Below are 123,554 nucleotides of genomic sequence, written 5' to 3' on the forward strand. Positions count from 1 at the left end.
ATTTCGTTATTATTCTTATTCATTTAGTAAAAGACAAAGAAATCAACATCCTACTGGATGACAGAATACACTGATTATCCTATTTTAACATAACTGCTACCTCCTGTCTTCCTCACCATCATCTTCTTCCCATCACATATCCCCATCTTATCTCATCCACTAATTCTTGACATTTGTCATAGAATTGCATTCCACAGCACTTTTACGACCTCTTGCCCTTGTCTGTGTGGGCCGAGTCTCCAAACAGGGAAGTAACCCTCTAAACGGTCAGTTCCTTCTCCCAAAAATATACAACTCATTGAGACCATGAATTTCATTTCCCCATTTTCTTAAAACAACCTGTTCTTTTTCAGATTTGAACTGCTATGTTCAAATCTGATATATATACATGCATATATATATATATATATATATATATATATATATATATATGCTTTTTTGCAGAGATGCAGAATGAATGTTTATAGCTGCTATTATGTAAGTGATAACAGGAACTTTATATGAGCTTTATATGTAACTATGAATGATTAAAGAATGACCTTTTCGACCATTCTTTAATCAACAGAAAATTTTAATTGACAAATCGTTGTGGTATAAGAGGGATAAAATACTTTGAGCATGCTAGGTTTTGCTAACTATTCCATACACATATGATGAAAAAAAAATACTCACAAATTCCTGAGATTTGTGTAAAACTTCATGTAGTCCTCGTTGAGTATAAATAGTCCATTCTGATTCGTGATATACCTGGAAATAAAAAGAATCAGTTCCACGATCACTGATTTTGCAAGGGCATCATTTGTAAGCTTTCTATGAGCTATAGGGTTCTTAAACATTTTGCAGCCACTGGAAATAAATTATACAGATCCAGTACAGATTTGATTACATGAATATTATTCACATGTGCACAAGAATACTTTGTCTATTTATCAGTCATAGAGCTTTCACCTTCTTGAACCGGCAACAGACACATTGGATTCAGGTTGACTTTACTTGTAGGCCGACTTGTTCTTGAATTAAATTATTTGAATTCAAGTGACCAGTTAAACTGGCTAATAACTAATAACTAATAACTGTGATAATGTTAGTTGTTATTTTCACTGCTGTAACTAAATTAAAAAAAAAATCACAGACCCCCACTTTGAATTAAACAGATAGGTGTAGAGGAGCACAGGCAAATGCATATGAAATAAAGGTCAGAAATAAAGGTTATATTTTCCTTGTCACACAGTTGGTACTATCAGACATATCTTTTCTACCTTTAATATGTATCTTTAGTAAGTACACTATATAGTCAAAAGTATGTGGACACATGACCATCACACCCATATGTGGTTTTTCCCCAAACTGTTGCCACAATGTCTAAAGCACACAGTCGTCTCAAATGTCTTTGTATGCTGTAGAATTACATTTTCCCTTCACTAGAACTAAGAGGCTGAAACCTGTTCCAGCATGACAATGTTCCTGTGCACAAAGTGAGCTCCATGTAGACATCATTTGCCAAGGCTGGAGTGGAAGAACTTGAGTGTCCTGCACAGAGCCCTGACCTCAACCCCACTGGAACACCGACTGCACCCCAGACTTCCTCACCCAACGTCAGTGTCTGATCTCACTAATGCTCTTGTAGCTGAATGAACACAAATCCCCACAGCCACGCTCCAAAATCTAGTGGAAAGCCTTCCCAGAAGAGTGGAGGTTATTATAACAGCAAAGAGGGGAGTGAAGGGCTAAATCTGGAAATGGGATGTGCAGCAAGCACATATGGGTGTGATTGATCAGGTGTTCACATACTTTTGGACATATAGTGTATATACCTCATTCCCTCAGTCACTTTCAGTAAGTGTGCTTTATCTTTTGTCAGGGTCACAGTGGCTCCGGAGCCAATCTCAACCCAAACACTGGACGTGAGGTGGGAACATGCCATCTCAGGGCACCATGCATACACACATTCATATTTATCTTAACCAATCCAATCCAATCCACCTACTGGCATGTTTTTTGGGGGAACCCAGAGGAACCCCCACACGGACACGAGGGAGAACATCCAGAGAAATTCCACACAGACAGTCACGCGAGCTCAGGAATGAACCCTGGAGCTGTGAAGCGGCAACACAACCCTCTGCACCGCTCTAAAAAGCTCATTAAAGGGATGCACCTCATGCACCTTTCCAGGTAATAGTTAGCCGTCCATATGAAAGGTACTACAGATGTACCATTGATGTTACCAGGAAAAGCACCACCAAGGATAAGGTACCTTTATTTCTCAGAGTGTTTCTTTGGCATCTCCAACGCCCTTTTTTTTTTTTTTTTTAAGTTTCTGGCGCTTCTGCAGTTAAAACTCCGCCATAGGAGCGTTTGGGTAAAGCGACGTGATTGCACCGCACGCGCCTAAAGTAGCTCCGCCGCGGCGTTGTCATGGCAACCGAGTGACATATTTGTGTAGGCGCTGATGCCTATTGCTCTGCAGACTCTGAACTGAAGCACACACCATGATGAGAAACATTTTTTGAGAAAGGTTTGGTGAAAAAGTGTGTGTGTGTGTGTGTGTGTGTGATTTTTTATTTATTTATTTATTTTTGCTTTGCATAGGCTACAGTCATGCATTCTTATTCTGAATTCATGCGCGCGTGATGGGTCTTAAATCTCAGCTAGGCCTGTTTTCAGCACCTCATCATCATCACCATCACCATCATCATCATCATCTCTCTTTTCTCCCCTTATCATTCTCAAGCCAGTATAGATTTATTAGATTATCTCGACTCAACTCTTTCAATTAGCATTTTTATGTATTGATTTTTTTTTTCTGTGAAAAGCACCACACTGTGAAAAGCTAGAGAGATCTAATCGGTGTAGATTTGTTCTAGTGCAAATTTCATATACTTTTATTTACCATAACACCCACCCCTTGGTGATGCGCGTTCCCGTTAGCGCGCACACACTCCCGCGCAGCACATACGCTTAAGCTCGCGCGCACGCGCGCACATACACATACACACGCACACACACACGCACACACGCGCGCGCGGCCTTTTATGTTGATATATATATATATATATATATATATATATATATATATATATATATATATATATATATATATATATACACAATGTGTGTGGATAGATTTTGTATGTTTGTATGCCAAATCACTGCTATTTGCTGTCAGTAAATATATCGAGTATCCTGCATCCTGCATCCCAAAAGAGAGAGAAAACAGGGAGAAATGCATTGCATTAAGCATGAATATGAACCATAAGGCTATGGGAAGGTTATCGGATGTCACAGAACATCATCCGCGATTTTAGACATCTGAAAATGCCATCAGCTCATTTTACACCACATTACAAAAAATATATATAAATGTGTATTCCTCTCAGGTTTTTTTTTAAGCAGCAGCACGACACGTCTCCTCACATCTCTCTCATCTCTCACGGACTGAATCACAGCCCAAGCTGCTACTTACATGTCGGTGATGTTTTCCATGTCGGTCTCCGGCACCAAGATAGGAAAATCCTCGAGTCCTGGTTCCTGAGAGACGCACGCGATCCTCGAGGTGTTACAAGTACAAGATGTAGGACATGAAGATCCGAGCTTCAGGAGCCCCATCAAAATCCCATAAAATCCCCAGCGAGCCATTCCGGTAAACCCTGCGACCAGTTCCAGCGTTAATGCCCCAGTGGTGTGTGTGTGTGTGTATGTGTGTGTGTGTGTGTGTGGGGTGGGGGGGACAGGGGGAACGGGACCGAAATATCTTCTTCTTCTCTTTCTTCTTTTCCAAGCGCCACTTTTAATAATTCCTTACAGCACAGAGTGAGCTGATGCGCAAAGACGGCGAGGCGAGACTGCTGTCATGGAGTGGCCTTCTGCTGTCTGCGCACGATGGAGGGATCACACCATCATGTGTCGATCCACGGTGCCAAGATGATATTGTGCTTGCTGTCAGGCTCCGTGAGTGCGGGTTCAAGGTGATGTGGTTGGGGGAAAAAAACAACAACCCAAAACAAAACAAAAAAAAAATCCGTCTGCCACGATTTCAGTGTGGAAGTGAGCAGAGCGGAGCGCAACGGGATTGGTTCCGACCAATAGTAAGGCTATCCAAAAGCGCTTGGCTGACGGCACTGCGATCCCGCCTCCTGCCGCTGATCCCCTCAGCAAGACTCGGAGCTAAAACGTTTGACCCTTTGATTTGGCGAAATAGACAGTAGATAATAACCTTTGCTCATAATACACATGTAGCCTATACTGAGTTGATCATTATGAGCTGACAAAGCTCGTGCTCTTAAGGAGAAGGAGGAGGTGGAGGAGGAGGAGGGTGATGCCAGTGCAGTGATGCTGCGCGTCCACGCAGGCGATGCTCCACCATCCACCATCCGCCATCCACGTCTCCAGAAAAACGCTGCGTGGGTATAACGTGGCACCGCAGGCACTGGCCGGGGGGTTATGGCGCCTGATCCAGCGCTGTGGCACAGAACGTGCGCGCGCGTGTGTGCGTGCGTCTGTGTGTGTGTGTGTGGGAGGCAGAGTACCTGCGCGAGGCTATTGATTAGGACAAGACAAACGCCTCACCCCTAGTATTTACAGGAATATTTACATCCTGTCAGTGGCATGTGAAGCACAGGAAATGAGAGAAAACTATATATATATATATATATACACACACACATATCATAGGTCTTCATGAAATATGCACCCTGCTGCTGTTTTTTTTTTTTTTAATCATGATATTATTTTCAATTTAAGATTGCTTTACCCCTAAAGTTTTTGGCCAGTTCGTGCTACAAGCGCGAGCGTGGCGTGTCGCGCGCCTTCAACAAAAGCCCAATCCACTGACAGCCATTACCGGGGGATGACGTGCACTTTGACGCACAAGATGGGTTGCATCTAAGAAAGAATAACTACAGAGCAGAAATGCCACTGCTGGAGTAAGCTGTGCGCTGGGAAAGTGGTGCAGGGGAAAAAATAAGCAAGCAACAGAACCCACATCACGCTAATCCACAACAACTGTATGCACACACACACACACACACACACACACACACACACACACACACACACACACACACATATATATATATATATATATATATATATATATATATATATATATATATATATATATATATATAATCTTATTTTATATGTTTAATGTTTATGTGATGAGTGGGGCTAGGTGTTAGATGGAAATAGAACATGTACAAACACTATAAAAAAATCTCAGTGGTTAGAAAATAATAATAATAATAATAATAATGATAATAATAATAATAATAATAATAGCCTCAGATTCCTGTTCTTGGCTGATAGGAGTGAAACCCGATGTGGCCTTCAGATTCGACTTCTTGTGTGTTCTGAGATGCTTTTCTGCTCACCACAGCTGTAAAGAGTGATTATTACTGAGTCACTGTAGCCTTCACATCAGCTTGAAGCAGTCTGGCCATTCTCATCAACAAGCCCATGGAACTGCCGCTCACTGAATGTTTTTTGTTTTTCGCACCATTCTGTGTAAACTGACTGTTACGTGTGAAAATCTCAGGACTTTCTGAAGTATTCAGTTCAGCCTGTCTGGCACCAACAACCATGAGTTTATGCACTGATCTGCTGCCATATGATTGGCTGATAATTTGAATAAATTGCATGAATGTGCAAGGTGTATGAATGTATATATAATAATAGAATAATTTGTAATAAATAAAATAGCCTGCAACCTAATATAATAGCTTAAAATAAAATATACCTAGATGCACTTTTTGAAAATCCTTTTTCAATGCAAAATGTTGCATTCTGCCAATAATGAAAATAATAATAATAATAATAATAATAATAATAATAATATTAATAATAATAATGTAAGTCAACAAAATATCTGGACAAAGAGGCTGAAAAAAAAGAAAATAGTCACATAGAGAATATGTGGAATCAACGGAGGAGACATACTATTAGTTGACTGACTAGCATTTTATTTCTCATTTATCTACATGAGGATCTATTTTGGCATTATTTTAAAATTTACTCATATTCATAGATGAAACACAGCCACACACACACACACACACACACACACACGCACACACAGGTGAAAATGTGTTCCACATTAGAGCAAGTTGTGATACTCTGACAATAATTTTCATATAGTGTTCACTTAATATTACTTAAACTGACTTTACCTAGATGCATGTAAATAGTTATCTCAAATATTGTATGAGGTCTTTAGAGTGTAACATTCAAATCTTTTACTAAATAGATCCTCAGTATTACATCTACAGAAGCAGGAATTTAAAAATCATGCATTTGTAAAGAGAGTGCACAGCTTGTCCATGTCTTCTTTTTTTCCATCTGGTGTCTTTACAGACTAGTTTCAGTTCTTGTATGTAAAAGGTTTAGGGGAAAAAAAAAAAAAGGAAATTTTCTGTTCTCTTAAAAAAATCTGGTCTGGAGGATCAGTTTCAGAAATACACACACTGAACAGATAAAATGAGGTGTTTTTAACAGGTTTTTACCACAAGAGGGCGAGGAAGATTATTATAGTCTTTCCTTGGTTTAGTCTGTCTGTAGTCAGAATAAAAATTATAAAAATTATAACAGTGTTCAGTTACTCAGCAACAAAATGGTCATGTTGTTGAATTACCACCTATATAAGGTATAAGCAGTATACAGATGAACACTAAATGCATTAACCACTGCTGAGAAGTTTAAAAAAGAGACAGGAATATACATTATAAGCCAAAAAACATGACCATAACTGATCACATATGCAATGAAACAAGCACAAACCAGTTTGTTACACTGATATTGGATGACCATGTGACCTCTGACACTTTTTGGTGACATCCAGTCTTTTAAATACCAGTTATGTTATATTGTTATGTAAGGAATAATAATAAAAAAACAATAGGACATGCTGTTACAGGAAAATAATCAACGACAAGGTAGTGGGATGCAGCCACATGCAAAACAGAGTTAATGTTACCACCCTGAATTCGAATTACTTTCTTATAACTGCACGTCCTGAAGTGTTTTATTCCTGTCGTAACACAACAATCACAATTTTTATTGCATTAATAAACAACATATCCATTTATAGTTATGTTTAATTATATTTATAGTTATGTTGTGGAACATCCATGAAAAACAAGCCAGTCTTTTTTATCACTTACGTTATAGCAGCTATAAACAGCCATTCCCTCACCAGCCTCTCTTGTATTTGTAATAAGTCTTTATTTATATTAGAGAAGTGCTGATGTCCTCTGTTGTGTATCTGATGAACTGCAGGTTGCTAGAAACCAGATGTCCTTCTACAGCGCTGGAGGGTAAACAACAACATTTATGAAATTATATTGGCACTTGGATGAATCTGTACAGTACAGCAGTTCAGTCAGCTAATAAATAGCACAGTCCCGCTCACTACATAACATAATAGGCAGCTTTCTGTCTTCTATTATATTACATATTGTGTGGTCTATGAATAATTTAGAAACGCTTGCTGTGCTTGGTTGACATGAGAGCTCAGAACTGTCTACAAACAATAAATTAATAGATATGTTTAGATTAGACTAGACCAAATCAGTTTAGATTAGATAACTGCTCAAAAAGATGCTCTTACAGGTCTAAGGTACAGTATGTCAGCTGATACCAAGAGAAGATCTTATTGACCTGTAATATAATAGTTTATAATAGGCCTAAATCAAAATTATAGACACACACATATATAAGACAAGAGTGTAGCTAAGACCATCATATGTGTCTGAGTGATAGCTGCCACTTATAGAAATGATCAGCAGTGTCAAATCTTGCTAACTGACACACAAATAAATGCAGAATTATATAACTACGTCCACACATTTGCTTCGCACCTGCGGGGTTGGGGGCAAGACGTGAAGAACTGACAGGCGTAATTGACAGAAACCAATGAACAATACGCTCTGACTTAAAATCACAGACCACACCTTTAAGCATATGTTTGATCACGCCTGCTACGGTACCTGGCTTTACTGTGTATCTACCAGGGTTATCAGTGATGACTGGTTTACCTTCAACCCCATAGAAATGTTTGTCCTGATCAGATGATCACAAGGTCAGAACCAACCTGGGCCCAGTTTCCCAAAAGCATCAGGAACCTATGATAATCTTAACTGGTAGAGAGAGTGTTAGAGACAAACCAGACATTACAAGCGTAAAGACAAACAATTCAAGGACGCATGAACGATCACACCAAGTTAGTTCTTATGAGGTGAGGTAATGTTGAAAAAAGCAAAAAAGAAAAGAAAAACCGTTATATCTTACCTAGTTAGTCCAGAATTCATATCATACCAAGTTAGTCCAGAATTCATATCATACCTAGTTAGTCCAGAATTCAAAGTAACCACTTTATCCTTGTCAGGGTCTGGAGCTGGATATGAATGTATGTGTGTGTGTGTGTGTGTGTGTGCATCCAGGGTGTATTTGCTGCGACCCTGACCACGATAAAGCAGTTACTGAATATGAATGAATACATGAATAATGGATTAATTCTTTATTGTTAAAAGATAATGTTAGTACAAACTCTGAAGGTGTATGTAAATGGTTTTTGTTCAAAACTGCTTTGCATAACTGCAGGAATTACACTTTAGTGATCCACAGTGTACAGAAATATGCTTGTACAAAATGTCCTTATGGTACCATTCACACACACACAAACACACACACACACGTATACATATATACATGCATACACACACACACACACACGTATACATACATACATGCAGAAACACACACACACACACGTATACATACATACACGTGTGTGTGTGTGTGTGTGTGTGTGTGTGTGTGTGCAGACTTCTGTATCGTTTTCCTGATGGGAGACGCATAAACCGTGTGTGTGTGTGTGTGTGTGTGTAATGAATGTACATGCACATACACAGCATATATATTTACTGAGAAATCATAATGCTTGTGAAGCCTGTAATACGGAACTGCTTTAAATGGTTGCTATGACGATAAGACTGCAGCCTATACAGTTAACGCAGGTCAAGGAGGCGGGGCGATTCGTGGTGACGGACAGCCTTCTAAACGAATGGTTCGGCTGTGATAACGGGCTTGACCGTTTATTTGACAGTTGAAGTGTCCAATCAGGCTTTAAGATAGATTGACACGCGCGTCTATCTTGACCAATCCCAGCTTATGACAGACGCTCGTGTAAATATGCAGTGAAATCAGGATAGAACGCGTAGCTCGGTTTCTTGGCCAAAATATCGGAGTGACGAGCGGTGCCGTTAGCAGGTCTGTAACTGTCTTTACAGGCAGGCGTGTGTGATTAAGAATATTTATAAATATATATGTAAATATTTAATAATTGATAATAAAGCAGAAGAACGCAATAGCCGCGCAGTATGGAGTATGAGAAGCTAATGGCAGTCGGAGTGTAAAGGGAAGGAGGCGTCCGTCGACATTAATTAGCTAGCGTAAGGAAATGTGCAGCCTTTCCGGTTAGCTAGCATGTTAGCATGTTAGCATGTTAGCCCGCTAAGCAAGCCGTAAAATGGAGTGTTTGTGTGTGTGTTTTTTTTTTCGTGGCTTGTTAGCTAGCGTTAGCTAATTAACGCCGTGACGTGACGTTTGGTTGTCAGGGCAACCGGACACCTGTTTCTCATTTATGCCTCTAATAGGATAAATAATTTCCATGTATTATAATGATGTTGCACATGTAGCTAACATGCTAACGTGAGTGAAGGCTTTTCCGCAAGCCATTTTGTGATTTCTGCCTCCGCAGCGAGCTACAGAGACACTTCTGCTTTCAGAACATATTTAGCTCTGAAATAAGTTCGCATACAGACAGCGGCGACGACACGAACTGTTTAATCTGATATGCTAATTTTATTTTTTTAATAAATTTGAATTGCTAGCTCCGTAGAGCTAATGCTGTTAGCCTGATGCTAATGCTAACGCTCATGTTAATACACACGCACCATTTTGAGGAACACCAGGCCTTGTTGCTCGGCTTCTATAGCCTGTGATTGTTGTATTATTATTTTTGTTCATGGATGATACAGTGTGAGGTTTTATCTCTGGATCTTTTTTGTTTTCCACTGAACTTATTTTGATGAAGATTTCAGTTCAGATATACATCAATGTTTTGCAGTAGATACATCCTCTAATCCTAAAATACATCAGATCTGACCCTAACACTGACATCCCCTTAGTTACCAAACACCTGTTGCTCTGTTATTTGTGTCCTGTGCATTGTGTTATCTTCAGTCAACATAACATAACACACACACACACACACCGCATGCAATACATCACTGGGTCAAACCCCAGTCTGATACTGATCCATGTCTATTCTGATGCTGTGTATTAGATCCTGTGTGTGTTCATATCAGCTGAACTGTCCTGTCTGTCCTGCAGCGTTTTCCCACGGAGAGGAGAGCCCTTTCCTGTTTTCTCCTTGATAGAAGACAATGGAGACAGAAATTGAGCAGCAGGACGAAGAGACCACATTCAGCAACACTGACACTAACGGTAAGATTTCGTTTTCAGGATGCTGTCAAACTGCACTTCAGTGGGGTTGGAGTTCTTGTACAGGCCGGACAGGACAAGTAGATTTTCCATCTGTGTTCTTAGTATTTAATCACATTTGCCCAGCGGATGTGTAGGTTTTAAAAAAAATACTCCCTATTGACTTCTTCAAAACAAAGATATTTAAAGGTTAATGTGCTTCATTCTATAGCGTGAGCTGTTCGTTCCAAATGCCACCACCTGCCGCACTACACACATCAGCTGAGGCACCACCTGACTGATGATAGAACTATTTTACTAAGTGTATAAGGATTAATTGGCGTACATGGTTGTGGGTCCAGACCAGACTGTATGGAGGATGTAGGCTTATTTGACCTAAAACTACATTATATGGTGAAAGGTTTGTGGACACCTGACCATCACACCCATATGTGGATCTTCTCCAAACCTCTGAGGAGGTCCAAACCTGTTCCAGCATGACAATGCCCCTGTGCACAAAGCGAGCTCCATGAAGACATGGTGTGTTAAGGTTGGAGTGGAAGAACTCAAGTGTCCTGCTCAGAGCCCTGACCTCAACCCCACTGAACACCTTTGGGATGAACTGAAACACCGACTGAACCCCAGACCTCCTCACCAACATCAGTGCCTGATCTCAGTAATGCTCTTGTAGCTGAATGAACACAAATCCACACAGCCACGCTCCAAAATCTAGTGGAAAGCCTTCCCAGGAAAAGAGGGACTAAATCTGGAATGGGATGTTCAAGCACAAAGCTGATGGTCAGGTGTCCACAAACTCTTTTTTTTTTTTTTTTTAAATTCCTAAGGAACTGTACTAACACTGCTTGAAACCTAGTGTGAACAGCATGAATGTGATTGACAGCTGAACTTTTGGACTGTGCAGAGAATATGGTGAGGAATTTAACCACGCAGAGTTAAAAACACTCTACCTCATGATGGTGATGTGAGATCAGAAAAGAATGTTTTGCATTACATTACCTACATCAACCGCTCTACCAGTTTTCTTTATCAAATTATGAATAATCTAATGCTTTCCATTTATGTAGACAAAAACGAACACTTTGGCACTCAACCTTAAATTTACAACAGCAGGGAACATCTGTACTATACACCTGCACCGACTTTGCACACCAGTAATTTCGGAATAAACCTTTTTTCTATATAATATAACAACATGAGTATAAGTATTTCATAAACATGAACAGTATTTGGAAATAATAGCTGGAGTTCTTGCATCATACAGTTGACATTTCTCTGTTAACAGGTAAACGCCCTGCTGAGGACATGGATGAGGAACAAGCCTTCAAACGCTCCCGTAACACAGATGAGATGGTGGAGCTGAGAGTGCTGCTACAGAGCAAAGTGAGTCTTACTGTCGTGTAGACTTTATTTGGGCATGGTTTATTTTTTTCATCGATATAATTCCTAAAAAAAAATATATGGATTAAATAACAGGAGAAATCTTGCTGTTAAAAATCAGTGAGTCTACAGACACAAGAATACAAAGTAACAAACATAAGAAGATATGTAAATCTTAATTGCATTTAATGAAAACACAATGTATAGACACTTATTTTATTTATCTTTTTTTTTTTTTGTTAGAATGCAGGTGCAGTGATCGGAAAAGGTGGCAAGAACATTAAAGCACTTCGGACAGACGTGAGTATTTCGACCTTTTAGAAAGGGCAGTTGATGATAAATTTCTGTAAAAGCCGGGTGGGAGTTGCCTTCAGATCATCAGCGATCATGGTTTCCAATTTTTTGTTGCCCAACATTTTTACTAATCATCTGGAATTGATCTCAAACGAAAGCACCAATTGATTCTACTTAAATCTCATAACTCATTCGTAATAATGTAGCTGGATGTGTAAGGTTGCTAATCACTTTGCATGCTTCTTGACCCTAAACGGGAAATCTTGCTGTCCGTAGATGGCACAGTGATGTGCACTACCTATAGGTTAGCTCATTTGGACAGACTCTCATGCTCTCTGAATGGAGCCTGATTGTGGGGTTTTGACATTTCAGTAATAAAGTACTCAATCTTTAAGTCAGAGCATCTTCAGAGCATTCTGTCTCGCTCTCCCCGATAGGGATGTCATGGCGGGCTATCCATTCTGTGCCAAAGCCCTAAAACAGATGTCTAGACTCTTGAGCTGACCAATAGTCTTAATTTCTTAAATAACTTTTGTATTAGTTCTGTATCTAAACTGTCTTCAGATCTGTCCAGAGCTGTTTCTTGTGCACTCGTTGCCAAGTCTCTTCAAAAAAAATTTTTTTTGAACAATATAGTGAATATAGCCTTGTATTCAATTAAAATGTATTCCTTCTCCCCCTCTTCCCTCTCCTTTACTTTTTGTTTTGTTTTTTTTTTTTTGTTGTTTTTGTTTTTGGCCACCTTCCTCTGTTGCCCATGTTCTGGATCGACATGTCCCTCCTGCGTTGCCCACCTTGACGTTGGCCCAACCTCCGCCCCTGAACGCCCGCCCACCTGACACCCCGGTTGGCCCCATAATCGTGCCCCTCCCTAAATGGGCACCTTACTTGACAACATGTGATTGAATGCCCTTGCCCAATGCCAACCTCCACGACCAATGCAGTACAATGCCAGTGTATCAGTCCCAGACAGCAGTGGCCCAGAGCGGTATGTCCCACCAGTTATTGCCTCACTGCCTGATTAGAACAGAGAACACATGTCTTTGATAACCTTCTGTTTCATATTAACATTTTTATAAAAGTAGTATCGCCCCTTTAAGAAACATGTATTGTACCATTTGGTTTTTATGTCTTCTCCCCTTCCCCCCAACACCCCATTCAGTATTTATTTGGGACCTTTTTTTTCTTTGAGATGTTTATGAAGTTGGTATTATGACATACAAAAAAAAAAACAGGGAGAACTTTCCCTACTCAGTTTGAATGGAAGGAACACTGCTTGAAGTGTTAAGATATTTATCTTTGTTGTTGTTGCTGCTGTTGCTGTTCCTTGCTCTGGTATTGACTATTGATTGTTTAAAAAAAGCCACATCTCATTTCTGTCTCTCTTTGTTGTCCACCATTTCACTGTTCTCAGCATCACTGTCTATGACTGCCGCTGTCTCACTTCCCCTCTCTGTCGTCTTCACTGTTGTCTTGTTGTCTATGATTTGTCCTGTAGTGCATCTCTTCCCTGGTTTTCATTTTTTTTTCTTAGGCCAGACAACAGGTCTCTCCTCTGTCGCCCTGCTCCAGCTCTATACATCACCTCGCGGTCTCCACTTGCGGTTTCCCTTCTTATTTTTGCTTTTGCGCTTCATTTTGGGCTGATAAAGTTTTTTTACATTTTTTTTTTATCCTTTTCTCTTTCACGTATTTTATATATATATAAATCTCTCGCTCATCTTTCCTGGTGTATCATAACCAAGAGGCCCGTTAGTTTCTTTTTTGTTTTCTCCCCTCCGCTTCTCTCAATATCTTCTCAATGGTGGGGTGTATAAAACATGTAGCTTTCTCTCATGGCCTGTTGCCCATCTCCTCAGGAGTGATGTTTGTTGAATGTGCAAGGGTCAATTGCATGTCAGTGACTCGTATTTCAGTCCATTGTGGGAGACCTAAACATGTGTTCAGGGTTTTTTGTTTGTGTTTTTTTCAATAGGTTTATTTTCAAAGCTCAGAGTTATTTTTTTATTATTATATTGTAGTGAATCTGAATGTAAATTTCAGTGTCTATTTGTTTTTGCTCTTGTCTGTCTATGCTTTTGTTTGGCCGATGCAGCATCCTGAGTGTGAGTGCTGATATTGAGACAATCGGAGAGATTCTTCTGAAGATCATCCCTACTCTTGAGGAGGTAAGGTCTGAGCTTGGAGGATGAGCTACATGGAGAAATTCAGATTGCATATATTAATAACATGTATATTACAGATGTTGGGTAAAAAATGAGGTCAAGATTACAAGCTAGGCACACATGCATGCTGGTTAATTTTCAAGTTTTTTTTTTTTTTTTTTTTTTTTTTTGAGACTTGTTCTCCTTCTGTTTGGCAGTACCAGCACTACAATGGTATAGACTTTGATTGTGAGCTGCGCCTGCTGATTCATCAGAGTTTGGCAGGAGGCATTATTGGTGTCAAAGGGGCCAAGATTAAGGAATTGAGAGAGGTAAGCTGTGTAGGTTTTTTAAAAGAAACCCCTTTTACAAGTTTAGTTAAATAATTTCGCATGTCCTACATCAAGGTTATTCAGCTAACATTTCTGAAGGTTCAGTTGCTTACAAAGTTCCAGATAAATAATTATCATGACTGAATGGTGACAACAGTTACTGTTTAATGCTTAACCATTAATGATTAGTTTGTGGCCAAAAATAAGCCTCAAATAGTCGAATTTGACGTGGTCAACTTAATGCAGAGAGCAAATGCATACCTCTGTGTAAGTTTGTTTATTTTCGCTGTCAGCAATTTATTTATTTATTTATTTATTTATTTTTAAACAAACCGTATTATCACTTCACTAATCAGACCAGATATAAAGGATTAACAGCAACCAAAAATTCAAAATAAAACAATTAACTCGTCACATATAACATCCAGTACCCAGTGCTTGCAGAATTAGAAATGCTGAATAAAATGGATTTTGTTTAGCAGTAGGCGAAACTACTAAAGAATGTGTAAAGTAACCTCTCTGTAACATTTTGCATGAGGAAAAATTCCTTCTTGCCAAAATAACACCACAGAGTGTTTGATGATGCTTGATAAGAGGTCTTGAGATATGATTTTCTACAAGAAAAAAAAAAAAAAGATTGTTACCTTGTTAGAAATACCTTGGAGCATACATTAACTGTTGTGCACTCCTAGGAAAAAACACTTGATAACTGTAACACTATAGCAAAATGTGACTGTATGGCATTAACTTGGATTTCTGCATCATGCTACACTGTCATACAATACGACAATCAATACAAGTAGCTCTGATTTGATTTGACGTGAACTCTCCCTCTTTTCTTTTTTTTTTTTTTTTTTTTACTATCCGCTGTCTTGTGTCTCAGAATACCCAGACGACCATTAAACTCTTCCAAGAGTGCTGCCCTCATTCGACAGACCGTGTGGTTTTAGTGGGAGGAAAACCTCAGCGAGTGGTGGAGTGCATTAAGGTCATCCTAGAACTGACGTCAGAGGTAGAGTTGCATGTTCCCACTGATTTGATTTTGTAATCTGATGCAAGAGGAAAATTGGAAATCAGACCTTCACACTCTCACTTCCATCCTGCTTAGGCTCCTATTAAAGGCCGTGCTCAGCCTTACGACCCAAATTTCTACGATGAGACCTACGACTATGGTGGCTTCACCATGATGTTTGAGGAGAGAGGGCGACGGCCCATGGGAGGGTTCCCCATGCGTGGGCGCGGCAGTTTTGATCGTATGCCCCCCAGCCGTGGCGGACGCCCCATGCCCCCCTCTAGGCGCGACTATGATGATATGAGTCCCCGCCGTGGACCACCTCCACCTCCGTTAGGGAGAGGGGGCCGAGGCGGGAGCCGGGCCCGAAATCTGCCTCTTCCTCCTCCACCTCCTCCCAGAGGAGGGTAAGTAAATTAGTCTTTTTCTTTAAACTATAAACAAAACATTGTGCTTATAAAGAACTTGTTTCCTCTCCAGCCTGAAAGTTTTGTGGTTCTGTCTTGTTTGTCCCAGGTCTAAGGGGCATTTATCCCTCCTCAGTTCAGATTTGTCAGTATTTTGAGCCTAAATGCTCCATTTGTGTTTTTGTTTTTGCCCTGCTTTGACAGTTTTATTGTTTTGCAGAGGCGACCGGTTTTCCCACCATCACGGCAACATAGACGACAGACCGAGGTACGTAACTTTGTGGATGACAAAGCTGTAATTGGTGTGAATTGGTGGCTATTTTATTCTTTCCAAACTAGTTCATAACTGGTCATAAGGATTTGTATTCACAAAAAAAGTCTTAAAGCTAAAAGAAACTCCTAAATGTATAATTTAAGAAATGTCAAAAAACCAGCTATTTGTTTTTGTTCTTCTTGGTTAGTATTTTAGTGCTAAAAGCAGCACCTAAGCCAGTGGTGCCTAGTCCAAAGGACTCCCAGGTCACTAAGAATGAATCCCAAACTATCTCAACAATACTAACATGGCTGCTCAATTAGTACTGCAGATCAGCAGGCAATATCTGGTTATACTATATATGCATCATATTTTGCACAGCTCCAGACTGCACCTCATGCGACAGGTTGTTTGGTTTATTTTAGATATTCACCAACTGCAATGCCGCGTTTACTCTGAGGTATAGTCGCGTAGTTAAAAAGGCTGTTTAAATTGTTTTAGTAACGCTATATTAAATTAAATACTATCCTTTAATTAATTTGCAGTGTGCCACACACACAAGCTGCCAGTGATTCAATCATATTTTACAAATATGTGGTGCATGCTCATTAATCCTTTGTGTATGTTATATTTGGCTGTTTTTTAATTTATTTATTTATTTTATTTTTTGGTGGTATAGTTAATAAAGCCTATGGCAAATATACGCAAATGATTTCAATCTATTATGTACCACCTGAGTAGATGTGCTGCCTGATTTAGCAACAGAATTCTAATTATTTACCGTTTGCTCTAAGTGACAGAAGAGGAAGACCTGGAGATCGCTACGAAAGCATGGTAAGGGGAAAACCTGTTGTATGACCACGCTTTTACATGTTATATGTCTGTGAAAGATGTGCAGTTTGTGGGGGTGTCTGGGTCTGGAGAGGAAGGGCCAGTTTTGGAAATGGGCTTGGAAAACCCGAGTGGAACTGCTTGTTCTGTCTCTGTGAAATGACAGGGTAATGGATGCATATGCTGTGAACTGCTTTGGCCTGCTGTTGCTAGGCAATGGATTTTTTGAATCACTTGTTGCCTTGGAAACCAAGGAGCAGATAGATATGTAGGTGAAAGCCATCACACTCACCAGTGAACTTGGGGCGAAGCTGCAAGTGCAGAGCTTTGTCAAGCGCTTTAATTAGTTTTTCATTTTTTATATGTATGTGCACGTGTGTATTTTTGATGCATATAGGTTGGACTAACTCTCTCTCTCTCTCTCTCTCTCTCTCTCTCTCTCTCTCTCTCTCTCTGATTGAATAGAGTGGAGGTGGATATGGTGAGTGTTGTTCAGCTTTACTCTCATAAGCACAGTCTCTCTCTCTCTCCCACACACACACTCAAGGTTACCCCTAATCAAACATGTCAGAACACTGCTCTCAGTAGCTGTAGTGTTTCCTCGCTTTGTTACTCACATCTTTCTCTTATACCTCTAATATCTTGATAATCTTTTTTTTTTTTTTTTTTTTTTCTTATTTTCTTTCCCTTATCTGATATCTGAAGACAATAACTCTTCTTGGGAACCCTTCCAATCTGGTAAGTGTCCGTCATATTTTTATGTGCAGACTCTGCATGAATAAAATGTAGGCATGAATTTAATGCCTTCTTAATCTGTTTCTTCAGGTGGACGAGGTTCCTACGGCGACATCGGTGGTCCTGTCATCACAACACAAGTGACTATACCCAAAGACGTGAGTGCGCTTTAACCCTGTCTTTTACTTACACACACACACACACACACACACACACACAGCCTTACTTGCATGCACATGGCCTAAATGCCCTTATCCCGCATTAGCTGGCCGGCTCCATCATCGGGAAAGGCGGACAGCGTATTAAGCAGATCCGTCATGAGTCCGGAGCCTCCATCAAAATCGATGAGCCTCTGGAGGGTTCAGAGGATCGTATCATCACCATCACAGGAACGCAGGACCAGATTCAGAACGCCCAGTATCTTCTGCAGAACAGGTAAGTTCATGATTGAACAGCTGGGCTCTGGGCCTAACAGCAGGCTTTTCACACAAACGCAGCCACAGTCTGCTTTTTAGCTTTTGTATATAAATGAATAAACTTTTGACTCTTACTTTCTTATTATTGTCACAGGCAGAGTAACCACATACTTCCAATACTACCCAATTTCCTGTCTTTTCCTTCTCTGCAGTCTTATTTAAATTAACCTGGTAATTAGTCCTTAAATATATGAGCAATGCTTCAAACTAGTAATGGGCATTTTGCGTAATTTAGTCGAGAACTCGAACACTAATTGATTTCCCTGTATTTAAAATATAGTCTGCTACATGTGTGAGATTATTTTGCTTCACAAATGTAAAAACAGCATCGTAACACTTACCAGTTTTAGGCTAAGAGGCAAAACCTAGGCAGCTGAATAAATGACAAATTTATCAATTTTTAAATAAACATAAATTTAGTATTTGAATACATTAGAATATTATAGAGGTTGTAGGTGTTGTACATCATTACAACACAGAAGATGAACATTGGCACTGAAAATCTTGACGAGACTAGATAAAATTATCATTTTATCATAAACTTGAAAGACAAAATCCTGAAACATTATCCATATAAGCATCTAACATCTTCGAGTTAGACTGAATGCCAAATGGCTTCCTATTCACTATATATACTCACTACATAGGGTATAACAGGGTGTGGGACTCAGATAATGCAAAAAATACAGATTGTGCTCAGTAATTTTTCAATTATTGCAAATGTTAAAGTATTGGCATGTTGGACATTGTGTTAAATAGATTGTTGGTGTTACAACAAAATCGCTCTCTTGTGCTCAATAGTCCTGTGAGGCAAACATTGCCACAGAGCCACACACATTTTAACAGAAAATGTTTTGGGTCTGTTTTTGTTAATGTATTATTTCAAGATAGAGTCAAGATAAAGATTGATTTGTGAATTTCATAAAGCATGTTACTAATCGATTACATATGGAATAGTGGAGTAGTCTTCCATTTAAACTTGACAGAACATATAAACTTAAATATAAGGTATACATAAACCTACTATGACAAACATGTACATTTATATAGAAGTATAGTCTAACCTGCTTCTACTTTGATGCTTGACTGCAAATGCTATACTCTTCTCTCTGTCCCTTTTTTTTCCTTTTCTTTTTCTTCTTGGGGGAAATGTGGTGTCCGGATTATTTGAAATAGAAATCCAAACTAAAAGTGACCGAGAGGTGCAGTACACGGAGCCCAGGAGAGTGCGAGAAAGCTGGCCTGCTTCTGTGTGGAAGACTTGTGATTTTGTTGTTGTTAGTTAGATGAAGTGACAACAAATCACAGTCTGCCCTACAGCACAGGCCCAGGCTCATCTGCCCTCCTCCCCCCTTTTCCTGTTTCACTAACCCTGCCCTAACTTTCATGTCTGTTTCATTCTAAACTTCTTCTAATGTGTGTCTGTAAACAGTGTGTCTGTGTGTGTGTGTTTACATGCCTCCAGTTGACTTTTAACTACTACCACAAGCACAGCATGACTGTATAACTCCTTATGTACGAACTCAGCTCTGTTACTCTGCAACAGGTAGATGTAATTCGTAATAGTCCTATACGACATGGCATGCTGTTATAGGAAAATAATCAGTGACTGAGGGGTGCCATTATGGAGTTACTGTTACCGCCCTGAAGATGATTATTTTCCAATAACAGCATGTCCCGCAGTGTTTTATTTCTCTTATATCACACCACAGCAATTTCTCAATGCTAACAACTTTTTATTCATTATAGAAAGACACATCATACTTTTACCTGCTTGTAGTTAAATTTAATGATAATGCTTCATTTAATAAATGCTGTTGATGTGAATATCCTTCTGGGATTAATAATGTGATCTATCTATTTATTTAATGTCAGAATGTCCATTAAAGCTATATATAAATAAAAACTTAAAACAAAAATTCAGCTCATGTTACCAGGAAACTGCAGAGCCCTTTGTCCTGAAGAATTTTCCATGCCAGAAAAGTGCTGACACTGGAGACTCCTTCCCAAAATGCCAATAACCAATAATTAGACACATTTTGTTTTCCATTTATATTGAGCTTCTGCCATGCAAGTCCTTATGAATTAGCTGTTACTATGGAAACAAAAACGTTTTTGAATAACCATGTTAATATATCGCTTGCAGCTCCACTACTGTCAGACCTGCTAGTTTTTGTTTTTTTTTTTAAAAAAAAAAACATCAACACCTTTTGACCAACCCACAGTTAAACAGTGCTGTGGTATAAAATATTTTTTAACACTGTTCTGATGACTTGTAGCACAAAACTTAAGAGGTTTTGGTTAATGTTGTCCCTGTTGTATATGCAGTAGAAAGACTTCTGAAAGGCCTTTCATTTGTTCGCTATGAGAATATAACTATTAATTCTAGTGTTTCACAGACTACATATACATACAATTTTAGCGTCCAGATCTTTAAGAGGAGAAAAATAATCAATTAGTATGGTTTAATAAAAATACATAGGTTACTGCTGTCTGTCTGAATTGTGTGTGGTTCTCTTCCAGTGTGAAGCAGTACTCGGGTCGGTTCTTCTAGAGGACAGCAAGCAAAGACATACTGCTCCACCTGTTTTCCTTCAGCTTCTTTTCAGAGTCTACATTCCTCTGCCTCTTCAGTAGATGTGTCCCCTGCCGCTCTCCTGACACCTTAAAGAAAAGATTTTTAGGGGTGGAAGAACGATCTCGGAATTTAGCAGAATGAGTTGATCTAGATTCTTTTCCTTCTCTTCCCCTGTGCTTTGGATGCGTTGATTTCTCCGTTTTTGGATTCTTCTAACGTTCTGTGATTAGCAGAGCTGTGTAATATCCACATTTAGTCTGAGCAGAGCTGCATGCCCGGTTTGTCTAACAATTCAGAATGTAATCTTTGGTAATTCTTTTTGTGTTTTACTATTTTATTTCCCTTTTGCCATTTTTGTCATTTCTTTCAAAAAAAGTTGAAATGTCAAAATGTAAATGTCCAGCTGAGTTTTAAAATCTTAGCATCTGTATTTAATGAGCTGCAATGAATGTTGGGGGGGGGATATGAAGAATATGAAGTTGAAATGTTGAAATGAAATTTTTCCTGTTTTGATTGGCTATGGCCTGACTGTAATCTCACTGATATCAGGATCCATTTAATCTCATCAATGCTTATTTTGTACGTCCGTTTCTACGCTTTTTTAACATTTTAGATTGGGTCTCTTCAAAAACTTCTGTAAAGGTCTCCTGGTGTTCTCATCCCCCATCCCTGTTTTCTGGTGTCTGTGTAGAATGTGCTGTGAGTCTGAGTAATAAAGTCTGTGCCACTTTTTATTAAAAATGCATTCCTATCTTTTCTCTGGTGTTGATTCACTTCACTTTTCACAGGCACATTGGTGAAGTTATTAAGATGTTCCTTTTTTCGTGATCATGCTCGCTTTTACACCCTAGGTGGAGTATGCAGGACTGGGCGGAGTATTGCTTCGACTGACCTAAATATTTCTGTTCAAATGTGGAAGTGGTTTTGCTTTTAGTACCACTCTTTTAGTGAAAGTGAAACAAAATAAAGGAAGGAATGAGTGAAAGACTGCTCATTTAATGTGGGGAAAAACTCCTGACCTGCAGGTGTTTGGTTAGAGTCCATTAAATTCCTGTTGGCACTTGGATGACAGTAATGTGTATTATATTAACATGTATTATTAATTAAAAAAAATGATTTAGGCCTATCATGCTCCATATAACTCAGTAAACAGGCTGATCAAGAGAATGTTTCTGATATCTGCACTGAAATGAAACCACCGTTGATGTGCGATGTGTTTCAGCATTTTTACATTAGCTCGTGAAATGTAGTACACAAGTATTGCCTGTAATTTGTGACATGAGAACAATGTGCTACACTGAAAAGCAAAACCTTCATTACGTTGTTGTGTCGCTCTATATATTTTGTTTTTGAATAATGAAATGCTAACTTCATGTCATAAATGAATTCAATTTCACTTTCAACAGTGTGTTGCAGTAGTGCCACACTGAAATGCAATCACTGTCCAATCACAGACGAAGGCCCTGAAAGCATCATTTTCCAACTGGCATTACGGTCCATTTAAAGGAACGCCATTTATAGGCTCATTGTTTTGTTTTTTCTGAATCCCTAATCATCAAGGTTTTAGGAATTACTAACTAAAACAAACATGTTAATATAACCAAAATACTTACAGCAGGAGCTAGGAGCTATGCCATCAAATATCTTGGACTTACCTGTTCACCTGTCAGAGGCCCCAAAATTTCCACTGGCACCCTGTTAGTGGGTTCTTACATTTTCCAGGTCCTGCTAGTCTGGATTCATGCCAGGTTCCTGCCTTTTACCAATAATGCACACACAAGCTACTGACTAAGAGCACCCCCTTGTGGAGAATCTCCAGCCATTAAACATTAAACACGAGCAAGTCCGTGAGGTTCTTCACATCTAAACAGTTGTGGGGCGGTTCCTTCATGTGTAGAATACAGATTGATCAGAGTTCCTTCAAGTGCAAATGATTGAGGTCCCAGCTCTCATGTCTCTTAAGAAAAATGGTTCAGATAGTTAAGGGTTCTCAGCTTCATGGTAAGGTAAGGCAAATCTGTTTAACCTAAACTCAGGGTTGTACATTAGCCCTTAAAATGTTCCACAAAGAGACAAAACTGATAAATCAAGAAATCAAGAGTTCTTTTTTTTTTTTTAAAGATAAAACCTGTTCTGTAACAGTTTACCTTTTTGTACACTCCTAGGATCCTCCCTTGTCACCCTCCCTTTTCTTCTGTAGCTATAATATGCATCTCTCACCTGATAATGTGGATATAGTTAACCGTCAAAAAAAAAAAGATTTAAATTACACTTTACGCACTTTTCTAAGTAAAAGATATGTATTTAATGTATCCTTTTCTGAGTGTACAAACACTAACGTCCTTGTTTTTTTTCTTTGTTTTTAGTACCTAAAGTTATTTGAATTAAAATGTTAAAAAATAATTATAATAAAATGTAAGTGAATTTTGTCTCATTGGCTATAATTAAATATTAATATAAAAAACATGTCTAAGATGGAGGAAGATCTGGGTAAAATATTACTAAACTACCTTTTCTTGTCACTGGGGTGGTACACTCAAACCTGAAAGGCTCATGTAGTGTACCTTTAAAGTATTACTCTAAAGGCTAATGAGCAAGAGCGGTCCTTAAAGTCCACTTAAAACCTTTTTTAAAGGTACATTTTGTTCACATTACCATGTAAAAGATACACATTAAAAGTCCAGAAGTTGTTCCCTTGAGGCTACCATCAGGGGTGTGGGTTGGCCAGGTTAAACCCAATGACCTTTTTGGGGTGGCAATCTAGGGTAGGTCAAAAATACAAATCTATCAGCAGCATCCCTGTTGGCCAAAGCAACATTTTGTTGTCAGCTACCAAGCCACAAAAAAGTCATAGCTAACAAAACATTATTAGGTTACATCTTATGAAGTATGCTAGCATTACGAATTCAGTATCAATACCTGTAGCATGGCATTAATATGGAAACGGTCTCCTCTTTGTTGTTATAATAAGCTCCACTCTTCTGGGAAGGCTTTCCACTAGATTTTGGAGCGTCGCTGTGGGGATTTGTGTTCATTCAGCTACAAGAGCATTAGTGAGATCAGGCGCTGATGTTGGTGAGGAGGTCTGGGGTTCAGTCGGTGTTCCAGTTCATCCCAGAGGTGTTCAGTGGGTTGAGGTCAGGGCTCTGTGCAGGTCACTCGACTTCCTCCACTCCAACCTTCACACACCATGTCTTCATGGAGCTCGCTTTGTGCACAGGAACCTTCTCATGCTGGAACAGGTTTGGAGCTCTTATTTCCACTGAAGGGAAATCGTAATCTTTACAGCATATAAAGACATCCTATACAACTGTGTCCTTCCAACTTTGTGGCAACAGTTTGGGAAAGAACCACATACTGTATATCTGTGATGGTCTGGTGTCCACAAACTTTTGACCATTAACACACTGTATGTTCAGCTGTAGTCTTAAGATGGCAGCACTGTTCACATAATGTATGTCATAGTAAAAGTCTGAGTAATGTATGAACAAATCTTAATTAGACAAATAAGACAAATCGATATATTAGAAATATTGGATTAATAATTAGTTGTGAAGAGATAAAAACATGCTAACTAGCCACTCTCCCTCAGGAGCTGAATTGGACTGTTTTTTTTTTCCCAGTTGGTCAGAAACACACTTAACATTAATAACTGTGGTGATTACATCAGTTAGTGAGTATTTCACAGAGAAACGTATAAAGTGTGAAATTATGAAGTAAATATTAAGTAAAGCGTGTGTGTGTGTGTGAGAGTGTGTGAGAGTGTGTAAGAGTGTGCTATGTCATTGTAGAGAGTAGGTCTTTTGCTGTGTTGTGTTGTGTAATGTTGTGTTATTGTGTTGTGCTGTGTTGTGTACTGTAGTGTAGTGTTGCGTTATTGTGCTGTGCTGTTGTGTAGTGTTGGTGTAGTGTAGGTGTTGTGTAGTTAGTGTAGTGCAGTATAATGTAGTGTAGTGTAGTTAGTGTAGTGCAGTATAATGTAGTGTAGTGTAGTTAGTGTAGTGCAGTATAATGTAGTGTAGTGTAGTTAGTGTAGTGTATGTTTGTATTGTGTACTGTAGTGTAGTGTAGTGCAGTGGTTGTGTAGTGTAGTATAATGTAGTGTAGTACAGTGCTGGTGTAGTGTAGTTAGTGTAGTGTATGTTTGTGTTGTGTTGTGTACTGTAATGTAGTGTTGGTGTAGTATAGTGTAGTGTAGTGCAGTGTTGGTGTCGTGTAGTATAATGTAGTGTAGTGTAGTGCAGTGCTGGTGTAGTGTAGTGTAGTGTAGTTAGTGTAGTGTAGTGCAGTGTTGTGTTGGTGTAGTTTATGTTTGTGTTGTGTAGTATAATGTAGTGTAGTATAGTGTAGCGTAGTGTATGTTTGTGTTGTGTAGTGCATTGTTATGTTGGTGTAGTTTATGTTTGTGTTGTGTAGTATAATGTAGTGTAGTATAGTGTAGCGTAGTGTATGTTTGTGTTGTGTAGTGCATTGTTATGTTGGTGTAGTTTATGTTTGTGTTGTGTAGTGTAGTGTAGTGTAGTGCAGTGTTGTGTTGGTGTAGTGTAGTGTAGGTTATGTTTGTGTCGGTGTACTGTAGTGTAGTGTAGTGCAGTGTTGTGTCGGTGTAGTGTAGTATAATGTAGTGTAGTATATGTTTGTGTTGTGTAGTGTACTGTAGTGTAGTGCAGTGTTATGTTGGTGTAGTGTAGTATAGTGTAGTGTAGTTCAGTGTTGTGTTGGTATAGTATAGTGTAGTGTAGTGTAGTGTAGTGCAGTGCAGTGCAGTGTTGTGTTGGTGTAGTATAGTGTAGTGTACTGTAGTGTAGTGTAGTTCAGTGTTGTGTTGGTGTAGTATAGTGTAGTATAGTGTAGTTCAGTGTTGGTGTAGTGTAGTGTAGTGCAGTGTTGTGTTGTGTTGGTGTAGTGTAGTGCAGTGTTGTGTTGTGTTGGTGTAGTGTAGTGCAGTGTTGTGTTGGTGTTGTGTTGGTGTAGTTCAGTGTTGTGTTGGTGTAGTTCAGTGTTGTGTTGGTGTAGTATAGTGTAGTATAATGTAGTGTAGTGTATGTTTGTGTTGTGTTGGTGTAGTGTAGTGTAGTGTAGTATAATGTAGTGTAGTTTATGTTTTGTGTTGTGTACTGTATTGTAGTGTAGTGTAGTGCAGTGTTGTGTTGGTGTAGTGTAGTGTAGTGTAGTATAATGTAGTGTAGTTCAGTGTTGTGTTGGTGTAGTGTAGTGTAGTATAATGTAGTGTAGTGTATGTTTTCTGTTGTGTACTGTAGTGTAGTGTAGTGTAGTTTATGTTTGTGTTGTGTAGTGTATTGTAGTGTAGTATAATATAATGTAGTGTAGTGTAGTGTAGTGTACTGTAGTGTATTGTAGTGTAGTGTATGTTTGTGTTGTGTACTGTACTGTACTGTAGTGTATTGTAGTGTAGTGTATGTTTTCTGTTGTGTACTGTAGTGTAGTGTAGTGTAGTGTAGTTTATGTTTGTGTTGTGTAGTGTATTGTAGTGTAGTATAATATAATGTAGTGTAGTGTAGTGTACTGTAGTGTATTGTAGTGTAGTGTATGTTTGTGTTGTGTACTGTAGTGTAGTGTAGTGTAGTTTATGTTTGTGTTGTGTAGTGTATTGTAGTGTAGTATAATATAATGTAGTGTAGTGTAGTGTACTGTAGTGTACTGTAGTGTAGTGTAGTTTATGTTTGTGTTGTGTAGTGTATTGTAGTGTAGTATAATATAATGTAGTGTAGTGTATGTTTGTGTTGTGTACTGTAGTGTAGTGTACTGTAGTGTAGTGTAGTTTATGTTTGTGTTGTGTAGTGTATTGTAGTGTAGTATAATATAATGTAGTGTAGTGTATGTTTGTGTTGTGTACTGTAGTGTAGTGTACTGTAGTGTAGTGTACTGTAGTGTAGTGTAGTGTAGTGTAGTTTATGTTTGTGTTGTGTAGTGTATTGTAGTGTAGTATAATATAATGTAGTGTAGTGTATGTTTGTGTTGTGTACTGTAGTGTAGTGTAGTGTAGTGTAGTGTAGTGTAGTGTAGTGTAGTGCTGGTGCACACTGGAGCCGCTTCCTCTCTGAGAGACGTCACATGGCAGGCAGGGAGTGGATGCAGCCTGTAATGCAATTACATGTGGAAGAGCTGAAAGCAAATGCACTTCGGCTGGAATTTACCGGACTGTGGAAGGACAGAATTGTTTTAATGGATTAATTCAGCTCGGACGGATTTGTTTTAAGTTGTTGTTGCTGTTTTTTTTCCTAACGTGGCCCACGTACATGCCTGGAGATGTTTTTGTGGCGGGTTTTCCTGTAACAGAACTGTTCCAGTCTGGTGGTCGGAAGGGAATTGTGAATAGTGAAACTCCGCCATATTCAGCTTTTTACCACGCCCGGAGTGAGCGACTGGAGAGCGACAGACAGGGAGAAAAACCCACGATTTCATGGCACTGGGATTATACAAACGATTTGTTGAAGTGGATTCAAGCGTGGGGAGGATTACAGCACTTTGAATTGTTACACACGAGGATTCAAGCCGTTTAGATTTCTCTGTATACTCCTATATAATGAGCTTTAAACAAATCGATTAGCCATGGAGAGCCGAAATGATCTGCTGCTTATAAAGTGAGCTTTATATGCACGTGCGCAGTCTTCTCGCCTCAGGTCAGGGGTCGCGTTTGTTTGTTTGTTTGTCTGTATAAAAGCTATGATAGATAATACATAATTACAGAAAATTATTTTTTGGTTTATGAAATTGCGTCGACGTTTCATGAATCGCCCCCCTTCTCCTCCTTCTTCTTCTCCTCCTCCTCCTCTCCTGTTCTCCACTCTGGACTGACAAACTACAGGAAAACTAGCCTTTACTACTTCTTCTTCTTCTTCTTCGTTTTCTTCTTCTTCGTCTTCTTCTTCTTCATCTTCACGCGCGCTTAGTTGTCAACACCGAGATTTTCAGTCTTTCTCTCTTTCTTCAATGGAATAGCTGAGAAACTTCTAAACAAGCCAGCATTTAAAACCAAAACGGTCATTTATTATTTCATTTCGGAAAGAAACATGACTCTGGACTCCATAATGGCGTGTTGCCTCAGCGAAGAGGCAAAGGAAGCGAGGCGGATCAACGACGAGATAGAGAGGCAGCTCCGCCGGGACAAGAAGGACTCCCGCCGCGAGCTCAAGCTCCTGCTGCTCGGTACGAGACCAACAACACAGAAAAACACAGAAAAAAAAAAGGCAAAAGATAAAAAGAAAATGAAGAAATGATGTCTAACTGGCTGCGGTTTGTGATGCAAAACTCTTGTGTGCATGTGGCTTTTAAAGCAGGCGAATGCAAACGCTTTGATTGCTCAGCTTGTTGTGTATGCGAGAACATCAAATGTGCACCCTAAATGTGCATTTTGTTAAAAAATATATATATGTTTTTAGAATGGTGCATTTGCGCAAACGTGGATGATTGGACAGGCAGCAAGGCTGCTTGGCTACAGATGCAGAACAACTTATATTATATTATATTATATTATATTATATTATATTATATTATATTATATTATATTATATTCACTATTCTCAGATTTTGTTTTCAAGGAGGATTTAGAAAAACGTGCATGAGTATCTTTGCAGGAAAAGGTGTACCATCTTTTCGCAGCGCAAGTGTCTAAATGAAATTATACTTTTTAAAATAATTCATTTGTCACTCATTAAAGTATTACACACAAAGACACGCCTATAGGTTATTTGGAAACTCTCCAAATAGCCCACTGTCCGTTTAGAAAACACACACACACACACTTGCGCGCATGGGCTCGTCCCTGCGGCCTGCTAAAGCATGCACATGTTCAGCAGGTGGACCAGTTGGCATGAGAAGGTGTCAGGTGTAGGACACCCCCATTTTTTCCTTCTTAAGACGATCTTCCTTGTGTTTTTTTTTTATTGTGCAACACTTCCTGCATCTGTTAAATCCCTTAAATCTCCGCTCTGCTGTAGGGACTGGCGAGAGCGGCAAGAGCACCTTCATCAAGCAGATGAGGATCATTCACGGTTCGGGCTACTCAGAGGAGGACAAGAAAGGATTCATCAAGCTGGTCTACCAGAACATATTCACGTCTGTTCAAGCCATGATTCGAGCCATGGACACCCTCCAGATTCCCTACAAATATGAACATAACAAGGTAAAGTTGTCCGTCTTCGCCTGTTCTTGAGCTAAGATGTGGGTGTGGGTGCTGGAAATGTTCTGCAGCTCACTCTGAGGTCTTTAGGATGACGGGTCTTTCATGTTGTTTTTGCCGGCGTGATCTCTTTACACAATGCACGTTACACAATAAACAAGTGCATCAAGTCATTACAAGCCTAAATCATCATTGGTGTCAAATGCACGGAAGGGTTCAATTTGGACTACCAGATAAATCTAGAATCTGTGATATGAATAAAAATGTTTGCGTGGACCATAATAGAGGTGAAAGATCAAGAAAAAAAGAGCTGGTTATTCCACTAGGGAGGAAAAATAGAGTAATAAACTCAGCTACTGATAAAAAGTGCTAATGATATATAATTCTTCATTAGCAAGCGAGAAATTTGACATCACCGCCAAAGTATGCAGGTCACTTTCCAAAAGAAACTAATTTAGGTTTCACAGCAACGGGGGCGAATACTTATTCTATTACAACTTTTTTTTTTATTTGTACCTTCAAGATAAATGAAGACATTTAAGAGGAGTTGATGTGTCATTGATCTGCGAAACTGATTTCTCTGATTTCTAGGTCCGGCCTACTTGACACTGGACTAAGTTACCTAAAATGAGTCTGACACCCCTGATCTAAATGTTCATAAGTTTGATAATTTGATCTCATCGATGGTCAAATTTCCCCGGAGACGCATCTTTGTTGTGAAGTAGGGCAAGTCATGAGACAAATAAGATGAGAGACAGTGACTTTGGTTAATCACACAGTACAGCCCTAATGAGATTATCCCTCCAGGCCGTAAAATTAATTATACGAATTCAAAGCCCTACAGAAATGTCCTGGTGCTCTTTTCTATTTCGGGATAGTCCTAAAGGCAAGCCTATTTTTTTCAATAACATATTACAGAACATTTCAAACTTATCTGCAGCAGCACAATAATAGGTCATGTCCTCAGGTGAAACTTATAAACTTAAAGGGAGTTTTAAATCAGCTCTCAATATCACAACCTGATTAACCTGAATTTAGTATTTATTTATTTATATACATAGAGCGTATGTATAATACTACATGAGCGATCTACATATTTTTTTCATTTGTCTTCTTGTTTATAGGGCAATGCAAATACTGTTCGAGAAGTGGACGTAGAGAAGGTTACAGTGTTCGTAAATCCATATGTAGATGCCATTAAGAGTTTATGGAACGATCCAGGAATCCAGGAGTGCTATGATCGAAGGAGAGAATACCAGCTCTCAGATTCGACCAAATAGTGAGTACAGATTTAAAACACTAACTGATGCCTCCTTGATTCCTTCAATCCTGCCTCCTTCAGCCTGTGACCCGGAAATCTATCGTCATCAAGTCCGCCATCTTCAAAGATGTACCAATTCTTAAAATGGAGTCAGAGGAATCAAGGAGAGAGGAAATAGGAGGCCTTTAGAGCAAGGACACAAAGGTGTTTCCTATGTGGAAGTATTTTTTTGTCGATTCTTGATGAGTTTAGACTGAAAGATCTACTTTTGTTCATGTGATGTAGCCACACATACAGTAATAGTATAATTAAGTATAATTTAATGTGTAATCCCTGTTGTGTATACATCACAACATCAGTTAGTGAATTTGCTAAATTCACTTTAAAGTGATGCTTCAGTGAGCAAGAACATCTCTTATTTTCTCTTGATTCCTTCTCTTCTAGTTTCCTTTTCTTGCCTCCTTTCTCCACAAGGAAAGGAAGCAAGGAAAGGAAAGAAGAAGGAGGCTCAATCAAAGAAATGAGAAGGTTTGATGTGTGCCAGATCACACCTGATTTCTCACTTCTGTAAACCTGTAATAGTGCAAGAGTTCTTTTGCTAAAGCTTCCTGTTTTGGCTGGATGCAGGCACAGTGTTTCCATTTCAAGCCAGTGTTAATTGAGGTTAGAAAGAGAAAGTGACCAACAAATGGGCGAGTAAAACATAGCAAATGTAGGTCAGGGTAAATAGGGGATTTTTAGCTTTCCATTTCTTTCCAGTGTAGAGACCTTCACCGCTGAGCTTCAGTTTTAAAACCGGCTACTCAAAACCATACAGTTCATTAGATGTGAAGTCTCTCTGTACTTTTCAGCTACCTGAATTCATTGGATAGGATTGCTGACACGTCATACGTGCCCACGCAGCAGGATGTGCTGAGGGTCAGAGTGCCCACCACGGGCATCATCGAGTACCCTTTTGACCTGCAGAGCGTCATATTCAGGTACACCTGAATGTTTAGTCTATTGTGTTAAAAGGGTTGTTCCCCTTGTGCTATCTGTGTGATTTATTCCGTCACTAGTGCTTAGTAACTGATTACTCCTGTCTGGACCAGGATGGTGGACGTGGGCGGCCAGCGGTCAGAGAGACGCAAGTGGATCCACTGCTTTGAAAACGTCACCTCCATCATGTTTCTGGTGGCGCTGAGCGAATACGACCAAGTCCTGGTTGAATCTGATAATGAGGTTTGTGTCACATGTGATATTCCTTCATGAGCAGCAGAGAGCGCCAGAGTATATACTTATAAAGTGGTGCTCATTAGAGCCGGATCCTCTGTGAGCTGGCTGGATTGAAAAGAATCGAAACATCTTCATAAACATCCACCATTTGTTTCAGGGATTAGTAATGGCAAACGCCTAACTAGTCCGGCACTGTGGTGCAGCAGGTAGCGCTTCCGTCTCACAGCTCCAGGCTGTCTGGTTCGTTCCCTGAGATCGGGTTACTGCCGGTCTGGGTTTCCTCCGGGTTCTCCGGTTTCCTCCCACCTCCCAAAGACATGCCAGTAGGTGGATTGGTGACTCTAAATTACCCCTAGGTGTGAATGATGGTGCACTTGTGTAGGGGTACATGGCATGTTCCTGTCTCATGCCCAGTATTCCCGGGATAGGCTCCAAAGCCACAGCAACCCTGACCAGGATAAAGCACTTACTGAAGAAGAATAAATGAAATAACGGAGACTTTTCCACAAATTGATTTAAAAACCATATCTTCTAGTCAGTGTCAATTTTGTTGACGAACAGTTAAACGATAAATGGTCATCAGCATATTTCATGTGTTTTTCTCAGAACACTAATACTAAATGCAGATTATCTCTCACAATTAACACTAATTTTTTTAAACCTGTGATGTTAAAAAGGTTAGCAGTTATGTGTAAATGTTGTACAAGCCACTTGGCTTCTCTGTGGATGGTCTGTGGAGTAAATCAGGCCTTAGTTCCTGACATGTCATTTTCCCTCTTCCTTAGAATCGAATGGAGGAAAGCAAAGCTCTGTTTAGGACAATCATAACGTATCCCTGGTTCCAGAATTCCTCAGTCATTTTGTTTTTGAACAAGAAGGACCTCCTGGAGGAGAAAATCATGTTTTCACATCTTGTAGATTACTTTCCTGAGTATGATGGTGAGTGGGTTTTAAATCTTGATTATAAAGGTGCTGGTTTTTACCTTGTGTGCTCTTGTTTCCTGGCAAAGACAAGATAATCTCTGTTTGTCCGTGGGTCAGCACTGTATGAATCATATAAGCAGTGTTATATATAAAATATATTCATATATATTGTTATATATAAAAGCAGTGTTGGGAATTTATCAGAGCAACTAAACTGAATATTTCTCCTTGGCAAAATTCCTCAGATTTGTCCCAGCTACTGTGTATGTGATGTCTTTAATTCTACTGGTAGAATTAACCTTAAACTTTTAAGATATCTGACGTTTTATTTCTCCATGCCTTCCTGCTCGATGTCCTGCCTATGCAATACCTGGGCATTTACCTTCCCTTGGTTTTAATTCGACAGTTAAAACTTTTGTTTTTATTTTCACAGAAATGAAATGCGTAACTTTGAAGCTTTGATTTATTTTACTTTACGAGTACGTCTGAGAAATTGAAATGAAAATTGAAACTGTGGTGTCGCGTAGCTTCAGATTGCTGTTCACGGCTGACGGCAGTGGAAACCGATACGGTCTTGTGCTGTTGTAGCTGATCCGCTTTAGGTTTCTGTGCATCCTGCGTTCTGAGATGCTTTTCTGCTCACCGCGGTTGTAAAGAGTGGTTATTTGAGTTACTGTAGCCTTCCTGTCAGCTCCAGTCTGGCCATTCTTCTCTGACCTCTCTCATCAGCAAGGCTTTTCCAGCCGCAGAACTGACGCTCACGGGATGTTTTTTGTTTATCGCACCATTCTGTATAAACTCTACAGACTGTTGTGAAAATTTAAAAATTTCTGATACTGATAGACCAGATAGAACAGTGACCAGACTGGAACTGAAGCTCTTGGCCTGTTTCTGCATGATTTTATTGCACTATTGACACACAATGGGCTCTGATCGGATTATTGCATGAATGAGCAGGGGTACAGGTGTTGGTTGGTGAGTGTGTTGTTGTACACATTTAAATAATGTGCCTAAAATGTATTAATTATTTCCAGGAATGAGTATGCCTTATGTATTTTTTTTGGGTCAGTGATGCATTGTTTTACGTTATTTCATATGTCATGGATTATAAAAACATAGTAACATATTTCATGCTGTTATAATTTCCTCTGATTGCTCTCATTTCTCATTCTCACTGTCAGGCCCCCAGAGAGACGCTCAGGCAGGGAGGGAGTTCATCCTGAAGATGTTTGTCGACCTGAATCCCGACAGTGACAAAATCATCTATTCTCACTTTACTTGCGCGACAGACACGGAAAACATCCGCTTCGTCTTCGCCGCCGTCAAGGACACCATTTTGCAGCTCAACCTGAAGGAGTACAATCTGGTGTAAACAGACGAACGAAACGTGGCGTCAGCTTCAGCTTAACTTTAAAATGACATGCAGAAGCCGTCCAGGGCGACGTTGATTTCTTCTTTTTTTTTTTTTTTTTTTTTCCCCACAGGCAAATTGGAGACTGATTTTACCATTTTGTCTTTGGGCAATAATATCAATGAAAACAAACTGCTCACTACTGCGTAATTTATTTGCACCTTGGAGCTCGTTCACAGGGTCCATTTTGAATTTTGTTATTCCATTTTAAAGAGAAATGATGCTAGTGAACGTTTTATGATCGTCCTGCCACACGATCAGAGGAGCCACAGCGGAGTTTTGCGGTTTCATTCAGAAAGCGCTTCGCTCTCCGTGTGAGAGTTAAGGAATGTACACACTTGGTTAATTACTGATTAAGATGAGTACTTTCGTCAGATTATCATCCGAAGATTGAGAGGTTGCTAGAAAGTCATTAAAATTATTTTTTCCCATTATATTTAAGTACGTCAACTGGTGACCATTTTCTGTTCAAAGTCTGAGGAGACAGGTTAGGTTCAGCGAGGGGCGGGGTTTACTTTAAAAGCTGCCATTTGTTGTCTTTATGATGATTAACAGTGAATGGTTAAGAGTACAAGTGCCACATTTTGCTTTTAAATATGCTTCTTATATATTGCCAAAGTAATATACGCTCCACTAACATTAGCCATCCCTCTGTTCACTCTATAACAGTAAGTCATCAGTATTTCAGCAGTATTTCAGTCAATTTAATGTCAGTCTGTTTCTTTTGCTGCCTGATATCTGAGGTGCCATTTTTGCCCCAAAAGTCTCTCTAAAATGGTCAGATCACTTTGGGAACTTTGGGGTCTTTTGACACAACTTTCACACTTTCAGTATATTCTTCATAATCATGAAATCCGAATGTGCAATCAGTGTTTAAAGCAAGGCCAGTGTAATGAATGAATGGTGGGTTTCTGTATCATGTTCCTTCAAAATGAATTTAGCATGTCGTCCTTCCAAACAGGAAAAATGCAACTTAGGACAATGCAATCTCAATGCTATTATCATTTTCCATTAAATTTCCTTTTCATCCTAAATGGTTTAATACAAGCTTTCACTGAGGAAGGGCTGCTGTTATAGAAAAATAAATGGCGGTATTAGTGATTTGTGATGTTTGCCATTGGAATGTTGTGGAAAATGATCCATAATGAAATCCTTGTTTTTTTTCTCATGGTCTGTTGGTGTTAATTTGCTGGTGTTTAAATCATTCCTAAACTGACTCGAATTAAACTTCACTTGCTTGTTATCCCTGGAAAGGCTTCACTTTTATGTCATATTAGAGATATAACGATTTACAGTTAGATGAGACTGTAAAGTAAGATATGAAAAGTTTAACGTTTCCGGTCTTAGCATGCACACTATGGGAACAATTGTGTTTAATAGCCGGAGGATAATAAAAACCTACTGTTTCTCATGTTTTTTTTTTTCTTCACATAGCAAATGAATGAACTATTTACAAAAAGCTCAGCAATGTTCACAACTATTTGCCCATCAGCCATCCTGCGTGTATCTCTGGTCCGTACAGCAGAGGATACCCTCTGCTCACAAATCGAGGAAAACTGAAACCAACAAACCTCTGGAGCTTCTAAGTATCATGAAAGCAAAAGTAGTTGGACTTGAATAGCGAGTCAAACCTTTGACCACGCAGCACATTCCTTTCACGTTCAGTGATCTCCTGGGAAGCATTTTAGAAAACAAAGAGGTGTTTTCGCCATTTTTTCTTGCCACCATAAGGTTCAGTCGATGAACTTGAGCGACAAAAGCAAGTGTAACTAGATCGCCTGGATGTCCGAATGAACAGTCCTCCTTCTTCTGGATCTTTCTGGAACCAAATCATGTAATTTTTTGGGACACTTCTGAGGAAACAGCTTCACTGAATCTGCATTTCCATCGCAAATATGAACCCGAGGTTCAAAGTGCTGTTTCTTATCTATAACTCTATACCTTTTGTTCTGTAACACACTGTCACTAGAAGCAGTCGCCTAAAATTCTTTCTAATCAACTGGTATGGAATAAATTATTCCAGTTTATAAGCCACAAAGTCTTGTGTCATTATTCATTGACTGTTTTGGTTAGGGAGGGGGAAAAAAGAGGCATGAGAAAGGAATGAAGAAGAATTACATTTATTCATGTCACATGGGTGTTGTCTTCTAACACGCCCCATTCACACCATGAGGAGGGACGTGTCTCGTTTGTAGCCAGTTTGTGGTATAACCTGTGTGGCAGATACATCATTCATAATCGCTTGACGTCTCATGCTCAAACAGATTGTGGTTTTGTCAATTTAGTGAAGCTTTCCTGATTTTCTTTATTAGCTGTACTTCTTCTGGAACTTGCTTTTTCTTTGGTTGGCATGATGGATAATTGTTGTATGTCGAGTGAAGAACGAGAAGCTTACAGAATCCACCAAGACATCGAAAGACAGCTGCGAAAGGCCAAACAAGAAGCACAGCAACAGGTGAAGCTGTTACTTTTAGGTATGTTGATGTCTTTTTATCAGTTTTATGAGCTTACACGTCCATCGAATATACATTTCTTCTTTGCTGTATGTTTTATAGATACAGTTTTCCACAAAATGTGAATTTCTAGAAGCGTTAATCAGTTGATCTGTGTCCTCATGCAAATAAATGCAAATCCACCTCTATCTTCTGCCTGTGGCCCTGAAAACTTATTGTGTTTGTCATATTTGCATCTTTCTAACCAATAGATCATTTGTTAACTTTTAATAAGTGGGCTTAGAAATAACCTGTCAAGAAGCTCAAAATGTTTGTGTGATCATGATCCCAGCTATCCTATTTCATATATTTGTAACGCCATAATGAGTTTGTTGCTGATCAAGAATTCTCGTCTGGGAGATGGGAGAGATGAATGCACCCTGATGTTCAGCTTGATAATGTTCCTGCAGATTACAAATATTATATTACAAATATTTTGTCACTGTATTTAGGTCTGGTTTTTAAGTATACTTTACTTGTTTTTTTATTTCATTTATTTATTTGATTTTAACCCGAAGTTGAACCAGAAGGTTCATATTTCGAATATGAATTCACTCCAGTTCAGTGATTTAATTTCACTCATACTGTTATTATTTTTGTTTAGACCTGTCCATGACACATTCTAACGAATTTAGTTGATTCTATTTCCAAAAATTTAAACAAATTAGTAGCCTAATTTAAACAACTGCACCCTGACCAAGTAGTTAGTAAGGATGAATGAAACGAACCTTGTAAAAAAATATTGCCCAGCGATTCATGTTCATGTTAATCAGTGTGGTCTTTCATTGTCCCCTTAGCTTCGTGTATGACCGCTTGCTCACATGGAAGAAAAAAAAAAAACCTTCTGATCATGTGACTCTTTTTGTTCCATTTATGGGATCCCAGTCTGATTATGGGATCCCAGTCTGATGCACACTTCTGGTCTCAACCAGACTTCTGGCAAGCTTTCTTAAAAAAACAAACAAAAGGAATAGTGCGACTGCTAGTCGTATCTGTATTTGTATCTGTTTAGAACACATCTGTTCAATGTTATGACTTTTTTTTTAGCATCACACAGCTTCAAGCTGATCTAAATTCTTCAAAAATCTAAACTTGAACAGATGTGAGAGTGACAATGAGAATGAATTTTTCATGACCCCAAGCCTTGAGCACACTGCATACTTTAAATTCCAGATTTATAAATCAGGACTCCTGTAACATTCAAACATTTTATTATGTCACTAAAAGTCGTGACTAAAAAAAACCAAAAAAAAAAAAAAAAAAAGCCAGAAATATTTCTTGCACTGGCTTATCAATGTTGTGGAAAGGGTGCACATTTCTTGACACGTTTCTTTTCACAAAATCATGCGGTGTGTTTGAAAGGGCACATGTCTTTCTGCTGTCCAATACATCAGGAACAATCCATGCTGGGGGTGGTGTGATACGGCCCTATGTGAAGCAGCGGAGGCTGGTTTATGCTTATAATTTATAAGTGTGACTTTGCGTGTGTGTGTGTGTGTAGAAACACCGGCAACACAAGCGGTATTGTTCACACACTCGCCTGCCTATCTTATGTATCTATGTATCTTTAAGATTAATGTGACAGATATGTGACATTCTCTAGATGGTGTGTCAGATCCAAAACATTCCTGTCCATCTGGTTTCCAAGTTGAACTGTAAAATATTTAGTGATTTCATGCACAGCGACGGTAAACACACGAGCTCTGCTTCTCTTTAAAACTTTCTGCCGTCGTTGTGATTGTTGTCATGAGCTGTGTCTCAAATCAAAATCTCTAACCTTACACTCAAAAGTATTTTCCAGTAGCTGGAAACTCCAGAAGCCTGGTTTGCAAGACAGACCTTTTGGTAGGTTTGAAGGCTACATGAGAGCTATCTGACTAAAAATAACCAGAAATGTCTACAGGTACAGGCGAGAGTGGAAAAAGCACCTTCATCAAGCAAATGAGGATCATCCATGGAACAGGCTACTCAGAGGATGACAGGAGGGCCTTCACCCAGTCCATCTTCCAGAATATATTTGTTGCCGTGCAAGCCATGATCGAAGCCATGAAGACACTCCAGATCCCGTTCACAGATGACAAAAATGCAGTAAGCACTTGAGCCTGTACACACCCAATTATCAGACTGCTTCGAAGTCAATAATATTAATACAAAGAATAAAAATAACTTCATATATTCACATATCACCTTTAATTAATTGAAAATACAGCACAAAGGGCTCTGCAGAAGCAAATAATATTACAAAATACAACTGACTCCACATTTATTGGCACCCTTAATGAAAATAAGCAAAAAATGATAGAGAAAACAATGCATGTGGAGTAGTGCTAGTACTAGTGATGTCTTAACAACGTTGGAGACTCTTGTAGAGGATCTTGGACCCTCCATGGAAAAAAAAAAACCTGGAAACATGATTTCTTCAGCTGTTTGCTCAAATTAGCTAGCTAATTTCTGAACAATTAGCGTTATTATCTTTTAGTAGAATTGTGTGTAAATATTTTCAAAGGCCAAACTGAACTAAAAATTCCTGACAGATTTACAAAAGTTTCAGTAAAGCTAATTTTTTTCATCCTCACGTGTGTATGTTAATAAATGCCAATCAGGTGTCAATTATCAAGGACATGGCATATTTGATTTATATATATGAAATGTTCATTAAATAATGAAATATTTATTATATTCATGTGTGCAATTGAAATGTGTGTGTGTGTGTATGTGTGTGTATATATATATATATATATATATATATATATATATAGTGTGTGTGTGTATATGTGTATATACAGTATATATGTATATATATAATATAAAATATATGTAAAATGTGGTGTTCCTCCTTTGGCTGCTCCCATTAGGGGTCACCACAGTACACCATTGGGCCAAGTATTTGATATGGCACGGTTTTTATGCCCTTCCTGGTGCAACCCTCCCCAATTTTTATCCAGGCTCGGGACCGGCACTGAGCACACTGTTGCATGCAACCCCAGTGGCTGGGGTTGGTTCCTTGGCCAGGAATCAGACCTAGGCTGCAGCGGTGAGAGCGCTGTGGCCTAACCACTAGTCCTCTAAGGAGAGAGACAGACAGACAGACAGACAAATAATTGCATTAATTTGCACTTATCGCAAATAGCAATAAGCCTGTCAACAGAGGATCTCACAAAGGGATTCTTCTTGAATACATTAGTTTGTATCCAGCTTGATAAATAAGGCCCAATAATTTGGGAACCAATCATTTTGAACTTGACTATACCTAAACAGTAAACAAGGGATCAATTTCTAGGTTGTTGTGTGTTTCAGAGTTATGCCGCGATGCTGCTTAGTGTGACTCCAGATAATGTAAGCACTATGGATAAGCACTATGCTGAGGCTATAAGCAGCATGTGGCGAGATCCCAGCATGCAGCATTGCTATGACCGCAGGAGAGAGTACCAGCTCTCTGATTCAGCCAAATAGTGAGTTGCGCTCATCAAGGCTGTCTGTATACCTTACTATAATCCACTCATTTCTCATATAGATAGTGTGTACCTTGTACATATGGACCTGTGGTTGTAATTATTTGCAAACGTGATTTTAATTTTTAGTTACCTGGATGATATTGAGCGAATATCAGCTCCCCTTTACGTGCCCTCTGAGCAGGATATTCTCCGAGTCCGAGTTAAAACCACTGGAATCATTGAGTACCCCTTTAACATTAGCTCTGTTCTATTCAGGTGAGACGTTGACGAAATAATAATAATAAAAAAAAAGTTTAATAATGTTGAGTTGTATTAGATGAAGCTAAACACCTGTGTTGTTATAACAGGATGGTTGATGTAGGGGGTCAGCGCTCAGAGAGGAGGAAATGGATACACTGTTTTGAAGATGTGACTTCTATCATTTTCCTGGTGGCACTGAACGAGTATGACCAGGTCCTGTATGAGAACCCTAATGAGGTGGGATGTTCTTCCAGTCTGACTCATGATTACTCACTTTTACAACTAAACTGAGTGAAAAGTATGAAACCATGTCCTTTGTCTGGTCATAGAATCGTATGGAAGAGAGTAAAGGAGTCTTTAAAACCATCATCAACTACCAATTGTTCCATAGAACCTCCGTCATCATCTTTTTCAACAAGACAGATCTCCTTCAAGAGAAAATCAGCAAGTCCCACCTCGCAGACTACTATCCTGAATACGAAGGTCAGAGGTTTAAAATTCTACATAGTGTCAGAAGATTAGTGAAGCTGTTGTTTAATGATTGTAATAATTTTTCATGCTACTCATTTATGAGAAACAATTAAGAGATACAGAAGACTGTTAAAATGTACATATTAGATAAAATAAAAAACTTAATTTTACCCTTCATTAGCTCGTACTGGACCAAAGACTAAAATTTCTCATTTTTTAACAGAGAAGATAACAATAAATGACTTGTTTCCGTTAAAAGAGGCAGAAGATCTCCGACTAGTCAATTAAGAATAAGCAGTTAGTTATAAGGATGGATCACATTCTAAGGATAAGAAAAATAAAAATATACCTAGCTAGCTAGAGCTAATGCCAAGTATCAAGTTATTATGGTCAAGCTGATAGCTTAACTCTGTTGGCAGCTATGAGAGGTTAGCAATGTAGCTAAAAATAGCTAGCTGAATAACTAGCAATGGTGGCAGGAACCTTAATACTGCATTATGTTGGGAAATGTGTCAGTCTAGCCGTGATGTTAAACATATAGTGAGGGTCATGGTGGTTGTCTTCTATAAGTTTGAAGCTAATGACACTTAGTTATAATTTATCATATCATTTATCTTTCCATGCAAATTAGAATACCTCCAGATTTGATTTCTTCCATCTACGCTCCATTTTCCAGTGCTTGAGGTTGTAGCTGTGGTTATTGTGGTCATGGCATAAGCTTTTTTCCTCTAATCATTTTTCTTCCTGATGGATGTAACGATATTTAGTATGGCTGAAATAGTAGTGTATAAGTGCTCAGTTGTGGTAGTTATTCATTAACAAGGATAAATCAGGAAGGTTGTTAGCAAAGCCTTTGTTAGTGGTAGGGATTAGTGCTACTCCTGTAATGAGGTGTGAAACATATCGGTGCCTAAAGGCTGTTCATATGACATGAGAGTGGTTTGAGATACAGAAAATACTGTAGATTAATAACATTTTAAGACGAAAAAAACAAAAAAAACAAATTTAGGTTATGACTATGGTAGTGGGTGGGTCTTGTGACATCTTGACTAAAGCCTGTGGAGTTAGAAAAAGCTCCAGTGGATATAAAGTCTACACACCCCTGTTAAAAGTAGCGGTTTTTGTGATGTAAAAATATGAAACCAAGATAAATCATGTCCGATCTTTTTGCACCTTTAATGTGATATAACAACCAACAAAATTCAGTTGAAAAACAAAAAAACCTGGTTGCACAAGTGTGCACCCCATTTTATAAAGGGGCATGTGACTGTACTCAGAATTAACCAATCACATTCACACTCCTGTTCAAAAGTAATTTTCATACACCTGTCATCATTGAAGAGATTCGGATTAACCCCAAATAACGATCAGCTGTTTCTGTAGGATTTTCTTGACGTCTTCTTGGTCTCATCCGACTTCTGAAGCCATGGTCCACAAAGAGCTTATCAAGCATGTACAGGATCTCATGGTCGAAATGTATCAATCAGGAGAGGGGTATAAAAGAAATGTGGCAACAATCTCTTATATTCTTCACATGTTTGGGCTACTAGGTAGGGTGGCTAGACGGGAGCTCTTTTTCATGAAAAAAAAACAAACATCCCACCCTGCCTAAATCACCCCAAACCATATGACCAAATGTGTTATTTTCTGATAAACCAAGGTGAAGCTTTCTGGGCAAAATTCAAAAAGATATGTTTGACATGAAAACTAGACAGCTTATCACCCAAAGAACACTATATCCATGGTGAAGCATGGTGGTGGCAGCATCATTCTATGGGCTTGCTTGTCTTCAGCTGGGACTGGGGCTCTATTTCAAGATAGAGGGAAATCATGGATTGCTCCAATTACCAATCTAATTTAGGCACAAATCCCGCAGGCCTCTGTTAGACAGCTGAAGATGAAGAAACGTTTCACCTTCAAGCACGACAACGAGCCAAAGCACTAGACAAACTTCAACACTTTTCCTTCAGCTCTCACACAATCTAATCCTTTTTTTTGTGTGTGGAATCATCATAACACTGGACCTCAATAGGATTTAGCTGAAAAGAGGAAAATCATTAATAAAACAGTTTCCACATTCTCCATGTGCTCAGTTTGACCAATTGGATGAATAAAATGGTGGCCTGTTATGTGATTTGTTTTGTACAAGGTTTTCTAAATACTTGCAATGGCTCTTCTTACTCAGCGGCTCAATTTACCATGTTCGCTCCTTCTCTCCTGTTTGAATCATGCTCCTAGGTGATACCACAATGTGTCTGGCAATATATCATAAAGAAAAGAAATGAGATTTGGGAAGCGACCCAAATTAAGCCTACCATTATCTACAGTCCACTGCTAAAGTATTGGAATGGCAAAACCATGGCAGTTCTTTTGTTTGACTGCTTGACTGATGAGCTTCTGTGTTTTGGATCATGAGCAGATCCATTCTTTCTCCACACGTTGTCCTTTCCTTTCACTTTGGTAGAGCTTAATCTTTGTTTGCATCTTGTGGTATGGCTGTTATATTTCTGCTCTCAAAGTCTTCCTCGAATGGTGGATTGTGATACCTTCACTCCTGCCCTGTGGAGGTTGTTGGTGATGTCACTGACTGTTGTTTTTGGGTTTTCACAGCTCTCACAATGTTTCTGTCATCAGCTGCTGTTGTTTTCCTTGGCTGACCTGTTCAATGTCTGGTTGTTAGAACACCAGGAGTTTGTTTCTTTCAGAACAGTCCGAATTGTTATATTGGCTATGCCCAAGGCTCGTGCAATATTTCTGATCGATTTTCCTTTTCTCAGCTTTCTGGTCTTCATGTTGGTTTATCCTTTTTAACAACAAATGCAGTCTTCACAGACGAAACAGGGCTCAAACCAAGAGTAGACATTCAGAGCTATTAATTGTTTAAACAATCAATCTAACAGGGCACACCAGGGCAATAAGAAATACCCGTCAGTCACGTGTCCCAATATTTTTGATCACTTGAGTGGGTTCAAATGAAAGGTGCCATGTTCTAAGTTGTTTAACACATCATAGCTTTAAATATCAGGAAATGAAAGCTGAATCTATCTGATCTGGTCTGATTCTGATCCATCACCTCAAATTCATCTTTTTATCGCAAACACAAATGTCTTTAATTTATAGCAAAAACAAAAAATTTGCCTTGCCGTTCCAATACTTTCGGAAGGGACTGTAACTGACCATTTTATTGTTATGTTATCTTCGACATTGATTTTTTTTTTAATTCAGACCTCAAATAAACAACCTAAACAAAGAAAGTTTTTCTTTCAAGGGTAATTTTTCCTTTCACTTATTCCACTATAGCAGTGGTAGAAATTGTAAGCAACGTTGCAAACACATTGTAATCCTTTTTTTCTCCACAGGCCCCAAGAATGATGCAAAAGCAGCGATGAAGTTCATCCTCAAAATGTATGAAGCTCTGAACTCGGATGCATGCAAGCGCCTGTACTCGCATTTCACGTGTGCCACAGACACGGAAAATATCCGTCTAATCTTTTCAGCTGTGAAAGACACCATCATGAGGATCCACTTTGAGGACTTCAGTCTGACTTAGAACATGTGCAGCTATGTCTTTTATTTTGATAGTATAATTATTTATTTACTACTGTTATTTAGATGTCACATTCCTTTACAGAAGAGTCATGATTCACATGTGAATTTTACCTGTATTTTTTTTACTTCACATATTATGTTTTACAAATTTTTCACATGTGCAGGTGTTTTTATTTTTTCCAGATGTGATTTTTTTTCTTGCATGATTTTTTTTGGACAATTATGTACACATGTTCATTTTTACATGTGATCACATATTATATCCATGATCTATTCACACTAGCAGTTTCAAGCCATAACATGGTGAAATGCATCTTCACATCAGCATATGCTCAGATGTGAAATGGACATGAATTTTCTGTAAGGGTTGTTATTTTTTTTTTTAAGAGGACAGTTATGCTTTGTTTTGTGTGTTTTGAATATTTCGGTAACCCTACAGTGTAATACTGCCAATATTGCATTTTAAAGGTTCCTTTCGTTTTGTACAAAATCACATTTTCCCATCTAGAAGCTGGAACTTTTCAACATTCAAACCCTTAAAGAACTGTTTTTATTTTCTCTGAGAGTGTAGGTTTGGAGCTAGCCCTACTAACCTACCCTTTATAGGGTGTGCTAATTGATGTTTCCAAATGAGGGATATTTAAATTTACATGTTCTTAAAAACACCATTGAATCCAATAATGCAGCCAAATGGCATATTAACAGTTTGTGAATAACCAATGAACCTGTTCTGTGCTGGGGCTTAGTGGTTAACACGTTTGCCTGTCACCTCTGGGGCTGGGGGTTCGAATCCCGCCTCCGCCCCGTGTGCACAGAGCTCGCATGTTCTTCCCCTGTGCTTCGGGGTTTCCTCTGGGTTCTCCGGTTTCCTCCTCCAGTCCAAAGACATGCGTATACACATTTCCAAACTGTCAGTAGCATTTGAATGTGTGTGTGATTGTGCCCTGTGATGGGTTGGCACCTCGTCCAGGGTGTCCCCTGCCTTGTGCCTCGAGTTCCCTGGGATAGGCTCCAGGATCCCTGCGACCCTGTGTAGGATAAGCGGTACGAAAAATGGATGGAAGGATGTTCTGTGTTGTACTTCAGAATATGTCCACTAGGTGACAGCACTGTATTTGGGTCGGCCTACCAGTGATCAGGTCACCCCAGCTCGATTCAGTGAGTCAGATCATTTGACTCAGCTCAGCAATAAGACTCGACTCTTTCGGCTATCAAATGACTCACTGTGGTTTTTTTTTTTGGTTTTTTTTGCAATATAATGATAGATTATCCTTCTTTGCCTAAAATGACTGAAATTATTTAATGAAATCTTGCTCTAGTTTGTAATGAACAGAATAAGATTACATTTTATAAAATCTATTAAAATAACTGATAATCAGGACCACGATATAGTAACTATCCCTGCCTGAATGTTTCTGAAGTATTTTTGATTAAATTGCACAAGTAACAGCAGTAACAGCATTGCTGTCGTTTAAAAAAAAAAAGAAAAAAGTTTCAGCTCATTGAGTTGACTCTTTTAGATGAATGCTGAGTGCTGATTCAAACATGCACAATAACACAATATTATATATATTATAATTAATAAAATGAATTGTACAGCAGCCTCCTTCAGTTAATTAGAAGGTAAATTAAGATTAACCAATTTAAGCCCTAGCTAGGCAAAGAACAATCTCCAGTTATAATATATATCGCAAACTGGCGATGAGTCGACTGTTAGTGGTGAGACCTAGCCAAATGATCACACTCACCCAAACAAGCTGGAATTCCCATTTCAAGTCACCACATGGAAATGGAAATTTTAAACCACCTCTGTCTTAATAAACTGTAAATGCATATTTTTGCGTATTCTAAAATATATTGCACACTTGTAAGCGTTTCAACTCTAAATATGTGTACCTACTGACATCTTGGAATTATAAGGTTCCACTTGAGTTATAAATTATTATTTATATACTTAGAAGTTATTTGTAATTATTTATAAATGTTATATCTGAGAGGGTTTTTTTTTAAAATACAAAATGAAAAAGTTGTATCTGGTTTGTCCTAGAAATGACAGTGCTTCATATATGATATTCTATGGGAAGATGAGACAGAAGAAAAAAAAAAACACTGCACACCAACACCAAAACCTCGTCTGTGAAGCATGGTGGAGGGTGCATCAGAGTTTGCACCTGCTTTGCTTTTGAGAGTTAAAACTTTATGGCTCAATATTTTAAGATCTCACAATTAAAGTTGCAGTGATTAAGGCTTACAGTTGCAAGGTCATGCTAGGTCTTAAAGCAACTGTCTATACCAAAAAGTTTTGTTGTATACTTAAAATATTTAGAAAATAATTTATTGAGGAAATGGCAGAGTTTTAGTATGGAGAGTTAGTATCATGTTATTTTATTTTATTTTATTTAATGTAGTGCTGTTGGTGCTGTTATGGAGTGTTTTGTCTTGTTTCCTTATATTTTAAAATATTTTGTTGTGATTAAATTTATTGAAATGAAATACTACTAATATTTCTAGTGTATCTCATGTGATTTTAATGTTGAAAAATGACCAGATTTCTGACATGATTAGTCCTTTGTGTGTCTGAGGGTTTTTAACATTACAGGTTTAAACAAGCAACAATGTCTTTAAAATTGTACTCTGCTCTATTGCTTGTATTCCTTCATTTCTAAGCTCTGTTTCTGATCCGCTGTTCAATCGTTGTTACCGCACTGCCATAGTGATGACCTTTGGACCAGAAAGCTTCAGTGGGAGAGATTAAGTGCAACCTGATCGTCCAAGAAGGACCTGGGATTCGAAGGTGTGCTACGATAAACACAGCAAATTTCCATTGTAAAGGGACAGTCAGTGATTTTTGGTAGGCGGAAACTGAAATGCTGTTTTGAAACTCAAAATACAAACAAATATGGTCTCTCCCTTCAGTGTGCCCTGAAAAGCCACGCCCCCCAGGCTAGGACACCTGAATGAGCCGGGGGTTTTTGAATTCATGGGCAAGTAGAGACCACTCCATGTCCTGATTGGTTGGTGTTGAATTCGTGGTCCACAGCCTGACATTCCTGCTGTGAGCACGTGTTTATTTGAAACTGCTTGAATGTGAAAAGAAGTAGTACAAGTATTACAATGTTTTTGAGGGTACTACTAGTACTTATGTAGCAAAATAATTAAGAGATACCAGTGCTTCAGGGATGATGTTCTATGGAAAGATGAGACAGAAGCTGAACAGAAGACAGGCACTGCACAGCAACACCAAAATCTCATCTCATCTGTGAAGCATGGTGGAGGTAGCATCATGGTTTCTGGCTGCATTATGGACAGCTTGCAATTTTTTGAGGAAATAATACATTTAATGTTATCAAGTATCAAGACATTTTATAGGAACATTTCAGGGTAGCGTAAAGCTTAAAGAAGTTTGGTGATTAAACAAGACAATGACACCCCCCCCAAAAAAAAAAAAAAAAAAAAAAAGTCAACAACAGATAATTTGTATTTTGGTATGGCCGGACTTTAACCCCAAACGAGATGTCATGTCATGACATGCAGAGGGCTGTTCATGCAACAATATTAACAAACTGAAACAGTTTTATAGGAAAAATTCCATCTCAAGTCTGCTGTAGGAAACATTTGCTTATTATTTGTGGAGGTTATTGCTGCTGAAAGAGCTTTAAATGCAAAGGTTCACATCCTTTTTCCAGTCAGTACTGTTAATGATTAATCTATATGTGCAATAAATGGTACTAGTTTAAACTGAATGTGTTGCCTATTGTCTTATATTGAGATCAGACCATATGGTAAATGTATTAATGCAAAAATCTATTAACAGACCTTCCAGAAATACCACAGAATGAGCAGAAAATCAACTCTGAGCTCAGAAAAACAGATAATTTACATTTGTTTACACTGCTGTAGTATGGAGAGGATAGCTAACGACGTTTACAGTGTACACTGTTGTGTCTGTAATTTATTACTTCTATTCGTGTAGCAGGTTTAAAATGGAGGGAATAGATGAACATCACCATTTTCTATTTTATGGCTTATTCACCTAGGAAACAAAAAATATCTCCTCATTTTATTATTATTATTATTATTATTATTATTATTATTATTATTATTATTATTATTATTATTATTATCATTATTATTATTATTATTATTATTATTTCAGTTTTGATGGTACTTCTGCATGTTTGTGTTCCAGTTTTATGTTTTTGCTCTCTTTATCATGCAGAGTTACTGAGTGTTTATTGTGTTTCTGGTTAGTCGTTCTTTTAGATGTAACAAGTTGTCATGGTGATGACCTTTGGATTATAAGGGAGAGGTCAGCCTTACTTCCTGATTGTCCAACAAGATTCTGGATTTCAAAAGGTGAGAACTAAACTTGACACACCACTGAACTTTTTAAGCTTTCTTTCACATTAATTTGTTCCGTATGGCTGTGCAGTGAACAATGCTGTGATGTGTATTGCTAAATTAGGATATCATCTTACCGTTTGTAAGTGACACTGCTATAATGATCTACTATGAACGTTCATAACAGAACAGATAGAGTGTGACAGGGTTGTGGGGGAATCGTACTTTATTTTAGGTCATTTGCAAAGTTTTCAGGTGCCACTCTGTTGTCTCAAATGTGGATATGAATTTGTCAAGCTGCTTTTTGAAACAATTCATTAATGGAATGCATTATACTAAACTTATGAACCAAGAAAAATGAAGGCAGTACAAAACAGTTCTTTTTTTTTTTTTTTTAAATAAATATTGACTAATGACAGAGCAGCTAGCTGTGGCTTTCTATGGAATAATATTTGCATATTACACTAGCAGAAAAGAGAACATTTAAGGGTTGTTCACGGGTTCTTTCAATAGTTAAGGCTTCTAAGCTTTCTAAAAATGTTCTATGGGGAACCCACTCCCTTGTGTGGTTCTACATACAACCGGTAAGGGTTCCCCTAGAGGGACAACCAAAGAACACCTTAAGCATTCTATATTAAACTTTTTTCTAATATTGAAGAAAAAGCTTACTTTGTTTTCTAAAGGAGTTGTACTTGAAAACATATCTCCCTCTTTTGTAAAGTTTTACACAGAACTTTTTTTTACATAATGGTTTCCCCAGTTGCATAAGCCATAGAACCCTTAAGGGTTCTAGATTTCATTTATTAATCGATTACTCAGGATAGATTAAAGAGTAGAGTTATTTCAAAGTTGTACATCATTGTCCATTGTATGTTAAACATTGTAAGTTTTTTGGCATTTTGAAGAAATTGGATTCTGTAATACGTAATCAGATGTGCAAAATTCAAATTTAAAAGGTTTGTAGGACAACACATTTCAAATACAGTTGTTTAGATTCAAATTTGTGTTCTGATCAAAATTCAAAATTCAACATAAAAAATAATTGTTTACTTAATTTATAATCTGTATTTGATTTTTTTTAGGTTTCTTTTAAAAATTAAATTGAACTGAAATTCAGTTAATATTAAACATTGATTCATAAACATTGTTTCATAAAGCACAAAATGTTCATTTTCTTTTACAAAGTTTAATATTTTAATGAACAAAATAAAGCATAAAAAGGTCATTTTTTTTTTACAAAGCTTAAATTAACGAATGCAATTTTAAAATAAAACACAAAATGTCAGATTTACTAAATTTAAAATCTAAATAAAAATTCCAAACATAGTACAAAAGTTATTTTGCCAAATGTAATATTTTAATTAACAAAATAAAGCACAAAATGTTAGATTTACAAAATTTTAAATTTAAAAAAAATTTATTATACAATTTTATTTTACAAAGCTTAAAATTCAAACACATTCAATTTCAAAACAGAGCACAACAATGTTAAATAAAAAAAAAAACTAAATAAATTTTATCTACAAAATGTTCCATTTAAATGAACAAATACAATTTGAAATTAAAGCACAAAATGTCAGATTTACCACATTAAAAATCTAAAAGGTTAGATTTACAAAATGGAAATCATGTGGTGTAATATCCCACAGCTTAAGCGCCATGTGGATTTCAAGCTCAGTGGTGCAGCACAAATGTGATCTCTTTATTCCTAGGATCAGCTGTGTGATCACACTCTCCCCCCCTCTACCTCTTTCTTCTTCTAGCTTCCTTATTCAGGCTTTTTCTCTTTTCACCTGCGCAGTCAGACTCAGGCTCAGTGCTCCTCCCTTATTTACACAAATCGCCTTGATTCCTTTCCACCTGTCCTCTTTTAGCTGCACGCTGACGCTCTGTGCTGTTAGAGCTACACTCATTCTTCTGCGCCAGCCTCAGAGAGCAGCCTCAGGCTCTTATTTAGTGCTGGAGAGGGTCACATGACTACAAAATGGTGGAGGCTGTCGGTGGGTGAGCCGAGCATCTCTGTAGCTGCACAGAAGAGCGGAGAGAAACGCAGAAACCTCTCACACACACTCATGATCTCTGAAACCTGGAGCAGGAGCAAGGGAGATTGAAAGGAAAGGAGAAGTGTGTATCAGCAGTGGTGAGTGATTGGTGTGTGTTGATGCAGTGATTAAAGAGAGGTAGAGAGAGAGAGAGAGAGAGAGAGAGAGAGAGAGAGATCGGTCATGTTTTCCTCTTTCCAAGAACTAAAAGAGAAACAGGAGACATGGGAGGGGCAGCTGTTTACAGAGAACCGGTTCTGTGTGTGTGTGTGTGTGTGTGTGTGTGTGTGTGTGCGTGTGCGTGTGCGTGTGCAGTGTAGTGGGGTTTAGTTTCAGCGTCCTGTATGGTGCATGTTATATTAAGTGTGTACCTGTGCACGTGTGTGAGATGTGTGTGTTTAATCATTTGATTTTATTTTGGTCAAGGGGTTGAACTGCTGAATCTCAGGGTTTATTCACGAGGCTCTTTCCAACAGTCAAGGCTGACCCAGATCTGGTTATTTAAATTCGTAGCATTTTGCATCCATTTGCCTCTGACCGTGTGCGTATGCGTGTGTGTGCGCGTGTACACACGTGTGAATGTTGAGTTGGAAGAGAAATGAAAATCCTACAGAAGGAGGAGGGGAGCGAGGGATGAAAATGAGCCGATGATGTAACTTCCCTTTTGTGAGACTTGATCAGTTTTTTTAAATTTATCATTATATCATTATATCATTGTATAAAATTCTCATTCTTGGCAGAACAATCTCTATAATTAATGAAGAATTTCTATTTCTGGAAAATGATCCATTTTTGGTCCTGTCTGTAAGCCTTCTGTTATCAGATATATGTCTCACATCCTTCATAAACACATTTCAGTCTGTAAATTATGATGTGATCTTAAGATTTTGAATGAGTGGATTTCAGGAGAAGTGTTTCTGCTGCGCTCCAGTTCTGTTCTGGATATTTATACACTCACAGCAGCGCAGTAAATGCCCTATATACAGCAGGAGTAGATTTGATTTAACAGCATAATGATGGTCAGAATTCATACAATATTCATTCATAATATTATCATCATTCTTTAAACACAGCGAATTACAACATCTAAGGAAATGTCTATACATGGACTAGAGAGTATTCTGTTTTAGCAAATAAGCTTTCTAATGTTGATTAAAAAAGGAGAACTAGGTAGAACTTCTACATAACAAATTAAATATACAACAAAATTTGGAATGTTATAGACTGAAAATATCCAAAAATGTGAAAAAAATGACTGCCATTTTGTATATATTGCCTTAAGAAAATGTATAGATCCAAACATCCTAGCATTACTGAAAAGCAAACGGAGTCGGATTCATTCTTCATATTTCATCTGAATTTAATGGACTGAATATAAAATGTGTTGTGCTGCCAAATGTTCATTTAATCACAAGCCTCATAGTCATCTTACAGTAATGCTGTACATACAGCTGATTTATAATAAAGGTGTGATGAATAGAGTACTTCACATAAAGAAAAAACCATTTGGGGCTGTGCTGCTATAGGAAAATAATCAGTGATGATGCTGTGGTGGTGTGATGGGGCCCGACATGAAGCAGAGTAACTGTTACCACCACAAAGTTGATTATTTTTCTACAGCAGCACATCTTGAAGTGTGTTTCCTCTTATACCAAACACATCCAATTTTTATTTTTGAAAGAAATACTCTTTATCCATTTATAGTCACGTTTAAGTTTGTGGAATGTCTGCAAAACAAGTTCGTTCCTGTTATACAACAGTTAGTTCCGGTTCAGTAATTTGATTGGACAAGTGGTATTGTAAGATTGCTGATATTTAGTATAACAGCACTGGTACATTTCACTGTTTGCAATAGTGTGTTACATTAAAACCATTACTACACTTACTATGGGTGGTCAGTCGGTCTGTGTGTTACCATGGCAACACGCAATGCTCTGTCCCACTGTGGCTTCTTTGGGAACTATTTTTGTTGATGGAGCAAAAATAAACAAATATTTGGCCATATTGTGTCTGAAATATTAATTTCTTGTATGTAAAATTGTTTTATGAAAGCAATATCACACTCGCAATCGTGCTGCTGTAGTGAATATCAGCACGGCTGTGATTACCTGCAGGACTCGACCTGCCTTGTTCCTCGTGCCTCGTGCCTACGGCCGAATCATAACCCTGCTGAGATTCAGTATAACAGCACTCTTGTTTGTGTGATATTACTTAATTATCACTTATGTTATAGCAACTATCAACAGTCATTTCCTCACTGGCCTATTTTCCCTCTGTCTTGAAGTTAATAAGACAAACAGTAGCTTGTCATACTACAGAGAAACTGGAAAGTGCAAAGTGTTCTGTGCTGAAGACTTTCTCATATCTGAAAAGTTTCAGCTTCACCTCTGACACTGGAGACTTCTTCCAAAAATGCTAAAAAAAAACCTTTCACATAAGAAAACCTTCACCACATCAACAATTACACACTTTTTTTAGTTGTTTATATGGAGCATCCACGCTGTGCAAGTTGTTACCATAGAAACAACATATTAGAACAAGCACATTAATATATTACTTTGTTATGGAAAATTAATCAAACAGAATTAAGAATTGAATGATTGAATGACACTGTGATATAAACATGCATAAATAACTTCTAACCCGGATTCTGACCGTGAGCACATACCACCACAAACCATCTGACTGTTAGAGTTTGTCTTTAAGTCGACTGTACAGATGTGTTTGTGTATAATCCTCCAGATCCCCCTCTGCCCTGCCCCCCGGTGATGAGGGGATGGAGCAGCCTCCTGAACACAAGATGAGCTCTGAGGGGGCAGAAGGCCGACCAGGTGAGTCTTTGATCGTGGCCTGGTTTAAATGTAAATTACATTTAACACCCTTTCAACACTATTTCAATCTTTATTTTATTTAACTGAATTAATATTTATTTTGTGTCCAAAATCTCAAAGTGCCCTTTAACCCAGTCAAAAAAAAAGTCAAACATAGCATTTGTAATAAAGCACATTAATGATACAATCTACAAGTATTTTATATTATTTCCAAGAATTCTGATTAGGCCAGGTTGAAAAAATGCACAGCACAGTTATTTATTTATAGAGATATTTAATTATGTCAAATTCCACTCTGACCTCGTAGCTCCTCCCACTACTCTGCCACTGAAAGGTGATGGAGGCGGATCTCAACGGAAAAAGCTCTCAGCCCCTCGGATCAGCCTCTCGCTGGATCAAAGTGAAGACGACCTGTTCGACACGCCTGATGACCTGGACATTAATGTGGACGATTTGGACACACCTGACGAAGCTGACGTCCTGGACTACACTGATCACGAGTTGGACTGGGAAGGTGAGACGCAAAGTACAAATGTGTCTTTACATAATACAAACAAGTTATTGGCATCTCAACAGGGATTTGTCCCCCAACTCGTAGTCAATTCTAGAATTAGTGGCAAATAATTAGAGAATTAGTGTGTGTTTACAGTATATACAGTATGTACTTCATATATAGTACGTGAATAGTGCTGATAATTAAAGACTGTCTGTAGCCATTAGTAGGCATCAGTAGGGCTGTAGGATTTGAGTCTGGTCTCGAATTCCTTCTCAGAATGTTTTCTGTATTGCCTTGAACTTATCTTGTATTTTTGATATTTGTATTTGGACTTGTCTTGGTCTTGACAAGAAGTAATTCCTTCTTCTAGAAATTGTAGCCTAATTATACGTAGGCACAAGGCACGAATGAAGCCAAATAGTTGAAGTAAAGGCTTGGCCTCAAAAAATGATTTGATGATTCTCAGTCTTGATCTTGACTTGATCTCGACCCCCTTAAGTACAACTTGGTCCTGACTTGATCTTAACTAGTCCTTAGACTTAGTCTTGGACTTGTTTTGATGGTATACAGCCCCAATCATCAGTCAGTGATACTTAATATCCCTTGACCTTCTTATTGTCTAAACATCTAAATCTATTCTATTCAGAGCCCCAGGAATCCCAGAGAGGTCCAGTGAAGGAGGAGACTGAACCCATCCCTACATACAGCGCCGAGGAGGAGAGACAGGACTCCAAACTCTGGAGGACTGTCATCATCGGGGAACAGGAGCACCGCATCAATATGAAGTGCATTGAACCCTACCAAAAAGTCATCTCCCATGGAGGTATACACACTGGTAGCACACACACACATTTGTAGCTAACCTGGTCCCTTTATGAAAAAATTGGATGGGGTTGTACTTCAGCGGACATGATTGGATCATCTCAGAAGTGCTCAGAACTGAAATTTTGGTTATAATGGAAGTGAATCTGTCCCATGAGGGACCCGAGTAAAAACACTTCAGAAACCCAGGGGTGGGAAATACTCGAGTAACTGTACATCGTTTCTGCATTTAAGTACTATTTTGAAAGATTGGTTCTTTACTCAATTATTATTGAAATTGAATAATAATAATACTTGTACTCTTACTAAATTAAAAACATACTTTTTACTCCTTACATTGTCATTTTTACATTTAAAATAGTTATTACCATTCACAAACACCACAAGGTTATTTTTTCTCGGTTTTTCCTTAGTAATGATGAAATATCTGTGCTTAAAATTCACCATCAAAAAAGGACGATAAGTTACCTTTAAGTTTGATAGGATTTGTGAGTAAGTTTTGTAGTTTAGTTTGTTAAATTAACAAGCTAATTTAGTTTTGTAAATTAGCTTGTTAAATTAGCTAGCTTGTTGTTTTGTAAATTAGCCTGTTAAATTAGCTAGGTAGTTGTTTTGTAAATTAGCCTGTTAAATTAGCTAGGTAGTTACGTTTTGTAAATTAGCCTGTTAAATTAGCTAGGTAGTTACGTTTTGTAAATTAGTTTATTAAATTAGCTAGAGAGTAAAGTTTTGTAAATTATCTGGTTAAGTGAGCTTGCTAGTTAAGCTTTTTAATTTAGTTTGTTAAATTAGCTAGCTAGATAAATTTAGTAAATTATGTTGTTAAATTGTATAGCTAGTTTTGTTTTTGTTGCTAGTTTGTTTTCATTCCAAAAGGGCTATAAAGCATTAGCGAATCAGCTAGCCTGAGCTAGCAGAAAATTTCTCTTATGATTAGTTGCTTAGCAATCTAGGTATTCAAGGTCAAGCATGATGAACTTGTGGTCAGCTTTTCATAAGCATTTCATAAAATACATTTTACACTTGATTACCTGAGTATGTTTAAATGTAGCCCTAGATACTTTTTAAAAATCTTTTTCCCTCCTTTTTTAACTGAATAAAGTTATGATCTACTTTTACTTAAGTACATTTTCCATCCCTGCAGAAACCTTGGTGTAAAATGGTGCACAGACACGTTGTATCTTAAGCGTTCAGCCGGAGACTGCAGATATAATTGATTTTTATGTACGACAGCATCTTTTGTAACAGCGATCTCTCTTCTCTAAAAGGCTACTATGGAAATGGTGCGAATGCCATTATTGTGTTTGCTGCTTGCTTCCTTCCGGACAGCGATAGTGAGGACTACCATGAAATAATGGAGAACCTCTTTCTGTGAGTTCTCATTCATGTATCAATAATCCATATTCATTTACTTTAATTGTCTTTTCTGTAGAACTTTGCTGTAAAATCGTGTTGTTTCTATTGGTCAGGTATGTGATCAGCACGTTGGAGCTGATGGTAGCAGAGGACTACATGATCGTCTACCTGAATGGGGCCACTCCTCACAGGAGGACGCCTGGCCTCGGCTGGCTGAAGAGGTGCTACCAGATGATCGACAGGAGGTAGCTGCTAATTTATACTGCAGAAATATGCACGTTTGGTTTTTTTTAAAAAAAACTGTCTGACTTCAAAATCTGTTTTCAGGCTTCGAAAGAACCTGAAATCCTTTATTATTGTTCATCCTTCCTGGTTTATCAGGACTATCCTAGCCATCACCAGACCCTTTATTAGGTAAAAAAAAAAAAAGTTTATAGGAACCAGAGATTAAGATACAAAATTTTTAATATAATTTATATTCATTTATTTTTGTATTTGTGTGTATTCCCTACAGCTCAAAGTTCAGCAGTAAGATTAAGTATGTGAACAGTTTAGCAGAGCTGGAAGAGCTCATCCCTATGGAGTATGTCCATATTCCTGAGTGCATCATCAAGTAAGTGAAAGATTATCTTGTTAATTCTAAATTTTAATGCTAAACTCACTGCTTATTATTCACTTAATAAAAAAATAACACATGACGGGCCATGCACTTATAGGAAAATAATCCATGCCAAGGTGGTGTTCTAGTGCATTATTTTCCTATAACAGCATTACTGTTATTTTAAGTGTTGTATTCCTCTTATACCACAGCGATTTGCCAACGATTATAATTTTTTTTATTTATTACTGAATGACACATGACACTTTTTAACCATTTATAGTTACATATAAAGTAATGGAACATCCACAAAACAAGTTAGTTTATGATATCACTTATAACGTTATAGCAGCTTTTGCTTACTATCCTTTCTTTTTTCTATTTTTTTCTTAGTAAAAATATCTGCCTTCAAAAATTTGCCATCAGCTATAAGTTAAATTTAGCTAGCTAGTTGAGTTCGGTAAATTAGCTAGCTAGATACGTTTTGTAAGTTAGCTTGGTAAATTAGCTCAGTAAGTCCTGTAAATTAGCTTGGTAAATTAGCAAGCTAGTTTTGTTTTTATTGCTAATGCGCCTTAGCATTCATTCCAAAAGAGCTATAAAGCATACAGTATATTTCTCTGTCTTGAAGTTAATTCCTATGTTACTGGGAAACCAGAAAGCACAAACTCCTCTTTGCCAGAAAACTTACTGACAATGCGCTGACACTGGAGACTCCTTCCATAAATGTTACATAACCATCTCCTAACAGAGTTCGAAGTTTCATCGTATCAATGATTATGTGCTTTTCTATATTAGGTAACAACATATTCTTAAATTCATTTTTTAGTATTAGTCTTAGAGCGTTTGCTGTACAAGACCCTGTGTATGAGCTGTTACTATAGAAACGCTAACGTATTAGGATGAGCGCATTAATGTAGTAGTTACAGCTCTGCTCCTACTGTAGTAGTACTAGTTCAAGTTCAAGTTCAGTTTATTTATATAGTACATATAAAAACAGCCACACGACTGACCAAAGTGCTGTACAGAGGTTCAGAAAAAGAGTAAAATAAAATGAAGAAATCAGCACCACTAAACACAGTTAAGACAGGGTCTAGCCCCAATAATACAATGACTAAGAAAATATATTAGTAAGACAAGGGGAGCAGAGTATATACATTTTGAAGACAAAATAATAGGCAAATACCAGAATAGAAGATTATTTATAAGCCAAGGAAAACAGATACGTTTTTAGGAGAGACTTAAAAGTGGTCAAAGAAGGGGCTAATCTAATCTACTGTAGTACTACTCTAACTACTGTCAGAGCTGCTGTTATAGAAAATTATTCAACACCTACTGATTTGAGAAATGAACCACGCTGTGGTATAATTGGTCTAAAAGCATATTGTTCAGTAAATACTATGACTTATTCAGTACAATGAAACTGTGTAGTTATGAGTTGTTGTGAGGAATGTCTAGATCTAAATCTGGACCTGCCAGTTCAAATGGTTAATACAGGAATGTAGCTGTTCTATTTTCTTTCATTTTATTTTAGAGTGGTTTGTCTTTTGCACTTGTTCATGTACAGCTCGGTGTAAAGGTTTACATCTGTCATGGTTTTTGAACAGAAACGTCAACAAGGTGGTGGTGGGTGTAAAATGTGGTTGTATCCTACAACAAGCTAAAAATCCAAAAAATTAGGTAAAATCAACATGTAAAAAAGTTTCATCTGCACCTTCTCTGTCTTCAGAACATGTCGAGATGGGAGGGTGGGCTGTGGGCAAGAAGATCGAAAAGCTGCACTGAGGATGCAAAAAAAGAGGTTGGAGGTTGAAGGGTTGGCATACAAATGATCTCAAAATACACTATTGCACCATCCTTGCACATGATGATGAAGTAAGATCTATGAAAATGTCTTTGTCTTCTTCCTTTTGTCTTAAGAGTGTGCAAAATTTTGCACTTGACAGTATGGCAGTCGGTGTGAATTCTTTCGTTTGCTGGATTTCCATAGACAGGATGTAGTCTGTACACTTCAGATGCTCTACATAAGCAGAAGCAGTGTAATGTGTTGAAGGCTGTGTTGAGGTGTCAGTGTGTTCCTGAGAATCACTGAGAGCCCTGACAATCTGGTTTCCATGGGAACGGACACTAATGTGCCAAAACAAGTGCTAATGAATGGTGTTTTTTTTTAAATCTCAGCCACACTCTTGTCTCTGACCTTGTCTTCCCTCATCTTGAGTTTTGGGAAGAAAAGGTTTTTGCAGGGTGCAGCTACATAGTTACGTTTTCGAGAATTATGAACCTCACATCATTTGTTTGGGTTGTGTTTTTGCTGATTTGTGCAATAAAATATTATTATTTTGTGACATATCAGATATATTATTCCAAGGTGGAATAATATTTATTGTAATACAGTATTGTTACTGTAGTAACAACTCATTCACAGGGACTTGTATAGGCGGACACGCTACACAATCTAAGCCTAAAAATAAATTATTAGAAAAAAGAAAACATGCTGTTTACGAATGAAAAATATATAATTGGTGATGCAGTGAAGTTTTTTTTTATTTGGACATGTTTATTAAACATTTATCGACGGAGACTCCGTAAGTTCACTTTGTAATGTTTCCCATCACAGGAAAGTCTTCATGCTTTCTCTGTAAAATGACTAGCTAGGTTTTTTGGTCTAATTAATGTCAAGAGAGAAAAGGAGATGCTGGTGAAGGAGTGATTGTTTATCATTGCTATAGCATAAGCGAAAGCAGGAACTAACGTATCTCATGGACAATAAATGTAACTGTAAACTATTAATCGCGTGACGAGTTTAATAGATTAATAAAATTGTAACTGTTGGCAAATCACCATGCGGAGTAACACACTTCTGTCCCTGCTGTTATACACTTCCTATTGGGTCGCATCACACCACCATGATGTGCACTATTTTTGTATAACAGCATGGTCTGTTGTGTTATTCCTTACATGCCAGTATTCCTCTTATAGCACACCAATTTGCCAGTTATTAGAATTTGTATTCATTAAATAAAATGACATGCTTTTTTTTATCTGTTAATAGTTACATTTAGTGTTGTGGATATATCTTATGATATAGCAAATATAAACAGTAGTTCCCTCACAAGCCTCTCTTTTTCTAAGTCACGATGTTAATAAGACAAAAAATGCAGCTTGTTTATATATATATATATATATATATATATATATATATATATATATGTATATATACATATATATATATATATATATATATATATATATATATATATATATGTACGTACATACACACACACACAGCAAAGATGGCAAAGCAAGGATGGCTTGAAAATTAATGAAATAAAATGTTTCTGCATTTAAAAGACTACTATAAAGAGCAGTAAACAGCAATAAACTAAGCAAAGTTAATATTTGCTGTGACAACTCTTTGCTTTTTTAAAAAAACCATCGGTCCTCTCAATCTGCGGAGTTTTATAAGGAAATTAGCTTCTTTTTCACTGAGTATTTTGGAGACTCTGCCACAGTTCTTCTGGAGACTTTGACTGTCACACTCACTTCTATTTTTGCAACAAAACCCAGCAGCCTTCATTATGTTTTCTGTCTGAAAAGTGGTCTGTTACGTAATATGCTGCTTTCTTTACTGACACACACAATTTTTCTGTAGCATTATTTTTTTTTGTTGGAAAAAGGAATGTTTGGAAATATAAGATGTTTTTGTACCGACTCAATAAACCAGATGTTATAAAAGAAACATCTATAGCAAAATTTGTACTAGTAAAATAGGGTGCATAGACTTTTGCACAGTACTGTATGATTTTCCTACATCAAGGGTAAAACCCAGAATTAACACTGTGTGGCAAAATTTTAAACAAAAGTCAGAGAGACAAACCAGTAATAAGTAAGTAGCCTGAGGAATAAAAAAGGTCACATATATTTTTATGATTGTTTTTAGTGTCTGAGAATGCCTTTTTATTTACATAGTCATGTTGCGATATTATTGGGGATATGGGTCATGATTTAATGTTGTATGACCAAATGGCTTTTTGGTTGTTGTTGCACATTCATGTGTCTCGTGTTGTAAGTGGATAAAGATGTCATGCAATGCTGAAATAAATGAGAAGTGTTAGACAGCTGAGTTACTTTTGTAGGTCCTGAAGCAAGATCGGTTGAGAACCACTGATTTCGAACTCATTTCTTTTCTTTTCTTTGCTTTTTTCTCTACTACAGACTCGATGAGGAGCTACAGGAAGCAGGAGAGAACTCAAAGTGAGTATCAGTGTCAGAGATCCATTGCACTTCAGCTTAGAACTAATGAAGAATGTGTGTGCTTTCAGCTACGCGAAGGCGTGCTATAGTCAGTTAAAGGTAGAGGCTAGTTTCTAGACAGACATTTTTGGCAAAATGTTTTAAGCTATCTATTTATATTTAGCTAATCATTTATTTAGCACCACTAGCTCCATATTTTCCTTGCAATGTTTTTTTTTTTTAACCTTTTCCCTTGTGTCTCTTACCGACACATGAAAGTTTACAAGTTTTCGCTATACATGCTCCTTTGGTATAGAAGCTCCTTCTTTTTTTTTTTTTGTTGGTTTGTTTAACATATGTAGTGTGAAACCAAATAGCAAACAAACCAAAAGTTTCAAATTCGTTATGATTTAGACTCATCAAATGTACTAACAGGTGTGAAAACACCCTTAGAGTCAAACTTTGGGATTCAAAAGTAGACTTTGGACTTAATTTCCACTTAGTGGGCAACTTGTGACTTGACTCAGATTTATAAAAAACCAAAAGAAACTAACAGTTATTTTTTTTTTTCACCAAACAATGGCTATTATAAAAAGAAGTAACTCCTACTAAAAATTCCTCCTGTGTAGAATCAACAGCTTTCTCCAGGGACCTGATGTACCACAACCTACGTGAGATTTCTGACTGTTTTATTCCAGACCATTATTTTTTTACATTTCCGCTATGCTTGCACATGTCTCGATCTATATTTCACTTTTATTTTTTGCAGAGCTCAACCCAGTGCAAGCAGCTCCTAAACCAATGAAGCAATGAAGGAATGCATGGCCAGTGTGTGTATAATAAGAGATCATGGGAATATTTGAAAGCTGTATTCTACACACTCAATATCCACTGCCCAAACACACTTCCTCACACACATCAGCTCATTAGAAAGCTCATTAGAATGTACTACTGTTCTCATGAATTGGTTTCCAGCATAGACCAGTTACAGCCATGCATCATCTCTCAGACAGGCTAGAGATTTCAGAAATCACTTTTATCTTTACAGCTTCTCGCAATATGCCTTCCTTTTCTTTACCTTTAGATATGCATGAGAAGCAATAATATCATGTTGGACATCTCACTCCATACATACACAAAATCATGTAGCCTTCATAAAATAAAAACAACACCTCATCCTCAGTATTTTCACTCAGTTTTGCTTTGAGATCATGAAGTTCTCCATTGGATTTATTTTTAAGCATACATGCTTAAATAGTCTCTTACCTCGTTGTAGAAATTGATGGTATGAACTGCAAAAAAGATAATTATGAATACCATGAGATTACACATCAGCACTTGTTAAGCCAAGTGCAAACCAGCAAACTTTTATTTCCAACCTCAGGGGTGGACAAATCTTACACTTATTAACTAGCAGACCAGACAGCAGACAAGTAAGTCCTAGTGACCTGCCCAGTCTTATGTTTTCAGAAATGTTTATCCAGGAATCTATCTGGCTAGGCTAAAAAAATGTTAGCTAAAACATATGGCAAGCTAGTTAGTTAGCTAAGTGTAGTAATACAGAATAAGGGCAGAAACATATCCTGTTAATCTGCATGAAGGCATACGCTTTGCAATGCAAGCTCAAGCTGCGTTATGAGCGTTGCAGCAAGGGGGCGCTATAGTCAGTTAATAGTAGAGGCTAGTTTCTACCTGTCAGCTGTCATGGCAGACCGGCAGTTTGAGTCTGTCAGTTTGAGAGCTTTTTAGTTCATATAAACCTAAATATGATATGAAAAAAAAAATTTTAATTCTGATTGAACAGCAAATTAAAAATGCCTGACAAGAAATTGCGAGTTCTGACAAAGAAGCCATCAAGAGAAAATGGAAACAACTTCGGGACAGATTTGTCCGCGCCATGAAAATGGTGGAAGGATGTCCATATGTGTATTACTGAGCCCATGATACTCAGCTCAGCTTTCATGATAAACATGTATATGGTACGTCATCGGCTCTGTACTCCAACTGAATTTAAAATGCCTGACAGGAAATTGCAAGAAATTGTCAAGAGAATATGGAAACAACTTCGGGACTTCTTGTAAAAGATGAAAGGATGTCCATACTGCCTCGCACCTCCGGGGTTGGGGGTTCAAGTCCCGCCTCTACCCTGTGTGCAGAGCTTGCATGTTCTCCCCATGCTTCGGAGGTTTCCTCTGGGTACTCTGGTTTCCTCTCTAGTCCAAAGACATGCATTGTAGGCTGATTGGCATTTCCAAATTGTCTGTAGTGTGTGTGTGCGATTGTGCCCTGTGATGGCTTGTCACCCTGTCCAGGGTGTCCCCCGCCTTGTGCCCCGAGTCCCCTGGGGTAGGCTCCAGGCTCCCCGCGATCCTGTGTAGGATAAGCGGAAGATGAATGGATAGATGGAATGGATGTCCATAGCTGAAATCTGGCTGTCTGGCTATTCTGGTAATGTCTGTACTTTCATGATCCAGTAAAAGTTACTAGAGGCATTTTAAATACTCTCTCTGTCACCCTCTTGAGTACTGAGCTTTATAACCACCACAGTACCGTAAGAACAGACGATGAGTATATAAACAGGAATATAAACAGTTAGTAAAGATTTGGATGGGTGTTGTCATTTACGTTCATGTAGTGTTTGTTTTGGCCCTAAAAGGGAAACGAATGAGTGTATGATGATAATCCTCTTCTAACAATGTTTTCAATGGTGTGTTTTTTGCCATCGACAAAAACTCAGCAAGTTGTCGGACAAGGTTTCAGGTATGCGATGTCCTTGCTGTGCAGGTAAAAATATTTATGGAATCTGGCTAGTGTTTTTGTTTCTTCTCAATATGCTTAACCGGGTTTTGTCAGCACGAGTTATACAAAGGCTTTGCACTGCACTTTATTTTGTTTGGTTATAACAGTGTTTCTGATTCTGAAAAAAAAGTTGTTATTTGTGTATGCTAATTAATGCGCCTAGTAAAAAACCGGTCTACCTTCAGCTAGATGGTGTGAGGGCTGATGTGTGTAGTGCAGCAGGTTGGTGGGATTCAGAATAAGTAGCTTGCGCTATAGTTCAAAGCGCATCAAGTTTAAACACACACACACAAAATGAAAACTTTTGTTTTGCCAAAGTCAATAAGGAATGTTTTTTTTTTCTTTTGCTCCTTGTTTAACCTACTTGTCTGATGAGGAACTACAAATGAAAAATGAATAATCTGGATATGAAATCTGCTTGTCCTGGATGTCCGGGTTACAGATTTGTCCACCCCTGTAACCTCGTCTTATGCCTGTAGTGGTTTAATCTTAAAAAAAAAAACAGCCAAAACTCAAAAGTGAGTTTTGAAAACCTCAGTGTCTCTGTGTATGTTCAGTCGCAGTGTTTGCCATGTGGAATATATACAACAATCAAATTAGCTGAGTAAATCCAGACAGCATGCAGATTCAGATTCCTAACACGTCTATTGATGTAGCTCCTGTGTCTACATACTGTATGAACACCTCGTTGTACGTGAGTGTGAATGTGTGTGAGTTGTTTGTAGGTGTGATTGTGTTTCGGTTCTGCATTTGTGTGCCATTAGGTCTCTCAGGTTGCTCTAAACAGGAAATGACCTCATAGGCGGACGAAAGACAATACAACTGCAAAGCACAATATCCACATCTTTGTGGTGTGTGTATGTGTGTGTGGGTGTAGGCATGTCACTGCATGTCTCATAGTTGTTAATATATTAAAAATGTGGTCCCTTGGAATAAAGCTAACAAAATATATTGGATAGACCCAGAGGCCTTGTAAAATAATGCAGACTACATCAATAAATTTACCTCTAAACTAATTATGAAGAGTGGATTTTTTTTTTATTATCTTGTTTTGTAATATTTTTCAAATCCATTCTGATAGTCTTGTAATTCAATATTTCAAAGTTTGCACCCCTCATGGTTTTTAAAAAAGAAAAAAAGCAAAAATGTACCTAACGTCTATCTACCAATAAAAATAATTCCAAGAAATTCTATAAATAAATGTGGGGTTATCTTGCGACAAGTCCGTGATCCAAAATATTAAGCAAAACAAACAAACAAACAAACAAACAAAAAAATACTACTCGTATTATTACTTGTAATAATAAAAGAAAATTAAATGTATTTAATAAACATTAATAAAAACAATCATTCGAATAAACAAACAAATAGATAAACAAAGAATTTGTTATTTGTTTGTTTGTTTGTTTGTTTGTTTGTTTTTAAGAAGACGAACTCAATGTTTTGGGATGACCCTGGTTTGTAAAAGGCAATATGACATCTGGTAGATATATCAGGATAAATAAATTAGGGTGTGGTCTGTCCAAATAGTACAAGCGAGAGAACTGAAAAGCTATTCAGAAAATATAAAAGAGGTAGAGGTTATAAAGGCAAATAATACCAGCTATGAGATAATATAGCAGTTTAACAAGGGGGGATGCAAACTTTTGAACCAATATAGCACTCTTTGTGGTTACATCTGTTCCTTGTGATGATGAAGGGAAATTAATGAACTCTAACACGATATTTTGTTCCTATAAATTACATTTATTTGTCTTTGGGCTTATTTGTCTGTAGAATGTACGTCTTATTTGTTCCTTTTTGGTCTGTTCTTATGTTTTATTTCAACAAGACATTACATTTTTATTCAACTGAGGATATGACCACAACAACACGTCCACAACAAAAACCATGACAGCAAACCAAGGCAAAGGACCTACCAAGGAAATGGCAACTTAATCACCATGTACATCCATGATCCAAAATAACACATTTAAACGGTTAAAAGGTTTATGGTTCTGTTCACATGGTTGCCAGAAAACAAACAGTGGAAGAGGTAAAGTTGGATATTTTTCAGTCAAATGTAAACTGAACGCAGTACATTACAGATTAATAATTAGAGTTAATTAAATGGTACCTTTTGCCAAATTGCTAGTAAACTGTACAAACCCATGGTTACCTGATTTAGGTAAATGTGTTTAGACACAAAAATACATTATCTAATTAAATCATTTTAAGCTACACAGCCAACCACTACTCAAATAATCCACAGTAACTTGTTTTATTGTCTCTGTTATACAGCTTGGACATTGATCCATCTCCTGTAGCATTTTATTTCACTTCACTTGTGCTACTGATTATTTGAAATTATAGCTCTCGTCGTCATATTCCAGCTGATCGTCCTGGTCCTCGCCCAGCTGCCCGTAGCGGAACTTGCGGTACACCGTACCATCCTGCCCCATGTACACGATATCTTCATCCTCATCATCCTCGTCATCGTCGTTCTGACTCGTCCGCCCGTCACGCAGATCCACCAGCTGCTCCTCTTGTAAATACCCGTAACCAGACCCGGACCCTCCTGCGTGCCTGGATGACGTCGATGAGGATGATGTCGTACCTCCGCGGAAAATGTCCCGTCCGCCGCTGTTGCCTAGTTTTTCATAACCACGAGCAGGAGCGGTTTCAGGGGTCGGCCGTTTGGAGAAGGAGCGTGCGATGAACACGACTACAATGCCGAGACCCAGCAGCAGCAGGATGGAGGTGGTGATGAAGATGAACATGTTGCCTTGGTGCTCCAGTTCCTCATGGTTGCGGAAGGCAAAGTTTGTGCTGATTACACACTCACCTTCAAGGAAAGAAAACAGTCTGGCTGTAGGTAAAGAGGCGCAGTGACTAAATAGGTTACTACACTAGAGAAAAGGATCCTACTAGCAAACTTTCACACTTGTCGCTTGTTTCTCAACATCAGATGACATCCAGAACTTTTTTACATCCCAACGAATCGGATAACAGATTGGAGAGCGAGCAAGAAAAATAAACATGGAGCACAAAGTGATAGGAAAAAAAAGCACCATCTTGTTAGTAAACAAATACAAGGTGAATTTACGATATGTCAAAAAATAAATGATACAACTAAAAAGAAAAACCTGGCTATTTTTTTAAGACATTCACTAGTATACATCGTGACTTCCAACTTTAACTGTCGCACAAGCAGGCCCTCTTCTCTTGATTTTCTGTCTCCAAAGTTACAACGATAGCAAGCAACCTCCTCAATGCTACAGTTATCCCATGAAATCTTTTTAAAATCTTCATTACTGATAATATATATAATCTACATAGCAAGCTAGGCTGCTAGCTGATACCAGCTAAAAATGGTAAGAGCGTTGTTATGGGTCCAGTGTGTGCATCGTGTGAGCCGCCTTAAGTGATCAATCTCAATATTTTCCGGCTTAAATATTTACTGTATTTTTGCAGCCAAGCTAGCAAAGAGCACTCCGGGGATGGGTATTAGCTAGGAGATCAGTATGATGTTTGTAATGTAAGCTTCACCCACTGGCTGTTTGAAACATTGAATTTGTTCCTGTTTCCATGTTAGAACAATTTCGATTTGCACATGAGCACATCTGTACGCAATATCAGGATATCAGGTTCAATATCAATATTAGGAAACTGGAATAATATCCAATATCAGGAAACTGAAATGCTCAGATTACTATGACGTGACTCTAGTGTGACTTTAATAATAGGCACGCTTGGCTTTCTAATTCTGTAGATATCGTACATGGGACATGATTTAATTTTGATTAGATTTAGCAGTAATTAGTATACCCCTGGTCTGTGTACAGTTACAGCACTCCTCTTGCTCTGCCGTGGTGTCCTTCTCTCCCGCATCCTGGTTCCTACAGCAAGGCAGACAGCGTCCACCAGCGGCTAGGATGAACTGTGCATGGCAGACGGTGCAGTTGTGTGGACCAGGTCCCTGACATGCCAAACATGACTTGTCACAGGGTTTACAATTATAATCCTCCTCCAGCTGGAAAAGAATAGATCACCAAAAAAATGTGCATAATCAAAATCATAGTTCCACTGGAACAAAGCTCCTGGAAGTACACTGCACTTCATATTTTATACTAGTATATAGAGATGGATGACAAATTAAAGGAAAAATGGTGGTTCCTTTATACTGTAGGGGCATTTATTTTTGCTCACATAGGTTGGGTCCATTTAAGAGAAACATCACTGTAAATCAGTACAGTTATTCTGACTTGTCACGTTTATCCTATGATGAAACTTTTCTATCCTCATGGGTGTGGTCACTTCTAAGATGACTCCGCCCCCATCTACCAGGCAGAAGGGCTCACTGAATGGTTTGATGAGGATGAAAATGGAGTAAATCTTATGCTATGGTCTTCACACTCACCCGATCTCAAACTAATTGAACACTACCACTATGAAAACACCAGCTGTGGGAACATCTTTTGAAAGTATGTTTTTTTTAATCCCTCCAGCACAGTTCCAGAGACTTTTGCTGTTCTGGCACCTGTTTAAGATATTTTATGGTTCATTTTCCTTTAATTTGTCAACTGTCAGCGATATATCAGGTACGTGGCGTTAGCATCGAAAGTATTAACTACTATATCTCCAAATTGATACCTCAGACACGTAGTACTCCCCCATGACACAGAGCGAATCACAGGTACCCTCTGAGAGTGAGTCTCCTGGATGACATGAGCTGCAGTCCTTCACCCCTTTACCTGCCAAATATTAGATATAAGATACAATTCTTTACAAGCAGAAATGATCAAAACAACTACAGAAATAAAAACCTGCTATGCGCTATTGATCATTCTGATCATTCATTACAGAAAACTCTTGGGTATATCCTAAGGAACTGTACTTAGCCCAGTTTTGCTGATGATAGCAAGATCTAACTATCCTTCCCTCCAGAGAACACCTCAGCCTCAGAGCTCAACACTCTGAGATCGCCTTGCCTCACACCAAACCATTTCTTGGCCATTTTCTCGACCCAACAGGTCATCGCCATCAAGCTTTGCTTATTGTTGCTGGTATCAAGTTGTGGCAGGACTTTTGGGGTAACAATTGAGATCCACTTTGGCAATCTCCTGGTCTTGCAGGTTTGCTTTGTGTAACATCAGGAAAATGAGACCGGGCTCCCAAGTGGCACAGCTGAAAAGTATTTGCTGTATGTTCTGAGTTCCCAGAGTTCCCAATCCCAGAGATATCCGTGGTCGGGACTCTGAGTGAGCAAACCTGGCTGTGCTCTCTTGGTGGGAGGGATGGCATACTCTCCCCTCCCTGTCAATATGACTGATACTAGCCAATTCTGGGCTTCTGGTAGCTCATGTACAGTATGAATAAGAGGGAAGATAGGGTGGCCCTCCAAGTGTACTGCACTACCTTGTGAAGCAGCCTGAGCAGCAGTTCGAAAAAATGCAGTTGGCTGGCTCAGAGGAAAAATGCACGTGTCTCTGAGGAAGCATTGTTTGCCTTCACCCACATTGGTTTGTAGCTGTTGTGTAATAGAAGAAGAAGAACTATCTAGTGAGTGGGAACTGGCAAATGACCAAATTGGGAGAAAATGGAGTATAAATAAAAAAAAGACAGTTCAGCCAAACATAACAGGGCCAAACACAGATCCTTGAGGTACACCAGTTATCACTTGATCCCTTCTCACTGTTTTTTTTTTCAACTTTATTGATTCTTCCTCATCCTCTAAGAGGCGTTTCTGTACCTGTGCACGTCCTGCAGGTGGCGTGGCAGGGCTCACAGGTGCTGTGGATTGTGTCATGGTAGTGTTGAGATGGACAGGAGGAAACACACCGGCCCTGCTTCCTTACAAACAGCAGCCCTTCTCTGCAGCTCACACACCCCTCGGCTTGTGTACACTCTGCACAGGTTGGCTCACACTGCTCACACACCCTCAACTCTTCATCTGCGTAGTGACTTCAATAGACAGGGAGATGGGCGTGTGTGTCAGTGTGTGTGGGTTTGTGTGCATCTGCTACTTTGCAACAAATATTTAATCAAAAACTAATATTTATCCAAGTAATGTTCATCTTCAAAATATTAATACAGTAAAACACATAAAAATACATGCCATAAAATATGCTCTGTGTGTGTGTGTGTGCGCGAGTCTGTTTACCCAGGCCTGCAGGTCTCCACACACTCCTTGCCCTCTCGATACAGATAAGCTCTGCAGCTCAGGCATTCATGGCTGTGGCGCCCTGTGCAGCTCACACAGTTAGGATGGCATGGCTCACATCTCTGGGTCTCTCCACCAAAGAAACCTGTGGGACACTCGTTCACGCAGGAACCATCTGCAGAATCACAACACAAGCTGTCTGTCAGCAGAGGGATGGAATGACAGTTCTGATCAGTGCGTCCACATTAAAGGAACATGACAGTGTGAATAACAATTCAATGAACATTTTCAGCTAGGAACTCAGAAGCTTAGGTTCCTGCTCCAAAAATGATACTCTTCTGAAGACAAAGAACTATTAGGGCGGAGTTTGTTGTACGAAATATTGACCTATCGATGACCAAACATGAGATTTACTAACCAAAAAAGTGTAACATAAAGCCGTGGTGTATTTTTTTACACTCTGACTCACTCAGCAGGTAGTGGTTCGGGTAGCAGCTGAGGCACTGGCTGTGGTCAGGGCCGGAGCACTGATGGCAGTGTTTGTGACACAGGCGGCATACGCCGTCGCGGTCGCTGTAGTGGTGTGAGGAGCAGCTGGTGGGCGTGGCACAGCGTCCATGCATGTCCGTTCTCAGGCCCTCTGAGCAGCTGGTGCAGTCCGTGTCCAGTGGCCCTGAGCAGGTCCGGCAGGTGCTGTGACACACTGGACAACACCAGCAACAATAAAAGTAATGGATGCCAATTATATTTCAAAGATGGTCAATAATAAACCAATATGATGCATGCATTTACAAAACATTGGTAGATGTAAGAAAAGGGCTTTAAATAAATGTATTTATACCACAGCGCTGTTGAATACTTGATTCTGATTGGTCAGAATATGTTGATTCATTGTTGAAAACAGCAGCTCTGACACTAGTTCCATATATAATATAGTTTATATTAATGCACTCTTTCTACACAGGGACTTGTAATTTAATTGTTGATCTTGTGAACTTTTTGGCGAAGCTTTCTGTAAGAAGACTTTTATTTAGCATTTTTGAAAGGAGTCTCCAGTTTCAGAGGTAAAGCTGTAAAGCAGGAAAGTCTTCTGGATAGAGGAGTCTACGCATTTTCTCGATAGCATGAAAGGCTGGTAAGAGAACAAATCTTTATAGTTGTTATAATTGATAAAAGGAATAAACTTGCTTTTCGTAGATGTTTCAACATTGAATGTAACTATAACTGGATAAAATATAAAGAAAATAAAAATATTTACTCTTTGACAGATTGCTGTGGTATAAGAGGAATAAAACACTTTAGGATGAGCTGTTATAGGAAAATATTCAACTTCGGGGTGTAACAGTAACTTCGTGTCAGTACATTACACCACCTGTCGTTAATTATTTTCCTATAACAACACTCCTCGTTACGTTAGTATTTTACTCCTAATGTACTTTATAGCATATTTTGCTGTCAGTAAACAATTTTTTACAAGCATATTATTTTTAATCAGGACAATATAGTTACTGCTTCTTTGTATGTGTGTTTATGCGTATGTTTATACTCACCCATACACTCCCCAGATCTGCTGTCTCTGTAAGTTTGTGAGGGACAGGCTGACACACACATCCCGCTGTGCAGGGTGCTGTCAGGATCGGAGCAGGAGTCACAGTCGTTAGAGCCCGCCCCATGACAGAGCTCACAGTCTGAGTGACAACGTGCACACACGCCTTCCTCCATATCCTCGTAAAACCCTCCAGGACATGCAGACACACACCCAGCCTCATGCAGAAAGTTCTCTTCACACTCTAGAGGTGGTGAGAAAAAAGAGAACCCTCTCCTTAGGTGTGTGTGTGTGTGTGTGTGTGTGAATATGTATTCATATGCTCTAATTATAATTAAGTGTACCAGTGGGATGTTAAATAACATTACGTGTATATAAACCTGACTTATATTTTTCAGGCATTAAGTAAGGAATGAAACACTTCGGGACATGCTGTTTTAGGAAAATAATCAAAGACGGGGTGGTGTGATGCGGCCTGCCATCAAGCGGAGTCAGTGTTACCAGCCCAAAGGTGATTCTTTTTTTTATGTCCTGAAGTGTTTTATTCCTCTTATACCACCGCAATTTGCCAGTGATTATACAGTATAAATGCCAATGATTACATATTTTATATTTATTAAACAATGACACATTGTACTTTTTATCTGCTATGTGTATGTGCAATGCTGTGGAATGTTCACAAAACAAGTTAGTTCTTGTTAGCACTTGCGTTATCACTTCCCTCATCAGATTTAAAGGAAAGGAAGAGTGCATGTAAGTGTACATAGTGTGCTAAAACTATTTATCATTGTAGCATTGTACATATCCAGACAAGAACTCACAACTGAACAACAGAAATGTAGCACTGTAGAAATGTGTCTCTTTTGCTTACTTGTACACTGGCCTTCCTCGGCACACTGGAGACACCCCTCTGGGCAGGGCATACACTCACCTCCCTGGAGTGTGTGTGCACGGGGACACTCTTTCACACATTGGTGTTTGTGAAGCACTAATGGCTGCTGACAGCTGAGACAATTTGTGGCACTTTGCTCACACGATGCACAACCTGGTGCACAGCTCTTACACACTGCTCCTGCAGGGTAGTAGCCTCTGTAAAACAAAACACACACACACTCACAACTGATTTACAAATATGCATTTATCAAAGAATGGATTTATACATCAAAATGAACATCCATATATAATAGTGGTGATACAAGCGGTAGGCCAGAGGAACCTAAATCCATTGTAGGGAGTCTGAATTCCAAAGTACGAAACTGTGTATGTCCATTCTTTCACATACAGTTTCAAAAGTCAAATGAAAATCTGCTTTTAACCTGGAGCACTGGTGCACACACTGTCCATTCTGCAGGTAGAGGGTGCTCTTTCGAGTAGACAAGCAGCGAGTGCAGCGTTGCTTATCTTGGCACTGGGCGCAACCCTGAGGACACGCCTCACAATGCCAGCTCTCCTTACTGCCAAAACTTCCAGCTGGACAACGCGTCACACACTGCTGTTCAGTACTCATATACCTTCCTGAAACACACACACATACACACATACAACTGAGCTCAAAATCCTGAAATATTGCAAAATAGACCAGTCTGAGGAACAGTTGATCTCTTAAGTAGTGTCTAAGTGCTATATTTTTAGAAGATTGTGGCTTCGAATCTTGGCTGAGTGTCTGACAGAGCAGAATTTTCCTGCTTAGATGGGAAGGACGGCCTTCCATTGACCAAGTGAGGTGTCTGTAAGCTTAATTAAAGCTAGCTAGCATGTGGGAAATTAGTTATGACTAAATTAAAATCAAACAAGATTGAGAAGCATCTTATAGTCATTAAAGGAATACTCCATGATTTTTCAGGATCTTTGTCAGGGTCTATCCAGTTTATCTGATCACCACAGTCAAGAATTTTATTACATTTCTCTACATTTTTGCACACTTATTTTTCGGAGGAAATTACTTGATTTGTATGAATTCTAAGCATAGTCGTGTGGGACTGATGACTCGTTTATATCATAAAACCATTGGGAAAGCAGAAATAACTAGAACTACTTTTAAAAAAAAAATTTATTTTAATTTTACTGTATTGCGTCACTGTTAGACTTATTCCACAGCGCTGCTGAATTCTTGGATCTGATTGGTCAGAGGGTTTTGATTAATTTTGTCTAACAGCAGCTCCAATAATATTTCTGGTTCCAGGGCAAATCATAGGTTTATATTAATGCTCTCATTCTAATACATTATTGTTTCTATAGTAACAACTGGCACAGTAACAACTTGATACATCGACGCTTTCTCTAGGGAGACACTTATTTATCATTTATGAAAGGAGTCTCCTGTATCAGCGCTTTGTAACTGTCAGTAAATTTTCCACTATGGGAAAAACTTTCCCATAGTGTTTTTCTGGTTTCTCTGTAACATGACAAGATGAGATTTTTGTCTTATTTAGTTCAAACGAGAAAAATAGAGGCTGGTGAAGGAATGACTGTTTATAGCGGCTTTAATATAAATGACAGCAGGAACTAACTTGTCTCACAGATGTTCCACAACATTTCAAATATTTATTGGTGCTCAGATTTTCATTCATTTCTCTGTAGATGGAAATTCTGGTGTGTGGTACTTGCACATATGCTACAGATGCAGTAGACTGAGATTAGATATTAAAATGCCAGAGGATTCCTTTAAGGCACAATGTATTTAGTAGAGGAACGGCATGGAGAGATGTTAAAATCATTGAAAGATAAAGATCAGACCTGTGACGCAGGTGGTGCACTGATTCTTTAGTCGACCCCAGCACACCTCACATGTGGGATGGCATGCCTCACATTCTCCTTCATCTGAATGACAGAAAAATTAGAAAATTCACACAAAAAACTATATAGCTGTTAGTTCAAGTCTAGTGTTTGGAAAATCTGGGATCTGGAAAATAACTCCTTAGATTCTTTAAGGTGCCCCAGTTAATATTCTTGTCTTCTTGTATTGTATTTTTAACTGACAAATATCTGATCACTTTGACCACTTTTGCTACGTTAGTTACCGGCTCTGGTCTTTTAAAGATCATGTGGTAAGATAACAGTGTATGTGACTCACCAGTGAGGTAGGTTTTATCAGGACACGCCTGTTGCTCTGCTTCACACTCTCCGTTCACCATTACCAGGCCTTCATTGCATCTAAGACACTCGTCCTCCTCGGGTCCAGTGCAGGTCTTGCAGCCTGTATAACACTCCTCACACTCCTGAGTGTCCTCGTCACCATAAAATCCTTCTGGACACTCACGCACACACTTTCCATCTGCAGGAAACGACAAAGTAACCATGAACATCAGCAATATTACTGTAGCTCTGAATTAAGGTGGTCGGAAAAAGACGCCATAGTTACTTTAGCTATCTTTTAGCTGTTTTAGATAATGAGAAATCTCATTTCCCACACATCTCGCTGCTACAGGATGATTGACAGGATTTCTGTGTATTTGATTCCAGCTAGTCCTCTGATGCAAATACCATGGGATGGCAAATTTGTTAGATTTCATGTAATCACATTCTATTGGCTATCTGCTGCTATGGTGAGAAACAGGATTAACCAATCGGGATCATGCATTTTTACCATTTCAGTTTGAAAGCTACTAGCCAGCTAGTTACACTCTGAGCTCAGGGATATCGAGGTGACAGCCGAGGTTTACTGCAGGAGGAGAAAAAGAAGTGAAGATCTGATAAAAGATCTGATAAAATATCCTTTTCTCCCTTAATACTAGCATGCTATTTGAATAATTATCATTTAAACTTCATATTAATTTGTATTAACATTACAAATATGGCAGGATTGGTTGATCGTCGTTTAAAAAATTAAATGATCAATTCTGAAAATCACCACCACTTCAACTGCTGCCTGGCATCCACAAAAAAACAAAACAAAACAAAACACAAGCTCATCACACTTATGAATATTTCATCATCTCTCCATGAAGTGAATGCCTAGCTACGCCACTGCCACATATCTTTCCTATTAGCGTCACTGTTTTACTGCATAACATCTGATTAATCTCTAAATAATAGCTGAGACTTATTATTAAGGAGTTAAATTCTGTGAGATTGCGTATATCACCAGCCTTTACCAGATAGAAAGAAGTCCGCCTCGCACCATTGGCACTCGTCTTCCTCACAGCTGACACAGTCACGTTCACAGGCCACGCATGTCATCGTGTCCTCCACAGTGTAGGTCTTAGCAGGACAGTGCTTATAGCAGCCCTCCTCATACCTTCACCACACACAGACACACAGTCAACATTTGAGTGCCAGCTAACACAAACGCTATGCTATTTAAGAAATAAAACACAACAAAGTCTGCTATTATACGAAAATAATAGACAGGGTGTTGAAGCAGAGCTACTGTTTCCACCCTGAAGTTGATTATGATTATGTTCCTATAACAGCACTTCCTGAGTGTTTATGCCTCTCATTCTACAACAATTTACCAATACTAACAAATTTGAATTTATTAAAGAACAAAGTCATACTTTTTATCCATTTATAGTCACATTTAATGTTGTGGAACATCTATGAAACGGATTCCTTTTATCATTTGTTATAACAGCTATAAACAATCGTTCCCTCACCAACCAAGTTAATAAGACAAAAAAAAAAAACAGATTGTCATGTTACTGATAAACTGCGAAGCGTGGAAATCTTCTCTCCTGAAGACGGAAAACTTAAAGTTACAGTGTTACCACTTACTATGCACTGACACTGGAGACTCCTTCCAAGGATGGTAAATAAATATCTCCTTACAGAAGACTTCACAATATCAACAGTAACTAACATTTTTAAAAATCTGGTTATGTATAAGTTGTTACTAAAGAAGCAATATCCCACTATGAATCCCAATAAGTTGCTCTTACTTGTAATAGCCATCAGAGCAGGATAGACAGTGTTTGGGATTATCTTTAATACAAGAGAACAGTCAATCAGTCAGTCACAGAGAAATAAACGGTAATAATAATAATAATAATAATAATAATAATAATAGTACTGTGGACCAGAATTCAGAACTTACAGAGCACACACTTCTTGCATCCTTCTTCACAGGCCATGCAGTCATCATACTCCGGGTCCTCGACCTCACCTACATGCACACACACCACACTAAAACATGATAATAAACTTAATAGTTATAAATATGTAAAGTAAGCAGACTGACCCTCTCCACACTCGAGGGGTGTGCACGTTCCTTGGCTGAGGTAGTAGGAGCTGTTGCACTTAAGGCAGTGTGTGGCAGAAGAGCAAAGACTGCAGTGCTCAGGACACGGTTCACATGTCTTCACTGAAGTGTGGAAATAAGCCACAGGACACGCGGTCACACACTCCCCGTCGTACAGGTACCGGTCCTGGCCAAACCTGTCTATAAGTTTAAACAACACAGACATTCACATTTAGCAGCAGTTCAGGGATGGTCCGTTTCCAGTGATTGTGCAAACTGTACATTAGAAGAGATACAAACACAGACAGAGTGATGTATAGGGCTAGTGCATGTTGCTATAACGTAAAGTGGTCAGACTATAAATTTGAAGCCAGAAATGAACATTCAAAAGCAAAAATACACAGAAAACCGTTTATTTATTTATTTTTTTCAGTAGGAGCCACTCACCTTTGTCACAGCTGGTGCAGTCGGATGGACCAGCATCCACACACTGAGCACAGGTGTGGTCACACACATGGCACTGTCCGCTGGACGGGTATTTACCCTCTGAGCAGCGCACCACACACTGGCCCTCGTCCAACAAACTGAGACAAAACAAGAGCAGAAACAACAGGTTTTACTTTATTCTATATAATCAATTTGAAAAAGCTAAAAATAAATCTATACATATACTATACAATATACATGCATATGATAAAACAACATCACAGATTGTAGCTATATGATTCTGATGTATGTTTTAAACATGGTGTCAATTTCCCAGTGAGGAAGAACATCTTTCATGAGAGAAGGATACACCTAAAGTAGGAATGCCAAAAACAAACCCTCACCGGGGGGATGTGCACCAGACGCAGTCATCATTTTTTGGCCCTTTGCACTTAAGACAAGTGCCGTCACATGCATGACAGTTCCCACGGTCATCCTGGTACTCACCTGGGACAAGGACATACACACACACACACAAATATACCCCGTGATGATCAATCCTTTGGTAAAATAACAACATTTGCTAGTTTAAAATGACTGACTCACCATCAGCACAGTTGTGAGTCAGCACACACACTCCATCCTGCAGCATGAGCCCTTCCACACACTCACTGCAGTTCCTTTTGCCTGGCCCTATACAGGCTAGACAACTCACATCACACCTGTGTAGAGCAAGACACATCAACACACATTTCCACATACAGCAGATCACTGTTTAGTAGTGTGGATAACAACGAGAGACTCAAGACAAAGGGTAGGATAAATAAATGAATTAATAGAAGAATAGTAGATTTTCAGGTTAGGAGACAACAAGGAGAGCTGCAGAAGCAGAAAGTAAACATATCATAACCAGTCTAGTAACTATTAATAACCAGGAAATGACTTTAAACACGCTGAGGGCAGTGATACACATCTCAGGCGAGAACACGACAAAGACTAAACATCAGATGCACAGACTTATCCACAAAGACCCACACACACACACATACCTCCTGCAATAGCCCTGAGTTTGTCCTGTGAGGTCAGAAGGGGTTTGTGCGGGATAAAAGCCCTGACTGCAGGAGGACACACACTTCCATTCCTCCATCACATACCCATCAGCACAGCGAGTACACGACTCTAAACCTGCAGCTGAACATAATCACACACAAACACACACACACACACACCTGAAACTAACTGGTTTATTTCTACTACTACTACTACTACTAATACACTTTATGTCGCAGTTCCCTCATCCCATGGCGACGAGTTTGTCTGAGTTTGTTTCGGTTTCTGTTCTAGTCCTATGTCTGCTCTTTAGCGTCTGTAGTTTGCTACCTATCTGTGTTCACCTGTTCTGTGTTTAGTTCTGTTAAGTTTGTCATGCCAGTGTCTCATTGCGAAGTCTTTCCATGCATTTATGTATTGAGTACCTACTGTATATCTGAGCCTCTTTTTTCATGTCTTCAGTGTTAATTCTGTGATGGGCTAGCCCTGATTTATTAGATTTGCCCCAGTAAAGCAGTTTACACACTTGCGTCTTGCTTCTCTGCTTGTTGTACTTTATGTATAGAGCACTAGTCATACCATTTGTAGCTGAAAGATCTTTACAATATTGTAGTAAACATATATAAAATAATAGTAGCATAATTTAAATGAGGGATAAAGCAGAATTTTGGAAACTTACACAAAGGATTCATACTTGATACTTCTGATTTGATAAACAAAGCAACATGGCATAATTACTCTTCTTCTTTCCCTTAAATGCAATACCAAATATTAGTATCTCTACTTTGTCCTGATTGAGGTGTAAAAAGCTGTAGAAATTTCTGACACACAGTTGATGAGGCTGTTGATACTGTGGACATTCAAAAGGAATGAAAATATCTAGCTGTATATTTTCAGTATAGCTGTGAAAGGTAAAACACCTTCCTGATATTAGGTAAAAGTAGCAGGTACAGTTATAAGAGCAGTGGTCCTGCCTTGGGAACTCCACAGGTAGCACCACAGCTATTTTAAAAGGAAATCAAACTTGCAATGTTAAAGGCGTATCTATCAGTCAGTACCTGAGCAGGTGGCACAGGCAGAGTGACATGGTTCACAGGAATCTCTCTGTTCATGATAGAAGGTTCCAGTCTCACAGCTCTTCTGGCATCTGTTTCCCATCAGGCTAAGAAAAAGAGCAAGAGAAAAAAAGGAAATAACAAAAGATATTTAACACTGAATCTAGCATACAGTAAGATTGCCCATGTGTAGTCCACAATGATTTCTCATCTTAAATTAAAGTATTATTAACTTATGAAAAGTTTTTTACCTTGTGCCTTCTGGGCATTCAGTGCAGATACTGAATGACGTACATTTCCCACAGTTGTCGCTACATTTCCAACACACATTCTCCTCTGTGAGACGAATACACACAAATCACACAGATTATTATTAATAGCTTAAAGATTCGGTTGGAAAAAAAATGACTGAAATTTGTTTCATGTCAAATACTTTACTTAAATTTTGCAAAAAAATAAAAACCCTCAAATTACTGGATGTGAATTTGTATCATTGACCAGTAGCACAACTGCTTTTCCATTAACCGCTGAAGGGGCGGTCCTTTGGATTGCAATGTGCAAGATTCTCATTGGAGGTTGCGCTGAGATTTTAGCTTGAGATTTTATATAAAATTTCCGGACTATAATTTATTCCATAAAAACAGGAGCCAATAAGATGTGCACAGTCAGTTTGAATGCTGGATTGGGCAATACAACTACTATATCATTTACTTTCGTCTTTTACCTTGTTTAAGGTTGTCAGGTTAGCTAGCATGCTAGCAACTGATACAGACAGACATGATGAACATGGTCGAATGATAAAAACCCGCAACATACAAAATGCTGTGCATTTGTATTCAAATTCATTTCGAAATTGGATTGCTGTTTTTATTGCTAATCTTCCTGCTTTGGTCATGCCTGTGGCTTAAAACCAGAGAAATATAAATGCACCATTATTCACAGTGGAATGTTCAACAATTTCTTATTCTTTCCAGCCGCACTTCTTTCCGCTGCCCACTTGCCGTGATCGAGGTAATATCCGTCTCCACAGCTGGTCACACAGCTCTTCGTCTCCTGGTCCAGATGGTAGCCAGGTTTACAGGAGGAACATTGATCACCACGGCTTCCTGTACACGTCATGCAGGTAGAGTAGCACTTCTTGCACCGCTTTCTGTCCCCCCAGAAGCCCTGTGGACACTGGGACATGCACGTCCTGCACAGGGATTTATCATCAGATTCACCATCAGTCTTAGGGTCTGATTCAAATGAGCAATCTGTGATATGAATGAAATGAGTGTTATACCTGGTGCCATTCTTGAATTTTAAGTAATAGTGCAAGCAGGAAATACACTGATGTGGAGCCGGTCCCTCACAGCCGTCCTCACTGCATTCTGGATCACAAGAGTCTTTTGCAAATAGACAGGAGGCCAGATAAGACAGAAATGAAGTAGCTGGCAAAATACTTACAGCTCTATCTCATTAAAGTTAATGATTCAGTTGAACAAAGAACAAAACGCACTATTATATTCTTCAGTATCATCATCGCTGGACATCTCAGCTGACCGGGGCTGTTCATGCCGTTTATATGGATGTTCAGAGGTGCCATAAAGCACCAGACTGCATTCTACAAGTTTCCCTAGACACCATGAAGGAAAAAAAACTCATTTGTAAAACCTTTTGAAACTTTTTCTTTACACGATTGTGGCTAACACCTCTAACAGCTTCAGCCACCCAAGTTCTTGACAATATGTTTTTCTAATGGTGTAATATTGCAAACTGGTTTTGGGCACCGAGTACTCGGGCGTTCCTCCTCGGGGATGGAGTGTCTCTGATTTCTAGGATCCAGTCTCCAGCTGCTCTCTCACCCCAGCAGTGTGTGGTCATGAACTTCCACTTCGTAAAGGCATCAGTGGAGTGGTCATTGGGTCTGCGCAAAAACACCAACACATAGTATTTGTTTATGGGAAGCATCCTCCATGAAATTCCCTGTGTAAGTTGTTACTATAGAAATTTTAACTCATTAGAATGAGCGCATTAATACAAGTTAGTTCTATGTGCTGGAAATTGTAGGGTTATCAGATCATTTTGAGCAGGTATTACAGACATTATTTCTGTAATTAAAAAAAAAAAAAAAAAGTTTTGAAAGATAACAGCCAGCTCTTACCGGATGGCGAGGAGCTGAGATTTGGTCCCTGAGGGAGAGGTTAAGGTTATGGCAAGGTCTCCACGGTGTGGGTGTGTGATGGTGATGCGTAGGATTACGTGTTCCAGATACGCCACATGCCTGCCAGGCTGGCCAGAGCAACCTAAAGACTTGTGCGCCAACCGCAACACCTGGCCCAAACTAATCACTCTGGGAGGTGAGAGAGTAAGAGAATAACTGAGGTCAGTCAAACAGTTTATCATTATCAGTGAAGAATATTTTCAAAAGGACATGACGTGTAACATTACCTAGGTTTGTGAACGATGCTCTCGTCACACACATGTTGTGTGGGAACCTGTCGCCACGTCTCGGCCTCTTTCACCATCGCCTCAGCATCCATCAACCCGAATCCATACAGGTGGCTCACTGTTATAGATCCATTTAATAATGAACACTTCCTGTATTACTTTACTTTACAACATGTATATTTCTGTCATTAGAGAAAAATCTGACTCTCATTCAAATAGTAACACGTGCACAATCCTAACATTACGTCCAGAACTGCACACTGTTCACTATATAGTGCACTATTTTGGCAGCCATTTTGTAGCCATGTGTTAAAGCAAGAGAGAATGTGCAGTGCCTTTGTGAAATCCCATAATGCACTGCTTAGGGCTGGTATCTAAGATTCAAATGATATACCCTGTGCCTGAAATGTACAGAATACCCATAATGCTCTTTGCTCTTTGTAGAGGAAAAAACGCTTAGGACACCATTTTGGACACTGGGAGTCATTTAATGACATATTGACTCTATTAATCCTTTATGTCTTATGCATAACTGTACACAGTAAACACACTACATTTTTTAAACTTTAATTTCTTTGACTTTTTTTGACTTTTTGAATTTTGATACAATGTCTAATGAGGCAATTGGTAGTGGATCTTTTGGCTGGGTGATATAAGCACTGGTCCAGCCCCTGTCCTGCACACCCTAGTGAAAAAAAGTATACTTTATTGTATTTGTAATATATTTCCTGTTTCAATAGAACATTGCAAATATTCTAACAAAAAATTGTACTAACTTTAAATATATAAAAAGTGTATTACCACCATGCTTTTACCTATTTTTACCATACAACTTTTAACACACTTTAAAATAATTGTAATTTAGTATATTTTCTAAAAATATATTTTACAAAAATATATATTTGAATTGAAAGTTTATTTTTTTTAAAGTGTATTTATTTGCACTTTATGTAAATATATTTTAGTATTATTTTTAACTGTGTGCTGAAAATGACCATTGTAACAATGCATTGAAAGTTTACTTTCAAAGTACATTATTAAATAACCTGAAGTTGTAGTATACTTTAAGTTCAATTTTGGAGTAATTTTTAAGTGGACTTCTTCATGCTTGCAATTCACTTCATTACTGCTTTCAGAAAGTAATAAAACATATGATAAATGCGTTGAAAGCCCATTTAAAACATTTTTAAATAAAGTGTATGCACTGCACAAAAGGCTACTCTTGTAACTGTGATTTAAGTATTTTAATACATTTATACAATGTCACAGAGAGGTCCAATGTATAAAAATCAATCCATGACTAATTTTATACCAACAGCACACCATACAAACACAAGAAAATGTGTTCTACAGGAAAGTAACCTTTTATCGAATGTGTTTTTGAAATGTTTCAGATGAATTCTGGGCGAAATGAGCAATTAAATTAGCATTAGCCGATGCTATTTTGCTTAGCTTGCTATCAGTGCTGTGGCTGAAGCTTACAGAGTGCTAACAGTTAGCCTACTAGCTAATCCGATAGACTTAATATTGTTTGGGGAACTTAGTTGGCTTGGTATTGCTAACTTCATAGAGCTAGCTATTTATAAAGGCAGCGTTGCAGTTTACACACTTGGTAGTTGATGTTTAACTGTTTGTGCTCTTGTGTGAGGGGATTTGTGCATTTTTTAAAGTTGCTATTCACACTTCTTGTTTTTGACAGCGAGGCCGCGAATTAGCCATCATCTCAGTCTCCAGTTAGCTTAGCCTGTTAGCTAGCTAGCTAGTCGTGTGAGAGAGATAGAGGGGGAGAGAGAGAGAGAGAGACGTTGCTAAAGTTCGGTGCTGTGCCTCGAGATGCCCGCAATGTTGGAAAAGGGTACGACGGAGATTTCAGGGAAAAGAAGAGGCAGAAACTCGGTGAACAACCCGACAAAAAGTTTTACTGCCAACGGCAACAGTAACAATTGTTGGTCAGTGATGAGGAGCACGGAAAGTGACGGGTGGTAGCAGGCCCGGGTTGGCTAATCGGGAGCAGCGGGAGGATTCCCGGGGGGCCGATCTGTGTTTGACCGCGAGGGCCGGTGTTGTCATGCCACTGGGTTGAAATACAGATGTCTGTTATTGAAGTTACATGGTATTTATTGTAATGACCCTGACAAGAAGTGCATTCAGCATTGGGGAAAAAAATTAGTATATTTTTACTCAAAAATAATATATTTATGGTATATTGCTTGTGTGTTTTGAAGACACTCTTAATTAATTTGTAATGTACTTCTAATACAAAAAAGTACACTTTAATATCACTAATCAAGCATGCAATTATCTTACACAGGCATATACTTAAAGTGTACTAAATATACTTGAAGTTGTTCCAATTTAGCACATAAAAGTACACTAAATACACTTAAAGTTATGCTTTACTATACTTAGTACAAAATTAGTTGTTCCAAAATAGCACACTTCAAGTTAACTAATCATTAACACACTTAAAGTATACTGACAATTAGTCTGGCTGCAAGTATACTTAGCATAATTTTCATAATTTCCTAGGGCAGCTTTAAGGTTTCCCTGCATCCATTACATCTGACCTAATTTATAAAGAGTATAGATCCTGGATTGGATTCAAGAAACACTGCTAATGTTACCATAATTTCCTGCTCCATTGGTATGCCAGTCAGGAGCAATTAGGTGGCCCCGGCGTGACGTCTTCACAATGATGTGCTGCACATCCCTCCAGGTCAGCAGCGGACTAATACCGAAGAATAAAAGACAAAACAAACCACTTAGGCATAAATTTCCTACTTCAACATGGGATGTATGCAGTTAGCAAGAAATAAAACAAGATGGAGCGTGCTCTTATAGGAAAATAATGAGCAATGAGGTGGTGTTATATGGCCACCCCAAAGTTGATTGTTTTCCAATAACAGCATGTCCAAAAGTGTTTTATTCCGTTTATACCACAGCAATTTGCCAGTGTAAACATTTTTTACTTTATTAAAGAAAGACACCTCATACATTTTATCCACTTATAGTTACATTTAATGTTGTGGTACATCTGTGAAAGAAGTTCTTGTTCTCACTTACATTATAGCAGCTATAAACAGTTGTTCCCTCACAAGCCTCTTTTTCTCTCACATTATATTAATAAGACAAAATTATTGTCACGTTACAGCTTGTCACGTTATTGAGAAACCGCAAAGTGCAAGGTGTTCACGTTACAGCTTTACCTCTGACTGTTATAAAGCATTGACACTGGAGACTCCTTCCAAAAATGCAAAATAAATGTCTCTTTATAGAAAGCTTTACCATATTTACAATTCTAGAACCAATTATTATGTACTGTGGTAGAAAGATCATTAAAATATGGTCAATTTGCTCATAAAGCACAAACTATATAAAATATACTTTATCTTTATGTGCAGTGGTTGTGTATTACTTTGCCTCCAAAGTCAGAGCGATGATTCCAGCAGCCATGGGGGCTGAGGCCGAGGTACCGGAGTGCTCATCAGTACATCGCTGTTTCAGATCTGTGGTCACCTGCAAAAAAAACCCCACATGGAACCTTTTAGAAAAACTTCTAGATAGAACCCTTTTTAACAAAATAAATTGTTTAATCATCCAACTAACTACTCAGAAACTCTTTAGAGGTCGCAAAGAGGATTCTTTTGCCTCTTGATGATTATAGTTCCCTTTTTAAAAAGTCTTTTTTTGCTAAGACTTGCTTAATTGTGTTGAAATGATGTTCAGTTGAAGCAGATTGTGAATAAGACTCCCGAGATGAGCGCAGGACGGTCTTTACGAATTACAGCAGCAGTTCAGCATCCAGTATCCAGGAGAGAATATGCACTGAAGCAAGGGTAAGACTTGGGCATAAACTGTTTTTGAGAAGTGCAGATTTTAGGATATCCATGTGGGACCAACCACAACGGCAGACCATGAGTCATCAGGTCAGCAGAGCTTGAGCACCTGCCCTGTAAAGATCTCTGCACGGTCTTGATGAATGGTAATCTCTTGTTGTGATCAACTCTAAAAGCTATAAAAGTTTTGACAAGCCTCTTATCAATAAATATGGAAAAAAACTGGAAAATGCACCTTAAACCAGTTTGAATGCAGTGAGTCACTCACAATCCCGAGGCTCTCGCCACTGCTGTAGGTGGAGGCCAGAGTGGAGGAACACTCTTCCAGATACCAGGGCTTGCGTCCACTCCGGGTGGTGCTTCCCACAGAGATGGTGTAGATGCTGTTTGTATAACCGTCGCATGAGCAGTGGTCCTGATTTCTTCCCCCATTTCCTGATGCCCAGACAAAGATGGAACCACGACCTTTCCTGCCCTGCAAGCCAAGGTGTTAGTAATCATTTCAGGGGAAAAAAAATCGCCATATGAGTTTTCACAAACAAACACACAGAACCTTACTTTACGAATGCCGTTTTGTAAAGCAAGACCAGCAAGGCATCCAGGACCATCCACAGTTCCACCGTCATCCTCTGGCCCCCAGCTCGAGCTATAAATGTCGATGTACTGCTGTCTCAGGCTCAGGGATTTGGCCTCCACCATGTCCGTCATGTCACCATCCAACATACGGACACCTAAACATACAAATCGAGGCGCTTAAGGCTGAAAATATCGACTGGATGGAAATATAGAGGTAATGGTTTTCTAATTTGAAGACATACCACCAATCCTGGCATTGTAGGCAATTCCAACAGTGCATAGTGAGTTGTTAGCAGTAGCAGCCACCACTCCAGCACATCTCGTTCCATGTCTAAAAGAAAATAATAATGAGATTTTTGCCAGTTTTTGTTGAATATCTTTAATATGTATTTTTTAGATCTCTTCTGACCTGTTTTCATTTGTTGCATCGTATCGTGGTGTTGGGTCAGCGTCATTCCCGTTAACATCATGGCTAGCTCGTGTGTCCTTATAGTGACACAATAACATAAGTAAACATGTATATATATAATAGGAAACATGATTGCAATAGAATATGGAGTATGTACATAGTTTTGCTTGAGGTCTGGATGTTGCTTCTCTACACCATCATCCACAATAGAGACCACAACTCCTTTCCCGGTGTATCCTCGACTCCATGCAGCCTTAATGTTCATGTCAGTCAGGCAGTTCTGATCACAGCGCTACAGTGGAATATAGGTCTAATTACATGAGAATTCTTTGAATTATCAGTACACTCACATATGTTAAAAAATGACATGCATCTTAATTAAGGCAGTGGATAAAACATACAAATTGCAGTTTCCAAATAGTGAATAGAAAAGCTGTGCTTGACATTAGCCATGTCAAGACTCTTTCATTCAAACCAAGGAACCCAAAATGTATAGCTCTTCTGTTGTGCAATGTGATCTTTGACTGGACAACCCATACTTAGATTTCTAGTTTCTCCTCTGGTGGCCCTCTGAAGTAGTCCACCTCGTTCATGTTTATTACACTGACTATTGTATTTCACATGCACCTTCTCAATTATGTGTCAATCAATGGATCAGTCAGTGAAGCAGACCCAGTGGACACCAATCTAGGAGTGTTTCACCAAGTACAATCATCTGACATGACAGTCACTGATAGACTACATGAATCTACAGTCTGGGCTGGAAAGAAATCAGCCCCAAGCCTCTACTTCATACTTTTTTTCTTTGGTAATTTGTAATAGTTGAAATGTAACAGTTTGAGGAGATATCTCTAACCAAAGAATCTATTTTTTTCTTATGCTAAACAGCTAAGACATTTATTTTAATATTTAATTTGTTCTATTCAGCTCGTTAGCCAACCAGTCAGTTTTTCCAGGTTTATGGTTTTTACACCAAATTGGACTAGCCTCAAAAAACAAGGTTGCAGGTAGAAAAAGCAAGTCCGCGGGTGGTGTTTTTTGGGTTTAACTGACTGAGATCTTGTTTTAAAGCAAATAATCAGAATTAAAAAGGCTATGGTGCAGACGGTGCAGACTGTGTATCTAAGATGTACAGAAACATTTCCGTATTAAGATCTACTGCAAAGATTGGAAGTGGAAAAAATGGTACCAGTACTCCAAAAAAGGATTATTGCATATACCGCAAATCAGAAATGCATTCACACCATGGGGAACTTTTTTTTTCCCATGCAAAGACTGGTAATAAAATCAGTGCAAATCAATGTATACTCAGAATTTTGGGTGGTAATAATCTTAAAATTGTGGTGTGAACAATACTAACAATGTACCACATGTTGTCCCATTTTGGGTCATTAAAGCTGCTGAACTGGGTCTCAGTGGTTCTACTGATTCGTTTCACCCTCTTGTGAAGCATCTGCTGCTGGATCCACTGCACCTTTAACACCAGAAACGTAATGAAATTATATCTGAGGTACATGATTACATACGGTGACACAGCAACACAAATTACAGAAAAGAATTTTGAAAATGAATAATTGAACATGATTAGTTAAGGCTGGCAATTTTGAGGCTACATTAGTATAGTTGTGGGCTGTTGGGCTGATGTGTGTGTGTGTGTGTGTGTGTGTGTTAGTAAGCACATGTCTGTGGAGGTGTAGTTTGACCATAAACTATTCATTGGCGTCTCAGTAACAGCAGACACATGATCTGTGTACCTTGCTTTCCGTGGCAATGAAGCTATGCTTCCCTTTGCTTGCTATGGTGGAACGTTTGATGGTTCTTGGGTGCAGGAAGTGGTAGTGGTCCTTCAGACCCCCAATCTGCAGCAGCACATGGAAAAGAGGATTAGCCTGTGCGTCCAAGACCTGCTCGTGCATATCTGCAGCTACATCATGACTGGCACAGGTATAAATTATGCACTCGAGCTTGATGTATTCCATTGAGTCAATCAGCAGCTCACCTTACACTGCTGATAACCTTACCAACAAGGTGCAACCTGACCTAGGGGAAAATAGTCAGAGCTTAATGCCATTGGTTGATGCTTACTCTCTGATACCATGTGGCCATAGTGCTACTATGCTGACTTGGGCTAAAGAATAACTTAACCCAGATTAAAACATAGCTGGCACATCCTGTAACTGTTACACACAGTGGGCCTTGTTTATTAAGCTGGATACAAACAAACGTATTCATAAATCATCAGTTGCAGCATTTACACCAGAAATTTGGTGTTCATGAAAATCCAATGAGTTTGGAAAATCGTTTGTATCCTACAAGAGTTTTTGAATTTCTGTAAATTTACATATAAGGAGACTCACAAATGTGAACCTCAATTGATAGGGTTCAAATCAAATTTGACACTATATGGGCAAAAGTTTTTGGACATCTAACCATCACACCCATATGTTCTTGTTGAACATCCCATTCCAGATTTAGTCCTCTGTTGCTGTTATAATAATCTCCACTCTTCTGGGAAGCTTTCCACTAGATTTTGGAGCGTGGCTGTGGGAATTTGTTCATTCCGCCACAAAAGCATTAGTGAGGTCAGACACTGATGTTCGTGAGGAGGTCTGGGGTGCAGTCGGTGTTCCAGTTCATCCCAAAGGTGTTCAGTGGGGTTGAGGTCAGGGCTCTGTGCAGGACACTCAAGTTCTTCCACTCCAACCTTGGCAAATGATGTCTTCATGTATCTCACTTTGTCTATGGGGCATTGTCATGCTGGAACAGGTTTGGGCCTCTTAGTTCCAGTGAAGGAAACTGTATTACTACAGCATACAGAGACATTCTATACAATTGTGTACTTCCAATTTTGTGGCAACAGTTTGGGGAAGGAACACATATGGGTCTGATGGTCAGGTTTCCACACACGTTTGGGTGTATAGTGTATATACGAACTAGGATTTTAGTTATTTCAGTCACACACAAATACATTTAAAATGTGCAAAGCTTACTCATTTCATATTAAAGATTTGAAAGAACCAATCCAAAAGGCAAATATGACTAGCCATTGAATTAGGACAAAAGTAATGGCACCCTTAAAGGAGGAAGAGTTAGGTAGTCAACACACTACATTGTCTGAGATACTGTACATTATTGGAAGATTTATCACACACCAAGCTTAGGTGGAACTCTCATCATTTAGTATCATTTTGACATTTTCAGCTATTTGAGCATTGCCTTTTATGGCGTTTTGTGAGCATCACTAAAGGGAAATCAGCTGTGCCATGGTTTGGCCAACTAAAAGATTCACACACAATTTTACTAAATGACTGATAATTAAGGCCCAGTGTTTGAGAGAGTGTGTAAAGAAGTACTAAAACTACAGGAAAAAGATAAGGTGATGGAAACTTTTGCAATGCAACCCCCTGCAGCATAAAAAAATTAAATAGTCCTAAACTATAATCCAAATTAGTCAAATTGCGGTGCTTAGCTGACTAAGGCAGGTATTGTGGGTTAAGGACTTGTCTTGCATGGTTGCACACATACATTATTGAAGAGTTAGTGACCTACTGAGGCCTACGGTCTTGAGTCAAAAGAATGGTCAAATCATAATGTCAAAATCATGACAGATCTGATAAATAAAAGTTTGTTCTTTGAAAATACTGTAGTTAAATCAAATCTTAACTACAGTAGGTGATTGATTATTATTGGCCAAACATGAGCCATCTACCTCAGTAGGCCTGGGACATCCTGTCTGGCCAAAATCTAAATCATTTAAAGTGCAGATTAATCACTCTACAGTCAAAAGTGCTGCGTTAGTTTTATATACATTACCATGTCATTCTAACTATAAAAGTACAACAGGTTTGTATCAATAATCTCCAATATTATCACCAACATCACCATTAACAATCATCTTGATAGTTCTGGCCTATTTGTACTAGCACGAGGATGTGTTTTTTTGATGGTGACTACAAAGCACTTCTGTAAGTCACTCTGGGTAAGGGCATCTGCCAAATGCTGTACATGTAAATGTAAATGCAAAACCAAAAGAAGCTGGTGATCACTGTTTAAAGCCACAGCAGGCAAAATCATGCTTTTTCAGGAAAACTTACACAGCAGTGAGGTTACATACCTGTCCCATATTCAGAAATCCATACTTTTCAGCAATCCGATCTGCATTTTCTTGACCTCCAGTAATTCTTACCGCCCAGTGGTTTGTGAATAATTGTGCCTTGCAAACCAGGAATATGAGTGCAAAAAACATCATGAGCTGGAAAAGCCCTGCAGGTGGTCTCATGCCTAACGGCATCTTCCATTCATTTCCCATCAAACCTCACCACTGTCATATGTAGCTATAATGTTGACAACATTGTAAACTAAGGCTAAGAGGATCAGCAAACACACAGTAGCTCCCTACGGATGTAGTTTAAAGTGTCCTCGGTGTGGCGTGTGTGTATGTGTGTGTGGATGTGAATGTGAATGGCGTGTCCTTAGTGTCTGTCTCAAATTACACCTACGGCACTTCGTAGGGGAGAGACGCTAATTTGAGATCAACAGGCCAAAGACAACATATTGAAGTCAATGAAGTCAATTTAGGAAAGTTTCAGGGAATAGCTTTATTAAGATAGAATGTAATCACACACAGATTCATCACAATGACCATTTTTCTTTAGATATGCAGCAATGCATTTTAAAATATCCTGAACATTTTGAAAATACATGCTTAGACTCCCGTTTGATCTCCACAGAGCACTAGTAGAATTTTCTCATGGTCCCCCTTGGTTTCTGCCTGTAATGACCAAATTTTTTAGTCAATAAATAATCAATTCATCAGTGAACACAGACATTTCAAACATCAAACATTTCAAATTTTTTATTTTTAACAACTTCTCAATGTGACTCACCGTAACGTCTTGCTGAAGCGTTTTCCCGTACATCCTTTTGTACTCCTGCGAAATTTTCTGCAGGTCCACTTCAGAGCGACTCACTATGATCCGAGTCACTGTGTTATGGTCGGCCCCTATGCCCTGAGGACAGTGTACAGTGGTACAGCAAATCCAAAATTATTGGCACCCCTTATGAAAATGGACAAAAATTATTGTATAAAATAAAGATTTTAAATAAAAAAACATTTTGATAGGAACTTCTTTTTCAAATAATAGTACTTTCTCTGAAATTAAAAAAAAGTCGAAAAATTATTGGCACCCAAGCAATATTGGCGATAAAATGCAAACTAATGATCATTCCTGATATTATGCTGTGTTGCAAAGAGAGGTGAGGGGTGCCAATAATTTTTTTCTTTGATGAATAGCATATTCATAAAAACCTCTTTTTTAAATAGTAGTACTTTCACAGAAAAATTATAATTTGTGCAGAGGCGAGGTGTACCAATAATTTTGAATCTAGTGTTTTAAATAAATAAATAAATGTACCGCTTAGAAGGAAAAAAAATACTGAAATTCTGTGTTAAAATGAAACTCATCATTGCCCCCCTCTGTTCACACTTAACATTTCACTCCCTGTGTGTGTGTGTGTGTGTGTGTGTGTGTGTGTGTGTGTGTGTGTTTGTGAATTGTCTGCTCATTTTCTCGAAGGTTGCCAAAAATTCTGGACTGTACCTTGCTGAACAATTTCACAGAAACATAATTGCATAATATTTACTTATTTACATATTCATTAAATCTGACCAATTGTCTCGTTAGCTAAAAATTAAAGTAATAATAATAAAAGAACAGATTTTTGGGGGATACAGTGTATTAAAAAGATCGTGTTACATCAGTGATCATTATCCAGAATGTAACAAAATTCCAGATCACATTTCATTTTATTTTGTGCAGTAGATTAACAAACCTTAAGCCTAAAGTGTTACCTTCATGGCCAGATACATCCTTTCAGCAAAGTAGGCAGGTTTGTTCCAGGCTGCTTTCACTGTATAAACAACAATTGCATTCTACAGTCACACTCAGGGCCTCAATACAATACAGATTTAAACAAAAAGTGTGTAGGTGTGTTGTGTAATCATGCCTTACTGGCAACTTCAGTTTAACATGCTAAACTGGAATGCCACCTTTTTTCGCAATAGTAGTAAATAGTCCTTGTGCAAATAGAGCAACTTCTTTTTTTTGATTTTTTAATTCCTTACATATTTTCACATTTACACTTACCCAGGGTCATTAGGCAATCCTCAGTGTCTCCACTTAGTTCATGTTTCACCGCCTGAGCAAACCCCTGTTTGCCAAACTTTTCATACTGCTTGAAAACTGAGAACACATATATTCTTATAAAATACAGATAAATTATGTACATTCTTATAAAATACTTAGAAAATTATGTACTTTTGCTTGTTATGGCGATATGGGAGCAGAAAACTATGCTTTTCTGCTTTTTCTGCTTTTACAGTGGTCAGACCAAACGTGAATAAAATTTGCTGAATTTGCTGATTCACTGAAGGGGAAAGGATGCGGGACGTGAAAGACGCAGTTTGTTTCCGGTAGCGGGATCTTTTACTTTGTCCCAATTTTATATATGTGAACTTTAACAGTTTGAATTCACAAGCCACGGTATTGTGAGCCAGTAGAACCGAGTAGGTGTGAACCAAGATTCTTTAGTCTGCAAAGAATTTGTGAGCCACTTATTAATTAATGCAGATTTAGACTGTGTGATGACAGTGTTTAAGATTAGAACCTCGCATTATCTTCACATGATCTCTATACTATCATGACCAAATTCTGTAACTGACTGGGTGATAATGTGTGTTCTCCATGTCAGATTATATGAAGAAGATCCTCGAACATTAGACTTGCATTTAAAGAAAATTACTACGTCCTGCTTACATCATCAATCAACGCAATCTGGGCTTGTACAGAAAACGGGAGTCGCATAAACGAAGTGAGTTTGATTTAATAAGGATATTTTTTCTGTCCATTATTCTGTCCATATTTTGCCATTTCCACTGCTGTATGTTTAGCTCTCCTGCGATCTTTGTGCAATATTCCACCGTCCTCCTATTGGTGGTTTTCTTACAAGCATCGTAGCAGCAGTCACACTCAGATTTTAATTAAAAAATTTCTGACATTGCTAGAATTGTGTCGTTGGCTGTCTTTGCTCGCAGTGGCACTAATTTGGCTAAATATGCGTACTAAGACCACAGATCTCAACTCTCGACCAAAGAATTCTTTTATGATGTGTGATTTTTGTCTGTGACTGCAAAATCAGGCCAAAAATCATACAGTGTAAAACCGACTTCAGTAGCAGTCTTGCTATTTAGTAGTTTTGCCTTGCCCTTTTCTTACTGTTGCTTGGTACACAGCTAAAAAAATCTGCTGTCTAGGATTTTCTTATTAGCTATTTTAGCATCTTTGCTAAAATCACACAACTGTGTCAGACTCTGGTGCTCCAGAACTGGAGTTGTACACCCCTGGTATAAATGGCTTGGGCATCGTGGTTTATTTAGTTGATTACTTCATTGTTGACGATGTTGTCTACTTACTTTTGCACAACTGGGCATCACCTCTAGTGGTAAGAACGTCAATGAAAACAGAGGACACTGTTCCGAGCCTTTGTTCTCCAGCTTCAAACAGAGACTGAGACCACAATTTAACCCCAACATTACAACATTGCATGTAGGAAATGTGTTTGTACAGATTCTCTTATGGTTAATGGCTTTAATCAAAACCTGCTAATTGCAGTTAATTTTTTTTTATATAAAATATTTGTGTTATGACTCTTGTACAAAGATCCATGTGCATGAACTGGCATATTGTGGAAAAAAAATTTTTGGTTGTTTATTTAAAAATGACCTCACCTTGGCCGTACTTTTTGCGAGCCCATCATCAATGTTGCTATCCTCATTTCTGGTACCCTGTGTTAATAAAGCAGATTAGGTTTTAATTCAAATAACGCTTTACTTAAGGGTAGTGTTCCTAAGGCTGAATAATCCTGTTATGACAACTTACATAAACCTACATACACATTTACAAAGCCATATTCTAACATCTGACGTAAAGGCTAATTGCATTAACTTTAATGTCAACATCTTAACATAAAACCGGAGTCAAATGGCAGATTTTTGTTGACATAAAGCTGTTATAACACTTTCCAGGCCAACATACATTTGAGTGCCATAAACCTACAATACACATTTATATTTCAACAGGCATCAGCTGATATAAAGTCTGATTACATTCATTTTAGTTTTAATGTAAGCATCTTGACATTAAACACATAAGGGTGTTATAACACTTTCCAGGCTGACTTTTGTTCGAACGTCATGACGACTGACTTTGTAGCTCAGTGGATTTCTGGTACATTGGGAACCTCTAAACATGAAAAAATTTTTTATTTTCTAAAAGATGCAGTGCGGCAGCATCTTCTCAGAACTTGGTGGAAATGGGAACATGAAAACCTGCTTTATAACACTGGCACAGTGACATAGTATAGTCTGAACAGTGACAGTTATGACCCTGTAACAGCAGAGTTGTGTATATTTCCATTGATCTTTGAGTAAAATAAGTTTAATTTGACTATTTATATGATTTTTAGTAACATAATGTAATGTTCTAATTTAAGTTCGCCTGGAAAATGTCATAACACAAGCTTATGTCGGCAAAAATCTGTGACTTGACACTTATGTCTGCTTGACAAAAGCAGTCTTTATGACAGCTATTGGAATAAGCCTTTATTAATATGTGAGTAGCTTTATGTCAATTTTAATAAAGACTTTATGCATGCGTCATGCAGCCCTACGAATGTTAGCTTTATATAAACAACTGTAACCTTTGTTTCTCATTTTCTTTAAAAATGATAGATTTGTACCTTGCACAAGGCAAGCAGAGCCTTCTGGTAATGTCCCTGAGTGTCACCTTGAATGTCATGCTCCAGTTCCTCTCCATATGCTGTGAACCATACGTATATTATTGTGAATGAAATTTGAATTCAGCTTTATACTTGTAAATATCTATCCTGTGAAATATACTTCATGTACAGATATCAGTATTTACCATCTTTAAAGGCAGTTTTTAACAACCTAATTTCCTGGTTTGATCTCGTCCCCAGAATTTCATTCAGCACCTTTTCCTTGGTTCCCAAACCCTAAATTTGAACGAAATATTTACATTTTTGAAGACTCTATGGAAAAAAAAAATAGTGAAAAGTTTCATGCCTGAATTACTGTGCACTACCTTCATGGCCTGTCTGACTTCATGGGCATCGTACTGTGCTGGAGTCATCAGCAGGGCCAGGACCACATGTTTGTAGTGGGACTTCAAGACTGAATTCAAAGTGTTCACTAAATCCTAGAAAAGCAAGAGCGTATTAGCATGCTAGAGTAAATCAATAGCATGTGTTACAGATAGTGTACAGTTTTTAGATTGTCTTACTTTTCCAGTGTCTTGTTGAAAAGCTGCTTTGATTTCCTGTCTCTGTGCATTAGTCCGTCTAGCTAATATGTCTGTAATGGCATTTTCATCCACACCTGCACACAGAGACAGTATAAACACCTCGATATGCTACACAATCAGAAACACCACAAACTGATTCACACTATGCTATTACTGTAAATATTATACAGTATGTAACTGTAAATGAACAGTTTATGGCATTTTACTGTAATTTAGTTTAATTCTGAAATGTACAGTGTTGTGAAAAATGTAAAATTGTTAACTACAGCGTAATTCTGTGCATGCGGCCTTTGGATTTTAAATGACATGTTATGAACCAGATTCATCCAGTTTTTCTTGTGTTACATTTTAATTAACCAAAAATTGGTCACCTTTAATGACCATTAATTTCACTGTAAATGCATTATATATGGGTTTGTGTGTGTGTATTATATATATAAGCTAAGAGCTAAAATTCATGTCAAGACAAGAAACATTAGCCTATAAAAGTTTTCATGGCAGGAGCAAACTATCAGATAACCGTTTTAGCTGACTAGCTAGCTAACAGAAATTATAACAGTAACCTGAGCCTCCTAACTCTTAAAAATTATGTTAATAATTAAAAATTAATGTGAACACTGTAGAATTTCCTGAAATGGTAATTGGAGATTCAGACACTAGCTAGCTAGCTAAATGATTAGGAAGTGCACTTCTGAAGTAAACATTAGGAAGAATTAATTTTAGCCATTATTTTCAACAGTACACTTGTGGGAACACTTTGAAGATAGTGTTTCAGACTAGCTGTAGATTGCGACTAAACGTCCCACTGAATTTTATGTAAACGCTCTCAGTGCTGCGTATTTGCTCAGAATGCAGTAAAGAATTAGAAGAGCTGTAAAGAAATAAAACAGTACTTTACTGTTAAAATAATCCATAAAATTACAAAAGTAAACGTCGGTCCCAGATGAGCTTAAGTGTGCTAGCATAAAATTTTATATATTTTGGACAATTAGAAAGCTAACGGCTGTTAACCAGCTGATTCTCACACACATACACACACTAGTCATCACTGTACAGGAAAGCATTTAAGGGCAGTTTCTCACAATGGCTTGAGCACTGAAACTAACAAAACATTTTTAGAAAGTGTGCACTGCAGAATATTTGTTTCATTTGCTAGCTGCCAGCCCTTTGGTTTCAGTAGACCTACCTTTGGTCTCAATGGCTTTCTGTAAAGCAGCAGCATCTCTGCTGGCGTTGAAGTTCGGATCAGGCTGGACGGTGCCGTAGTAAGGTGTGGCGCTTCCTTTAGAAGAATCATTGCCCTGTCGTTCACAGACAAGAGCTTTAGCAAACAGAACATTTAGAAAACACCTTAGCACAGACAAAATATCACAAATAAATAAAAAATCATAGGCTTTGAACAAACCGAGTTGTCTTTTGGCTTGTCAATTATTCCTTTAATTAAATCCTTGAAAAATGACATCTTCAGGGCTGTAAAAGACACAAGTAGGCTAATTATTAATCTCATCATTCATAAAGGTAACTTCTATGTGAAACTTAATAACCAGTTCCAAAATTTTAGCTCAGTAGAATGCGACAGGAAATAAGGGACCAATCATTTGTTAAAGATTTGTTGCCAAAATTTGATTTAAAGAATGTCATAAGCAATTTTCAAATGACAATCACAGCATCTCAAAAGAGTAAAACTGGGTCTCACCTGTGTTGTGAAGGTTGCAGGTATCAGACTTAAATGATCGGTAGAGGAACAGAACTCACCCCAGCTCACTGCACTGGTATGAACTGGGTGGAGACTGTGGAATCAGGTCCTACTGGTTGTACCTGACTGGGCCAGTAACAGTTAAGTTAAGTTAGGAGTTAACAGTTAAGAAGCTGAGTAATCATACTGGTTCTCTGTCCATAGTCAATGACTACAAAATGGGTTCCTCAAAGGTTTTTGGGTTGGTTAAGTGCTTTTTGCTATCTAAAGTTTGGTTAAGTGCTTTTTGCTATCTAAAGTTTGGTTAAGTGCGTTTTGCTATCTAAAGTTTGGTTAAGTGCTTTTTGCTATCTAAAGTTTGGTTAAGTGCTTTTTGCTATCTATATGGTACTGTGCAAAAGTCTTAGGCACATGCAAAGAAATGCTGTAGAGAAAAGGTGCCTTCAAAAATAATGAAATTAAATGTTTCTACATTAAAAAAATACCGTAAAGAGCAGTAAACAGTAATAAATGAAACAAAGTCAATATTTGGTGTGACCATTTTTCGCTTTTTTAAAAAATAAATAGTAGTCTCAGGTGCAGTGTGTGCAGTTTTATAAGGAAATGAGCTGTAAGTGTTACTGAGCATCTTGCAGAAGCAGCCACAGTTCTTCTGGAGACTTTGACTGTCACACTTGCTTCTTATTTTTGCAGCAAAACCCAGCAGCCTTCATTATGTTTTTTGTCTGAAAAGTGTCTCTTATGTAATATACTGCTTTCTTTACTGACATACAAACATTTTTCTGTAAAAGTTAATTTTGTGCTGGAAAACTAACATTTGGAAATCTAAAATGTTTTTGTACTGAATCAATAATGTAGAAGTCATAAAATAAAAATCTATAACAAAGTTTGTACTAAAAAAATTGGGAGCCTAAGACTTTTGCACAGTATTGTGTATATATACTGGAAGTATAATTATAGTTATTTTAAAAGAATAGCTATCTGGTTAAAATCTAGGCTATTTATTGATTTATTGACTGTCCACGGGCAGTGGTAGATCAGTTGTTAAGACGCTGGACGACTGATCGGAAGGTCTAAGTTTAAATCCCAGCACCGTCAAGCTGCCACTGTTGGGCCCTTGAGCAAGGCCCTTAACCCTCAACTGCTCAGATGTATAAATGCAAAAAATGTAAGTTGCTCTGCATAAGGGCATCTGCCAAATGTCATAAGTGTAGTAATGTTAACACACAAGTATTGTAGAGTTTTGCAAACATTTCTGTGATTTTTTTTTTTTAATGAAGCATCCAAGTGTATGAAAATAAACACACATACCAATGTTTCATTACATTTATTATAAAAGGCAAATACCTCTGTTTTCTATTGATAAATAAGTAACACATCAGACAAGCTGATTATCTGAGTTAAATACTTAAAATATTTTAAAACTAGGCAAATTAAAGCAAAAGTATATAACTTTTGGGGTTTGTGGAATTTAGAGACCTCTGGTGGAGATATATTTTATTGCAAGCTTTTATAGGCTCAATATGATTCCAGCTTATATTTGATCAAATATACACTGAATCATCATTGAAAAAATTAATACATTACAAAATCATGACTATATTTGCCAAATATGCTGCAGAATTTACAAAGTAGCATAGAACAGTAAAATTAAAACCATAGTTTTTTTCTGAACAGTACTTTCATCAAGGTCTAAAATGGTCTCATATTATTACAAACACTGTGTTTTTATAATTAAAGAATCCGTATGAAAATAAGTAGGGCAAATCACTGGTGCGCTCTTCTACTTATGATTTTTAAGTTACCATAATTCTTGTTAATTCACTACACTGTAATAATAAGGACAGCTTACATACACTCATTATAGATTACAAATATGTTCACAATAAAAATATACAGCTTATGTATATAGCTGGGGAAAAACATTGATATAATTATTCTAAACTATGCTAAAAAGTTACGCAAGCAACCTGGAAGCCTGATATGGCAACCTCTAGCCATTTTAACACTGTCATTTATATCAGCCGGTTCATTTATGCCAAAGGCTGTGGAATGATGATATATGACATATCCGTAATGAGACACCTAAACATTCCTAACTAAACCTGACAGCTCTATCTCCACTGTCTCAGCAATGCTAGTTGTATTGTATTGTATTGTATTGTATTGTATTGTATTGTATTGTTTAATATTCAATAAGTTACATGTTGCCGCTTTAAATTTAAATTCCATTGCTCTGAATGATATTCGAAAAAGTATTTCTGAATACTATACATGCACTCATTCATATTCTCACTGTAATATGCAGCATTTAAACTGTATTCTTATGTTTAAAACATAACAGAGTCCCTATTCGTTATGTATCTTTTGTGAGAAGTTGAACAGGATAATTGAACAGGTTCAGGATGAAAGACATAGTATATAGTTCACTGCATCATTTAGGAGGTAGTCTGATACAGTCTAGTGCTAGTGGCTAGTGCTAGTGTCTAGTGCTATTGTCCCCTGCGATGTCCTGCCCCTGGAGCCGGCCCTGGGTGCCCAGGCAAAGGCCCAGCTGTCCTGGGGCCTGGTGCTCGGTTCACAGGCCCTCGGGCATTAGGATTGGCTGATGCCAGTGATACGTCTTTCTGCAGGTTCACACCATGCGCAGCTGATCCTGGCTTCACTTTTGATGGTTTTCCTCCACCAGGCTTGTCTTTAGTATGGAGAAAAATGTGATTGAATTTAAGACAATTGTATTTCAAAGACATTGCTTTACTTTATAGAGTGAAAGGTTGTCAACTGAGATCATTGCTTTAAGGTAGAAACTTTTCTGACCTGCTTGTTCATCTGAATCCGGCATATTTGAGCGGTTGGGTAGTAAATCCTCTAAATCCTTCATCACTTGATTGGTGCTGTCTTTGTTATTCCTCCTGTTCTTTTCCTCATCTCTTGCCTAAGAACAATGTTAATAATAATATTATAATAATAATAATCTTTATTTATATAGCATTTTGTTTAAATTTTGAGCTTTATATAAATGATTAAAAGCTTAGATTGCAGAGATTGCAGCTATCCAATAACCAGGAATGGTATTGGGCTGATGCAAGCAAAAAATGGTGGATCGGATAACAGAAAAAAAGAATGAATTCAGTCGGATCTGGTAACAAATCTAGCCTGACAATCAGGAAGAAAGAAGGATGCTTTGCACTAAAGAACCCTTTTTTGGAAAATATATCTTGAAACTGGTAATTTTTTACATATAAAGAGACTTATGTATATTGTATTTTTTGTTAGCATTGATTTTGTTATATTTATGCTTTATATGTAACTTTTTATTTATATTTGAAATGAAAGTGAGTTTTTTTGTAAAAGCGTTTTAAAATGTAAAGTTTAATAGTAATAAAAAAAAGCTTCAGCTTTGTTTAAGTCATTTTTAGGGTATGTATTTTTCCTGTATTTTTATAGTGACTTGCTTTAGTAAAAATAAAAAAAAATTAAAGCTTAGAATTTTTAAAAAAATATATCAGATGGTTACAGATATTGGCTGACACTCATGGTTTCAGTTTCAGTACTGGTATTGGACAAAAAAATGGCATCATGCCATACCTAAAAATTAGAAGGAATATAACAACAAATAAGATGTATGAAGAAGCACTGAACGAAGTGCTCCAGATGGGTTATACTGTTCCAGAAGATCAGTAAGGTATGCTAAACCATACAGAGCTTTATACTTGTATAGCTTTATATTATACTCTGAAAATGAAAAAATGAACCATATTGTACTATTTTGTTCTCCAAACTTACCATTTGCATTTTCTTTTTTAGCTCGTTGTTGGCGTTTTTATAGGCCTCAGACACTGAGTTGAGATAATAAATTGCCAGACTGCAGATACAATAAAACACATTCTTTCATTGCTGAGAGTCAAAGCAAGGGACAAGGGACAAGTTGGTAAATGTACAGAATCATACTGATGCAAGTGAGCACATATATAATGCATGAGTGACTCACACCATGAGCAAAACAGCTGGGATGATGAGGCCGGGGTTGGCTGCGTAACTAAACAGCTTTCCCATAAACGCAGGCAGATCCAGTTCTATGGTCTCAATAATCACGTCAAACATCCGCTCTTTGCCACTGTGATTAGAGATAAATGTGTGCTCACAAATCCAGTAATTAAAGCTGAGGTTTAACTGCAAAGGTAAGGAGGTGGATATTGTAATTCCTAATGAGAAATTATTTTTAAAAAGGGCAGAAAAATAATAAAAAAAGAATAAAGAAAAAATATTGAAAATGATGCTTCAGGAGACCAGTATGGGTATCTTGAGAGGGATGAACTGTCCAAGAAATTGTGAAAACAAAGTTTTTTTTTTTTCAAAGGATTTATCAGCAGTTTTGCTGTGAGCCAAATCATTTTAGATATTTTGTTTTGTCCCTCCAGTTGTGCAGTATGATCAATATTTCAGCAAGAGTAGTGATATTAATATAAAAGTTTTACGGTTCAGGTGTTACTAATGTGACAGTATCAAAGAGTAATGATATAGCGTGTATGTGTGTGTGTGTGTGTGTGTGTGTGTGTGTGTGTGCGTTTATGACCTAAAGGGCCCACAGTCAAAGGATGGCGGTAGGGACATGATGGTGTAGACGACAGGCAGCAGGCTGAGGAAGAGGATGAGAAGAAGGAGACCCATGTAGAAGTTGTTGGATTTCGAGGCCTTGAAGACTCGCTCATGAGGCACATTGGAGGCCATGACGGCCCAGCACTGGTAGTACATAGAGGTCAGGAGACGGAGGACGTTGATGCCGACCAGACCAGGAGCGTAGAACGCTCCCATCCTAACACACACACACACTACAATAAGGAGGCGATCGAAATAACAATAGTTCATTGCACTGGACGTTACAGTGAAGTCCATAAGTCATGTTGTGGCTCGGTACACAAGCAGCTTCCTTTTCTCTAATCACACACTTCCTGTATATTACTTGTATTGATGCAGGGACCAGTATACACACTAGAGGGTGCTGTATCCAGGTAAGTACTCATTACAGGATAACGTGTGTCTCAACCTCATAGGTGTCAATCATACAGCTCACTAAACATTCTAATCTGGCCCACTGTGTTCTAAAATAATATCATCTTGTGCAGGAGCGCAGGTAATTTAGCCAGTTCGTCTAGAGTAGAAGACTGGCATGCGCCAATGTGTTGCACGCTTTGTGCACAAAAATGATACTGTATTGCGTCTCATACCAAATCATCCCTTGATTGAAGACCAATCCAAGGACATTGCCGCTGATGTCAAACTCAGCATAGGAGGGCTGAAGATAGAAGATAGAGATGGAAATTAGTTACTAAACTGGTGCAATATGAAAAGCTCAAGTGTGAGATCACGTACCCAGCCTGCCTCCAGGTCCCAGCACCAGCAGTAGTTAAGGAAGCGCACAATCAGAGCCCTCGCAAAGTCCCCAATGAGGATGGTCAGATACGTCACTTGGATATCTGAGATGGTCAGTTTTACAAATTCCTATGGAGAACAGTGTGTTAACCAAATTGCATATTGCTATACCTAAAAAATACTGAAGGGCAACAGTATGTATGTAGCAGTCTTGGAAACGTGCTAATATTTATTAAAACTTTTACTTTTGCATGTATCTTAATCACACAACATGATCCTCTTCGTTGTCTTTTCACTCCACTGATCTCTTTTCACTCTGACTTGTGTGGGGAAATAATCACTGATTAATTCAGTCAGTTCTGTTCTGTTGGTTAAATTTCTTCTTCTTATTAATATCTTTTTATAAGGTTATTTAAGCATTTTTTTAAAACCTCACTGTTTTCTGTACATTGCATGTAAGTGCTACACAATGAATTGATTAGAGTTAGGATTAGTCTGTTTCACTAAGGCACTTAGCTATCCAACAACTTGATTAAATCATTACAATCATAGCTAGCAAGGTTGTAGACAACTTTAGGCTGACTGCATTTACCTCTCTGCATGTTAGAAAGCAGACTAAATAAAAAACATTTCCAAAGAAGAGCAGACGTTTCCAATGTCAACTGCGGCAGTGGAATCTGACGGGTTTTCCCAGACTGCCACACATTTGTGTCTCACTGAAACTGACTGAAACTTACTCAGAATAGACCGGAATTTCATATATAGTAATCACAGCAAAGCAAAATGCATCATCCTCTAAAAGCAACTGATACAATCCATATTCACTGAAATATTTTCACATTAATAAAGTGGGCGGTGAGAGATAACAGGGAGCCTCATTACTATCCCCACTGTTGTCTCCCAGCACGGGCCACGGATCACATCAGCAGGGTCGAGAGGGGGCGGCGTGCCTGTCCCGTTCGGGTTACTGGCACTGTAGTTGGCATAATATTCCTTCATGAACCACATGCTGGCGTTCTTTATGGCTTGTTCCTCCACCAGCTTAGAGAAAAACAAGCATATCCAATACATTACATTAGTCCTCTTGACTTTTCTACAAAAACAATCTAGACTGATATGTAACAATGATCTTACACATCAGTGATTTCATATCAAGAGCAACAACAACATCATTATCATGATTATACCTTTTCATTGACCTCATCGAACAGAGCCAGCAGGAAGGTATACAGGTTACCCAGGAAAAGGGCGAAGATGCGTCCGAGTTGCCACTTGAGGGCGATGCGGGGGTGGTAGTCCTCCAGCTCGGCGATAGTCTCAAACAGCATCGGGCCCACCAGTCCGAGTAGCGACATTATGATCTCCAACTGAATAAACCACCAACATTTTACCTCAGTTTAAGCCATTTTGGCTGATTTTGCACACCCAAAATTTGTATTTTTTGTGAATGTATATCATATTTTCTATCTTTTGTTTTCAGGCAGATCCCACTTTTGCAAGGCAATATTGTTAGCTATTTTATTTAAAAAAAAACAACCAAACAAAAAATCCAAAAATGGACAAAAGGACTGCTTTGACAATTTATTTTGATTGAAAACATGCAGAAAAAATAGCTTTGCAAGGGATTTTTTCCACAACTACATCCGAATATAAAGCTTACGGCTAAATACAATAAGGAACAATTTACACTTTTTTCTGCAGCTGCACACAAGCATTTATAGTAGCAAAGTAAAAAAAAAAAAGTAAATCAGTTGTATTTAGTATTTGCTCCAAGTCGCCTGTTTATTGATGTGGGATGACATAAATAGGTTTAATCTTAAAGGTGGGTTGTAAGAAATTAGAAAGGACTTGAAGTCAGGAAAGTACAGTATTAGCCCAATAGCACTACACTTGCAGATTTCAAATGCCCTCCACACACAAGCCAGTCAAAATAACACCTGTCAAAATATCCCCAGTCAAAATATCAACACTCCAGCGTTAACAAACAAGTTATACATCTGCAAGCAACAAAATGTAGCCTTCTAAAGCCTCCTATCCACACGGAACCAATGTGTTGTGTCACTGAAAAGGAAGCTTTTTGAAAATGCCCTCAAAGCTGGAGAAATTTTTCATGCGGAACGAGAAAAACCCATTGCGGATTTGTGGCATTATGAATGTGCTAGGACTCTGTTTATCATAGCTGCTGATCAGTTTGGTTAATTTTGCAATCTGTAATTTCTTAACTGATAACATTTGCAGTTGAATTTCTTACTGTTATTGGATATTATTGTTACCGTAAGTGTTTAACATAACAGTTTATGACACTTTATATATTGCCACATACTGTGTTGGCATGCTCATGTATTTTTATGTGGCTAGAGATATCTTCGAAACAGCTGTTTGTGTGGACGGGTTAAAAACTACGCTTTCAAGTATATCTATATATGTGTGGATGGGGCCTGAGTCTCAGCACAAAGTTACATAGGTATGGAATGTGAAATATGAAGACAGTTGTGCTGTATTACCTCGTTTTTCTCATACCAGCTCAGGTCATCCCTGCCAGCAAACTCTTGTGAGCGTTTGACCACGAAGTAGATGAGGTATCCGCTGCCTCCCAGGATGCAGGTAATGAGGAAGTTGGCCAGTACACGCAGGAATCTCCTGAGGTGGATGTTCTCATCCTTCTGGTTCTCCTGTTCATCCACGATGGACTCCTACCACACACAGGATAACCTTTCAATACAAAGACTCACATAATCAACACTTAAGGAAGACACTTGTAGATTTTGTTCCCAGCATCCCAGAAAAAGCAAGCACACATACACATGCTAACCTAAACACACACACACACACACACCCCAGATTCATAGACACACCTTAAAGCTTGTGGTGATGGAGGCAAACTTGTTGTCAGCTGTCTCTGCATTGCCGATGAGGTAGTCCCAGCTTGTGAACATCTTCCAGGCGAAGGTGAACTCATTGTCCTCGCCGTCCCCACCCCCCACATCTGCGTTTTTAGCCATCCTAACGGCGAGAGTGGACTGCGTTCATAAAAGTGGGAATCCACTCTAGCTGGCAGGATAACAGAAGCGCATTCTTCTGTTTTGACACATGGCGCAAGCAACCAGTTCGAGCCGTGGCAAGTAAATGACAAGTCTAGTTCTAACGAACTAAAGGCTCTATTTTCATGCAGACGCAAGAGAATTTGTTCGTGTAATGCCAACATTTCGCTACGTACTTCGGTGTGAGTCAATTTTTTTCCAGTCCTTGACTGGTGGCTAGTCTTGTGGTCAAAATGAAAGGCATCTGCACTGATATTGGTAGAGAGGGTGTGACATTCCAAATTACCCAACCCACTTTTGTCGAAAAATGTACTAATATTAGACCCTCAGTCAGTGCAGACAGAAGGCCAAAAAGGTACTCTGATTTCATTTTAAGAATTCTGGTCCCATTAACCTAGTTTTCTGGATGTACATTATTATGTCAAATCACTCCAAAGTAACCTGGTGACTTTACTCAACTAAAAACTAAATACTGTCTGAAATGGTTTATCAGTAACTAAATGTATTCTAAATGTGCGGCGGGCTGGGAAACCCATTTGCATGGTGAAATTTTGATCCTATATACTATATAGGGTGTTGCATAAATATTCACCTCTTGAAGGTTTCCACATTTTGTGGCATTATATCCTGGAATTGAAATAAATCCCTTAATTGGGTTTTATCAATTGATTCCCCCCTGCCCCATATTTCTCCCCAATTCTGGTCATCTGCCAGTTCCCATCCACCAGCCAGCTCTCCCCAGCATAAGACAACTACCAACTGGGGAATTGTGAAGGCTAACACGTGCTTTCTCAGAAACATGTGAAGCCAGCCAACCCCATATTTTTGAACTGCTGCTCATGCTGTGTCACAGGGCAGCATAACACTCTCAGAGGAGAGCTGGAAGGATCTCTTGGCCTGCAATATCCAGACGACAGGGCGAACACTGCTCTGTTGCTCCACTTGGGAGCCTCCTTAACCAATTGATTGAAATATACAGCAAAATGTATGATTGGCCAAAATTTCTTGTTCTTTTTTTTTTTTTTTTTTTTTTTAACAGTACTGCTAAGTTCTGCCTTGAAAATTGAACAATGAATAAATAAAAATACAAAACCAATGTACCATCACAAACTTTTAAGAATTAAAAGGTAACTGCTGTCACCATTCAGTCATGTAAGTTCATTATACGGCCCTCTGTAAGCAAAGATTTTTATGTAGCTGAACCTATTTTAGTTGAATTCATCTTTGCTAGACAGAAAAATACAGATTTTTCTTAATTTTTTGCTATTGCTGGAATGCAGTCACAGCAACAACTGAGGGGCTTTCCCAGACCGCCACATACATTTTTCAGACAGTTATTACACAAGGAACCTTATATAAAAAGAAACAATAAAATATCTAGCAAAACTAATTAAATAGCAGTCTTCAAATTTATATTTCATCATCCTTGTAGAGGCTCATAGAGACAAAAAATACAAATGTATTTTCGCACCTGCGCCATGATCACGAAAATAGGAGCCTTAAAAATCCAAAGTGTATATAGCACAGACATAACTTATCTTTTTATTCATACATTCTGATGTACTTCACCTCTACATCTACACTATTTAAGATGTACAACTGTATATACTTACGTAAGCTTACATACCTTCTACATACCTGATGTACATTACAGACAGAACTATCAACATTAAGTATGACCTGTACTAATATTTCATGCCATTTCTAGCAGCTCTAGTAATGGATGAAATGAGACTCACGTTCGGATCACAACCATCAGGCTATACCCGAAGGTCCCAATGCCCACCATGAGGTAGGACAGAGGGAGGCGGAACTTCAGGAAGCCAATAGTTCTCTGGTTATTATAGTAGCCATAGAATAACACAGAGTACTTGCAGTAACCCTGTTAAAATAAAACGAGACTTATTATAAAGGGGAAAAAGTCAGTGCATTCTTTAGAATAAAAATATAAATGAAAATATGGACTCATATAATATAGTTAATAGGTCTTACACTAAAGTCTGTGAGAACTGCATAGTCCATTGCAGTGGCCTGTTCCTCTCGTGGCACTGTTTTCCGAGGAATAGAACCATAAGGGAGGCCCATGAGAACCTATAAGATATCCATTCAATTTGAGTTCAATGGAAAAATATATTTTTAGCAAAATAAAGTATTCTTCAGGGTTCGTACAGCTTTTAAAGTACTAAAGACATCAAGCTTAAAACAAGCCTGGAATTATTTAAATACACGTACAAGGTGCATGCTAAGATCAGATTAAAAAGGATAACTGCCAGCAGTACACTCAATTCCATCGAGACAGCGAATTTGGCACATGATACACACAAGGAAAAGCATTGCTACCATCGATCTGTTGAATTCAGCTCATTTATACATTCATTTTTAAGACATCTGTATGAACCCTGATTGTTGCACATAAATAATTAATGACCCACTCTGACCTCAGGGATCACAATCAGGCCAAAGGTCAAACTGAAGAGAACGAGGTTCATGCCATACATCCAGCGGAGGAAGATGAAGTATGAGGCGACTGAGGAACCGAAATGACCTAAGAATTCAATACACAGAGGTTCAGAAAATTACAGGATTAACCTATTATAAACCTAGAAATAATTTTATAATATATAAGAGAAATAATGCTCTCATTTCACAATTCAGTTTTTTTTTTTTTTTTTTTAGCTCTGTTCTTATTTGATGATTTGCCTGAATAGTCCTTAGAACATTTATCACCTGATCTCCGTAACAGGGCTTTCAAACATATTATAAAAATCCACTGCTTATAGATTGCAGATCTGTAGATTTTTATATATTAACCCATCACTTAAGGTACAAGGAAGACATGCACCAAGACTCGTCTCTGTATGTTGAGTAATTGAAGTAACAAAGGTATCACCATGGTAGCAGTTCTTGAAGTTAATAAAAATGTTAAAATCCATACTATTAATCAGGAGATCATGATTTAAAATGTTCTATATTTTAAATGTTGCTTATGGCAGCAATAAAGAATGTTAAAATTAATTACGTAAAAGTGTGTATTTAAGTATGTATCAATCCCATTTTTTACACCTGAAATAAGAATCAGATTCGTATCCAAAAAGTCAAACAGCATTAATAACCTGCCCTCGTATGGACTGTTGCAGAAAAGGTTCCTGATTGGTTAATACAGCCAAATGTGTTGAATTTCAGGGAATATATTTTGGTGCTAACAGGATGTTCAGTAAATTTTTCTGTATTTTTACTGTTCTTAAAAGATTGCTTATAGCAGTCTTAATCAGAATAATAAATTCAGCCAGACAAACTGATCAAGCTGAATCGCAGTGTGGTGGAAATCCACCTGTAAAATGAAAGATCACTACCACTAATATGCTCAAGTAAATGTTTTATATGTACAGTATGTTAATCCTGTAATTTATAGATCACACTGAAAATTGGGACTCACTTTCAACTTCTTTTATTTTCCGTTCCCAGGGTATGCAGGCTGTCTTGAAATTCTCAAAATCTCTCTGAAACTTGATCCATTTCTGACAGAAAAGTAATAACAACATTAAACAAATTGGACATGAAGCATAGCATCAGCATAACAGTGTAAGATATTTTCTGGCATTCTTACCTTCGTCATCATGACTTTGAAGGCATACAGTTTCTTGCCCTTCCCTTTGCCCAAAGCACCTTCAAACTTATCCACAAACACCTGCGCTTCCCTAACAACAGAAAATCAGCAAGTGAGTAAAAATGCAGTTTTGTAGATGATGCTGGATGGATTTTAACACCTTAAACTCTCCATCTTAATAAAATAAAATGTGTTATTTAGTAAATAGTATGAATAATTCAGTAAGTACTAGGGGTTGCAAAGACCAGTCTACTAGTTAACTAATACAATAACTAGTTGCCGCTGTGGGGAGATGTTGACTAGTTGGGGCGGTGGGAAAAAACAATGAGGCAGATGGTAAGGAGACGCAAGCTAAATGTACTTTGTTAGTCTGAACTCTGCAGTCAACTAGACAATACTATGCTGTTTTTTTTTTTATTTTTTTAAAATTTTTCTTTTACTTTAATGGACTGTTAACACTTTGATATCGCTTTGCATGAAATGGAGATGTGTGTGCTAGATTGTTTTCAGAGCCACGGGTTGCACATCATTATCTAATCCCACTCCGGTAGTTTAGTGTCAGATAAGCAGCACATGCCAGCTCAAAGAGACTGATCCAGAGAGAGGTTAAGGGGTTAAAAGTTAATAAGGTAATGAAGCTAAAACATATAAGAAACTTGAAAATTGTAAACCTCTGCTTTTGTTTTTTTTTTTTTTTTTGTTTAGATTATTTAAAACCATTAAAAACAGTATTTTCTCTGTACAGGTTTTGTGTGTATGATTGAAACCAGCTAATCCCTGATCTCGACTACACCCCACTTCCTTTCATATAATTGTTATTAGGTTACAAATTTAATAAATTAATTCTACATCTTTACTTGACCCCAGATTTTCTTCTGAAGCCTTTCTCTTGTTCACACACATACTATAAATACTGTAACTTAACCACTGATTGACTTGTTAGAACAGCAATCACAGGCTGCGTTACTCCACGTGCTAAATCTAAAGAGTCACACACTTTCACACTCATCCACAGTACTTGAGGTGTTTGAGCCTCCTCTTCATCCGCCACGGCTTGCTCCTAATGTTAGCGATCAGCTTCTTCTTTTCCTCCACCTCTTCCATTAGCCGAGCCCTCTCTCCCTCTGACATGGACTCCTCCTCCTCCTCCCCCCCCTCTGACTTTGAGTCCTCACTGGGATAGTGGGGACGCGCAGGGGTGGGAGGGAAGAAGAAAGAAGGAGCGATGAGCAATGCTACTACAGGGTATTAACAGATTTATGCTGATCTGGGACCAGTTTTGCAGCTTCAGCTGCGTCAGGTTCCTAGACCACCATAAAAAGGGGAAAGCAAAGCCTGATGGTCAAAGGGTTTCATCTTTGTTTCATCAAAACAATCAGGGAATAATGCTCAATGAAATAATACTAATAATGGGCACAAATTCATCTTTACATGCATAACCAATAACGCACGTAAAGCCACAATTTTGCAAGAGTCACATGAACTTCACATGTGAATAATTACATGATTCACATATGAAATTACACAGATTTTCTCATTCATTTTTCACATGTAGGGGACTTTTAATTTTTTTCCACGAGTTTTTTTTTCAGTTTCACATACAATGTTTTACACATGCTTCATTCATTTTCACATGTGATTTTCCACATGATTCATTTATTTTTGCATGTGATTTTTCTTTAGACATGGTTGATTGATTGTTCACAAAGACTTTGTTATCTCATGTGATCTTTAAAAAAGATTTATTTTATTTATTTATTTTTATTTTATTTATTTATCTTTAAAAATGATTTATTTTTGCATGTGATACAGATGATACATTAATGTCCACATGTGATTTTTATGCAAGGCTCAATTATTTTCACGTGATTTTTACACATTTCGTTAATTTGCAAATGTGATTTCTTACACGCTGTTCATTGATTTTCACATGTGATTTTTCACGGTGGATTTAATTTCACATGTGATTTTTTTACACATGGTTCATTTATTTTATCATGTGATTTTTTTCCCACATGATTATTTTCACATGTGTTTTCTTCCCCTATTCATTTATCCACATGAGATTTTTGCACAATTAATTTATTTTCACATCTGCTTCTACACAAGATGAATTTACTTTGCACGATTCATTTATTTCACATGTGATTTTTTCCTCTTATATATAATTTGTTTATTTTGACGTGTGATGTCAACGTTTTACGTAGAATTAATTTATTTTCGCATGTGATTTTTAATGATTCCTTTATTTCCACATGTGATTTTTTAACAATATGATTAATTTATTTTCACATGTGATTTCCCACATGATTTTGAATTTTTTCATGATATCAAACAAATAACAGTTTTTTACGTTATCTCATTGTTTACATGATGTCACATCTGTTTACTTGAGTTCACATGTGCAATTTCAGGTCATAGCATGCACCTTTCTGTTTTTCACATGTGATCCCTTATTATTCCCATAAACTCGTGAAAAACGCATGACAATATGAAATGTATGTGATTTTTCTGGAGAGTAAAACAGAATTATTTGCCTGTCACTTAGATACTCTTAAGACATGAGTGTTTCTAGGAATTAAAGTTTATCTGAAACATTTAAAATGATACAAAATCTAAATCAACGCATTAAAATTTTTTTGATTCACTCCTCAAAAATCAAATCACCCACCACACCCACTCACCACTTTGAGTCCTCACTGGGATAGTGGGGACACGCAGGGGTGGGAGGGAAGAAGAAAGAATGAGCGATGAGCAATGCTACTACAGGGTAGTAGACAGATTTATAACAGATTTATGCTGATCTGGGACCAGTTTTGCAGCTTCAGCTGCATCAAGGAATCAGGGAATAATGCAATAAGTCTATCTGAGTAAAACAATACTTTGGGCACAAATGCGTATTTACATGCATAACCACATATATGTTTTACATCTTTTTCACATGTTGTCCATGGGTTTTTATTTTCACATATTTTTTTACATGATTCATTTATTTTCCACATGTAATTTTTATGATTCATTTATTTTCACGTTATTTCATATGATTCCTTTATATTCAGATGTGATTTTTACACGATTGATTTATTTTCACATGTGATTTAACAAATAATTTATTTACTTTCACCTGATTGTTAGACATGATTTATTTTCTCATGTAAATTTTAGACAAGATTCATTTACCGTATTTTTACATGTGATTTTTACACAATTAATTTATTGTCAAAAGTGAGTTTTCTATATGACTCATTTTTCACATATGATTTTTACACTGTTTTCTTTTCACATGTGATTTGTACGACATTTATTTTCACTTGTGCTTTTACATATTATTCATGATCTTTGCATGTGATTTTCACATGCGATTTTCACAAATGACTTTTCCACGTGTGATTTTAATATGATTCAATTTACTGTATTTTATCATGTGATTTTATACACGATCCTTTATTGTCACATGTGATTTTTACACGATTCATTTAATTCCACAGATTTTTTCCCCATGATTAAATTTATTTTCACATGTGATTTTTGATTCTTTTATTGTCACATAATTTTTTTTTTGCATGATTCATTTATTTTCTCACAAAAATTACTTGTTTTTCATCTGTGATCACATATTGTTCAGATGATGTCACATATGTTTATTTGAGTTCACATGTCCAATTTCAGGGCATAATATGTTGAAATGCACCTTTATGTGTTTTTCACATAATGATGTACTTTACACATAATCACGTGAAGAAATGGATGATCACATGTGAAATGTATGTGATTTCCACATAAGGGCTGGACAATGATGAAGAATTACTTGCTTGTCACTAAAAGATGAGTGTTGATAGGAATTAAAGTTTAGAGTGTACAGTTCAAATTTTACCAAAAAACTAAATCAACACAATACAAATTTTTTTTAATCACTCCTTAAAAATCAAATCACCCACCACACCCACTCACCACTTAGAGTCCTCACTGGGATAGTGGGGACACGCAGGGGTGGGAGGCAAGAAGAAAGAAGGAATGAGCAATGCTGCTACAGGGTATTAACAGATTTATGCTGATCTGGGACCAGTTTCGCAGCTCCAGCTGCAGTAACTACATGATATAATCACATGAAAAATGACACGATTCACATGTGATATTACTCATATATGTTTCAGATAGTTTCACATGTGGTGCATGGGTTTTTATTTTCACGTGATTTTTTCCCTGATATAATTCAATATTTTCACATGAAATTAAATCCCCCAAAATTAATTTATCACATGTGATTTTTTTAACGAGTCATTTATTTACAACTGTGATTTTTTTAAACAAATGATTTGTTTATTTACACATGTGATGTTTACATATGATTAATTTCTTTTTACATTATTGATGTTATGTGATTTTTACACATGAATCAATATTTTCGACATGATTTTTTTATTTATCACATTTGTTTATTTTCACATGTGATTTTTTACTAGTCATTTATTTTCGCATAAGGTTTTCCCCATGTGATTATTTTCACGTGTGGTTTTTACATGATTTCTTTATTATCAAATGTAATCTTCTTCTCCCACATTATTTGTGTTTTCACATTTGACACTTTTACTACTTATTTATTTTCACATGTGATTTTATGCATAATTCATTTATTTTCACATGAATTTTTTAACTACTTATTTATTTTTACATGTGATTTTCCCCACATTATCATTTCACATGTGATTTTACATTATTTGCTTTGCGTTTGTTTTCCAGATGTGATTTTATCACGTGAATAATTGTTTTTCACATGATCACATTGTTCAGGTGATGTAATGTTTTTTATTGACACACGTGTACATTTTACACATGCAATTTTTGATCATAAAATGTTGAAATGCCCCTTCATGTTTTTTTTTTTATGTCATCAAGTTATTCACATAATTCTTTTGAAAAACGATAATCACATGTGAAATGTATGTGATTTTCACACAAGGGTTGGACAGTGAAGAATTATTTGCCGGTCATTTAGATACTTTTAGAACATGAGCGTTGCTAGGAAAGAATGTTTTCAGGGAACAGTTAAAATTATGCAAAATCTAAATCAATAGATCAAAATGTTTCAAATCACTCCTTAAAAATCAAATCACCCACCACACCCACTCACCACTTTGAGTCCTCACTGGGATAGTGGGGACACGCAGAGGTGGGAGGGAAGAAGAAAGAAGGAGCAATGAGCAATGCTACTACAGGGTATTAACAGATTTATGCTGATCTGGGACCAGTTTTGCAGCTTCATTCGCATCAGGTTCCTGGACCACCATAAAAAGGGGAAAGCAGACCCTGATGGTCAAAGGGTTTTATCTTTCAAAGCAATCATGGAAGAATGTAATCAGGGAATATTGCAGTAAGTATATCAGAATTAAAGAATATTTGGGCACAAATGCATATTTACAACCAATAATGTGTGTTAAGCTGCAATTTAAAAAAAAAGTTTTGGTTCCCCTTACAGAAGAATCACATGAAATTTAGATGAATAATCACATGAATCACGTGGTTTTTAGACATTTCACATAACACATGTACAGTATATATTCCACAAATTTGTCATTTTAAATGGACTTTTCACTTGCACTGCATGTATTTTTATTTTCATGTGTAATTTTCACACTATTCATTTATTTTCCAGTGTGATTCACATGATTTTTTTACTTACATATAATTAATTTAATTTTGCATGTGATTTTTACAAGTGGTTTGCATATTTTCACATGATTTATACACGATTCATTTTTAACATGTGATTTTTACACATGATTCTTATCTAACGTGAACAAGATACACAAGTGAAGTGTATGTGATTTTTCTGTAAGCACCAGACAATGATGAAGAATTTTTTGCTGTCACTTTGATACTCTGAAAACATGAAAGTTGCTATAAATTAAAGCCTATCATGTACAGTTAAAGTTACACAAACACTATTTCAACCCATTAAAGTTTTTTGTTCACTCCTTAAAAAATCAAATCACCCACCACACCCACTCACCACTTTGAGTCCTCACTGGGATAGTGGGGACACGCAGGGGTGGGAGGGAAGAAGAAAGAATGAGCGATGAGCAATGCGAATACAGGATATTAACAGATTTATGCTGATCTGGGACCAGTTTTGCAGCTTCAGCCACGTCAGGTTCCTAGACCACCATAAAAAGGAGAAAGCATAACCTGATGGTCAAAGGGTTATCTTTTAAAATAATCATGGAATAATGCAATCAGGGAAAATGCATGTAAAGCCACAATGTTTTAAAAAAAAAAGAAGCGAGTGTTTATGTTGAGCCCCTTACAGAAGAGTCACATGAACTTATGAAATAAACTTATGAAATTACTCATGAATTGAATAATTACATGAACCACATGTGAATTTACACATATTTTTTCCTATGTAGTGCATTGGATTTATTTTCACATATGATTTTTACATGCGATTCATTTATTTTTGCATGTGATTTGTATGATTTTTTTTAAAACACATGATTCAGTTATTATCACATGTGATTTTTATACATGATTAATTTTTACTCTTGTGATTTTTGTACGTTTTATTTGTTTTCAGGTGTTAATTTTTCAAGTGGTCTCATTTTTCTGATGTGATTTTCTCACATGATTGATTGTTTTCCACGTGATCACATGGTATTCAAATAATCATGTAAAATGTGATTTTTTTGTAAGGGAGACAATAATGAAGAATTATTTCCTTGTCACTTAGATACTTTTAAAACCTGAGCATTGCTAGGAATTAAAGTTTATAGGTAACACTTAAAAAATTATGCACAAATTAAACCAATGCATAAAAATTTTTTTAATCACTTCTTAAAAATCAAATCACCCACCAAACCCACTCACCACTTTGAGTCCTCACTGGGATAGTGGGGACGCGCAGAGGTGGGAGGGAAGAAGAAAGAAGGAGCGATGAGCAATGCTACTACAGGGTATTAACAGATTTATGCTGATCTGGGACCAGTTTTGCAGCTTCAGCTGCGTCAGGTTCATAGACCACCATAAAAAAGGGAAGGCAAAGCCTGATGGTCAAAGGTTTCATCTTTTAAAGCAATCAGGGAATAATGCAGTAAGTCCATCTCCGTTAAACAATACTTTGGGCATATTTACATGCAAAACCAATAATGCATGTAAAGCCACAATGTTAAAAAAGCGAGTGTTTATGTTGAGCCCCTTACAGAAGAGACACATGAACTTCACCTGAATAATCATGAATAATCACATGATTCAAATGTGAAATTACACATATATGTTTTACAAGTTTTTCACATACTGTATAGGGGACTTTTTAAATACAGTTTATGGGATTTTAATGTCACATGTGATTTTGTTCCATGTGATTCATTTATTTTCCTGTGATTTTTACACATGATTATTATATTTTCAAGTTATTTTTATACATAATTAATTTTTACAAGTGATGTTTACATATGATTTTATACATATTTATTTTCATATGTGATTTCTACACTCAATTTATTTATATAGTTTCACGTGTGTTTTTTATACATGATTCATTTGTTTTCAAGTGATTTTTATACATAATTTTTATACATAATTTATTTTCACATGTGACTTTTACAGATGATTTATTTAGTTTCACATTTTTTTTTATATGTGATTCATTTATTTTCACATGAATGTGATTTCACATGATATGTGATTTTACATGATATATTTGGTTTCACATGTTAGTTTTTCACATGGGATTTTTACTTAACTCCACGTGAAAAACAAATGATAACATGTGAAATGTATGTGAATTTTCCATAAGGGGGACTAAATGATATTTGCTTGTCACTTAGACACTTAAAACATGAACATTGCTAGGAATTAATCAGGTACAGTTCAAGTTACACAAAAACTAAATCAACACATTAAATTTTTTCAAATCACTCCTTAAAAATCAAATCACCCACCACACCCACTCACCACTTTGAGTCCTCACTGGGATAGTGGGGACGCGCAGGGGTGGGAGGGAAGAAGCAATCATGGAATAATGCAATAAGTATAGTTCATTTAAAGAATATTTTGGCCATAAATGAATATTTACATGCATAATCAATTATGCATGTAAAGCCAAACCATTAAAAAACAAAGTGAGTGTTTTGTTGATTGGACAATGATGAAGAAATATTTGCTTGTTAGTTCATTGCTAAAATAGAAAATAGAGAAATTGTTCCTAGCTCATAGGTTTGTTGCACCAACTGCTCTGGCTGTTCTTTACTTAATAATATAGTCCCTCCCACAAGAAAATGATTATTTTAAAAATGAACTGTTTTGCAATAATATCATTAAACAGAAGCAGTTTCAGTTGTTTCTAAACCACCATACCTACTGCTCTTCTTCTTGGCACTTTTGCCTCTCTTGCTTTTGGCTCCCGCTGGCTTTCCTCTCTTCCGATTCCCTGCGCACCTCTTTGGAGGAATGTCATAATCACTGTCGTCCTCCGAGGCCCCCCTTGGAGCTGCTTTCTTTCTGTTGGCTGCCTTGCGACCTCTAGGGGGATCAGCCTCTTCGTCCTCGTCCCCACCGTCCTCGCTGGCAGCTGCTTTACTCTGTTTGCCTACAGCTGCTTTATTGTTTTTGCCTTTCTTTTTGCCTTTCTTGTCTTCTGAATGCATACATGCAGGTATACATGGATGCAGGTAAAGCAAAGCAGCACATTTTTCACATCATAGCACTGGGATAAGTCATGTGATGGCTTTTAGAAATGTATCATGATTGTGAGTAAACTAGACCAGCAGCAGCCACACAGACCAACAATGCTAAAGTCCAGAGTGGTTAGAAGTAGCCTTGAGATGCATGAAGCCCTTGAATGGCCAGAACTTTACCTTTAAATTTAAAAGCCTGGCTATTAACACTTGGAAGAAGTCCATTCTCTGGCGAAAGTAAATGGCTCTTTCAAAAAGGCCTAGCATTAGCTACACACCAAGCTACAGCAAATTTCTCTGAAATTCCACACAATTTATTTTCATTAACAAACTTTCACTTGATGCTATTGATACTTGATGCTACCTCATCAACTAGAGCATGCTAGCTCACATGACCTAGCATTGGCTAAATACAGGTTAGTGTTTGTGCTAATTAATGCTAGTTAGCTAGCTAACAATATGCAGTTTAGATAGTGGCTATGTCACACTCAAGTCATGCGGGAGAGTTTGTAAGGATAAGTAATTTTTTCATTATTCTGACTTCAAAAATAACACATTGTCATTTCTTTTGTTTTAGCAGATAATAAGGGCAGTTTTAGTTTTTATCTAGCATTAGTCAGCATTGAAATGTAGCTGTGTTCATGTTCAACATTAGCACATATTACTGATCTTTATGCCACAAAGGTGTTGAATTCTTGATTCAAACTTCTTACTTAAATTTTCCACACAGAGTTTGACAAGGAAAGTTCGTCCAAGGCGGTAATTATGGTTATTCCCATGTGACAATGGATGCAACATTATATTTATTTTGCTACCTGATGTTAGCTAACTTATCTAGCATTAACCTCTACATATCATTGGTTAGCTAACTAGCATTAACGAAAAGACCATCTTGTATTTTGCAGCTAGTTCACTGTACTAACTGTACATAAAATGTAAAATAATTACAGAACTTCATCATATCAACAAACCCTTTTACTAAGCTAAAGTTCCAGTCATTAGATCATTTTCTTCCCTTCTTCATTCGTCAGTGTTCAGTTTGAACTTTTAATTTGAACACACTTCTGCCTTCTCTGACACTTATTTGCCTTCGTCTGGGGGGCTGCAGCTGTATCCCATTCACAGCATATAGCAAGAATAAGGCAAACATTCCACAAATTAATCTACAAATATATAAATGATGTGTTTGTACTCACCCTCAGCACTCTCTATTCCTTCAATCTCTATACCCACTAAGTGACAAAAAAAAACAAAACAAAAACACACGGTTCACCAAAGGCACAATGTTTCAAAAATGAAGCATCAAATAATATTTTATATGAAAGTAGAAAACAGATCTTAAATGTCCCACCTTCTGCTAATTTTGCTGTATCACTTTTCTTTGGCATTTTGAAAGTCCTTCAGCTGTTCCGTGTCGGTCAGGATGGTGTAAATGTTCTTCTGTGTCTGCAGACAGTCTGGCACATTCCCCCCGTATGAGGTGTGCAACTACTACCCAGTAACTGACTCCCTATATCCATGGCAACGTCACATGATCTCAACGTCCCATCAAATATGTCAAATATCAGCGGACACGGTGTCAATGTGTCCGTGCATCCTGTACAGAACTAACAATTTAAAAACATACTGTTTAAGCAGAGAAGTGTGATTATCCAACACAGATAATACAGCTGAATAATTTAATTAGCTAAAGAATCAATGCAAAAGAAAGAAGAGAAAGGAAGGATTTGTAACTCTTTTGGACCCTTTATTAAACACTGTTTGACACATCATGGGACAGATAAGATCACAATGCTTTCTTTTGACCAACAAAACAACATATTACGCCTGATTAAACTGTCAGATACACTCTCACTCATAGGGACACATGACACCATGACACTTAGCGCTTGTCCTGAGGCGAGCACCCTTAAACATTTAATGAAGGTTTAGGTTTCCATTCAAGAGGCAATTAACCACATTTTCACAGAGTATTAAGCTTTACATGTTCATATCGTTAGTCGTAATCAAGTAAAGTTCTGGATGCAGTTACGTGTTTTTAAAAATGAGCCAATAAATTTTTCCACCAGACTTTTTATTAACCAGTACTATTTAGCAGGTCTGACATGTGAGCTGCAATATTCTAGATTAAAATAATAGTTGGGTAATCTATACACACACACACACACACACACCTGTGTGCCCATGTGATATTACACACCTAGACACCTGGTCGATGATACAGAGGGTCTCACTTTTCACACATGAACCACAACATAGTAATCAGAGTCCATTAGCCAAACTGATACACACACACACGTATGTATATACAGAGAACAGCAAACACACCATCGTGACCATGACAATGTTACACACTGATCAGACTCTTAGTTCACACAAAGGTAATGAAAATGTTCTTTTTCTCGACTCAAATAATGCTGAGTTTAATAATTCATGGTTTAGCTCATGTAAAGTGTATGAGCAGCACTTAAATGTTAATGTATCTTGTCTGGCAGAGACAGAGAGCTCAACATGGAGAACATGGCTTTTTTATGGTCTGGACTGTAGATAGTGACCAGCAATGGGGCTGTCCATAATAGTCCTCATTTTCCATGGTCTCTGAATCAAACAGTGTCTTACATGCACTGTGAAATAAATGTGTGATATGTTTCGTTTTTCCTTGTCATTGTATCCCACTGGTGTTGTAACCTGCTGTGGAGTTTTGTGCCAAGGGCATTAAATAATAAATCAACATCCACAACCAAAAAAATTTAGAACAAAATTAGTACTTAATAACTCAGCACCCAGTACCAAATGACTCACAGCAAAGTACCAAACTACTCATAGCTCACTACCAAACAACTCATAGCTCAGTACCAAATGACTCACAGCAAAGTACCAAACTACTCATAGCCCAGTACCAAATGACTCACAGCAAAGTACCAAACTACTAATAGCTCAGTACCAAATGACTCATAGCAAAGTACCAAACTACTCATAGCCCAGTACCAAATGACTCACAGCAAAGTACCAAACTACTCACAGCAAAGTACCAAACTACTCATAGCTGAGTACCAAATGACTCATAGCCCAGTACCAAATGACTCATAGCCCAGTACCAAACGACTCATAGCTGAGTACCAAATGACTCATAGCCCAGTACCAAATGACTCATAGCTGAGAACGAAACTACTCATAGTTAGGTGCCAAACTACTTAAAGCTCAGGACCAAACAACTCATAGAGCTGTATCAAACAACTCACAGCCCAGTCCCAAACGACTCATAGTTCAGTACCAAACGACTGACAGTTCAGTAGCAAACGATTCACTGCCCAGTACAAAATGGCTCATAGCTCAGTACCAAACCCAATAGCTGTTGGAAACTGCTACTCTAAATCAATAACGAGTATAGGTACAAAAATTCTAAACTAATTTTAAACTCAAGAATAATAATCAGTTATTGCATAATCAAAATCAAAAAGAGATAAATGCAACTTTGCAACTCCACACCTCTGCTAACTTTGTCATATAATTTTAATGTCACTTTATACTTGAACTACATGCAAAACTTTTTTTTTTTTACGCACAATTTTACATAAAATGTGCGTCACTTATTTTGGTATCATTAAAATTTCCTTATTTATTTATACCCTTAAAACCTAATTTTTCCAAATAAATTGTAGTAAATCGTCCAGAGTATGGATGTAGGAATGGCCAATAATAACACTAAAAAAAAAAGAAAAGAAAAAGAAAAACTTGGGTAACTTCAAGGTGCAGTCTTGTACTTTTTTCTTTAGACCACAAGGGGACATCACGCTACTGCCAGACACAGAACCATGCTGTTTAAACTGGAATCCTGAGCTCAGGGTCCTAAGCATCTGTTAGCTTGAACACACTCAGGATGTCTTTGTTTTTGTGCTAATATCTCCTATAGTAAAAATGTAATATTTCGTGGGAACATATTAGTCCATAATAAAGATCTGTTCTTGGGCTTGTTTGCAGGAGAGCAATCTTTTTAGTGCTCATGTGAAACTCCTAAACCCTAGGGAAGTGAAACCCTACTCCTGAGTCTTATAACATTTCACAACATTAAATGTAACTATAAATGGATAAACAGTACAATATATCATTCTTTAATTAATAAAAAAAAAATTACCTGTTTGCAAAATGCATAAGGTATAAGAGGAATAAAACATGACTGAAAAATGATCAACTTCATGGTGGCAACTGTAAGTCCACTTCATCACAACATCTCATCCTTGATTATTTGCCTGTAACGCCATGCCACCAAGTGTTTTAATGCTTACATATTGGCATAAACTGTACAAATTAATTTCAGTGTAAGTACTTATGTTGAGAAGGCATCTCATCTTCTCTAGAGAACACATGGCTTTACCTTCTGTTGTGAAAGCTGAAGCAGGAAGTAATGTAATAAACCACACAGCAAGCACACACACACACACACACACATACCCACACATGCTTTGTTTCAGTACTGTTTTCAAAATGCCCTTGTCGACTTGCCCCCACCAGTCTCCTTTGGGAGAACCCCTGATGCCATCTTAAGGGCTGTTCCATTACCCTTAAGTCAACCCTTGGTCAACTTAATAAGTTGATCAATAAATGTCAACTTTAGGATCAGACCATTTGCCAAGAAGTAACTGAGATTTGAAAAAGTTTATGAACGTAAGCCATGTATATGAATGTAAGCCAGTATATGTATATTTAAATAATGTATATTTTTTTATTTGTTATCTGCAAAGTGTTATGCACAAAGTGACCTTCATTAGGCAAACTAATGTCCAAATCACCACGAAAACTGCTTCAAGCATGTTTATGCTTACTACCCAGGGCAAGTGCGTTCCTATTTTAAAATATTTTGTTCATACCTTCTTTTAATTCCATTTCTGATCTCTGCTGTACAACAACACCACCCTGCTTACAAAAAAAAAAAAAAAAAAAAAAAATCACACATTGGTCTTAACTGCGTCACTGAATCTGCTTTCACATGACAAGAATGTGAAAATTAAATAAATCATCTGAAGGTCACCAGGAGGAGGCGCTGTCTCACACCACTGACAGATTTATATCACACATTATACTCAAGGCTGACTGGAGGGAGCAGATGATCAAAAAGCAAACACCATGTGATGCTGAGATGTAAACTTGGGGCATTTAACCAATCACATCCTGGGAACCATCACACGTTGAAGCAAAACTCCTGTCAACCATGTTCAAGTGGACCAGATTTTGATTTTCTGGACACACCTAGGTTCAAGAACAGCCTTCATTCTTGACTAGGGGTGTGCCACTATCTCTATCTGTATCTGAATCTATTCAGTGCTCCAAATACCTGTACCTGTATCTGTATTCAGAAGTGGGTGCGGCCTAAACTGGAAAGTTTTTCTTTCTTTCCTTCTTCTTTTTGAATTTAATATGAACCCTACCACTATGCCCCTGGAAACACTGGGGAAAAAAAGACAAGATGTAGGAATGCCATTCCTGTCAGCAAGGTGTGTCAATTGTGACTCTGATAGTTCCTCAA

The 123,554-nt window shown here is 37.8% G+C and overlaps 9 protein-coding genes and 1 long non-coding RNA gene across 20 annotated transcripts in view; 5 read left to right on the top strand and 5 right to left on the bottom strand.

Moving 5' to 3' along the window:
• ntrk2b (neurotrophic tyrosine kinase, receptor, type 2b) overlaps window positions 1-4,525 on the bottom strand; it is a 21,982-nt gene extending 17,457 nt beyond the window's left edge. The window contains exons 1-2 of the mRNA XM_026922488.3: window positions 3,464-4,525; window positions 673-747 (exon numbers count right to left, since the gene is read on the bottom strand). Of these exons, the coding sequence (XP_026778289.2) occupies window positions 673-747; window positions 3,464-3,636 (248 nt within the window). The 5' untranslated portion in view covers window positions 3,637-4,525. The remainder of the gene's footprint in view (window positions 1-672; window positions 748-3,463) is intronic.
• A 4,590-nt stretch (window positions 4,526-9,115) lies between these two features.
• On the top strand, window positions 9,116-21,677 carry hnrpkl (heterogeneous nuclear ribonucleoprotein K, like). Of its 6 annotated transcripts, none has more exons than XM_026922004.3 (16): window positions 9,116-9,261; window positions 10,387-10,500; window positions 11,780-11,877; window positions 12,118-12,174; window positions 13,113-13,156; window positions 14,264-14,336; window positions 14,507-14,644; window positions 15,528-15,656; window positions 15,753-16,063; window positions 16,284-16,331; window positions 17,111-17,150; window positions 17,613-17,628; window positions 17,853-17,885; window positions 17,973-18,040; window positions 18,148-18,317; window positions 20,882-21,677. In XM_026922004.3, the coding sequence occupies exons 2-16, from the start codon at window positions 10,440-10,442 to the stop codon at window positions 20,910-20,912; spliced, it is 1,317 nt and encodes a 438-aa protein (XP_026777805.1). In that variant the 5' UTR covers window positions 9,116-9,261; window positions 10,387-10,439; the 3' UTR covers window positions 20,913-21,677. The 6 variants fall into 6 exon arrangements, with proteins under 6 accessions (XP_026777805.1, XP_026777807.1, XP_026777808.1 ...); XM_026922006.3 differs by having other exon boundaries at window positions 17,117-17,150; XM_026922007.3 differs by having other exon boundaries at window positions 14,531-14,644.
• Window positions 21,678-26,990: 5,313 nt separating this feature from the next.
• On the top strand, window positions 26,991-35,133 carry gnaq (guanine nucleotide binding protein (G protein), q polypeptide). Its single transcript, XM_026921899.3, has 7 exons — window positions 26,991-28,106; window positions 28,898-29,082; window positions 30,204-30,358; window positions 31,192-31,320; window positions 31,432-31,561; window positions 32,341-32,494; window positions 33,661-35,133. The coding sequence occupies exons 1-7, from the start codon at window positions 27,971-27,973 to the stop codon at window positions 33,849-33,851; spliced, it is 1,080 nt and encodes a 359-aa protein (XP_026777700.1). The 5' UTR covers window positions 26,991-27,970; the 3' UTR covers window positions 33,852-35,133.
• A 150-nt stretch (window positions 35,134-35,283) lies between these two features.
• LOC113531146 (guanine nucleotide-binding protein subunit alpha-14) lies at window positions 35,284-47,799 on the top strand. The gene is given in 8 exon segments (XM_026921679.3): window positions 35,284-36,071; window positions 36,074-36,364; window positions 38,286-38,470; window positions 39,680-39,834; window positions 39,964-40,092; window positions 40,185-40,314; window positions 40,407-40,560; window positions 43,908-47,799. Coding segments are annotated over 8 exon segments (1,290 nt in total). The 5' UTR covers window positions 35,284-36,016; the 3' UTR covers window positions 44,099-47,799.
• A 565-nt stretch (window positions 47,800-48,364) lies between these two features.
• prune2 (prune homolog 2 with BCH domain) lies at window positions 48,365-64,631 on the top strand. 6 transcript variants are annotated; one of them, XM_053230452.1, is made up of 12 exons: window positions 48,365-48,453; window positions 53,223-53,311; window positions 53,619-53,825; window positions 54,454-54,630; window positions 55,898-56,000; window positions 56,099-56,230; window positions 56,313-56,399; window positions 56,500-56,598; window positions 58,313-58,384; window positions 60,799-60,837; window positions 61,446-61,487; window positions 61,586-64,631. In XM_053230452.1, exons 2-12 carry the CDS (start codon window positions 53,257-53,259, stop codon window positions 61,611-61,613), a joined length of 1,041 nt encoding a protein of 346 aa, XP_053086427.1. In that variant the 5' UTR covers window positions 48,365-48,453; window positions 53,223-53,256; the 3' UTR covers window positions 61,614-64,631. The 6 variants fall into 6 exon arrangements, with proteins under 6 accessions (XP_053086427.1, XP_053086429.1, XP_053086428.1 ...); XM_053230454.1 differs by lacking the exon at window positions 48,365-48,453 and adding an exon at window positions 48,485-48,580; XM_053230453.1 differs by lacking the exon at window positions 48,365-48,453 and adding an exon at window positions 50,016-50,562.
• A 558-nt stretch (window positions 64,632-65,189) lies between these two features.
• Window positions 65,190-90,778, bottom strand: pcsk5a (proprotein convertase subtilisin/kexin type 5a). The gene is made up of 37 exons (XM_026922186.3): window positions 90,376-90,778; window positions 88,016-88,120; window positions 87,622-87,735; window positions 86,419-86,553; window positions 86,262-86,338; window positions 86,095-86,183; window positions 85,835-86,007; window positions 85,545-85,751; window positions 84,856-84,956; window positions 84,065-84,168; window positions 81,441-81,558; window positions 81,154-81,342; window positions 80,780-80,916; window positions 80,509-80,625; window positions 80,293-80,395; window positions 80,012-80,202; window positions 79,262-79,346; window positions 79,014-79,117; window positions 77,955-78,096; window positions 77,512-77,627; window positions 77,310-77,412; window positions 76,927-77,063; window positions 76,480-76,680; window positions 76,336-76,404; window positions 76,181-76,223; window positions 75,398-75,540; window positions 74,377-74,577; window positions 74,040-74,123; window positions 72,620-72,818; window positions 72,175-72,392; window positions 71,308-71,547; window positions 70,227-70,460; window positions 69,758-69,932; window positions 69,347-69,558; window positions 68,248-68,348; window positions 67,423-67,627; window positions 65,190-66,439 (listed from the first exon to the last, which is right to left on the bottom strand). Exons 1-37 carry the CDS (start codon window positions 90,568-90,570, stop codon window positions 65,952-65,954), a joined length of 5,655 nt encoding a protein of 1,884 aa, XP_026777987.3. The 5' UTR covers window positions 90,571-90,778; the 3' UTR covers window positions 65,190-65,951.
• LOC128317600 (uncharacterized) lies at window positions 71,463-80,118 on the top strand. The gene is made up of 3 exons (XR_008301117.1): window positions 71,463-71,584; window positions 71,702-71,814; window positions 79,985-80,118. It is a non-coding gene; the product is annotated as an uncharacterized LOC128317600 (long non-coding RNA).
• A 62-nt stretch (window positions 90,779-90,840) lies between the features above and the next one.
• LOC113531103 (annexin A1) lies at window positions 90,841-97,425 on the bottom strand. The gene is made up of 13 exons (XM_026921596.3): window positions 97,338-97,425; window positions 97,047-97,111; window positions 96,828-96,942; window positions 95,621-95,715; window positions 95,423-95,536; window positions 95,243-95,333; window positions 95,058-95,137; window positions 94,048-94,104; window positions 93,733-93,826; window positions 92,408-92,503; window positions 92,113-92,171; window positions 91,148-91,270; window positions 90,841-91,032 (listed from the first exon to the last, which is right to left on the bottom strand). Exons 2-13 carry the CDS (start codon window positions 97,101-97,103, stop codon window positions 90,967-90,969), a joined length of 1,047 nt encoding a protein of 348 aa, XP_026777397.2. The 5' UTR covers window positions 97,104-97,111; window positions 97,338-97,425; the 3' UTR covers window positions 90,841-90,966.
• A 1,345-nt stretch (window positions 97,426-98,770) lies between these two features.
• tmc2a (transmembrane channel-like 2a) lies at window positions 98,771-111,077 on the bottom strand. Its single transcript, XM_026922187.3, has 17 exons — window positions 110,377-111,077; window positions 109,359-109,449; window positions 109,188-109,269; window positions 108,190-108,296; window positions 107,744-107,842; window positions 107,491-107,633; window positions 105,566-105,713; window positions 105,215-105,403; window positions 103,898-104,077; window positions 103,593-103,751; window positions 102,711-102,839; window positions 102,566-102,633; window positions 101,914-102,153; window positions 101,329-101,454; window positions 101,124-101,202; window positions 100,155-100,272; window positions 98,771-100,032 (listed from the first exon to the last, which is right to left on the bottom strand). The coding sequence occupies exons 1-17, from the start codon at window positions 110,487-110,489 to the stop codon at window positions 99,830-99,832; spliced, it is 2,274 nt and encodes a 757-aa protein (XP_026777988.2). The 5' UTR covers window positions 110,490-111,077; the 3' UTR covers window positions 98,771-99,829.
• Window positions 111,078-117,219: 6,142 nt separating this feature from the next.
• On the bottom strand, window positions 117,220-119,601 carry LOC128317578 (transmembrane channel-like protein 2-A). Its single transcript, XM_053230212.1, has 3 exons — window positions 119,382-119,601; window positions 119,227-119,262; window positions 117,220-117,990 (listed from the first exon to the last, which is right to left on the bottom strand). The coding sequence occupies exons 1-3, from the start codon at window positions 119,416-119,418 to the stop codon at window positions 117,671-117,673; spliced, it is 393 nt and encodes a 130-aa protein (XP_053086187.1). The 5' UTR covers window positions 119,419-119,601; the 3' UTR covers window positions 117,220-117,670.
• Window positions 119,602-123,554: the final 3,953 nt, after the last annotated feature.

Source organism: Pangasianodon hypophthalmus, chromosome 27, assembly GCF_027358585.1.
Source record: "Pangasianodon hypophthalmus isolate fPanHyp1 chromosome 27, fPanHyp1.pri, whole genome shotgun sequence".
Taxonomy (NCBI): Eukaryota; Metazoa; Chordata; class Actinopteri; order Siluriformes; family Pangasiidae; genus Pangasianodon; species Pangasianodon hypophthalmus.

Bases quoted from the DNA above. Each gene is read 5' to 3' on its own strand.
- pcsk5a (XM_026922186.3), bottom strand. From the start codon at position 90,570: ATGGGAAATGAATGGAAGATGCCGTTAGGCATGAGACCACCTGCAGGG. The intron at 88,121-90,375 runs GTATGTAACCTC...GTGCTGCTGCAG, and splicing joins GATTTCTGAATATGGGACAG to ATTGGGGGTCTGAAGGACCA. The intron at 72,819-74,039 runs GTCTGATCTTTA...TGTGTGTTTCAG, and splicing joins GTGCACCACCTGCGTCACAG to GAAGGTATATGAGTACTGAA.
- tmc2a (XM_026922187.3), bottom strand. From the start codon at position 110,489: ATGTCAGAGGGAGAGAGGGCTCGGCTAATGGAAGAGGTGGAGGAAAAG. The intron at 108,297-109,187 runs GTGAGTCCCAAT...TTGAATTCTTAG, and splicing joins GAAAATAAAAGAAGTTGAAA to GTCATTTCGGTTCCTCAGTC. The intron at 107,634-107,743 runs GTAAGACCTATT...TTATTTTAACAG, and splicing joins CAGTTCTCACAGACTTTAGT to GGTTACTGCAAGTACTCTGT.
- LOC128317578 (XM_053230212.1), bottom strand. From the start codon at position 119,418: ATGCCAAAGAAAAGTGATACAGCAAAATTAGCAGAAG. The intron at 119,263-119,381 runs GTGGGACATTTA...TTTGTCACTTAG, and splicing joins TACAGCAAAATTAGCAGAAG to TGGGTATAGAGATTGAAGGA. The intron at 117,991-119,226 runs GTGAGTACAAAC...GTATGCATTCAG, and splicing joins AGGAATAGAGAGTGCTGAGG to AAGACAAGAAAGGCAAAAAG.
- gnaq (XM_026921899.3), top strand. From the start codon at position 27,971: ATGACTCTGGACTCCATAATGGCGTGTTGCCTCAGCGAAGAGGCAAAG. The intron at 29,083-30,203 runs GTAAAGTTGTCC...TCTTGTTTATAG, and splicing joins ACAAATATGAACATAACAAG to GGCAATGCAAATACTGTTCG. The intron at 30,359-31,191 runs GTGAGTACAGAT...TGTACTTTTCAG, and splicing joins CTCTCAGATTCGACCAAATA to CTACCTGAATTCATTGGATA.
- LOC113531103 (XM_026921596.3), bottom strand. From the start codon at position 97,103: ATGTCATTTTTCAAGGATTTAATTAAAGGAATAATTGACAAGCCAAAA. The intron at 95,537-95,620 runs GTAAGACAATCT...TTGCTTTTCTAG, and splicing joins TTCAACAAGACACTGGAAAA to GATTTAGTGAACACTTTGAA. The intron at 91,271-92,112 runs GTAACACTTTAG...CACTGTCCTCAG, and splicing joins GGATGTATCTGGCCATGAAG to GGCATAGGGGCCGACCATAA.
- prune2 (XM_053230452.1), top strand. From the start codon at position 53,257: ATGGAGCAGCCTCCTGAACACAAGATGAGCTCTGAGGGGGCAGAAGGC. The intron at 53,312-53,618 runs GTGAGTCTTTGA...CTGACCTCGTAG, and splicing joins GGGGGCAGAAGGCCGACCAG to CTCCTCCCACTACTCTGCCA. The intron at 54,631-55,897 runs GTATACACACTG...CTTCTCTAAAAG, and splicing joins AAAAGTCATCTCCCATGGAG to GCTACTATGGAAATGGTGCG.
- hnrpkl (XM_026922004.3), top strand. From the start codon at position 10,440: ATGGAGACAGAAATTGAGCAGCAGGACGAAGAGACCACATTCAGCAAC. The intron at 11,878-12,117 runs GTGAGTCTTACT...TTTTTTTGTTAG, and splicing joins GAGTGCTGCTACAGAGCAAA to AATGCAGGTGCAGTGATCGG. The intron at 18,318-20,881 runs GTAAGTTCATGA...GTTCTCTTCCAG, and splicing joins CAGTATCTTCTGCAGAACAG to TGTGAAGCAGTACTCGGGTC.